Genomic DNA, 144,179 nt, shown 5'->3' on the forward strand with positions numbered 1-144,179 from the left:
TCAGCTACAGCACACGTGGTAGTCCAAGTTCATGTGCGTAATTAGTTACTGCCAGAAGTTGATCAAGGTGGCAGTGTTGGGAATAGTTGGGGCAGGAGAGGAAAGACCACAGTAGGCAAAATCAGCACACATTATCAACCATCCATGAATAAGTCCTTAAACTTTCTAATCATCATTGCCTGTTGTTGAAAGTGAAAGGATGCTACTTCAGTCTTCAATGTTATCCATAGTTTTATGGATGCGATCAGATGTTTCCACAATACAAACAATATGCCCTTTTCCTAGAGTCACTGTACCCAGTCCAAAATATTTGGTCCATCTTAGCAGATACATCTTAATATAATTCTTGCAATCCATTTCAAGAAGACAGTTACTTGGGTGTAAATTCAATAAAAGGCAAAACACAAAAACCACCATAAGGAACATTAAGGAAAGGGGGAAAAAGGATGAAACTCATTACTGAAGTGATTGAAAACTAAAAGATAAACTGCTAGATTTCATCCTGAAGTGATGGATAATTTTGTGGTTTGTATGGAAATAGCAAACAATTCCTGATTTTATTTAGAATTATCTGCAGATTTTCCCAAGGTTTTGATGGAAGCAAGAGGGCAGGAAAAAAGCAAATTTGCTTTATTTGCCCAATCAAACAATGAATTACAGTTTGGGTAGACTCATGGGTATACCTGGAGCATGATTTCTCTTACTTTAAACTATGGTTGCCCTTTTTTCATATCATTAAGAACTTTGGGTTTGAGTCTGCTTATAGTCATCTTATATTAATCTCTTTTGGTTAAATAACAGAATGATTAAATGGAAATGCTAGGACTGCCATTTGCAACTGGCAAACATTATATAGTCAATATAGGAAGTATCACAGAGAACCTTGATTGGGCTCATCCCTACCCCAGAAGAAATTAATCTGTTCTAGGTTAAAAGCCTCTTGCAGTCAGCAGAGGGGGCAACCCATATGCAAACCACTTTGGGGGCATCCTTGCAGGGTCACAGTTTGCAGTCAGTAAACTGAGTGGTTTAGTTCAGGTAATAGGGTGCAATCCAGTTTTGGAGCTAACAGCCAAACATGGGAAATGACCAAATCAGTTGTAAATTCCCCCTCAGTGCTCCTAGACACACACATGCACATACACACTAATTTAACTGATCTTTCCATTTCAAGGAGGATGAAAAGACCACCAAAATCAGAAGTTTCTACGTTCACAAATCATTCCAGCAGATACAATACAAACTAACCTAGACATGATCAATATTTACTATGCCATTTTAGGTACTTATTTATAACCAAGCTCTTGTGCAGAGGTATTCATTTGCACTCTAAGAGGACTAACACTTGACAATAATTTGTAAAAACTGGTAAATATAATGCATTTCCCTGTGTTTTTATTTTTGTATTTTAAAAAAAGCCTGTGAAATCATGATTTCAGGTTTCCTCTTCCACTGTTCCCCTTCCTGGAATCATCTGAGAGTATTTCAGTAACTAGTACTTTAAAAACCAAACCAAACCACCCAACTTACCCCAAGAACAGTACTAAGTGGCCAGCAGGTGAGAAGGCAGGGAGAAAAGATGACCAAAAATAAAAAGGCACATTTAGCAGCAGTAGCAGATGGAGGCTTCCTTCAAAGGAGCCAGAATCTCTTTTTAAATTAATACAGTTTCTGCTCAAGGGTTCAGATGTATGGTCATGATACCAACCTCTGAGAGATACACTAAAAGCTGTCGATATACAACTTTCTAAAAATTGTGTATAATGTGGCCTTGGGATTCCCCCATAAGACAAGACGTTGTTTCAGTCCTGGCTGTAAGATTTTAGCAGGCAGCCTTGGCAAGAGCCCCAATGGAAAGGAGGAATGTACCTAAGATGTCCACTGCAATTTTAATGTAATACCTCATTGCTGTGTCTGTGTATGTAAACCTTGAACAGCTGCTTTCCAAGTCTAGGGTCCTCCTAATAACTCCCATCATCCCCAGCCTGCACTGGCTGTTGCTGCAGATGTTCAGTCCAGTGGGTCTGGAGAACAGCAGAACGGGAAACCCTGGGCCACCGTCTAGCTTTAGAGAGTAAGTTGGCTAACAACTGGGAATCACCCTCCCCCATACTCTGAGCAGGGCTCATTATCTCTGTGCTTTCCAAACAGACATCAGCCAGGAAGGAAGGAGCTTGGCTCTGATCTTTCTTTTTTCTTGTCTGCTATGGCAGGGAGACCAGCACTGGACCGATACACTGATGCATGCCATGATGACTCCTGCTTTTAAAGACGATGCACTAATGTGAGCAAAAAGGAATGAGGAAATGAAAAAAGAAAAAATAGAAAAGAACCTCCAGTCCAAGTCCCCCTGCCCCCAAAGTTCTGGCAATTAGACTTTCTTGGGTCTGCGTCCAACTTGATAGTAGTAATAAATGCTGATAAGTACAAAGAGGGCCCGGCTGGTGAGAAGAAATGCAGCTCCCATGGACACTTGGCCACTCTCAACCAAGGTGATTGCAGTCACTGAAAGAGAAAGGAGACGGGTGAAGGCCAGAATAAGACATACCCACACCTACACCAAGCAAACTATCTAACATATTAGCTGCCTTCTAGAGCTCATCTTGAGATCGAGGACTAGCTGTCAGCCGTACCAGGTAGACCAGACAGGAAACACAACAAAATGAGCCCATTCTACTTTATTGTAAGGCCAAGTTAATAGAATCTTGCAAGTCTGAAATTGCAAATCTCCCGCCATCTCTTTTTACAGTGTGATAAGTTAGGGGGTTCCTTTCTGAGTTTCTTTCTGTGCCTGTTATGCAGCTGTGCCCCCCCCCATTATCTTATTGTTCCCTAGGCAACATCTCTTCCCCCCACAAGGTCACTCCCACATACCATTACATCACCCTCCCCTTCAGACTCATCCCCCCTCATGAGTTCCCAGGGGAAACAGGTTGTGGGCTGTGAGAACAAAATGTAGCTGTGTTGCTCCCCTCTTCTCCCAGTAACTTCCCAAGATCACACAAGGTGTCCTGTAAATCACTTGCTCCAGTTGAGGTGACAGCCGCCCTGCCCTCGGGAATCTGTTGGTCTCCCCGCCCACCCACCCCTGCATGTCCTGTATGCCCGATGTGGAAGGAGCTAATTCATTTCCCCCTACTTTGTCTCTTGCTATTCCCGGGGCTCCCTTCACCCCAGAGAAGGATTCCTCCTGCTCGTCTTGGTCAGCGCCTGACTCCTGCAAGGCCAGTAGTTGCCAAGGATGGGGCTTGTTGGGGTATTGGTCGTGAAAGTGGTGTACCACTTGCGGGGCATGCACATCCATTGCTGCTTCCCATGACCTTTCTGACTCTGGGTAGCCTTTCCAGTGTATCAAGTATTCAACCCTCCATGTCTAGAGTCTAACACTGCTTCCACCTCGTCCTCTTCCTCCCTGTTTACTAGAATGGGAGGGGACGCGCTGTCTGTGAACATAGAATGTGGGGGGAGCCTCTTTTACAAGCAAAGACCGATGGAATACAGAGTGAACTTTCACTGACGCTGGCAATTGCAAACAAAATGCTACTGGGTCAATTTGCTTAGTCACTGAAAAAGCACCAATATATTATGCGTCCAGTTTCTTGGAAGGTCTCGCGGAAATTAGGAATTTTGTAGAAAGCTGTACCAGATCCCCTTCAGCAGTTCTAGCTCCCTCTTGCCTATGTGCATCTGCTGCTTGTTTGTATGCAGCTTTTGCTAGTTCAATTTGTTCCTTTAAGAGGCTTTGGGCTGCTTGCCTCTTGTGCGGGCAATCTCCCGTCCTTTTTACAGCCTGATAAGTTAGGGAGGATCCTTTCTGAATTGCTTTCTGTGTCCGTTATGCAACTGTGGGCTCCACCCCTTTTATCTGATGGTTCACTAGGCAGCATCTCTTCCGCCCCCACTCCCACCCGAGGTCTCTCCCACATACCATTACACTAGCTTATTGTGTTGTTATTTAGCAGGATGGCCATGTTTCTCTCGGCTTTTAATGGAAATCATCCAAGGGTAAGTAGGCCTCTTTGACAATGATGAAAAGGAAGTTGTAGCTGAACTTAGCTAAAAGATGGAGAAAGCTGGCCTACACATGTGCCTTTGCATATATTTGTTTCTTTGAAGAGGGTCCCTATGACTCAGATCACTTTTAACTACATTAGAGAAACATTGCTTCAGACTGGGCAATAGGTAGGGAGCTAGAGTGTTTAAGGCCAAGATGGATGACACAAAAACAGGATGCCCAGATACCGATTTCAATGGTTTGACAGCTTAGCGGTAATTATAATAAACAAAGCAAGAAATGAAGCTGACCTTCACCATATAAATTTCCCCTTAGACCTGAGCGTCCAAACCAGTAGGCATAGAAGCTTTTCAAATTTCAGTGGCTTTTTTAAAAACAGCTTTATTGTCAACTTGAACAGTTCAGCTTTTCCACTGACATGTGATGAGGAAGCACCTTCCAAACAGCTCAAGAAGTGCACAGTAGACAGGATTTCTCCCATTCGAAACTTTATCTTCTATGAATTGGGATCATATAACTAAGCTGCATCATCATCTTTACAGCACCTCTTTCTTGGCACATATCAGTTCCAGTATTACTGTTGGTTCAAATCCCATGCTCTTTTCCCCCAGATAGTTTAGAAATATCCAGACCACAGTGACGCTGGTTTTCTTCATATACATATTGACACACACACTCGCATATATTTCCCTAATTCCCGTTCCTCCAAAGAGGCCTACTTACCCAGAAACTGTACTCCAAAGTAACAAGCTTCGGTCAGTAGGGTCCAACGGATTATGACCTTCTCAGCTGTGTAGAGGGCATTCCACATGATGAGTGAGATGCCTACCAGAGATTGGAAGGGAGAAAAGAGAAGGATCAGCTCGGCTAATTCAGGACAGGCTATGGGAAGTTATATGCACAGCCAAATGCTGCCACTCATGATGCTCCTAAACCAAAGCTTTCAGAAAGGACAAATCCCAAATGGTGAGCTACTGCAAATTCACAAAAGGTACCATGATTTGAGCACTCTGTCCATTCATTATGCAATTTTATATATGGAATTGTGCCACATCCAAAATTCAAGTTTTCCAGTTTATATTTTAATTTGACACATAATCTACAGTATTGTCTTAACATATTGTTTATCCCTTCAGTTTCTCCTTTTTTTCCTTTTTGATGATCTGAACTGTGCTAACTAAGTAATTTTAGTCTATACTTTAATAGGGACATGTTTTGATTTGAAAATAGACATGTAACATAATATTCTAAGTTTTTATGATGTATCAAAATATTTTAGTTATATACTATTTCAGATCTGTTTGCTACACGCCCACATTTCAAATATTTTGTTCTTTATCTGTATTTCCTATTTCTATATTCTTTTCAATTTGTATTTCTTTTATCCATTTCCTATGCCCTTTCTTATATCTGTGAGAGAGAGTGAGTTTTACTTTAAGAGTTATTTGTGTTGTGATTTTATTTTGTTTTATGCCCATTCTGAGAATTTTTTTCTATGAAGCAAGTTTCAGGATCAGTAAAACTGAAAAGTTGCCAGAATCCATGTGCTCATGTATCTTTATCCTTTATCACACACACACTTTTACAATATCTTGCCCCTCCCCTCTCCAAAATCTACTAATACCTCATCTCTTCCCTCTCCCCCTGCCCTGCATTCCTGATAGATATTTATCCCCTAATATCACACTCCTCTTTGGACATATTATGTGAAGACACAGCTCTCTGGAGAAGGCTCTGATGCTGGGAAAGGTGGAAGGAAAAAGAAGAAGAGGAAGGCTGGCAGCAAGATGGATGGATTCAGTTACAGCAGCAATAGCTGGACCTAAAGGACAAGGTTGGGGACAGATTGTCATGGAGAAAATCTACTTATATGGCCTCTATGAGTCAACACGGACTTAATGGCATATTAATCAACATAGTCACACTCCTCACTAGGATTGTGTGTCTAACACAACAGAGATCTTTAGGCCTTGCCTTTGTGGGGTCCCTGTATTTCAACAATCAATGGAAAGAGGAGTGTAAGCAAGAAAATCCCTGCAGAAGCTCTAGAGATGATGGTTCATATATCACTACTTTACTTCCAGCAACTATAGCCTGTTCATTTATTTCAAGAACAAAAGGCTAAAGCAAAGCTAATGTTTTCCCACTAAACTATTTGGGAGCAATGCGGCATGTTGCTCCATAATCTAATCCTGTCTCTTCTGAAGAGAGAGAAAGAGAATGCCCAAAGTTTGCTACAAGTGAGGGTGCCAGAAACAGCCAAGTTCAAACTTCAGGCCCATTACTCTGTATTTTTATCTGCTGCCACCAGATGCTGCTGCAGGCTAAGAAAAAGAACAAGACAATAAAAGTTCTCCCCCTGCACAGAGTTGTCTGTAAGAACCAGACTCAAGCCTGTTTTGACTTCCTGCAACCACACTGTGTGACTTCTGATAGCTGTGCCCGCACACTCCCAATTTTATCTACAACTTCTCCAAGGCAATGAGAATGTGGAGCACAAAACAGTCTGAAGCTAATAAATAGCAATGGGTTGTGAATGCAAAAGATTACTCTTACCCCTAAAGCAGATCATTTTAGACATCAAGCTGTGCTTTTGCTTGGTCAAATGCTTTTGCACAAAAAAAGAGGCCATACAAGTTATAGCTTATCCTTCTCCATAACAAGACCAGTTTAATTTTATTCTATTTTATTTTATTGCACATGTCTGTAGGGTAGAATTTGGGTCTCTTTATTTGTTCAATTTATGTTCCATTTTCCCTGGAGCAGCTCACAGTTCTGCACACAGTATACCTCCTCTGATTATATCGTCAGAATGACAAGCCTGTAAGGAAGGTTGTGCCGAGATGTAGGGCCTGTCCCAAAGACATAGTTGACTGGACCCAGCCTTGAGACTCCCTGAACCAAGTCTTTTTAATCTCTATGCTGAGATTAAGTACCCTGATAATCTGAGGGGGGGAGGTTTCCCCACAAATTTTAAATTTCCATGCAAATAATCTGTTTAATTCACATATAGTTTTAATACTAACTGATGGCACAGTTGTGAGCACAGAGTGGATGGGTAGGAGAAGTCAAGCATGTGAGTGATGTCTAGGTGGGTGGAAGGGATGTCATTTAAAGAAGCATAATATATTAAAATGTGTGTGTGTGTGTGTGTGCATGTGTGTTAGTGCGTGCACATGCACAGGCCTGTATGTGCATGCCTGGGTGGATTTTTTTAACAGAGAGGGAAGGAAATGACTGGACTTTAATTAGTGTTGCTGACCATGCCAAGAATGGAATCTTGTCCCACAGAATTTTGAAACAAACCTCTTTATATTATAGATATAAAGTTATGGGTTTGAAATGACCATTTAACGCTACCACAAATGCACGCCTACACTCCAGAATTATACACTCCAGAAAGAGTTTCATCACCACTCATAGCTCTGGTGTAAATAAAGCATCAGAATAACTTTGGAAGTGATTATGAGGTGGTAAAATCATAATGACTAATCTCTGTGCTACTGTAACCTGACATTTAATTATTTTAACATCATATTTTGTTGTTTATTCGTTTAGTCGCTTCCGACTCTTCGTGACTTCATGGACCAGCCCACGCCAGAGTTTCCTGTCCGTTTAACATCATATATGCCTAGCAAATCCCCATTTCGCATTTTAACAGCTCAAACGTATGACATTTCTAGTGAATGCAATCTTGTTCTATGGCTTTGTCACAGTGTGCATGTGCAGACACACAACACTGTGATGCTGGAGTCATATCCAACATTGGTGATCACCACAGCTAGCAACCTGAATCCATCAACAGACAAGCAATGTCACTGAAATCTGAAATTAATTGATTCATACATCGAATGTGGCATGTTAGTAATTCTTAAGTATATAATGAACCCTGCCTTGGAAACAACAGTGTTTTTTCATAATTCAAACACAATTATTTTCTGTGTGTCTGAGAAATGGCATTATGGGATCAAGTAATATTGTTACCAAGGTTTGTGTGGGAAGAAAAAAATATGGCTGACTTCACTTGGCAAGTGAGCCCTATCATTCCTAGCTACCCAGATATATATTTTGCCTTGACATTAAAAGTAAATTAAAATAAAATAATGTAAAAGCTTGTGGAGCTTTTTGATTAATGAAGTTTATTTAATATGTTAGAATCTCAAAATAGAACATTTCCATCTGAACTAACAAACTTTGTAACGTGGTGAGCAAATTTTAACACTGCAATTTCAATATCATTACTTCAGATGCTGGTGATGATGATGATTTATTCTGCCCCTAGGTCTCAAGACAACTAATAAAACTACAGGTCCTGATTCCTATTCATCATTCCTATCTTTCCTGGGCCTGCTAAATAACTTGAAAGTCCAACTTGACTGAACAGCATATGTTCCTCCCTCTGGGCAATATTCCATGGATTTTATGAAGATCAACAGTAGGGATTCCATCAATTTATCTCTTGTCTAATTGCAAGGGATTATGAAAGTTGTAATCCAAAATATCTGGGGGCCTATGTCCAATTCAGACAATTCTATGCAGAGACACTGCATACTGCCTTCCCCTTCCATCCCAGGAAATAAAGCCGCATTCTTGTAGCATTCACCTAGCTATTCCCAGTAGACTAGACCACATCAACATCTGGATGTGCATGTATTACTTACTAAGTAAAGCTCCTCCATAGAGACGGATAGGCATTTTACTATTGACTACCTCTTCCTTGAAGACAGCATCATAGATCTGATCTGGAAAGGTGAGAGCCTGTAAGAGGGAAACAAACTTCAGTAGGAAAAAAAACACAACCCAGTAACTGCACTATTTAACATCCAAAGAAAAGGGTTTTAAACTGAAAACAAACATAAGTAAGTCTGTTTCAGACAGATGTCAATGCTCACAAAGAGAAGATGGCTTGGACTACTGTTTCATCCATGAGAGTGAACAGCTGTTGCAGATAGCAATGGGAAAAGGGAGAGGAAAGCCAATGTTCACTTCAGAGAATTGTAGAGCTGGAAGAGTTCATTTAGGGAATCCAATCCCTTGCTCGGTGTAGAAATCTCAATTAAAACACCCCAGAAAGATAACTGTCTTGCCGCCACTTGAACAACTGCAGTAAAGGAAAGCCCACTACCTCTCCAGGTTTTATTGGTTCCACAGTCAAACTGCTGTACATAATATCAGAAGCTGTTTTCCTGTAAGCTAAATTCTTTATTCCATAGCCTGCACTCTGGAACAAGAGAGACCATGTCTTCACTTTCTTCTACAGCATGTGATATCCTTTCAGGTATTTGAACTTGGACTACTGCTTCCCCATAAGTCTTCTTTTATCAAGACTAAACATACCAGCACTCTGTCTTTATAAACCTAATCTCTAATTCTACTGCCATTCTATGAATCTATTCCAATTCTCTGAATCCCTCTTAAAAGTGGTGCCCATAACTGGAAACAATGCTCAAGGTATGGTCTGACCATTGACTGGAAACAATTCTCAAGGTATGGTCTGACCACTGACCTTCACTCTTTGCACTGAAGATGTTTCCTAGTCTGGCAATGAAATGTCTGCAAGAAAACAACAAGGCTCAGAGAGCACCAAGGACTCCAAAGTTTCATTCTGTTACTAGCAGCCCACTTTTCTGTCCTATCAATATTGTTTTGAATTTCTTTTTGCTTTTTTCTTCTCGGGTATTAGCTACCCTACTCAAGTTTGTGTTGCCTGCAAATCTGATACAACTTGAACTTAATATTTTGATTAATTCAAATCATTAATGAAAAGGAGCTTAGGCTCCAAGACTGAGTCTTTTGGCAACCAACTTGGTATCTCTCTCCAATCCGATGTGGAAACATCGATGAATAATGGTTGAGGACTAAATCTTAGAACAGAATATTAAACATGCCTATGGAGGGACGTTTAAGTAATTTGATCATTTAGCTTCCATATGAAAATGTTTTCCACACTTACCATGATGGCAACCCCAGAGAATATGATGGCTGAGACAAACTGCCAAACCCTGCAAGTTCAAATGGAGAAAACAAATATCTCATCCTTTCAATACAGCATCTCCTCCAGTGAGCAATATAAAAAGATAGTTGCTTATACTTCTGCAAAAAGGGTCATCAGGGCAATTCCTGTTGACCAGGAGAATGTAAAATAAAACAGCATATAAGAAAACAAGAGCTGGTTTTTAAAAAGCAATTTCACAACACTTAGGGGAAAAAAGAACCAGGCAGTCCAGAAAGAGCGTACAAATACTAATTGCCTATCACTAAAAATTATGACCCAATCATTGGTAATTAGATTTTCTTTGAAAAGTAGCATGTAGCAGCTAATTAGGGAAGTTTTTACAAATATTTACAGTGTCATGTTTAAGTTAGTTAACAAACTTTCTTCATCTGGTATGTATTTCAAGAACAGATGAGTATAAGGATGCCATCATAAAAACTCTTCTAGCTCAATCCTTTGGGCTTCTTGCTTGCACTGCATGTTTGAGATCTTCCCACAGATGCTCAATAATATTCAAGTTTGGGGACTGTGAAGCCCATTAAAAACTTATTAATTTCAAACATTTTAATCCTTCTGTCTTGTGGAAATTATGAGGGATTTTTTTTTCATGGAGTAGACACACCACAGCGTAGGAAATAACTGTACACAATGCTTTATTGTGGCACACACCTTCCCCAACAACAGGCTGTTGCTCTGGGTTAACACCTTCCTAAGCCTTGCAAATTGATGTTGTCACATAAATACATCTTTCATACTCAGTCTTTAAAACAAACAGAAGTTTCAAAGTCTGTAAAGTGGCATACAACCTTTGCCTCCCTCCAACAGTTCTTGCACTGGTTGGGATGAGGTGCTGCCTCAGTCTGGTTGCTCCTTTTCTGGTTGCTACCCAACTCCAGGCCAAGCTATAAGCCCTGCTCTTACGCAGTGTTGATTTGGAGCACTTCAGCTGAACTCCCAAGCCAAGCTCCAGGGAAGAATCCCACCAGGATATGCTGCTTACCATAGCTTATGGTCTTGGTCCTTTTTTTGGTGGGTGGGGGGAAGCATGAGCTGTGCTAAGCCTTGAGGAAGTGGGGGGTGGGAAGCATTTCTGCCTGGTTGCAGCTGTTTTTCCCAAGTGCAGACAGCAATCCCAGCTTCACTTCCTCCCAGGAATATGTTTTGGATCATTGTGTTGCACTGAGAGTGGGACATTAGTTTCTACGATATATTGATAGTTAATTGAATCCGTTTTTCTTTTTTCCACCCATGTAACAACTCCTGTAACACTTGATGGTTCCACACTCCCAAAGCATAATAGACCCAACACAGTGCTTAATAGTTGGCAAGGAGTTTTTTTCTTCAACTGTTTCAACCTTGTCCTCCAAATGTATCTTGTGTGGTTGTGGTCAAACAGTTCAAAGAGCAACTATACAACTACACAAGAGTCAGCTAAGCTTTTCAATGTATTGTTTATGGTGATCTGTGGCTTCTGTTTTGTAGTTCTGATCAGTTTTCACGCAATTCTTGCAGAGATTTTTCTTGGTCTTCCAGATTTTCCCTTCTTCAAAATTCTATGTAACTTCCATTTCTTAACAATGTATGTCACAGTTGAAATTGCCAGCTGGAAGCATTTAGAGATTTTTTTCTACAGCCTTTCCTGCTTTTTAAGAGTGAGTTATCTTTTCACTCTTCATTTTTCAAATGCTCAGAGGAGCCCATGGTTGTTGAAAGTAGACAGAAACAACAATCACAACCTAAGAGGTTAGTTAGGTCAGAATATTGTTGAATTGTCTTTACTTGGCTAATTGTAGTCACTCATCTTTTGAAGCCTATCCAAAACTTTACAATAATAAAAAAAGTATCATGGCCATTTGTGTGTCTGTATCCGAACTTCTGCCCCTACCATATTCACTGTTTTCTTACTTTGAATCTGTATATGGCAGCAAATATAGGCACTTGTATCTGCAGAAAAAAACTGAGTTTAACTCTGTAGCATGAAGAGGTTTTGTCAAGTTTACTTAGGGATTCACTGAAATGTACAACCAGGGGTGCTAACATTTTTGCATGCCACTGTAACACTCAGTTGAAAGCATTGCAAAAGATTCTCGAATTTCTTATTTGCAAGTTGTTCCTGATGAATGTACAGAGAGGAGAATAGACCTGGTTCTCTGTCTAGTGCATCATCCTAATCATTTAAGTAGTATGGTGGGTGCAGATATGATTGATCCCTACATTGTGAAATTAGTCATATTTTGCCTTACTTCTGGAAGACTTTACTGAGTTGCTTCTCATCAACAAAACTGTGGTGAATATCGGTGTTAGAAAAACTATGGGCTATTTTTATCCTGATAAGACATAATCTTATTATCAGCATATTTACATCCTCTAACTTTTTTCAGTTGGTGTAGTGGTTAAAGACACTGGATTAGAAGTCAGGAGACCATGAATTCTAGTCTTGCTTTTGGCATGAAGAGCCAACTGGGTGACTTTGGGCCAGTCACTCCCTCTCAGCCCCAGGAAAAAGTCAAGGACAACCCACTTCTGAAATGTTGCCAGAAAAACTGCTGTGACTTGTCCATTTTGCTGTCAGGAATCAAGACTGAGGCACAAAAATGGCACACACACACACACACACACACACACACACAATCTTCCAAACTAGTGGCTGATACACAGCTTCTGCAGATACATGTTATTATTAATAAGTTATCAGACATATTTTCCCTAGTTATTCTGTCCAATGTTGACAATAAGTTATGTAAAGGGAACTGCCAATCTGTCAGCAGGCTAGCTATTCGAACATTGAACAGGAGAGGCCCAAATCTGGTAGGGTGGTAGAAAAGAAAAGAGTCTGAAAACAGGCTGGATCCAGTCAATGGCTGTGAAGGAAAAAAATCCAGAAAAAAATCCCCAAAGTATTCTTATGGGAAGGGCAATTGGGCAGTGGCTCAGAATGCTGCCAACTGCTCCATTCTAAGCCCTCTTCTCTCTTGGTCACGTGACACAGAGAGGAGTGTATTCAGCCTGCCCTGTACTTCCTTGTGTCTACATGCACATAAGCACAACACTCTCTCTCTCTTTCTCACACACACACACACACACACAACACAGATACCTCCTCTGGCTACTGCTTCTAAAGGGGTTGAAAATTCCAGAAGCCTTGCTCTGCATGTTTTCCCTATCTTATTAAAGAACCATCTGGCCACTGCCGATTACCCAGTTCTATAAAAAGCCAAACATGAAGTACAAGAAAAGACTGTCAGGCAGTTGATATGCTTTGAGAGATGATTGCTCTACAGCTTAAATTCCACTCTCCTTTCAGGAAGGCATGAAGGAAAGAACAAGAAACTGTAATGTAACTCAGTGACACCAATATATCAGAGAGACATGCTCTGGAGACTTGTTAAAAATACCCCCCGTTTATGGGGAACAAATTGTTTATTCTTTTTCCTGTTTCCAATGTTGTATTCTTTGACAATTCTGATAACTGGCTATCAGTATCAGTAGCTTCCTGGTGCTCTCTAGCTGTCTTGAAATAGCAACTGTTTGGATTCAGGGAGTTACTACCCTATAACATTTGGAGGACCATTAGGTACAGACCAACCATCCTCTTCTTACGTTCCAAAGTATGGCACCCTCACTTGAAGAAATGTGTTTATCCAGAAACAACATGGGAGCTTTTTCTATCCCAAAGTTCACAAGCTGAGCAAAACATTTCATTTGTTTATTTATTTATTGCATTTATGTCCCCATTTTTTTTCCTGAGAGCTCAAGGCAGGAACATTGGGCGACTCCCTTAATTTTATCCCTGGATGAATAGCCTACATGAGGTAGGTTGGGCTGAGAGAAGATGACTGACCCCCAAGTCACCCGGTGAGTAGAGACTGAATCCTGCATCACCCTGGTCCAACTCCAATGGTCTTAACCACCGTACTCTCAAATTCTGTTCTCTATTCGAGCCATTCAAACTCAAATTTAGCTTCTAGCTTCAAAATATACTCTGGCAGCACTTAAAATCCAATCTCAAGAGATGCTTAGAGCAGTACAGCATCTCATCCTTGAGAGTAAGCTGAAGGGAGAACTCTGATTAACATATTGTAGCCAATCACAACGATATCTCACAGCCACATTGGCCAACTGCAACTAAGACCCTTAAACTCAAGGGGCTTCTCCCTTACCCTGTTTTTGCACACAGATGCCCAGGTAGGCCCCTTTATATTGAAAAGCTATGGAACTAGGAGTTGCACATACCACCAGTTTCACCAGGCAGGTCTTTCCCAGCTGCAGAGTGATCATGGACACATTTGCAGGAAAAGCAGGCATGCTTGGAGCCACAATGATTAAGATTCTTACCGCCCCTGTTGCAACACTCTGCTCAGTCTCTGTCTTGTCTCATAGATTCTGCAAGGAACTTACCTGAGCCCCAAAGGTTCCCTCACTGCAAACTTTATTTCATTGCCCAAGACTTGACTGATCTGAAATTCAAATGCACAACATGAAGGAACTGAGTCAGAGCCACCTGCAAAAGCACTGAGGGGGAAAAAATGCCTACAAATTATATTTCTGGTCCCCGAAAAAGGAACAATAAATGATATTTGCGAAGGGTGAAACTGTGACTGCTAAAATAGCCCGTCAATGCTCTGAACCACCTTATACCAGTTGCTACTCTCTTAATGCGTTGTCTACAACACTCAAAATTATTCATATTGTTACCTAATTAGAGACCCAACACATCTAGAGAATGCCAGTTTGGAGAAGGATTGGTCCAGACAGACAGCAAATAAGCCCAAGTCAACAGTCACCCTTTGTATGGAATGGCCAGCATCAGCCTTTCCCACATAAGAGAAAAGGCAGGATGTTGAACTGATGGGATGGCTGAGGATTTGGTGGGGTGGCATATCTAGATACTTCTCAGCAATTTTAAGCTGCCTGTCTGTTGGAAATGGTCACCTAATTCCAGCTGCAGAAAAACAACTTTGGGCCTCTGAAATATAGGAAGCTGCTATGCAGATTCAGGGAAGTTCTAGCTCAGTATCCCCTCTGCTGTCTCTGTGATAGCAGTTCTCCAGGGATTTTAATGTCTTGTGTGGTCCTGCTAAAGATGTCTGAAATAGGCTCTGGGTTTTTTGCACAAAGACAATGTAATTTAGTACTCGTTTATGGTCTTTCTGCAAGCACCTTGGGGAAACAGCATAGTCTGGGTTGTGCAGGTTTGAACAAGGAAGTGGGAGGAGGGGAAATGGGAGTAAAGAAACTCAATGCCTCCCACTTGACTGCCTGAAAAACAAACAGTCCAAGGTGGCTCAAGAAAGTTGGGGAAGCCACAAAAACTTTCAGAACATCCTTTCTCCCACTGGTTAAAAAAACATACCACACAGGCTTTGATTTAAAAAAAACAACACATAAATACAAAGGGCAAAGAAATATCAGGGGCAAAAATTGTGGGATCCGCAGAAAGTCATTTGAATGTGACTGCAATTAACCAATGCTCATTATAGGTTACATATAATGCAGTCTTCCCAACATGGTTTAGTACTTTCTAGACGACTGTTCTCACCTCAGGGGAGAGAACCAGAAAACATTTAGTACTTTCCCAATGGGTTGTGCTCAATATTCACAACAGGCAAAAGAATGGATTTTACTTTTAAGACAAAAAACAGTGAGTTTAAAGGCAAAATTTTGTACCCTGTTGCACAGATGGAAGTATCCTAAAGGCTGAACAGTAATTACCCCAGCAAAGTGTCTCTGGGTAGATCAGCCAAGAAACTACAAGTCACAGGAAAGAGAGAGGCCCAAGGAAGCAAGAACAAAGGCAATTTAAGCAGCCTTCAGATGCTTTCTGCCATCTCCAGCTTAGCACTATCAGCTGGGGAAGCACAGTTTGCATATGCATTGCGTAGTTATTTCCTGCATTTAGCAAGTGATATAAAAGAATCTGAAAAGTCGGCAAGTGAAAAAAATAGGGTGGCCCCCTCCAAGCACATCTTGCAGGACCTGCTGAATAGGCCAAGGCTCTGCTACTTTATTGGGCAATGCGATGGCTTTAGAGAAGGAGTAGCCTTCCAAAGAATAATTACAAGTAGATTGGTTTTTCCAACAGAATAAAACAACACCTCTCATCTTACACAGGGAGACCAATTTCCTCTACAAGAAAGTAATATTCTTTGGGGGTGGAGAGGAATTGCAAAGAAAACCACCAAGCCCTAGAACAGGGTTTCTCAGCCAGTGTTCCATGGAACTCTAGGGTTCTACAAGAGGTCACTAGGGGTTCCCTGGGAGATCATGATTTATTTAAAAAATTATTTCAAATTCGGGCAATTTCACATTAAAGAGGTAAGTTTCATTCCTTACTTTTAGTTTAAGAACCTGTTAATGCATATATAGAGGCCTACCCATGAAACAAATATAATAATTTTGTACGTTCTGGTCCATATTTGATCCTGAATGTGCAGGAGTTCCCTGAGGCCTGAAAAATATTTCAAGGGTTCCTCTAAGGCCAAAAGGTTGAGAAAGGCTGCCGTAGAGACAGAACTCCCAAGCTTTGGGATTCTACAGTCTGAAGCCAGTGCATTACTATGTAGAAAATAAGATTGTTTTCCCTATGTGAAGTTTAAGCCTCACATGCCATTTAGAGCATTGTCTAGCCACGGACACATTCAGGACATATCAAATGAATAACTCTTGCCCAGAGGCCCTCTTACTGTTCCAAGTTCAGAGAGCTCTTAGCCAGAAGTCTAGTTTTTGTCTTGAAAGTTTGTCATAGTTTTGGTTAGACAGAGAGACAGAGATTCAAAACTATCTATGATAGGGAACAATCTGCACAGAAAAAAATCCTCCATGAAATAAAATTGAGCACTAAATTATTTCTTTACAGAAATTGTTTTCCCTTCTATATCACTGTATTATGGATTCTTTCCAATGTCCTTTTAAAATTAGCAGCCTTTTAAGATAGCCCCATTTTTTTTTTTTAAAAAGGGTTACTGTGATTCCACTCTTAGAAAAGAAGAGGCATGAACATGAAAGGCACCTGTTCAGAAAGTCATCCAACAAGTATCATTCCAAGTAAGTTGCTAAGCAATGGCAGGGGTTCAACGACAAAAGGTCAATCCATTAATTAAAAACACAACTGGTTGTAAAAAACAGAGTTCACACAGAGCAGTGGACATTGCAATCACATGGACCCAAGAACCCTCTACCTGCTTTAATAAAATCACAAGGGGAATAAGCTGCTCTTCTGGAAAGGGTGATGAAAATCTGGAGGAGAAAAAGGGAATGACTCGTAGTGGCAAAGGAAGCTGGATTAAAACAGGCCTGGAAAATCCCAGGCACAAAATCAGTACGTATGCCCATGTCACACAGCATAGCCCCAAACAGATAGGGTTGGATCTGTTACACTTGCCTGGCACATTCCAGGCTTATATTTGCCAGAATAAAGGAGCAAAACATTACCCTTTCCTCTGACAACTGGGATTTTGAGTTTTGCCATAAAAGTCACACTCTGCATCTTTTTGTAAACAGACAGAGTAAAAAAACTGAACTTGCAATGTTGGCTGTAGAATCCTCCCTCTTGGATCCTAATAAAATGCATTCATTCAACGATGAATCAACATCAGCAGGTTCTCAGCCATTAATGTTTCCTTCTATTTTTCTTCCTCTCCCTTTGTAGTTTTTGTCCAAGGTCTTTTCAGTCAGGACAAAACATTTCATTTTTGTTTTTAAATAAGAAGCAGCCACCAAGGATTACAGTTAGAAGCAGGTGCTGCAATACGGGGAAAGGCGGGGGGAGGGCAGACAGAGAACTGTATGAGCTCTTCCTTTCTGCTATTTTACCCATTCAAAAGGAGGCACTCAGAGGGATCTCCCCACAGCTCAGTTAAATGCTATCCACCAGTCTTAATGCTGGCAGAAAATTTACCAGCATAAAATGTGCTGATCTCACTGCAGTTTCTATCCTGCCTCAAGAAGAATGTCAATAAATAGTGGTGCACGTTGCTGCCCTTTCACCACTTCTACAATCCATGGTCAGCTGCTATTTCTGATTCCAAGCTCACTGGTGTGTGTGAGAGAGTTCAGTTTGAAACATCTGGACCAGAGAACAATGCCCAGAAACCAGTACATCAACTTAAAGCAGCCAATAGTTGTTGGACCCTACTGTACTGGATAATTTTCGTCCAGTCTCCCACCTCCCCGTTTTGGGGAAAGTGGTTAAGAAAGTGGTGGCATTACAACTCCAGAGGGTTCTGGAGGAAACGGATTATCTAGACCCCTTTCAGTCAAGTTTCAGGCCAGGATATGGGACAGAAACGGCATTGGTCGCACTTATGGATGATCTCTGGCAGGAGCGGGATGGGGGTAGTGCATCCATCCTTGCTCTCCTTGACCTCTCAGAGGCTTTCGATACCATCGACCATGGTATCCTTTTGGGTCAGCTCAGGGAGTTGGGGGTGGGCGGCGTAGTTTTGCGCTGGTTCACCTCCTTCCTCCAGGGCCGGTCCCAGTCGGTGGTGATAGGGGGGTAGAGATCTGACCCTCGACCTCTCCTTTGTGGGGTGCCACAAGGCTCGGTCCTCTCTCCTCTCCTATCTAACATCTACATGAAACCTCTGGACGAGATCATCCGTCACCATGGGATGAGGTGTCATCAGTATGCCAATGATACTCAATTGTATATCTCCATCCTGGGTGAGGTAAGTGATGCTGTGACTGCCCTCTCTCGGTGCCTGGGGGATGTAGGGGTCTGGATGGGGAACAACAGGCTTCGGCTGAACCCTGGTAAGACAGAGTGGCTGTGGGTTAAGGGTTCCTCCATATCTGGGACTCTTGTCATCTTTAGCTCTGGATAGGGTTGCACTGCCCCAGACAGACCCGGTGTGTAACCTGGGGGTCCTCATGGACTCACAGCTCCTGCTGGAAGAGCAGGTGGCAGCCGTAGCGGGAAGGGCCTTTGCACAGCTTCGTGTTGTGTACCAGTTGCGCCCTTTCCTGGATCGGGAAGCCCTTCGGACGGTCACTTGTTATCTCCCATATAGACTACTGCAATGCGCTCTACATGGGGTTACCCTTGAAGAGTATCCGGAAGCTTCAGCTGGTCCAGAATGCGGCTGCGCGGGCTATTTTTGGCGCCCCCAGAAGGGCACACATAACACCTTTGCTACGTGAGCTGCATTGGATACCAGTTTGCTTCCCAGTCCAATTCAAGGTGTTGGTTATCACCTTTAAAGCCCTACATGGCATGGGACCGGGTTACCTGAGGGACCGCCTCTTCCCCGTATCATCAGCCTGTCCCACCCGCTCACGCAGAGAGGGCATGCTGCGGATCCCGTCAATAAGAGAATTCCATCTGGCGGGGTCCAGGAGGCAGGCCTTCTCGGCAGTAGCGCCCGCCCTTTGGAACATCTTGCCCCTGGAGGTGAGATTAGCCCCATCGCTCCTAGCCTTCCGGGAGGAAGTTGAAGACCTGGCTCTGCCACCGGGCTTGGGGCAGGGAGGAGAATCAACATACTTGGGGTTGGCTGGTGCCTTGAAGTGCCCCTCCTACATGATGGTTGAAGAGATCATAGCCATCTGGATTTTATGAGCTGGGGTAGTTAAGAAATTGTTTTGGTTTTAATGGGATTTTATTGGAATTTTACCGTGTATTTATTTGAGTTTTTATTGTATATTTATTCTGTGTTGTAAACTGCCCAGAATCCCTCTGGTCGGAGGAGATGGGCGGTGACAAATTTGATAGATAGACAGATAAATAAATAAATAAATAAATAGATGCTATGTTGATTCCACCCTTTATAGCAGAATTTCTCAACCTTGGCAACTTCAAGCTGTGCGGACTTCAACTCCTAGGATTCCTCAGCCTGCCATGCTGGTTGGGAAATTCTGGGAGTTGAAGTCCACACAACTTGAAGTTGCCAAGGTTGAGAAATTCTGCTTTATAGAGTCACTGACAAAATGGTCAATGAAGCTGTCATGGCTGACTGCCTGGTTAAGAGGACAAACTACTTAAACTGTGGAATGACTAAGGATGATGTTAAGCTGCCTCAGGTATGAGTTGTGGATGAGATGAAGGCAATATCATGAAGACATGGCAGAAAAAAGAGCTGGCTGGGGCATGTTTATACCTCATGAGTTAAGCTCTGTAGCAGAGTTCAAAAGTCACCTTTTCCCAATTTAAGACAATTTTTTTTAAAAAATCCTCATCAAAATTTGCACTGATATGTGGTACACATATATTCACATTTTACCATGTGTTAACTGTCAATGCCAGTTGGGTTGCAACTTAGCCAGACTTGGCTAATTTCAGAAAATCAAGACTATGCAAGGTTCAGTGTGGTTAATACTTGGATGGGAAATCATCAAACAATATTAGGACTGTAGGCTACTCTGGAAGTTGATAAAACATTCTGGAAGGCAGCAATAAATTAGCTGCACACTTCTTGGTCATGCCTCCTTTAAGGCATTCAATGCTTTGTAGTACCTCATTGATCAAAGGCAAAAACAGTTAATATTGAAACATTGTGAGAAAAAGATGTAAAAGGGGAAGAGGAGAGATATGATAGCTATACTGAAAAAAAGAGGAATTTTTGTGAGTTACCCAGAAATCAAAGTTCTCTATTCGCTGAGTTTAGAGAACCATAGGTTTTTCCATACCTATAAAGACATGTATCTAATGAGGTGAGAACAGCAGCTTCAACCATCTACCCCCGCCTCACAGTTCCCACCCACTGCTGTGAATCTATCCTCAAGCTTTTGCAATTAGTTCAAATACACAACAGTTCTGTATGTAGGTGTCAGTAGAAAGGGCAGGGTTATGCAATTGATTAGAAACACAGTGAATTAACATAAAATTAGTGGGACCCAAAGCAATAAAAACAAACTACGAATTTCCATTTCCCCGTCTCATCTGCCTTGCCTCTCATGTGTAGTTTCATTCCTTCCACCCAGACTTAAATCCAGCACTTCCTCTCTGCCATTAACTGATTCTCCTTTTACATCCCCACCATTCAACCCCCTTCTTTCTAAATATCAACAAAAAGAAGGCTGATGTTTGAATCTTAAGGTTTGTTGAAATGCTGCTTCAAGCATAGCAGAAATCACGGTTTCCAAGAATTCATGTATACAGCCTCTCAATACTAACTTTTGCTAACAATTCTGAAAAGTTTGCCCTACAAGTCTGACCACTATCAGCAGATTGGTCCTATTTCAAGCCATCTTTCTGCAACAGAGCTTGGAGATATTGTTCACAACCACCTTCCTTTTTCATATACATACTCTGCAATCACCCTTCTTTTCTGATCAAATACGATCTTTGCTTGATTAATTAGGTTAACAGTCTCCAATCCACAATGATGGATTCCAGAAAGGGCATTTTTTGCTTACAGGTAATGACTGAACAAGACAAAGATGCAAAGGCTTGATGAAGACAGAGAATCTTTCTTTCCCTCACTAAGTGATACAATCTTTCAGAAGTAACATGTCAGGGGACAGAGCTGGCTCCTATTAGGTTTGAATCATCCTACATACACATACCCTTTGACATCAGGATTGGGAAACATCTGTTCTGCTTGAATACAGATCACATCACCCTTTATGCTGGCTGAACTGACAGAAATTGGAGTCTAACAACATCCAGGGGCCATTGGTTTACATTTCATCAACTCTCTCATTTTCTTCTTAGAATCGTGGAGGGAATAAGAAGCTTAAAATAACATAATTAATTCCCAAACACACTTACCCTCTCCCAGATATGCTCATTCTACCTGATTAACATTAATGGTGTGTCTCAAGCAGTTTTACCTTCTTCCACACAATGACAGTTCAGATTTTGGATGTTTTTATGAACATTCATATTAAGTTGGTAACTCTTATGGAATCCACCTAGTTTCTTCTGTCCAACTGCATGTCACTTGCTTTAGTAGGAATAGAGTTAGAACTCTAGTTAGAACTCAAAGGTATTCTAAAAATGTTTAGCCAAGAAATGGCCAACCTGCAATCCTCCATAAGTTGCTGGCCTGCAACTCTCATCATCCTTCACAACTGATTATGCATCTCGGGTTCATGGGATTTGGAATTTTAACAATTTCTGGAGGATAGCACATTCCTCATCCCTGCCTAACTCCATTTCCTGCAGTTCTTGAAGTATGTGTTCAAAGTATGTAAGTATATAAAACTTTTCAGCAACAAGAATTGTTCTCTTCATTCTAAGTGCCCGCAACTATAGATACCCAGGACAGCCCATTACCTTTGACCTATGAACTTCGCCATCGTCATCCTCCCCACCAACACCTAAGATCTTCCTTGTCTTCAGACGGCTCACAAGGTCTGTTTGGCTGTGCTTCTTCATCAAAGGTGGAGGCTGCTTGGTTGCCATGGTGACTCACAGGTACTTGCTGGCTTGGGCAGAAACTGAAATGAGACAGACCAGAGGTTAGATAAACTAGAAAAATGTATTCCTAAGGGAGAGTCAGATCCAGATTTTTAAAAAGATGTTCATGAAAATCCTTTTCATTTAATGCAAACGATTCAGCCAAACACAGTATCCCAAGCTACTTTATTCTTTTGTCACAAAATTCTAATCACCCCTGACAATTACGGCAACAAAATACTTTTAACCCCAGAATATTCCTTGGAAAACTTGAGAGAGGAACATGCAAGCATGGCAGTAAATTCTGCTTCTAAAGTTATATCTCAAAGGACTCTTAAACATTTACAAGATCAGCTTTTTCATGCTTCCTAGCCTGAGAAGCAACAGCAACAAAACACTCAGGCATAGGATTCAGCTCACAGATTGCACAAAGCAGGGGTGTGGGGATCACAGGGTTCTGCCTCAATGAGATGCCTTGCCTCACAGAGTTCTGGCAACCACTGTGACATTGCAAAGCATTGATTCATCATTCTACTCTGCCCCCGTGAAAGTCAAGGCGGGACTCATCAGCATCAACCAGTCTACCTCAAAAACAGTAGCTGAACACAAGATGCTCTTACTGGGCAAATCCAAGGGATACTTTTCTTGAACTGTTGTCAAAGCAAAATCTGCCATGGCTTGGACTTTATTGCATTTTATGCTGACTGATTATTGGTTGTATTTATGATTTTACTGAATGTTCTTATTGTGAACCGCCCAGGGTTTCCCATGTGGGGGAGATGGGTGGTGATAAAAATTTGATAAATAATACTTTTTAAAAAATCTCTTTGTGCATAGCCCTAGCACATAATAAGCACATAATATATGGTCCCACTCCAATTTTATTTCCATAACTCGCAATGTGTTTCACAAATGCCAGAGAAAGATTTACTCAAGGACAACCACTAAAATTCAAGGGGGGTGGGTGGGAACCAGGGTTTCTATGATCATTATCCAATACTCTGACCCAACTTTCCCCAACCCAATATTTCCTAGGCATCTGGAACTATAATTGATCAGTCCCTACCAGCATGACCAATTGTTTCGTAAAGCAGCTGCTGCGAGATTAGAAACCTTAAATCAGGCAGTTCATGTTCTTGAAGACCAGCCATTTCCACCTTGGTATCATCTAGATATGATGTGACCATCTCTGGCCATGCTGGCTGAGAATTCTGGGGGCTATATTCCCAACGCATCTGGAGGCAGATGTGTTGCAGATTAGTATTTTGGGTATCTGCAGATTTCTCAGGTTCTGCAACCAGACAGGGCAGTCACTGAAATCCACTGAAGACAGCTGCTTTGTGTGCTTTCATCTTATTAATTATAGTGGGTGTGGGAAGCTTTGTTATCAGCCAAGAGCCTGTCTTCCCTCCAGCTCATAGAAAATGGGGAGGTTTATGATTCCAGAAGAACTATAGGAGGTTTGCTGTTCCAGTTCTATTTTAAAGACAAGAAAGTATAGCATTTAGTCATGCCAGTGGGCCCCCATGGCCAGAGAGAGATGCAGAGAGAGAGATAACATAAATTAGAATCAGGCAATTATGATGGTAATACCAGTCTATTTGCGAGAGACCGTGATCCCACAAGAAAAGAAAAAAAGATGGCACAGAAAGTAGGCAGTACTGAGCTACACTCCAGAACTTGGAACAAACAATTAATATGAACATTTCTCACCATCACTTTCTCAGAAGTATCTCCTATTTATTCTGTTGGAATGAATTTTTAAGCAAATATGCTTAGGAAATAGGCTTTATTTTAGTTTCCATAGTTTAATTATAATTCAAACGTGAGAAGCACTTCCCTTCCATTAACCACAGAGATCCAGCAATGGAGGAGAACTCCTCTCTCTTTCTCTCTGCTGAAGAAATACACAGAATGTCAATTTCATGGAAGATACAGAGAACACCTTGATGAGGCAAGCAAAGATGGAGGTTTCTCCTGAGGGAAACTGCCGGGAGATCCCATGGGGAAACAGCTTCTCCAATTCAGGACCAGCTTCCATGTGAAGAGGAGGGGCTATAGGTGCTTTGGAAATGTTACTTTGGTTGATGCAGCCTAAAACTGCATTTCTTCAGAAGAACGATGATCAGGTATGTGCATCTGGTTTTTGATTCCTAAACTGAAGGACTTTGCAGCTTTGTCTGTTACTCTGCTACTTTCAGCCCATTTCTCCACCTCTTCACCCAAGTTATTAATGAAAATACTGAACGGTAAAGAATCCACAACTAATCCTTCTGGGACTCCATTTGATACCTCTCTTCAGTGTGATGAGCAACCACTGGTGAGAACTCTTTGAATAAAATTTTCAAGCCAGTTAGGTATCTACTTAATTGTCAGAAATCCTCGCAAGATGGTGGTCTGTTGAGATAGAGTTGTTTCTCTCCCTCTGCAAGTTGTGAAAACAACACTTTTGACTGTAGTGAAGAAAACTGTTAATCAAAGTATACCAAGTCTGTTTTTATTTTTTATTTTTTGTCACTCTTTTAATTTTGGACAGATAAAATGCCTTGTCAACACAAGGTGTAGTTTTTCTCCTTCTCCCTCACCTCCTCCCATGGAACAGATGGCTTCTTCTGGACAGCTTCCACAGCTGTGGCTGACTTTGGCTGAAACTCTCTGAAATCTCTCGGTGGAGAGTGATTTTAACAGCAGAAATTTATTCTGATATTTCTGTATAAGGCATAACAAATGTTGAGTGGTTGGTGACGATACCAGCAATTAATCGATGTCTTTCAGAAGTTGCTGTTAAAAAGTAGATCTATTGGAGAAAGATTGTATTTAAAAAAAGCAAAAAGAGCCAGATGTTAAGGTTGAATTAGCTGAAAAATAAATTCATGAGAAAGATAAACAGCCCCTTGCAAATACTATGGAAAAATGCATTCAGAGCGTGTAGTCAATGACGAATTGCTTGATTCAGTTTTTCACATGCCTTCAAAACATAACTGTCTTTGAAGTCCTAAACCTGTTGTTATGGAATTCTTTTTTTTATCATGATTAATATATCGCAAGCAGCCATATTGAATATAGGGTAAAAAAATCTAATGCTACTCCCAGAAGGGTTGGTGAATACAGTAAATATAAAGTTTCACCAAGCACATCCCATGGTGTGGCAACAAGCAGTTATTTTCTTTATATTCTACAGTTTTGGCTTCTTCTAGATAATGGTTAAGGAAGATCTATGATCCTGAGATGGCTCTCAACTATCTTTAGCAATGGATAGATATTCAAATTGTGACAAGAACACTACAACAACCCACTAAGAAATGATTTGTCTGATCGGAGGGATAATTTCATATATTATTACATATATATGGAATGAGGGATTTGGTCCTTATCCCCTGTTTTCCTTTTTAAAGGATTGCAGCTTAGCAGGGAAGGAGAATGAGATTCTGTGGCTTAGTCCTTAAATAATTAGTTTATTCCCACTTTAATGTTAGCTTTAATTATTTTATTTTAACTTGTATTTTTGTTTACTTGTTTATTCAATGTTGTGCAGGATTTCTTTAAATATTATGGCAGCAACCAAAGCCACAATTCTTTTTTTCTTTGCCCATTTTTAGCATTTATTGTTTTAACTTTTTACACTTTATTTAGGGGTAAATGGCCAAATGTTCATTGGAATAGTACATTAATTTGTTTCTGAAAAACAAGGAGAGCTGAAGCCATCTGTACTTCTATGGGTGAGGCATTCTATATAACGGCTATAGTACTAAGAAATTTCAACCCAAACCCTTTTTGAACTTTGTATTTTAACTAAGACTTGGGATCTAATCCTATTTCCACTCTAGAAAAGAATGTATCTAATACTGTTGGTTGTTTTGTCGAACAATTCTGTATTTGCTTTATGGAATAGCACAGTGTTGACAGCTATAATAAAATGGAGGAGGTTTTTTCATAAATTGATGATAATACAACCTGAAGTGGTTTTCTTGGAAGAAATTTATATTCTCCTTGATGAAATAGGGATGCGGTGGCGCTGCGGGTTAAACCGCTGAGCTGCCGATCGGAAGGTCGGCGGTTCGAAACCGCGCGGCGGGGTGAGCTCCCGTTGCTCGTCCCAGCTTCTGCACACCAAGCAGTTCGAAAACATGCAAATGTGAGTAGATTAATTGGTACCGCTTCGGCGGGAAGGTAACGGCGTTCCGAGTCGTCATGCTGGCCACATGACCCGGAAGTGTCTATGACAATGCCGGCTCCATGGCTTAGAAACGGAGATGAGCACCGCCCCCTAGAGGCGGACACGACTGGACTTTACGTCGAGGGAAACCTTTACCTTTACCTTACCTTGATGAAAAACATCTTTTGATTGGAAAATGGGTTGATCAGATTCATGTAAGCAGAAAGGCTGACAATTAGCAGAGGGGTGGCAAATCTAATTAATACATCATTTAATTTTATAGCTGAATAAGGGATTTTGGACACTGAAGGATATTACCTAATTTTGGTAGTAAAAAATTTTGGTAGTAAAAATTCAGATTGTTGGATTACCTGGTTAATTTTTTATGATCCAAACAAAGATAAATTGACATTTTATATAACTGCTTTGCAAACCTTTGGGAATTACACATGGACCAGTTAATTGTAGACAAGGATTTTGCATCCATTACTGAATTGGAATAAGATTTCAAGGGAAAAAAAAGAGTCCTCAGAGTTAGAATGCTCTTTGCACAAACATTTAGGAATTCAGTTTAGCAGGCACAGGGAGAAAGTTACATTCAAATAAGCGTAGTTTATGTTCCATATTAAAATATTTTAATCAATGGTTAATTTAGTTCATACTACAACACTCGTTCAACTGTACTGGGTGGTGATATTTTAACACCTCTTTGCTAAGTGAGTCTCAATCTGATGAATAACAATAAGATATAGACATATATTTTTCAGATAAATAGGCTATAAATGGTCCATTAATAGCCTATGCATCTCTGAAAAGAAAAAGAGAATCACATTTCAGAGGTAGAAAAGAAAGTAAAGGAAGCTTTTGAAAAATACAGTAGAAATCAGATTCTGGAAGAATATCACACTTTTAGATTATTTAAATTGAAGCTTGCTCAATTATATATTCTCAGTACTGAATATTTGTTCAGGTGCATTAAACAGATGTACTGGGAACAGGAAGAAAACCTTCATAAAGTACTGGCTTGTTCTTTGAAACAGTTGAAACAATGTAAGATAATACTTCCAATAAGAGTTTCTTGGGGGACAGCCCATAGTGATTATAACAAAATCAACTCCCAATGTATGGAGTTCAATAAAGGATGATATTCTGTAAATGTAGAAATATCCAGTAAGCAAATGGATTTCCCAGAAATTTGAGACCATTTTTCCCAGAAATCTTGGTTGCCCATCCAACAGATTTAGTTGCCTTTATCTTTACAGGAAATGTTTGTCACTTCTGAAACAATGACATCTGGAAACGCCCTTGGGTGATTGGCAAAAAACAATTTAAGGAGAGCTTGACTCCTAATCTGTTAAGATACATAAAGAATCTTCAGAAAAAGAGCTCCTACCTGAACAGCTTGAAGCTGCCTGAACAGCTGTTTTGAAAGGCAGAAAGGACTCTCTGAATTTTGCTAGTTATCACCAAATATTCTTCTTAAATGTTGATGCCAAGATTTAACAGCTACTTGGCAAGATTATAGATCTTGATCAAGATTATAGATCATGCTGGCTGGGGAATTCTGGGATTTGAAGTCCACACATATGAAAGTTGCCACGGTTGAGAAACACTGTTATAGAAGGTATTACCTTCAACAATACATCCACACAACATGGTTTTATGAAAGAATGTCAAGCATCTAATTAAATCAGACTATTACGGATAGTTTAGCACTGTATGCTGACAAAAATAAAGTAGTTGTTATGGCATCATTAAATGCAGAAAAAGCTTCTGATATGAAGTAAAATATAATTTTGGATTAAGTTAAGAAGAATAATGGATTTTCTGTAGAATGTATTTCTTGGATAAAATTTTATTTTAATCCCTCTGCTTGGGTAATTATGAATGGGATTATCTCCTCTGGAATCAAAATGAAACATGGAATATGTCAAAGATGTCCCTTCAGTATTTAATTTGGTGTTGGAAACTTTGGCAAGCAAAATCTGAATATAAGTTGTTATTACATGAAGATAATATTTGGGGTCCTTTTAATGATTATCAAAGGTCTTTACCTAGATATATGGAAATGGCACAGAATATGGTAAACATTCTGCTATGCAACAAACTGGAATTAGTTAAATATTATGCCAATTGGTAGTAAGATATTCCTAGGTGTAGGTTTTTTAAAAAGGACTTATTCAATGTCCTGATTCTGTCAAATAGCTAGGGATATTTACTCCTAGGAAAATACCTTGTTTATTTGGCTTAACAAAATTTGTCAATTCTTAACCTTTGAACTAGCTTTGTATCAGCAAAAAAAGGTAAGAGTAGGCAATATGATTTAACTGTAAAAAGTTAAATGGCCACCTAATGCAAAGAGAGGACTCATTGGAAAAGACCCTGATGCTAGGAAAGACTGAAGGCAGAAGGAGAAGGGAACAGTAGAGGATGAGATGGTTAGATAGCATCACCGATGCAATTAACATGAATCTGAGTAAACTCTGGGAGACAGTGGAGGACAGGAAGGCCTGGCGTGCTATGGTCCATGCGGTCATGAAGAGTCAGACATGACTTAACGACTGAACAACAAGGCAATATGATTCCATATGGAGTCCTTGATGCTCTTTGAGCCTTGTTATTTTCTTGCAGACATTTCATTGCCAGACTAGGCAACATCTTCATTGCAAAGAGGGAGTGGGCCTTGCTCTCAGTTTATATACAGTGGCTTGCCCTGCTTGTGTTGGTAGGGGTGTTGTTCTCTCCTTGGGAGTTCTTTGATTGGGCTGTTGTTTGCTGCTTGGTTGATTGCCTGAGTTAATAATTCCTTGATTAGGGTGTATTGTGATTCCAATATGGTCCAATACGGTGATTCCAATATGGTCTAGGTTTAAAGTATTGTTTAAAAATTAGATTGTAATAATCTGTATAAATATTAGTATTTTAACATTAGAGGAAAAGCACCAAAAATTTAACTCTATTGTATTTCTTGTAAAATTTTGAATACATGTATTAGTTTTTTTTCCCCATAATTGCTATTATTTGTTTTTAATTGCTATTATTTCTACTGTTTAAATAACTCAATAAAGTTATAATAAAAATGTATCCAATTAAGTGTCACTACATCTAGCCCATACTTAACCTTCTTGCTGATCATGGGGCTTGTTGAAATTAATACACAGTATGTCAACAGCATTCCCACAATTTATTAAGGAAGCTGTATATTTTTAAAAAATGAGATAAAGTTAATCTGGTAAAAATTATTCTTGACAAATGCATGATAACTTTATTACTGCAATATTTTCATAGTCTTACTGGTGCTTATTACCTGCTCTAGAATCTTCATATGTATTGATATTAAACTGACTGGTGTGTAGTTTTCTCTTTCCCCCTTTTTTGAAGATATAGACACCATTTGCTCTCCTCCAATCTTCTGACACTTTACAGTTCTCCAGGATCTCTCAAGGATAAAACCTAAGAATTTGGTCAATTCATTAGCTAGTTCCTACAGTACCCTAGGATGCAATTCATCTGTTCTTGGAGATTTGAACTCAAAGTAAAAAAGTCTTCTCTGATTACCTTTCTGTCATTCTCAAGCTTCAATCCTGTCCTTTCCTCCAGCTCTTCAGAATTACTTGATGAAATATATACTTTTTTGTGGGAGAAGACTTAGTGTTGCTTTGAGTTTATTAAAGTCTGCTTTCTTGAAGTGCAAGATACACATTTGATTATGCTTAGTTTTAGTTTTAGTTTCCCCTAAAATTAACAGCTCTGATATTACATTTTGCTCCAATGTCCTAGCTTCCTCCCCGGGCTTTCCTATTAACTAGCATCAAATCAAGATTGTCAGGAATGAAGCTAACAAAAAAGGAATCAGCAGTCCCTACACTCATGAGAACCTTTATGCCAACATAACCCGTATGCATTCAATGGTCTTGAAGAAAATGGCCAGCTGAGTAAGAAAGGAAAAAAAAACCTGATTTTTCAATTCTGGAGTACAAATCTATATATAGGCTTTGGTTCCTTGTGCTTTGATTCCTTGCACTAGGTGGTTCCTCTGTGTGTATTTTGCTTCATTCTAGTCTGGATTGAAGAAACTAATCTAGCCATGTCATGTCAGTGAGCCTCTGCCAAGAAACACATTCTGGGATACAAGTTTAAGTGGCTGTAGAGTCAAGATCTATTAACGTATCCAATGTGGAGCACAATACTGATTTTCTTATGCCTTCTCCCTTCTGAAGGAGAAAGTTGTCAGCAAGACAAGCCAGGATTTTCCTGGAAGGACCATGCTTGATAGAGTTTGTCTCCCAATAGATGCTGGGACAATTAAAGTCCTTCATCACTATGAAAGGAAAGATAATATTTTTATTTCAGATTTCTTTACTGATGTAATGTTTCTTGAGATAAGCTTACAAAGTGTTATCTTTAACAAATTTTTGTGTCGGTCACTTTCTTTAGCTTTATCTATTTAAGAATCAAACAAAGAATTTATAAATCTAATACCTAACATTTTATAGTCCTTCCTGGCTTTGATATGGTGTTATTAGATATCAGTCTTAGAGAACTGGGATGCTTTCTGTCAAATTAAGTTGATTTCTATCAGATTAACCATTCTTCTTTCCAGAATTCTTATCACTTCACTGGCCTGTGCCTAAATACTTTGGGGGGGGGGGTTGATTTACTAATATTCTCCTCCAAATTAAAATGTGCATATGGTGCTTCCTCTGCCTCAAGTTTCACGGCCTCTAGAGTGTTTCCAACTCCTTCACTTGCATACAAAAGCAACAAGCATGTCTCCTCTCCTTGGGGAATAGCTAAACTCAGTGCAAATTTAGACTGAAAGGCAAAATAAAATACTTGGTGTGGTGGTTGCTGCTCTGAACAAACATGCTCATGATAAATGCTTTCAGTCATAGTGGATATTCTTGGAGAATACCGCAAAACCAAAGGCTTGCAAGACTGCAGCCTTCCCATAAGGAAGAATCCTCAGTATAAGTCTCATTTACCATTTCTGTACAAAAGCAATGGGAGGGCAAGGCAAACTATAAAACATCTAGTAATTTCTAATCTGCTGTGCCATGCAGTATAGTCAGCAATTAGCAGTCTGAACCAAATATAACCTGATGTCTGGAATGGTACAATCTTCCCTTAAGGATAAGGTGACATTCTTGCCTTCCAGAAATAATGGCAATCATCTCAGGAGAATATATTTAGATGGATGGCCTATGATAATGTACACACAGAATTAGCTGCATGTGGCAAGTGTGCCAACTAACGGTTGAATCATCAGATGTTTGAAACAACCCTCATTCTTCTAACCATGATCTTGAAAGAATAGTTGGTTAGCTTGTCTAAGAATCTCATCTGATATTGTATTATAGAGGAATTAGAAATAGATTGTTCTGTGCTATGTGAATATAAAGAATTCTCTCTGATCCTTCTTTGCATGAATGTGTGTTTGTTCTATTTGGCTTAGGGACTCGTAGCCCACACCCACTTCTCACAGATAACACTAACAGCCTAAGTCTTCGGCAAATCATCCTAAATGTGCTTTATTTCTTCCTACCAGGTCAAGTTTGAATTCTTGATGGAAAGGGTCAGACCTCATAAACAGTTTGTCACACTAATAATTAAATTTCAGACATCTGGAAGAAAATTCTCTTTTAAGATGAACTCTGTAACAACTTGCAGAGGTGCACTTTAGAAAGATACCACATCTAACTTTTGGCTATTAAATGCTGGCCTTCCATGTTCTTCATGCTTAATGGGCACTAGAGCTGCAATTTGTAATGTCTATTCTTTATTTACTGTCTTGCACCTTTATCACAGAACAACCGAACAAGAGAGACAGAATGCAGAATCTGCATTTGAATCTGTCTTGTGATGGTTTTTCAGATGCTGTGGGAAAGAAGAAAAGGGGGCAAAGGATTGTGATATTTTGCTCCTACTGACTTCCATCATTTGTACAACTGAAAAAGTTCACTTTGTCAAAAAACAAGTTGCTATAATGCTACTGTGAGATTTCTCTGATGGACATAAAAGGGATTTAAAAAATGTAAACCCAAGGAATACAAAATACCTAAATGACAAAGCTTTTTATTTTGCAGTCACAAAAAAGCCCAAATTGCTTTCTGCCTTCGAAAGGCTTAGGGAGTTCAGCATCAGCAGTCATTCATTCAAAGCAGGCTGGGCATACATTCATCTAAATCTGCACATATTGCAGATTAATTTAACCTAATGTGCAGGTTAATCAACACTGTATTCCATGCCATGCAACATTTACCCCAGAGTATCTAGTAAAATATCTATCTCTGAACCACTGCTTTATCTTCTTTTTGTATTCTAGCTATGTTAGCTTGATGGTAGAGAGCATAACTTCCCCTCAAAATCTCTACTTTTTTTCAAAAGAAAGAGAGAGGCAAGGCAGCAGATGATATGAAAAAGCTCTTTCAGCAACCCTGGACGTTCCTGCCAATGACAGTGGATGAAGAAACCCCCAGAACTAGTCAAACTGATTTTGTTGTTGTTGTATTAGTTAACTCTTAAAAGCAGTTCCCCACTCTTACAAAGTATTTTCAAAGAGTTTTAAGATTATGGAGTGACATTGTAAGTGTACGGGTGAAACAATGAACAAACCCTTTCCTAGAGCCTAGCGTTCCAGGCAATGAGAATTTTCTAGCCTTCTAGAAGTAGTAGCTTATCCCTGGTGTATTGAATTAAATAGCTTCCCATTCTAAAACTTCGTAGCACAGTTTTGTCATCCTCATGTACGTAGCCCCAGCTTAACGTCACTGAGAAGTTAAGCACATAAAAAGAAATACATTGCAACAGGCCAAAAAGTCTTCTCATTCGTTTTCTGTATTCTATAATGGCCAATCACAAGCTCTAGGACCTCACAAGCATGACTTGAGGGTGACTGTTGTCCTTTTACTTCCTTTTAAATGCATTCAAGGCAAGCTGCCTTTATTTATACTTTTTAATATAATGCCAGATCCTAAGATTCTGAGTGGTTTACAAGAAATTGTAATAAGTAAATTGTGCATGGAGATACACAGCCATTAAGACCAGTAGCTACTGATAGCTGTGTCTTCCACGAATCTCCATGTACCCACCCTGGTTAATAAAATATTTTGTTGTTGTTTATTCGTTTAGTCGCTTCCGACTCTTCGTGACTTCATGGACCAGCCCACGCCAGAGCTTCCTGTCGGTCGTCAACATCCCCAGCTCCCCCAGGGACGAGTCCGTCACCTCTAGAATATCATCCATCCATCTTGCCCTTGGTCGGCCCCTCTTCCTTTTGCCTTCCAAAAACAGTAGTTGTTTCTTTCTCTTTTAAAAAGCTAGCTAGAAGCAGAAACTAACCTGGGTCCACGTGGCCAAATTAGACCCACAGTGAGTAATCCACGATTGGGTTTCTTGATACAGTTCTAAAAAAGTAAGCAAGCATGATGGCCTACCCCAGAGGGACCTTATTCTCTTTTTTGCCTCCACCAAGTAAACATTGCTGTCCAAATCACATGTTCTCTCCTTGCTACTTTCAGTCAAAAGGAAGGTGTGTACAGCAGATGTAGATGATGGAAGAAGCAAGATACTTGTGTACTTATGTGTACTTATGAGATATATATGTATATGTATATGCATATACACACATACACATACATGCTTAAAAATGCTAGACCATGATCTATGTAATGTGATGTGGGTGATCCTCACCCCCTTAGCACCATGAGTTGTGCCTTGCTGGTGAGATAGAGCATAGCCTGCAATGCAGGTTAGTGGAGGAGAGGAAAACTGTTTCTGATTAGGCATTACCAACGTTCTATTATTTCAGCTTAAAAGGGGCTTAAACATCTCTACCTATTGAATACAGGAAGGTTTGTGGGTTTTTTGGCCACCCTTTCTCAATCAGGTGCTCTTCAGCTATGATGCAATCAGAATTTATTCTCATTTTTAAAGGCTTCTTTAGAACAGGCTTTTTCTTGCAAAGATCCCAGCTCATAAGATGGCCCATCACATCTCATTCAGTCGAAGTAACCAAGTGGAATATTTCATACTTCCCTGTAATAGGTCACATTAATGTTCCATTTCAGTTATGAAAGAGAGAGTAGAACATTTAATGGAGAGAAATTCTTGCAAATGCAGCACCACCCTTTTTAACTCAGATCTAGCTGACAGCATTATAAACATGTTTGTGTGTGTGTTTTGTTTTATATGCAAAACTGTTATATCACTCTAGCTATACAGTAGATTACCACTGGTTGGTAGAGGACATTGTTTTTTCTCACCCCGCAGCCTTTAATTGCTTGACTCCTGTGCATAAACCAACTGGAAATGTATCCAGTTTAAGAAACATCTTTCCAAATTTCAACTCTTTCCTCTACTTTGGCCATCATGGTGGCCTGGTATTCTGTCCATACAGTGCTTCCCATGGCCCCTAGTTGGAGGATTCCCTTGCTTCTTTACTCCTCCCACCTGTGCTGGGAAAGCAAGCACCAACTGCTTTCCTGTCAGGGCCAGCCTCGTTCCGAATAAGACACGGACTCACTTAATAGGGATTAAGGATTTCCAGTTTATTGAAACGGTACTGACAGAGAGAAAAACGGGAATGGGGATGCGGTGGTGAGGTGTCCTGTTTATACCCCTCTTGTGGGGTCCCGTGCTTCTCCACCCTCCATTGTCCCCATTCCCCTTGATGGGTTTCTTGATGGCTGTGTGGGTGTTTTCCCGGTTGCTGTTCTTGTCCTCTTGGTTCAGGTGTGTCCTCCAGGGCACCAGGTGCGGGTTATCACTGCTTATCTGAAGTCCTTCTATTCATCTGCATATGAGTCCATGGGTGTGGGTGCTTTGGGTGCTTGGTTTAAGCGTTGATTTGATTATCTGCTTCCTCTCTTTCTTAATGATCATGATCCACGTTGTGAGGCTCTTTGTGCCTTCCAACGGGGTCATGACATTTCCTGTCCAAGGGGGTCTTTGAGGATATGAGCTTTCCACTGACAGACCTTTTGTATGACCCCTTCACTGAATCCCCCTTGTTCTTGGCCTCTTCCTGTCTGGTGTATCCATCAGTATGGGAGAAAAAGAAAAGACCACAATGTTACCATTCTTCCTGTCACTTGAGCTAGAATGTGAAAGTATAATAGTAATAATAGCTGTTTTTATCATAATTTTTATCATGATTGTCATCAGTTTTTTTTTATCATGATTCTATAACCAGATGTACCACAGACATAGAATAAAAATAGTAATTCATGCCAGCAAAAGTCTTATAAATTTCACCTTGTGAAGAGAAAAGAGAAATCTCCATCTTTCCATCAGTAAAAAAAGGAAAAGGGAAGCATTATAGTTTCACCATCCTTTCTGTCTCTGAGCTACAAGGGGAAACTGACAGAACTCTTGTCAATTTCAACTAGTAAGGAAACAAAAGGTCCACTGTTTCGCCCTTCCATCAGAAACTTGTCAAAAGGAATATATTCATGGGTCAGGGTCATTTTAGAAGGGGGAGAGCAACCCAAGACAAAGCTGTGGTTCACTAACATGAAGGCAGTGACCACTGAATTTCTGCCACGGTACATAGTAGCCAATTGGAGGGGAGGCACATGCTTATAATGAAGTGAAGAGCAGTGGACAGATCAGATAGCACCACTTCTTCTGGAACAAGTTGGAAGACAATACTTTTGACATGGAGCAGGAGAAGACTGGTGGTGGTCCCTTTCCCATGGACGGGGAGAAGGCCCTCGAGAAACAGTTAATGACCATATGCACATTGGACAATCTATTTGTGCAGATCAGCCTAATAAATTAAACTTATGAGGCAGCAACTTCCATGGTTCTTGGAATATACATCACACTCATTCAACTGAATGATGAAATATAGGTATACAGTCCTCACTCAGCGCCCACTTGTCCAGCAACTGTTTGAAGTTATGACGGTGCTGAATGAGAGGTACTTACGACGGATCCTCACAATGGTTCTATGTAGTTGTGGCCTTCACAGTGTCCCCATGATCATGCAATCACAATTTGGGTGCTTGGCAACTGGCTCACAATCATGATAGTCGCAACGTTCCATGGTCATGTGATCGCAATTTGTGACCTTCACTCCCCACAAGCAAAGTCAATGGGGAAGCCAGCAGGATGTTCCAAGTGGTGATCCCACAGCTGTGGGATGCTGCAACAGCATGGGATTTGCCTAATGACAGCAACTGAGACTGCCAGAACTGCCGTTGTAAGTCAAAATGGACATGTGATGTCATGTCTTAGCATCGCTTAGCAACAGAGTACCTGGTCCCAATTACTGTATGTTAGTAAGTGAGGACTACCTATACTGTTTATGAAAACTGAAATAAGCCAAAGGAAGAAAGAACAGTCTGGGAAAGCTTGCCAAGACTGACGAGTATTGTCATATTTGAAGCAAAGATGGGGAAACTGTTCCTCCAAATATGCTGAATCGCAATTCCTGGCACCCAACAGCCTTGGCCATGTTGGCTTAGGTCCACTGAAAGTTGTAGTTCACTCAGGTGTGAAGGGGCATAGGTTTCCTGCTCCTGATTTAAAAATGCATGCTTAAATTTTGGTTGAGCCTGACTCACAGAATCAAAGACCTGGGAGGGAATGTTTAGGCAATCAAGTCTAAGCCCTGCTAAGTGCAGGAATCCAAATTAAAGCATCCTCAACAGATGGTTGTCTAGCCTCCACTGGAACACATCCAGCAAAAGGGAGCTCATCACCTCACTCAGCAATTGGTTCCAGTGCTTAATTGCTCATATCATTGGAAATGCTTTCCTTGACATTTAATCAGAATCTGCTTTCGCAAAACTTAAATCCATTTATTCTGCATCCTGCAGTGATGGGAGAATTGATCTTGACTTTCAATCTGACATTCTCTCAAGTATTGGTAGAGTACTGTTATATCTTCCTCTGTTAAATTTACTCAGTTACATTTATATCACCTTACAAAACTTAATCTCTACTCTTCTGATAATCTTCCCTGCCATTTTTTGAATCTCTGTTCTAGCCCATCTGAATCTTCTTAAAACTATGGGCTAGAACTGGATACAATACTTGAGGTGAGGCCTCCCCAACTCCCTAACAGTTTCATGATCATAGATAGGCAGTACATAGAGTAAAACTGAATTGACTCCTAAAATAGCTGAGGTGGAAAAGAACTCCTCATCAGTTATCCCATTACCTCCACAACCATTTCCTATGAAAATCAATGGGGAGAGGCAAGATATTGATGACAATGTATTGTATCGACCTATTTTACGTGGGCATGTTTCACTGACTGTATCCTATCCTGAGATCTATTGGTATAAAGCAGATTAGAATCTTTTTAAATCTGATTTTAAAAACAATACTTCAAATTTACAAAGCAAGATTGTGCTATGGAGCCTGTGTGAGTGTAGAAAGTCATCTGAAATGAAAGAGGCAACTAACAGGACTGCTGAAGCTGAACTAAAATCTAATTTTCTTTCGTGTGCAAACTTCTAGCATCTGACTTCCTCAGTGTAATAACAGAGAACAGACAAAGTTTTGGAAGGACTGCCTGTGATGTCATGTAAATTAGTCAAAATATTTTGTGCAAGTATTTTGGAACAAAGATCAAGCCAGGAAACTGAGCTGCTCCTAAGCAGGCTTAGACTGAACAGGTAGACACTAATTTGTTTGTTTGTTTGTTTGACATATTTAAAACAAATAAATCATTTTAAAAAAAAAAGATTTTTGGCAACTTATATAGAACAGATACAAATTAAAATACCAATGGTAGGAATAAAATATCTAAAAAATAGAAAAATAAAACCATGAACTATCTACTTCAAATAAAGGAAATAAATATAAAAATGGCAGTACAGTATGCACGTCAGGGGAAAGCTCCCTGCAACAATTCAGGAGCTTCAGGAGTTTCTGAAAGATCAGCAGAGAGAGGGCCAGTCTGATCTCCAAGGGGAGGCTCTCCCACCATGCTACAAAGAAGCAATACTGCCTCACTCAGCCCCTGAAGCTTCTGAAAGTGTGAGGTTTGCAGCAGTTCTCTGTGGCAGATCTAATTGGTCAGGCTGATACTGATGGGAGGAGGTGATCCTGAAGGCACCTAGGCACCAAGGCATAAAGGGTTTTACAGCTCAATACCAGCACCTTAAATTGGACCCGGAAACCAATTGGTAACCAGTTAAGGTGTCAGCCCTTCAAGACAGTCCAGACAGGAAACCAAAACCATGAGTGCTAACCCTACCTTTATCGTGAGGTCACAGTAACAGAATCTTGCAAGTCTCAAAGCACTTCTTCCCTCCCCTGTCTTTACTTCCCAGAGAACTAGGGAGGGTCCCTTCTGAGATGCTTTCTCCACCCCAATTCCTGCTTTGGACTCAGATTTTATCAGACTGATGTCTAGGCTGTGGCTCTTCTTCCTGTCTCCCAAGGTTATTCGCACAGCCCATTACAGCAGGGTCCACAAAACTGGCGTAATATGCTCCCAATGCTGGGAGTCTGAATGGATGTAGCCCAGTGCATTTTGGACCAACTGCAGTTTCTGGATACTCTTTAAGAGCAACCCCAAGTAGAGTACATTTCTGTAGTCTAACTGTATGGTGTTAAGTTACTGTAGCCAGGTCCTCCTGTCCTAGGTAAGACCACAGCTAGAGCACCAGCCAAAGCTGGGAATTTCAGAATGAGTGCTTCATTTACTAATTCAAGCTCTAAACACAGAAGCATGTATATTTTTGATAGAAATCCCAAATTAAGATTTCTGACTGAGGTCCTAATTCATACACGGTGCAGTGGTTTAACAGAAATTGTCTGCAGTTACCTTGCACCCCCACTTTCAGCCTCTCTTGGAAAACTGCATAACTATAAAGCTTACTCTCCACCTATCACTGCTAACATCTACCTGTGACTGACCTACAATCTGGAAGTGCAGCTGTGGGTCACAATTCTCTGGGGAGACACTCTTGCTGGCTGGGAAATTCTGGGAGTTGAAGTCCACGTATCCTAAAGCCGCCAAGGTTGAGAAACACTGAAATAGTGGATCCTTGGCCAAAGGACTAGTGATTGGTAGCCTTCCTCAAAGCCTTTTTGTTTTGAAACTTTTCATCTTGAGAGAGATAAAAATTGGTTACTCTCTTCATAGAAAAATGAAACATCTCAATCATTTTATTAGGCTCCTTAGGTATTTGCTATAATTCAACACAGTGCGCATGCAGTTACTTGGCTGGTAATTGCTTTCCAAATTTCCAAATGTACAGAAAGCCTCTGTGTTCTGTCTTTAAAAAAAAAATGGGCTGGGGGGAGGAGAAGAAAGCAAACACAAACAGCTGTATTTATCAGATGGGTCATGTCTTCTCTTCCATGATAAATACATCAGCTGCACAATCACAGCAGTCTGTCACAGGTTCACCAATGAACAATTTCTTCAAACTGCATATGAATTCCAGGCATTTCTCGATACAACGGAGCAACTTCACAGTTTCCATTTGGCTTGGGCATAACTACTCTGAGTAAAAGAAGATAAAAAGTAGATACTGCCTGTCTCTCATAACATCTGCCCTGCCGATTCAGTCCTGTAGAGTTGATGTGCTCTGGGTTCCCTTGATTAAACAATGTCATCTATTGCCAGTCCTTCGACGTAGACCAGACTAGGATGCCAGAGTTATGAATTCTAATACTACTTTATTATAAGGTTACATTAACAGAGTCTTGCAAGTCTGAATGTGCTTCACCCCTCCCTCCCTTTATCTTCATGAGAACTAGGGAGGGTAATGTCTGAGACACCTACTCAAATTACAGTTCTGCCCCAGACTCAGATTTCTTTTATCTGACTACTGCCTTGGTTGTGGCTCTTCCTCCTGTTCCTCAAGGTTATTACTACTGTCCATTATATTTATTGGAACCCCAGAAGCGTGCTTTTCTGTAGCAGTGCCTACCCTCTGGAATGAGATTCCCCTTGAGATCCAATGGTCCTGCTGTTTAGAAGAGCTGTGAAGACCTGGCTCTTCACCCAGGCCTTTGGTGAGAGAGAGTGAAAGCCCTTGTTTCATTGCGTTTGCCATCTTTTACCCTTTTCTTTTATGTTTTATTGATTTTAATGTAATTTCTTTGTTTGTTGTAAGCTGCCCAGATTTGTTGAGAATTGGGTGGCATACAAGATTAATAAATAATAATAATAATAATAATAATAATAATTTGAGGAAGAAAGAAAATAATAATGGTGAATTTTGTGGAGAAACAGCACAATCTGATGACAAATAGCTAGACATGTTCATATAATGAACTTGAATTTGTCATATTTGTTTTGAGCAAACCAGTGCCTTGGCATTAATTCATAAAAAAATGTATGAACATGTTTTCTTCTTATTGATGCGATTGAGAATGTCAGCTATGCTTAAATGTGCATATCCTATGTTTGGCCTTTGTGTAAGCCCCACCCTAGTATTCTACCTAGTATGTCAGGTATTTTTAAAAGATTATCTTCATGAGCAAAAGGATTAAAGACAGCTTCAAGGAAAAGTGATGGTAAATGAACCACCTATTAGTTTAATAGAAAATGCCTTAGGCAATATGAAAAAATGGAGGGTTCCAGATATACGTCAGTGATTTTCTGATGAACAGCTCACTGCCTTGATCAAGTAATTTGCAAGAATGAATTCTGGCTAATCTGATGTCTGAATGGGTAATGTGGTTCAATCCTAAAATAGTTGTGCCTCAAGTGATCATCAGGTAACACTACTATGAAGTTCTCCTTCCAATTCCTCATGATCTTCTTGAATAACACCCTGCTTTTTGACAGCTGGAGGATAGATGCAGTTTTAATATCATTTTGATCCTTCATAGTCATTATCCCATTTGTCCCTTTGCTGAACAATATGACTGCTCGTGCTTGATTACAATTCTCAATTTAACAAATATTCTACCATGCACTCAAAGCTCATCCACTTGCTGCCCAGTCTTTGTGAACCTTTTCCCCAACCACCGCCTGGTCTTTTGAGATCAAACTAATTTCTCTTGCTTGTAGCATTTTGCTTCCTTCTTATGGCCCAAAAGAACAATGACATGAAGCGACCATTACTACTATCTACTGGCTTTGACATCAAAATGCTTATCCATATTGAAGTTAGGTTGCTTGTATTAAAGAACGGACAGAGGATCTCTACATCATGTCTGGATGTGGATTCATAGAGCTGTGAGGCTTACTGTACATTCTTGGATCTACAATTAATCATTTCACATTGAGATAATGGAAGTGGCTGCTAGGGATATAAACTGTATAATTTTGGTTTTCCTTCTGATGGATTATGTGGGAATATAGGGCATCATGCTGAAATTGTCAAGGGTGTTATATCAGGCACAGTCCAAAATACTGCTAGCTTTTCTGCACTACTCTCCATTGTGCCATTTTCCTGCATCTTTAAATGCTTGCTATTTTCTTCCAGATGCCAGGAGAATTTATTTATTTATTTTTCAAATTTAATTACCGCCCATCTCCCCCAAAAGAGAGACTCTGGGAGGTTTACAATAAAAGCAAACTATGACCATAAACTTTAAAATCTCATAAAAATCAAACACATTACAATTATAAAATGCAATAAATAAATATAAAATCCAAGAGGGTATAAAATTCCAAGCTGGTGGGAGGGACTCTAGGGTGCAAGCCACCCCCCAAAATGGTTACCTACTTTCCCGCCCCAGGCGAGATGGCAGAACTAAGTCTTCAGGGCCTTCCGGAAGGTCAGGAGTGAAGGGGCCTGCCTCTATTCTAAATTCTGTTTGTGACCTATATCCAGATAGGTGGGAGAGTATGGCTGGCCTGGGTTCAGGACTTCCTAAGAAATGCATAGCCTCCCATCATTTCCCTATTATCACCTCAATGAGCCTTGAGATTGAAAATTACATGCTGTAATCCTAGGCAATTATTTCATTCAGATCAAAGACTGAAACTGTGTTTTTTGAGGCAAAGAGAAGTCAAAGGAGCTTTTGGTTTCTCCTGGGAATTTCCAAGTAGCCATATTCTACTTTTCCCCTTTTTCTGACAGCAGGTAAATAAATAGATTGACTCTGTTTCTCCTCTTCCTTCTGAAAATGCTGTAAATCTGCTCTCCCTGATCCTTACTGAAGTTCAAGTTATTCCTCAATTGTCATCATACACCACCCTTTTAACCTCTCTTTATGTTCCTTATTTGGCAAATGGCTTAATTTGCATACATTAATGAGGTCTTTATAGAATTTGGTTTCAGTTTTTACACCACTGTGAGAACTTACATACCCTGGTTTGTGGGACATGATTGATAGGTATGACCAATATGAACCCAACATCTATGCTCTGTCTCATAAGGCAGGTTTCCTATAGCTCCACCTCTCAGCCCCACTAGGTAGACCAGTACAGGAAATCAACTCCACAGGAAGGCTAAAACTATTTTTATTGAGATTGGCTATAATAACAGAATCTTGCAAGTCTGTGCTCTACCTCCTCCCCCTTTTTATACTTCTGTTAATTAGGGAGGTATCTGTCTGAGCAGCTTCTGAATATTATCTATCTGTTACTTCTTGTCACTTTGGCAACAGAGCTCACGTATCTCCCACAAAATCATCTTCTTTACTCTCTACACCACCAGGACCTTGTTATTATTGAAGATCCAGAAACACCAGAGGTGACTTCAGTCTCAAATTAGATCCACAGAACTCAACTCTTCTCTGGTAACATGTTCTCAGCTTCACACCAACTGCAGCCATTAGCTATTAAAGAGTTGTTGCAGCAGTCCTGACTCAAAGAATTATGATTTCCAGGAGAGCTATAATCCAGAAAATAACCTTAATAATTGATTGATGAAGCAACTCAACTATCACTTCAGTGGCACCAACAGCCTGGGAAGGGCTTTCCACCCAGGGAAGGTGCACAATTTCCAATTTGACTGTTGTTTGCTGTTCTGTCATAAGTCATAAAGGCTGAGTCATAAAAGTGATTCTTCTAATGTTACAACCATTATTAGAAAAATAATGAGCTCACTTAGTCCTCCAAGGCATTAGAGGCACATTTCAGCAGGGATAATGCAATTGAAATAATGTTGCATGTTCATTGTTTTAGTAAAAGGTTAGAAAAAAACCCAAATAATAGTCTAGCAGCACTTTAAGGAGGCCCTAAAATTTAAACATATATTTTGACTTTATAAAAATCAAAGAAATCAAAACTAACTTCAAACACATATATACCACAGAGGCCAAACATACAATCTGGTTTAGCAATGAGAATAAAATATTCAAACGTCAGTGTGGTGATGTGGCTTAAAAAGTTAAATCAGAACTGTGGAGATTCAGTTTCAAGCCCATTCTTGGCCATGGAAACACACTGGGTGACTTCAGGACGTTCATTATCTCTCATCCCAAAGGGGGTGACACCTACAGCAGACGTCTGTCACCAAGGGAGTGCATATAGGAATGTGTTTTCCACAGAAAGTCTACATCCATACTATGAAGACAAAAAGCAGCACCTTGAAATAAATCCAGAAACTGGGTAACTAGCAGAACCTTTGTAAGTACTAATGTTCACAGGACCTTTCAAGAAAATGGCCTGTTAAAGAGAGTCATGGAACTCATCGTTTTTATGATTCTGATGACTGCATGAGAGTGACCTGACCTGTCTGCTCTTTGCTTTGCCTTTCCTGTTTCCAAAAGAGTGAAACCCCTCATTTCAAGGAAGTATGTCTGCAATTTATATGCTGCTTAGTTCCAACAAGACTCTGGGTGGTTTAAAAATGCTACAAAAAGAAAATACAAAAAAAGAAGAAAAGAAAAAAGTAACTAACTCCACAAACCCAATAACAGGATGTGGGTGAAGAAAACACAAGATATTTCCCTTCAGCACTTTCAGAGGAAAGAAGAGATAAGTTTTTTAGTCTCACCCAATTGGACGGAACAATTGACAGAGCTGTGGTCACTACTGTAGGGCTGAATGACCTGGAAGGGAAAGTAAACTATCATTTCAACCTGGGTAGACAGCAGCACAAAGTCCGGGTTTAAGAATAGCTCATGGTGACCGAATGGGATAAACAGGAAGTTACAGCTGTGTGAGCTAGGTGCATATATTGTGAGGTTTTGGCTTTTTCTGTGTGCATCTCTTTGTTTCAAGTTCAAGTTATAACTGTTCTGAATAACTGGCACAAAACAAGAAAGAAACACATATTCTGGATAAACAAACAAGTTCTGTTCATAGGATACATTTTGCCATGGTTGACTGAACCATAATTCACACAGTTAATTCAATTTTCTGGGCCTATGCAACACACTGAAACATAAACTGACTAAATACATTATGTTTGTTCAGCCAATTAGGCTAAAATGTGGTTGGCTTGATAACATCTCAAGAGGGCCGTATCACCATTATCCACTGGAACACAGAGTGATTCTGGGAAATGGGGTCTTGCATGTTATGTAGGCAAGATGGGAATATCCAGACATTCCCCAATAACTCACATATACAACCTTTAATTATCCAAGTATTGTTTAAGAAATACATGCAGCAAGTTTGACCTAACTTTTCACTTCAATTTCCCCAACCTGGAACTATCTAGATATGTTGCACTAAAGTGTCCCCTGTCCTTATGGCCATGCTTACAGCAACCTGTGGGAGTAATAATCACATAAAGTTGGAGAACATCAGGTACGCAACGACTAATGAACTAGTTTAGCCATTTAATTTTTTGCTGTTGAAAATATATACTGCTATAAATACTAGTGAGTGTGTGTGTGTGTGTTTTACTAAGATGGGATATTGCTGTAGGATATAAGAAGTGCCAAGGCACGTCTTACCTATGTTTGTTTTCATCCAGAAGAGAGATTACTGGAGACTTGAGATGCTTACATACCAACATATTATTGCAGCTACAAAAGTTCACCACAGACAGAAGCAAAGGGCCAAGCATTTCCAGAAGCAGAATCTCCACAGCCTTCATATTATACCCCAGAACAGCAGCCCAGAGATGGCTCAGAGCTAGCTCTCTCCCTGTCCCTGCATCTGTATATCTCTTTTTCTTTGTTCTTTTGCAACAAAAGTAGAGAAGTTCCAATTTGTGGGTAAGCTTCTCCTCTCCAGGGGCATCTGTGGGGACAGGGGTCAAAAATGTCAAGACGGGTCTGTGACTGCACAATCAAAGCCCTGTACAATAAAAAGATGGAGTTCAGTCAAACGAATGTGGCTGCCATCTTGACTTTTTTAACCGCCTCCTCCTTCTCATTCTTCACCCCACCCTGAATTTAGTATAGAAAACTGTTTTAATCACACAGAGTTTTTTCTTCGAAGCCTACTTCTCCCACCAAGATGTGAGCAATTAAACACACACACAATTCCCAAAGGATAGCAATTAGAGGGGAAAAGATTAATAATACCCTTCCTGTAAGCTGCCAGACACTGACAATTTTGAGCCCATTATAACAATGAGATTGTTGTGTTTTATTTTGCTTTTTTTTTAAGGGGCCATTTGTTTTAAGAGGACTTTTCTAGCTCTGTTCAGTGTGGAGAGAGAAAGAAAATGTCAATAAACTGGAATATAACTTTGGTCCTATTTTTTCTTGCACTTGCTTTGTCCACTATTGCAAGCAACTCTTGATACAAACTTATCTTTAGCTGAAAAATGTTTCCACCTTTTCTTCAGGTATATTAATTAATTGAGTGATTATGTGCCATCAAGTCAGTCTCAACTGTAAGTGATTATGCAGAAAGACCTTCTCCAGGATAATCTGTTCCCAATCCATCCCTTCAGATGTGTCAGTCCCACTAGGTAGACCAGACCAAGAAATCAACTCCACAGGAAGGCTACAACTACTGAGATTGGGCATAACAAGAGAATATTGCAAGTCTGATTGTGCTGTACCTCCTCCTCCTTTTAGTTCAGTGAATTAGGGAGGTGTCTGTTGTGGACTAAAATGTCTTTCACCCCATTGCCCTGGCGATCTTGCATATCTCTGTCAAGGTCATCTTCCTTACTCTCTACAGATTTACCAGTAGTGCCTCCGTAGATCACCACTGTAATCGAGTCCATCCACCTTGCTGCTGGTTATTCTCTTTATTTGTTTGCTTGGCTGTTCACGGCATTCTGAAGAGTGTTCTCCAACACCAAAGTTCAAAAGTTTCAATACTCTTTCTATCCTGTTTCTTCAATGTCCAACTTTCATGTGCATGAAGTGTCACAGGAAAAAACACTGCCTGTGTGATTCTGATCTTTGTAGATATAGACACGACACAACATATGAATATCTTTTCCTTCATTACTGTATTACAAATGCTAGTCTGCAGTTGTCAGCCCCAGGCAGCAGACCAGAATAAGGAATAAACTCCATGAAAGAATAAAGACTACTTTTACTTAGATTGGCTGTAGTAACATAAGCTTGCAGTCTGATTGTGCTCCCCCTCCTCTCTCTTTTACAACCATGTAAATTAGGGAGGTGTCGACCTGCGACATTCTAGCATTATTTTACTAGAATATGACATTAAGGATATTGTGCAATAGTTTGCACACTTGGTTAAGTCTCCTTTCTTTAGTATTGGTATGTAGACCTGACCTCTTTCGAGCTGTTGGCAGCTGCGTCGTTCTTCAAGCTTGCTGGAATAGTTTGATTAGAACCTCACCTGATTCTTTTTCTGTTGCTTGTTATATTTCTACAGATATTCCACCTATTCCTATAGGCTTCCAACTTGATAATTACCAGAAAGCTGAACTACTTTTTCTAGTATTATAAGTTCCTGTAAATAGGAAATATCTTCAAAGTACACCTCTACTGTACAGAGTTTCAGTATATGCCTTCCATCTTGGTTTGATATTCCTGAAATCAGTTATTATCTGTCCATTGGTGTCCTTTACCATACCAATTCAAGGTTGGAACCGCTTTCTGAGTTTGGAGTTTAGCTTGATTTGGAACTTGCACATGAGCAGTCCATGGACTGCTCTACAATGAGCCCCCTGCTATGTCTTTGCTGCTATAACTGAGCTCTTCCACCTCCTTGTAGCAATAATATAGTGAATTTGATTTCTATGTGGTTTATCTAGTGATGACCATGTATATAGACATCATTTTTTCAAAGAACATTTAGCAATAAAGAAATCATAGAATTAACAGAAATTGGTAAGTTGTTCTCCTGCTTCATTTGTTTCCTAAACCAAACAATCCAACTACTGTACATTTTTCTCTTTACTATTTCCAACTGTGGCATTCCAGTCTTCAGTCACAAGCAGCACATCTCCCAAATTACACCCTGCTTAATTGAGGTAGGGTCCTTCAGAACTTTTCAGAAAATAATAGGATTTTGTTTGCAAGTCCATAGCCATTAACCTATAACTTTTCTGGCAGATCTGACTGCAGCCATTTTATATACTATTGATTAATTTTAAGCGAAAATTAACCCATTTTCTTTATACCCAGTTTCCTTTCAGAGCAGACATCCTATCGTAACATTTCTCTCTCTTCTTAAAGAATTTTTATATATTTTATATATTAAAATTCTCCTTATTAGAATTTTAAAATACAGATAAAATACCAAGTATAGAAAAGCTTGAGGAAAGATCTAAAAGAAAAAAGAATTTTAAAACTGCAGAAATAACTACAAAGAAATACAAAGAAAATGACTTGTGACCTTCTTCAACACTGTTATGAATACAAATATTGATACTTTGATCTCTTAACTAAACCTTAATAAACATTATTTCTATGAAAAATAACAATTTAATAATCAAAACTTCATTTTTTTCAGTTACAAGCAAATAGTTCAGAAGCGATTTCCACATAGAAACAAATCCAGTCCAGAACTGTCTCTTATCAGTGCTGTTAATTTTGCCATCTCTGCCAGCTCCAATAATTTCACCATCTATTCTCCATCCATTCTCAATGAAAGGCAGTTCACTAATGACATGTCACTGAATGGTACAACAAGGACTGAGCCATATATCTTCTGCAGACAAATTAATTTTTAATGAAGCATGGGTGAAAATATGGAATCACAGCATTGGAAGGGACCTTAGGGGTCATTTTGTCCAATTCCATGTTTAGTTGAGAATGTTCACACACACACACACACACACGAATCTTATCTAATAGTTACTAAAGTTCGTCCCAAGTCCTAAATAAATTTCTAATATTCATCAAACTCCAGATAATTTAAGTCTATTTTCACAGCCCTGAGAGCTGGAAAATGCTATTTAAAAAAAGAAGGCAGACTATTATTGGAGCGTGGGAACTCTGGAATATCATGCAGGGAAAAGAAAGCTAATTCCTATTTTATTTAAATAAAAAATATGTTTTTGGCCCAAGGATCATATCCTGTACAAGCATACATGCCTTAGGCATGAAAGCCAGCTGGGTGACTTTGGGCCAGTCACTCTCTCTCAGCCCAACTCACCTCACAGGGTTGTTGTTGTGGGGAAAATAGGAGGAGGAAGGAGTATTAGGTATGTTTGCCACCTTGAGTTGTTTATAAAAATAATAAAGGCAGGATAGAAAATAAAAAAAATATAAATAAAAAATAAATAAATGTGATAAAAAGAAGGAAGTATCACCAGATGGGTCCATAGATATTGACTTCCTATGCTCACAATGGCTTTGATCAGTCAAGGCTTTCACTTAATATTTTTAGTAAAAGAGAAGGTGCAGACGATTACCAGCCTTAGTTGCCACACACAGCATTCCCTGTGAAAAAATGCCCTGAGCACACCTTGGCCAAGATGCCACAAGTGCAACCAAAGGCAATTTTTGCCCCAAGCATACATGCAAGCTAGGAACTCTTGTTTAGAGGCTACTTTGCAAGTCAGCATGCAGTATACTTATACGTACTCATATGACCTCCCTGATTTATTTACAGATGCCCAATGCTCTAAGGCACAGATGTCCCTATGGTTTATGGCAAAGCAGGGGTTGGAAACACACAAGTCAAGGACTGCACAGAACAAATTAATCGAAGAGCTGCCATCCTCTTCTGAGCAAGCAACATGGGAGCCAGACAACCACCCAATCAGAAGGTTTCAAGGAGCCCTGGCTTCCTCCGTGTTATCACATTTCCCAGCAGTTTGCTAAACATCAAAGACATGCAAAAAAAAAAAAAAAACAAAGCGCAGAAAACATACAGAGCACTAGTATGTAGCTTGTGCATATAAAAGTAGAAGGGGCAGTGGTTTGTTATCTGTCTTTTTTTTTTTGACAGATTTTAGATTAGAGCTGCACAGACCCTTGATGAGGTATGTAAACTTGGCTCAAACTAGTTTCATTCTGAGATGGAAGAGTTTGACAGCATGCCAAAATTTAATAAAGTTTCATCAACCACAGCAAGACATGTTTGCTAAGCGATGTTCACAGCAATCTTTCTGATCTCCTTGTGAGGTTCAGCTGCAGGAGTTTGGGCACTCTGAATGCTGTCTCCCCTCCACTACTGTAGTACCATCTCTCTCTGCCCCCCATCCTCCTCCATCAGTAAAAATTAAGCTCAAGCCACATGATCAAACACTATGATACAGAACAGCATGGCATATGAGAATACACTTGCCCTTTCATTATTAAATAGCTGCCCAAGCAAAACATTGTTAGTGCTTACAGAATCTAAAGCAGAAAATATAAACGTAGCTTTCAGAGGCCGTGTCCAAACAATGAACTGGTGTTCAAACATTCCTCATTTCTTTTGCTTAATAATACAGTATGCTGTCAAAATAAAAGGTATCCTGTAGATGAGATGGTTGGAACTTTAGAATCCCCATGTAATGTTTCTGGAAATTAAAAGAGAAAGAGTTGTGATCTACTTTAGATGGACGGGGATTAGATTAGTTTTGGAATGACAGAATTCAGCAATCCTTTTATTTGAAGAAAAAATTAAAGGGAAGTATAGAATTATGTAGATCAAAAATAAAAAATCAACCACCTGCAGCAGGAATCTGATTCTACTCGTTTCTCTGATGTTCTTTTGCTATGTCTAGCAAGAAGCCCTAACAGACCTTCTGTGCCACTATAGAAAAGCTAAGGTATGTATTAAAAACATTAATCTTGACTCTTGCAGCATAACCTTCAAAGTATGAAGGAAGTATTAATCTTTGCTCTCACTTTTAGACTTTAAAAGATAAGTCGACTATTAAACTTAAGCTGGTGGAAATTGCACACATCTGTTGGTATAGGTTAAAGGGGTTGGTGTGCATCATTATTTTAGGACAGATTTCATCACTGATGGCCTTCTCTTAGCCTTCTTCCTTCCAACTATCACTCTTTGCCATGTGGCAGGTGAGCTCATGTGAATTTGGTCCCAGTTCTGCTGCTGAAATACTATCAATTTTTTTTATCCTCTTCCTGAGGAGTAAAACTGTTAATTAGCATGTACCCAGTGCTTAAATGCTAGCCATTCCAGCTGAATTTTATCCTCTTCTATATATCCCTGCATTTTCATATGCATACATTCTTCTGTGCAAACAATGGTGAATCTGCAGATTGATATTCTTCTGACCAACATTCATATTCTACTTGATGTAATATTTTGACCTCCTACATCCAGATATTTCTATTATTGGATGAAAGGCTTCCATACAGGTATGACATTAAGTGAATGCTTGACCATAGTTACCTATGCCCTATTCACATCCTATATAAATAGTGGAAAAATATGTGATGGTGCCTTTATGAACATTTTTCAAATGCTACAGTTGGTTCAAAATAGGTCCTCTAAATTATTTGAATTAAATTTCAACTTAATTGAAACTAGGCATTTTATCCATATAACATCTTTGTGAGTTGTCCTGGCTTCCAATCTATTTCTGGTTCAATCTAGAACCAAATTACCTGAGATCTACCTTCTTGTACATTTCTCTTCCTAAAGAACTTCTCATTTCTGTCTTACAAACTAGAAACAAACTACTTGAGACTACAATCAGATACACATGTCTAAAATTTTAGACAGCGTTCCTATAATATTAAAGTACAAAATGGAAACAAAACTAGTGCTAGTTACTGAGCCTGACTCTTGTTGACCTTATGGACATACAGTATCCATGCAGTCCATGAATTCTTAACTAAATTCAATTTAAGTTTTGCCCTGGTGATGCCCAGTTTTTTACATGTATCTTTTGCTCAGCTGCTCAAAGGCCAAATGCATATCTCACCTTGAAAAAAAAGCAGCAGACTTTAGGCCATTCCTTATTATGAGATTGTATATAATTTGGGGGGTGCCAATAGCTTCTTTTTGGGGGGGTATTTTCAGTTAATATCATCAACCTGCAGATCAGATTTTTGGTGGAAGCAAAGGAGAAAAATGAAATTCATTTGTTTTAAAGCTATTTCAAATCCACCTTGAAATTTCTCAGAAGTGTTCTCTTGTGACGTGTTTTACATATTTATCTTTTTCTGAGGGAACTTAGAAATTTATGTTGAATTGATCTTGGGGTTTCTAAGCTTCCTTTAGAGCTGAAAGTGATGAAAGTTCCTTCTTCTAGATTTGTTAGTGTTACACCTTTTTCCACCACCCCAAAATCTCCCTGGTTGTCTGTACTGCTAAATCAGGTTGGGAAAAATGAAAGGATTCCCTTAGAATGTCTTCCCTTGGGATTTAGCTGAAGTTTAAGAATGTAGGGAGACTGGACGTTGCCGGATAAGTGATTGATCAATGAAAATACCTCTTGATTATCACCATACAACTAAACAAGGGCAACCTCTACACATACACGTTTCTCTAAAATCCTTTTCTCCTTTGAAAGAATTTCTAAAGCAAATTTTCCTTCCTCAGATTGATTGTGAACTGTTAAAAGCAAAGTGCTGGAAAATTTCTCTGCAGGGCAACTGTTTATAGATTGTAAACCTCCCAAAGAATTTTGGCATGCTGCTGTATAGCATAATGTCCTAAATAAATGAATAAATACAATTCAAAAGATGCTAGGAGTTTTTTGTCAGGTATACGAGAGCTACTCCTGTTAGATTAGTTTCATCATCTCAAATCTTACTGACTGCTGAAGAAATATTAGCTTTCTGCTTTTTAACAGTTCTGATCTTACCCAGACACACTAAAAGTTACTGTCTGGAAATGTGACATTGGGAAAAAGCTACTGCACGTATTAATCCTGTCGATATAATATGTGATGACAGTTAAGAAGGCTGGCTTGGAAAACACAAGATGTTCACAACTTGTTTGCAACTTGTTCCATGTTGTAAATTTCTTGAGTGTCTCATAATAACAATCTGAAAGCAATTCATGTAATCCAAGCCAGGACATAAAATAAATGAGAAACAGTACCTCTGTGTGTGATGTCTCCATCTGACTGAAGCTGAGAGATACATGTATCCTCTTTTCTTAAGGAATATCTTTATGTGGAGAGCTGGGCAGCCTATCGTTTTTGGAGAATAATTACCAGTCCATATTTTTTAAAAAAATCAGAGTTACCATGCATAACAAATATGCTGACTGATTTTTTTAGGCCATATACATCTCAAAGATTTAAACTAAATGAAAATATCAACCATTTTCTATTGCCAGGGGAAGCAGCTGTGTTATACGATCACCAACTGGATAGGAGAAAAATGAAGCTATCAGACCAGTGTAAACATCAATCAGACCATTGATAGACTAGTTAATGCTGCAAAAGATATTCCTTCAGAGGTATTTCCAACATTACAGTTCGCAACTCATAATTCACTGCAAAATTCCCAGCATATTTTCTATAGTGCCAGAAGAAGATTGCAGTTTTTCTGCAGATCAAATGCAAGTTAGAAGCTCAAAGCAGAGATTATACCCTGTGACTTATGGAAATCAAAACACTACTTCAGCCTTCTTTCTCTCCAGAGATGATGCAGTCCATTATCTAGCTGGTATGTGCCTGGTCCCTAAATTGTGGAATTGCCATTGCATCTGTTTGACACTATCTTGGTTTCTATGGTAACAAGCTTATTCCCAGCAAATTATTATTAGTTCTAGGTGTAGAATTCCCTTGCTTGGGTAAGCAAAACAAAAACAAAAAGCAAAAGACTTCAGTGACAAAACCAGTTTGAAAAAGGACAAGAATATAAGGATGACTGTGAGAACTAAACCTGGTGACAGTGAGAAGAGAAAGAGGGGATGATTGAACAAAGCAGCAGATGAAATAGGAGTTTTAATAATTCAAATGGCTTAGGAAGCACAAAATGAATGAGGCTGTTTCAAAGATTATTACTAATTGGGTTTTTAATTGGGCTATAGCATGGAGAAGATTATTTCTCACTTAAAAGGGGGGAGAGGGATCAACACACTTTCCTGAAATGGGATGCATGCAGCAATGATTGTTACAGCAATATTTGGATTTCTCCAAATAAGCTTGATCAGACCAACTTCCAGTTGAAGACAGCAAAGGAAGCAGGCGGCAAAAGGAATTCCACTGAGTGCCAAACTTAGAAATGAGTTGAGTTCTATCATGCTCAGTGGGGCTGTCTATGAGAGATATGGGCATAGTTATCAGCCTTCATTACTTCCCACTACACCCACACAATCAAAATGTTATTGTTCACATTTAAAAAATTAGAGGGGCCAGGGCATGTTTAAACTGGCAAGTTTCCCAACATATACACAGACATCTTCTGAGTGCAAAATACTGATTGTTCTTGCTGTTCCCAAGTTTAATATGCAATGGTTTTACACTTTTAAGACACATCAATTTTATTACTTTATTGTAAGTTTATTTTGTATCCCTGCTTTGCTATGATCATGGATAAAGAATAAAGAATACATCAATAGCTATCTTTCTAGTTCTGTTTTTCACAGTTAAATAGGCACCTTTCTATCTGTAATATCAATTCTGAAATTACCCAGTGCCTTATTTTTATTAGTGGGGAATATATTCTTCTTGGCCCTAGTGAGAACCAGAGAGAGAATGTATGCATAGCATATTGTATTTATGTATGTATGTATATATGTATGTATGTATGTATGACAAGTCCTAGTTGGGTTTCATGTGGTGATCCAGCCATGATTCCAGAGGAGAAGCACAATAGCCATGACAGTCTGGCAACGACCAGGTGCTTACTGTGAATGCTAGTTTGTGATGTTGCATCTTAGGGACAAATTAGGAAGACTGGTTGTGCACCACCCATCTTGTTGCCTGGTGGGATCTCTCCCCAACCTTCTAGAATGTATTTGGAGGCTGGCAATGGAGTATTCTAGCTTTTAGTACTGGGGAACTTCAATCTCTGTGCCAAAAGGCAGGACTCTGAGAGGGTTCAAGAGTTGATAGCCATAATGGTAACCAGAGGCATGTCCCAAACTAACTCAATCCCAATGCACACAAGCAACCATATGTTGACTTCCAAGCAGTTCACATGTGATCTGAAATTGGTGGACTTGAGATTTGCCATAGCCAAATCAGTCCCTGGCTGCTTTGTAACTCATTGCTTCAGAGAGCCCTCATAGGGTGGGAGGAGAAATTAAGATGGTCTTCCCAGGCATCTGATGGAACAGGATGGATTCCAAAGGGCATTTGGGGATATTCCCCACAACCTGGCAGGCAGTCCTGTTGAGTACCTGGTCAATCTCTGGAACATGCAGAAAATAAGAGTTTGATGAGATCATCCCCTAAGGAGCCTCTCTCTGTATTCTGCTCTTGAGGAACTCCTTGGTTCATTGAGGAATTCTGGGAGACAAAGCAATAGAAGAAACACTTGGAACACTGGTGAAAGAAGACCATGAATGATTGGATTTGATGCAGATAAGAATATATATTCAGACCTATACTATGGCAATAAGGGTAGCAAAGCAAGCATCTTTTTCACCCATACTGCATCTGCAGACAGTGCCTCTGCGGCCCTTTCAAGAAATGCCCTTTTGGGGCATGGGCAACAGGAAGATCTTCCTGAGAGCTATAGTGAAATCTTGAGGCAACATTTTCTAGGGAAAATATGGCCTTATTCTCTCTGATCTGTATTCCACATGGGCAGAATTGGATCAGATAATTAGCAAGCTAACATCTGGCAAGTTAATGGAAATTCATTTAGGCTTCCAAACTCCAAGGAAGTAGGTGGGGTGATCTCTAATATGAGGTCAGCCATGTGAAGTCTTGACCCATGCCCTACCTGGCTCTTTGAGGAGGCACAAAGGGGTGGTGAGAAATTGAATCTGGGAACTAGTCACTGCCTCTCAATGGAAGGTGATTATACCCTCTCCTTGAGGAAGATGGTTATGCAGCCCCTCCTGAAAAGACTGAGCCTAGATCCAGCCAATATTGATATCTATCACCCCGTCTCCTATCTTTCTTTTGTTGATGAGATTGTTAAGAGAGTATTGGTGCTCCAACTATAAACAATCCTAGATAAAATGGATTATCTGGAGTCTTTTCAATCAAGATTCAGATCTGGGCGTGGGTTGGAAATTGCCTTAGTTGCCCTGATAAATACATACAGACTTGGATGGGGGAAAAGCATCCCTCTGGTCCTATTAGAATTCTCAGAGGCCGTGGTAATCTTCTAGGTTGTCAGCAAGGGCTACAAGTAGGGAATACTGTTTTGCACTGGTTTCTCTCTTTATGGCTTGGTGTTTAGGTTTTTGTAGGAACACTTGCTTCAGACAGAACATGGCACATCCAGTTCATTCATTCCAGGTGAGGAAGTTGAGATTGCACCCCCATATGAGATCAGGGGAGTGGGTCCTAGAACATGCTCTTTTTCAGGTTATGCCACAGCACTCTGGAACAGACTGCCTTGGAAATCTGAACAGTGCCCTTCCCTAACAGGCTTTCAGAAAGTGATGAAAACAGCTGCTCCACAGGGCTTTTAGCTGTTAATTGTTGAAGAGTAATGGAAGTTGCTGTCTGGATGCCAGGTTGTTAGAATGAGGGTATGTTTAGGATTGCTTTTATATTGGCTTTCTGAAAATCACCAGGAGTTGTTGAGGAGCTGGTAGTATAAAGTTGCTGTAAAAAACAAACAAGTAAGCAAATAATATACTCTGTGTACAAATTAGACAAGAACGTAATATATGGTCTTACAACACAGAAGATGCACTGACCAATATAATGTGTGGGGTTTTTTGTTTGTTTTTGGTGCCTTCAAGTCAATCTTGACTCCTGCTAACTAGTCCCTGCAGGGTTTTTTGTCAGCAGTTTTGAAAGTGTACTGCTATAGGTTTTGAAAGTGGTTTGCCATTGCCTCCTGCTTCCCAGGGCTGAGAGAGAGTAACTGGCCCAAGGCCACCAAGCTGACTTTGTGCCTTAGGCAGAACTAGAACTCCTGGTCTCCCGCTTTCTAGCCTGGTGCCTTAACCACTACACCAAACTAGCTCTCAATATATTGTTTACTAATCATGAATAAGTATATGCAACTGCAGTGGGCATAAATTTCTATTCATGTATATGAAAAGAGACTGGAAGCAGTGAGTGCACAGGTAATGGATATCAAACCAGTTGCCTTTTCAATTCTACATCTCCCTTCAGTCCATTGCTCAAGCCATCTTATTTTAGTACCCAACACACATCTGGTTTTGGATTAACTGGGAAGAAAGGAGACAGATTCAGCAAACCTTGTCAGCATGTCTTCTTTACTATTAGAAATAAGCAACCACCTATTTTTATTTGTACATAAGGCAGATATGGACGCGGTGGTGCTGCGGGTTAAACCGCTGAGCTGTCGATCGGAAGGTCGGCGGTTCGAAACCGTGCGGCGGGGTGAGCTCCCGTTGCTCGTCCCAGCTCCTGCACACCAAGCAGTTCGAAAACATGCAAATGTGAGTAGATTAATTGGTACCGCTTCGGCGGGAAGGTAACGGCGTTCCGTGAGTCATGCTGGCCACATGACCCGGAAGTGTCCTATGGACAACGCCGGCTCCAAGGCTTTGAAACGGAGATGAGCACCGCCCCCTAGAGTCGGACACGACTGGACTTTACGTCAAGGGAAACCTTTACTTTTACCTAAGGCAGATATATGGATGAATCCAGCAAGTAAGATTTCTCACTTCCTACCTATTCAGACTTCAGCAAAGGATCGTTACCTTGTTGTGGTGCTGGAGCTTGAGCACCTCAATGATGCCATGAGCTAAACCATGAAGGGCCACCCAAGACGGGAAGGTCATGACAGAGAGGTCAGACTAAACACGATCCCTGGGGAAGGCAATGGCAACCCACCCCAGTATTCTTGCCGTGAAAACTAAATGGATCAGTACAACCAGAGATATGTCGGTATACCATCGGAAGATGATACCCCCAGGTCGGAAGATGGTCAAAATGCTACTGGGGAGGAACAGAGGATGAGTTCAAATAGCCCCAGACGTGATGATGCAGCTAGCTCAAAGCCGAAAGGACGGCTAGGGGCCGACGGTGCTGGTGGTGAACGGCGAATCCGATGTTCTAAGGATCAACACACCATTGGAACCTGGAATGTAAGATCTATGAGCCAGGGCAAATTGGATGTGGTTATTGGTGAGATGTCAAGATTAAAGATAGACATTCTGGGCATCAGTGAACTGAAATGGACTGGAATGGGCCACTTCACATCAAATGACCACCAGATCTACTACTGTGGACAAGAGGACCACAGAAGAAATGGAGTAGCCTTCATAATTAATAGTCAAGTGGCTAAAGCAGTGCTTGGATACAACCCAAAAAACAACAGAATGATCTCAATTCGAATTCAGGGCAAGCCATCTAACATCACAGTGATCCAAATATACGCCCCAACCACAAATGCTGAAGAAGCTGAAGTAGAGCAGTTCTATGAGGATCTGCAGCACCTACTGGACAACACGCCTAAAAGAGATGTTATTTTCATCACAGGAGACTGGAATGCTAAGGTGGGCAGTCAAATGACACCTCGAATTACAGGTAAGTATGGCCTGGGAGAACAAAATGAAGCAGGACATAGGCTGATAGAATTTTGCCAAGACAATTCACTCTGCATAACAAACACTCTCTTCCAACAACCTAAGAGACGGCTTTATACATGGACTTCACCAGATGGACAACACCGAAATCAGATTAACTACATCCTTTGCAGCCAAAGGTGGCGAACATCTGTACAGTGGGTAAAAACAAGGCCTGGAGCTGACTGTAGTTCAGATCACGAACTTCTTCTTGCACAATTTAGGATCAGACTAAAGAGATTAGGGAAGACCCACAGATCAGCTAGATATGAGCTCACTAATATTCCTAAGGAATATGCAGTGGAGGTGAAGAATAGATTTAAGGGACTGGACTTAGTAGATAGGGTCCCGGAAGAACTATGGACAGAAGCTCGCAGCATTGTTCAGGAGGCGGCAACAAAATACATCCCAAAGAAAGAGAAAACCAAGAAGGCAAAATGGCTGTCTGCTGAGACACTAGAAGTAGCCCAAGAAAGAAGGAAAGCAAAAGGCAACAGTGATAGGGGGAGATATGCCCAATTAAATGCAAAATTCCAGAGGTTAGCCAGAAGAGATAAGGAATTATTTTTAAACAAGCAATGCGCGGAAGTGGAAGAAGACAATAGAATAGGAAGGACAAGAGACCTCTTCCAGAAAATTAGAAACATTGGAGGTAAATTCCAGGCAAAAATGGGTATGATCAAAAACAAAGATGGCAAGGACCTAACAGAAGAAGAAGAGATCAAGAAAAGGTGGCAAGAATATACGGAAGACCTGTATAGGAAGGATAACAATATCGGGGATAGCTTTGATGGTGTGGTCAGTGAGCTAGAGCCAGACATCCTGAAGAGTGAGGTTGAGTGGGCCTTAAGAAGCATTGCTAATAACAAGGCAGCAGGAGACGACGGCATCCCAGCTGAACTGTTCAAAATCTTGCAAGATGATGCTGTCAAGGTAATGCATGCTATATGCCAGCAAATTTGGAAAACACAAGAATGGCCATCAGATTGGAAAAAATCAACTTATATCCCCATACCAAAAAAGGGAAACACTAAAGACTGTTCAAACTATCGAACAGTGGCACTCATTTCACATGCCAGTAAGGTAATGCTCAAGATCCTGCAAGGTAGACTTCAGCAGTTCATGGAGCGAGAATTGCCAGATGTACAAGCTGGGTTTAGAAAAGGCGGAGGAACTAGGGATCAAATTGCCAATATCCACTGGATAATCGAAAAAGCCAGGGAGTTTCAGAAGAACATCTATTTCTGTTTTATTGACTATTCTAAAGCCTTTGACTGTGTGGACCATAACAAATTGTGGCAAGTTCTTAGTGGTATGGGGATACCAAGTCATCTTGTCTGCCTCCTGAAGAATCTGTATAACGACCAAGTAGCAACAGTAAGAACAGACCACGGAACAACGGACTGGTTTAAGATTGGGAAAGGAGTACGGCAGGGCTGTATACTCTCACCCTACCTATTCAACTTGTATGCAGAACACATCATGCGACAAGCTGGCCTTTAGGAATCCAAGGCGGGAGTTAAAATTGCTGGAAGAAACATTAACAATCTCAGATATGCAGATGATACCACTTTGATGGCTGAAAGCAAAGAGGAACTGAGGAGCCTTATGATGAAGGTGAAAGAAGAAAGTGCAAAAGCTGGCTTGCAGCTAAACCTCAAAAAAACCAAGATTATGCCAACCAGTTTGATTGATAACTGGCAAATAGAGGGAGAAAATGTAGAAGCAGTGAAAGACTTTGTATTCCTAGGTGCGAAGATTACTGCAGATGCTGACTGCAGTCAGGAAATCAGAAGACGCTTAATCCTTGGGAGAAGAGCAATGACAAATCTCGATAAAATAGTTAAGAGCAGAGACATCACACTGACAACAAAGGTCCGCATAGTTAAAGCAATGGTGTTCCCCGTAGTAACATATGGCTGCGAGAGCTGGACCGTGAGGAAGGCTGAGAGAAGGAAGATCGATGCTTTTGAACTGTGGTGTTGGAGGAAAGTTCTGAGAGTGCCTTGGACCGCAAGAAGATCCAACCAGTCCTTTATTTCCTCCAGGAAATAAAGCCAGACTGCTCACTTGAGGGAATGGTATTAAAGGCAAAACTGAAATACTTTGGCCACATAATGAGAAGACAGGACACCCTGGAGAAGATGCTGATGCTAGGGTGAGTGGAAGGCAAAAGGAAGAGGGGCCGACCAAGGGCAAGGTGGATGGATGATATTCTAGAGGTGACGGACTCGTCCCTGGGGGAGCTGGGGATGTTGACGACCGACAGGAAGCTCTGGCGTGGGCTGGTCCATGGAGTCATGAAGAGTCGGAAGCGACTAAATGAATAAACAACAACAAGGATCAACACACCATTGGAACCTGGAATGTAAGATCTATGAGCCAGGGCAAATTGGATGTGGTTATTGGGGAGATGTCAAGATTAAAGATAGACATTTTGGGCATCAGTGAATTGAAATGGACTGGAATGGGCCACTTCACATCAAATGACCACCAGATCTACTACTGTGGACAAGAGGACCACAGAAGAAATGGAGTAGCCTTCATAATTAATAGTCAAGTGGCTAAAGCAGTGCTTGGATACAATCCAAAAAACGATAGAATGATCTCAATTTGAATTCAGGCCAAGCCATCTAACATCACACTGATCCAAATATATGCCCCAACCACAGATGCTGAAGAAGCTGAAGTAGAGCAGTTCTATGAGGATCTGCAGCACCTACTGGACAACACGCCTAAAAGAGATGTTATTTTCATCACAGGAGACTGGAATGCTAAGGTGGGCAGTCAAATGACACCTGGAATTACAGGTAAGCATGGCCTGGGAGAACAAAATGAAGCAGGACATAGGCTGATAGAATTTTGCCAAGACAACTCACTCTGCATAACAAAACTCTCTTCCAACAACCTAAGAGACGGCTTTATACATGGACTTCACCAGATGGACAACACCGAAATCAGATTGACTACATCCTTTGCAGCCAAAGATGGCGGACATCTGTACAGTGGGTAAAAACAAGGCCTGGAGCTGACTGTAGTTCAGATCATGAACTTCTTCTTGCACAATTTAGGATCAGACTAAAGAGATTAGGGAAGACCCACAGATCAGCTAGATATGAGCTCACTAATATTCCTAAGGAATATGCAGTGAAGGTGAAGAATAGATCTAAGGGACTGGACTTAGTAGATAGGGTCCCAGAAGAACTATGGACAGAAGTTCGCAACATTATTCAGGAGGCGGCAACAAAATACATCCCAAAGAAAGAGAAAACCAAGAAGGCAAAATGGCTGTCTGCTGAGACACTAGAAGTAGCCCAAGAAAGAAGGAAAGCAAAAGGCAACAGTGATAGGGGGAGATATGCCCAATTAAATGCAAAATTCCAGAGGTTAGCCAGAAGAGATAAGGAATTATTTTTAAACAAGCAATGCATGGAAGTGGAAGAAGACAATAGAATAGGAAGGACAAGAGACCTCTTCCAGAAAATTAGAAACATCGGAGGTAAATTCCAGGCAAAAATGGGTATGATCAAAAACAAAGATGGCAAGGACCTAACAGAAGAAGAAGAGATCAAGAAAAGGTGGCAAGAATATACGGAAGACCTGTATAGGAAGGATGACAATATCGGGGATAGCTTTGACGGTGTGGTCAGTGAGCTAGAGACAGACATCCTGAAGAGTGAGGTTGAATGGGCCTTAAGAAGCATGGCTAATAACAAGGCAGCAGGAGACGACGGCATCCCAGCTGAACTGTTCAAAATCTTGCAAGATGGTACTGTCAAGGTAATGCATGCTATATGCCAGCAAATTTGGAAAACACAAGAATGGCCATCAGATTGGAAAAAATCAACTTACCAAAAAAGGGAAACACTAAAGAATGTTCAAACTATCGAACAGTGGCACTCATCTCACATGCCAGTAAGGTAATGCTCAAGATCCTGCAAGGTAGACTTCAGCAGTTCATGGAGCGAGAATTGCCAGATGTACAAGCTGGGTTTAGAAAAGGCAGAGGAACTAGGGACCAAATTGCCAATATCCGATGGATAATGGAAAAAGCCAGGGAGTTTCAGAGAAACATCTATTTCTGTTTTATTGACTATTCTAAAGCCTTTGACTGTGTGGACCATAACAAATTGTGGCAAGTTCTTAGTGGTATGGGGATACCAAGTCATCTTGCATGCCTCCTGAAGAATCTGTATAACAACCAAGCAGCAACAGTAACAACAGACCACGGAACAACGGACTGGTTTAAGATGGGGAAAGGAGTACGGCAGGGCTGTATACTCTCACCCTACCTATTCAACTTGTACGCAGAACACATCATGCGACAAGCTGGGCTTGAGGAATCCAAGGCTGGAGTTAAAATTGCTGGAAGAAACATTAACAATCTCAGATATGCAGATGATACCACTTTGATGGCTGAAAGCAAAGAGGAACTGAGGAGCCTTATGATGAAGGTGAAAGAAGAAAGTGCAAAAGCTGGCTTGCAGCTAAACCTGAAAAAAATCAAGATTATGGCAACCAGCTTGATTGATAACTGGCAAATAGAGGAAGAAAATGTAGAAGCAGTGGAAGACTTTCTATTTCTAGGTGCGAAGATTACTGCAGATGCTGACTGCAGTCAGGAAATCAGAAGATGCTTAATCCTTGGGAGAAGAGCAATGACAAATCTCGATAAAATAGTTAAGAGCAGAGACATCACACTGACAACAAAGGTCTGCATAGTTAAAGCAATGGTGTTCCCCATAGTAACATATGGCTGCGAGAGCTGGAACATAAGGAAGGCTGAAAGAAGGAAGATCGATGCTTTGGAACTGTGGTGTTGGAGGAAAATTCTGAGAGCGCCTTGGACTGCAAGAAGATTCAACCAGTCCATCCTCCAGGAAATAAAGCCAGACTGCTCACTTGAGGGAATGATATTAAAGGCAAAACTGAAATACTTTGGCCACATAATGAGAAGACAGGACACCCTGGAGAAGATGCTGATGCTAGGGAGAGTGGAGGGCAAAAGGAAGAGGGGCCGACCAAGGGCAAGGTGGATGGATGATATTCTAGAGGTGATGGACTCGTCCCTGGGGGAGCTGGGGGTGTTGACGACTGACAGGAAGCTCTGGCGTGGGCTGGTCCATGAAGTCACGAAGAGTCAAAAGCGACTAAATGAATAAACAACAACAACACCTATTCAGAACCTCCCAGCAGAAGTAAATGTACTTGATGTACACAGATGTGTACTTCTGGGGAGGAAGAGATAAATCAATAATGTATTTTCTGGCCTGTTTCAACCTCTACAAATTTAATGTAGTGTCCAAGTTACAAGCTGTTTCTACAAAGCCCTTGAACCTAGAATTTCCATGTGTGTGGTCTCTCTATAGCCTTTGTATGTACGTATGTAACACAAGGTCTGCACGCCCAGCTGCCCACTATTTTGTTAATTAAAAATGATAGAACACTTAACAGGTATATGCAACTGTACAGGTATTAGAAGACAGGAGCATTACCCTCCCTTTGTAACATTGTGCTATGGGTAAGAGTATATCCGTAGAATATGTTAATCAGTAATAAAAATTAAGATGAATTCTGAATATCTACAGTAAATTAATACTGGGGAGAGAGAATCTAGCTTTATTGCCATGCTCTACAAAATAAATAAACTATTCTGTAAAGTAGCCAATATGATTACATTGCAACGGAACATTGGTTTGGACTTTTGCTAACAGGTATAATGTAAAAAAAAAAATTGGGGACCATTTTAACTCTTTGATCTTTCAGGAATCTAAACACATCAGAGAGCTAAAATGTCCCAAAAGGCTATTTCTGTACAGGTAGTCCTCACTTAACGACCACAATTGGGACAGAATTTAGGTTGCTAAGCAATGCAGTCGTTAAGCGAACCCAGACTCGATTTATGATCATTTTTGCGGTGGTCGTTAAGTGAATCACGTGGTTCCCTATTGATTTTGCTTATCGGAAGCCGGATGGGAAGGTTGAAAATGACAATCACATGATTGCGGGATGCTGCAAACATTATAAATGCACGACTGATGCCAAGTACCTGAATCATGATCATGTGACCATGGGGATGCTGTGATGGTTGTTAAGTGTGAGGAACGGCCATAAGTTGGTTTTGGTGGCATAACTCTGGAAGGTTGCTAAATGAATGGTCATTAAATGAGGAATACCTGTATCTCTTACAAAAAGACTTTAATTCCTTCAGTTTTGTTTTAGCAAAAATACAGATGTGAAAAGAGATTGATTTGTAATCAGTTATCTATGCTGCTTGCAAACACATTAACAGGAAGAGAGAATTTTCTAACTGCATCATCAGGTATTACTGTCACCAAAGAAAATACAGGTAAGGGCTTTCAAATAACGTAATCTGCATACTTCTTGAATGATCCCTCCATATCCTGAGACTTCAATTGCACTAAAACTATGGAATAAAAAATGCTTTTTTTAATGCTTTTTCCTCCAATTGCCCAAATTTGTTTTGGATTGGGAGTAAACAACAGAGAAGAGAATAAAGGGAACCCCCTGCAATAAATGGAATTTACAAATGAAAAGTGAAGTAAATGTCTGATTCCCTTAATTGGGAAAATTACACATTATGTATGAATCTAGAAATGCTCTTTAGAAGCTTCTAACCCCCCACCTCCTTTCTAAGCAACAAAGAGGCTGCATCGCTTCTCTTCACTCATAGAAAATGGCTTCTATGAGTGCAAAGTGCAAGGGCAGAAGCCACTTTCTTTGAGCGAAGACAAAATTTGCAGTAGATTGGTTTCATCTCAATGTTTCACAAGGTGAACCATGTCACTTGTCATACACATCAAAGCATTAAGGCAAGTATGACATCTCCATACAAAACATGATGTTGAAGCACAGGACATCCATTTTGCACATCCTGAATACATAACCATGCATACACCCAGACATATGGTGAGTATATGTGTGTGTATACCTATAGTGTAATTATGCAGGATGGATAAAGAACACCTATTTTTGAAGCACATTTCTTGTTCCACATTTGAACTGCCTCCCAAAAGAAATAAAATTAAAGGCAGATTACAGGTGAAAAAGTTATAATTAAAGTGGCATAAATAGTTCTTTCTTACCTCTTTCAAGTTTATCCACAAGAGCTTCCAATGAAATAAATTAAGCTGAGAGGAAAAACAGGGTTCACATATCATGGTAAACCTAATATGGCTTGATTTATGTTAGGTAGATTCTAAACCATGGTTTGACAACTTCTTGTGGTTGGAAAATGCACCATGATTAAGCAAACTTGAGTTAGCATTGTGTGCAAATAAGATAATATACTTGTCCAAGTTCATCCAATAAATTTGATGATAGATTAAGAAAGGGGTCACCACAATTTGGGAGGCTGGTAGATGGGCTGGCATTTTGTGAACCTGAGGCAAAATGCCTGTCTTGGTGAGCATGATCTGTCACAAAATATAATACAAACTTTGTGGTTGCTTTTCATTTTGCTCTTACAATTCAAGAAGCTCCTTCTTTCAGTTTTCTTTTATGCATGCATGCATGCATGCATTCATCATGTTTATATAGTCACCCACCTCACAAATGTGACTCTGGGTGGCGTACAATAAAAAACAGACCATAAAAAAGAAACAAAACATTAAAAAGCATTCCAGGATAAAAAAAATCAATATTATTAAAAAGACCAGAAGAGAGCATCTTCGGTATTACAGATAATGTAGCCATCTCACCAGTTCTCCATTTCCCTGAGCTCCCCAAGCCTGTTGACACAGCAATGTTTTGATGGACTTCCAGAAGGTTGCCGAGGATGGGGCCAGTCTCACCTCTTAGCTTTTTGCTGGGCAGAAGGTACAGTAGATGGACCTAAGTTCCAATCAACACAGTACTGGCATCAATTATTCTTATTTTCTGAAATTGCTGCTGGAACTTATGTGGGGCTCATACGTGTCCATGGAAATAAAGGTAGTGCTTATACTTCGCTTTACGGATTCCCTTTTCACAGGTTTAATTAAAATAAACTAAAAAGATTAAATTTAACTGGAGCGAGGAACCTACTGCACAGCATTTCACCACACAAGATGTCACACTGTTTGTCAAACACACTGACATCCATATCAGGGGCCCAGAAAATAGGATTTCTTCTTGCCCCTCTCCAGTTTTCATCTAGGACTGTTTTCCAACTATTTAACTATAAATCAAGCCTGCCGGCATTTTTTAAAAAGCCCAGTAAATCCACCACTGACAAACATTGCTGCCACCTGGAAGGACCCATTGCCGTTGCCCTGAAAGACACGCTGCGCGTCAGCGTGCCTGCAACGGTTCCAGGCCTCGCTGACACCACCAGCTCCATTGATCCAGTTGATCAGCATGCTTTGTGTCCCACAATTATTTTTAAATTTATTATTTTTATTTGTTTTAATGGGGTCCCTTTCCCTCTATGAGTTTGTGCAGGCCTGATCTAGAGGCACTCACAAAGAAACACGTGTGATAAAATAAATGGGAACACTGAGATTCTACAATTTAAAAAAACACACACACTCGGTCAACAAGAACTACAGATAGGTCATGATGAGTGTGCGTTTGAATAGGGCGAAATTCATTTTTGTGCATTTTATGAATTGAGACCAGGTCGAGCCAAAATTCAGGTAGTGCAAGACGAGTGCACACAGGGTTGAGGCTAGTGCATGTGCAATTGCCACTGGGGTTTTAGATGCTAACTGATGTGTCTGCAAACTGGAGAAGAGGAAGGTTCCGTTTGAGGAAAGCTCAAAAAAGAGGCTCATTTTGAAAAACCACAACAGAATACAGGAGATAGCAGGTATGCTTTGGATCTGGGTTTATCCTCTTTTAGTGTTATTTCATTAATAAACATAGAAATTTATGTTTAAAAATGTAATTGCCTATTTCCATTGAGCTGGAACCAATTACTCTATGTTCCATAGAAGTATCACCTTGAATAGTGCAAATTTGAATAATGCGACCATTTCGTGGGATTCATTAACCACACTAATTGAGACCTACCTGTACATAAACGTAGACCACTTAAATCTAGTTTAAAGAAAAGGAAAGGTAAAGATGTCTTGGAGTTGAGCTTGATTCACAGTGACTACAATCATTCATAGTCCTGGCCGAATTACTGTTTTTTCAACTTCCCAGCCAAGAAAACGCAGTGGCATTCCCAGCTGGCTCCCCACCCAAGCACTATTAGGACTGATCCTGGTTAACATTTGAGAACTGCCAAAGTCAGCTAGCACTCATAACCAGAACAAACTACAATGACACAAAAATAATGAAATATGCCATGTGATGTTACAATACAAACCTTGGCCTTTTGTTCTTGTGTTCTGTTAACTGGACACAAACAGAAAGTCTTGGGGTTTGTACTATGATATTGTGTGGCATGGCTCCTCATTTGTCCCCCTCACCCCCAGAAAACTATGAAAACAAGGTAGTAATAGTAGTACGTTTAGTTATTATGCACTTATAACTAAATGCAGTAGTAATAAGTACTATAGGTAATCATCGTTTAGTGACTGCCTCATTTAGAGACTGTTTGCAGTTATGACGGTGATGAAAAAGTAACTTTGCAACCAATCCTTGCATTTACGACCTTTGCAGGTCTGTAAAGCCAAGGAAAGCTGAAGCAAGATCATAGGCACAGTTGTGGGTTCACTTAGAAACCACTTCACTTAACAACCAAGTTGCTGATCCCAATTGTGGTTGCTAAATGAGAACTACCTGTATAGTACGAATAAAGACACTTTAGATTAAAAGGCCTTCAGCAAAGGATCGTTACCTTGTCGTGGTGCTGGAGCTTGAGCACCTCAATGATGCCATGAGCTAAACCATGAAGGGCCACCCAAGACGGGAAGGTCATGACAGAGAGGTCAGACTAAATGCGATCCCTGGGGAAGGTAATGGCAACCCACCCCAGTATTCTTGCCGTGAAAACTAAATGGATCAGTACAACCAGAGATATGTCGGTATACCATCGGACGATGATACCCCCAGGTCGGAAGATGGTCAAAATGCTACTGGGGAGGAACAGAGGATGAGTTCAACTAGCCCCAGACGTGATGACGCAGCTAGCTCAAAGCCGAAAGGACGGCTAGCGGCCGACGGTGCTGGTGGTGAACGGCGAATCCAATGTTCTAAGGATCAACACACCATTGGAACCTGGAATGTAAGATCTATGAGCCAGGGCAAATTGGATGTGGTTATTGGGCAGATGTCAAGATTAAAGATAGACATTTTGGGTATCAGTGAACTGAACTGAAATGGACTGGAATGGGCCGCTTCACATCAAATGACCACCAGATCTACTACTGTGGACAAGAGGACCACAGAAGAAATGGAGTAGCCTTCATAATTAATAGTCAAGTGGCTAAAGCAGTGCTTGGATACAATCCAAAAAACAATAGAATGATCTCAATTCGAATTCAGGGCAAGCCATCTAACATCACACTGATCCAAATATACGCCCCAACCACAAATGCTGAAGAAGCTGAAGTAGAGCAGTTCTATGAGGATCTGCAGCACCTACTGGACAACACGCCTAAAAGAGATGTTATTTTCATCACAGGAGACTGGAATGTTAAGGTGGGCAGTCAAATGACACCTGGAATTACAGGTAAGCATGGCCTGGGAGAACAAAATGAAGCAGGACATAGGATGATAGAATTTTGCCAAGACAATTCACTCTGCATAACAAACACTCTCTTCCAACAACCTAAGAGACGACTTTATACATGGACTTCACCATATGGACAACATCGAAATCAGATTGACTACATCCTTTGCAGCCAAAGGTGGCGGACATCTATACAGTTGGTAAAAACAAGACCTGGAGCTGACTGTAGTTCAGATCATGAACTTCTTCTTGCACAATTTAGGATCAGACTAAAGAGATTAGGGAAGACCCACAGATCAGCTAGATATGAGCTCACTAATATTCTTAAGGAATATGCAGTGAAGGTGAAGAATAGATCTAAGGGACTGGACTTAGTAGATAGGGTCCCGGAAGAACTATGGACAGAAGTTCGCAACATTATTCAGGAGGCGGCAACAAAATACATCCCAAAGAAAGAGAAAACCAAGAAGGCAAAATGGCTGTCTGCTGAGACACTAGAAGTAGCCCAAGAAAGAAGGAAAGCAAAAGGCAACAGTGATAGGGGAAGATATGCCCAATTAAATGCAAAATTCCAGAGGCTACCCAGAAGAGATAAGGAATTATTTTTAAACAAGCAATGTGCGGATGTGGAAGAAGACAATAGAACAGGAAGGACAAGAGACCTCTTCCAGAAAATTAGAAACATCGGAGGTAAATTCCAGGCAAAAATGGGTATGATCAAAAACAAAGATGGCAAGGACCTAACAGAAGAAGAAGAGATCAAGAAAAGGTGGCAAGAATATACGGAAGACCTGTATAGGAAGGATAACAATATCGGGGATAGCTTTGACGGTGTGGTCAGTGAGCTAGAGACAGACGTCCTGAAGAGTGAGGTTGAATGGGCCTTAAGAAGCATTGCTAATAACAAGGCAGCAGGAGACGACGGCATCCCAGCTGAACTGTTCAAAATCTTGCAAGATGATACTGTCAAGGTAATGCATGCTATATGCCAGCAAATTTGGAAAACACAAGAATGGCCATCAGATTGGAAAAAATCAACTTATATCCCCATACCAAAAAAGGGAAACACTAAAGAATGTTCAAACTATCGAACAGTGGCACTCATCTCACATGCCAGTAAGGTAATGCTCAAGATCCTGCAAGGTAGACTTCAGCAATTCATGGAGCGAGAATTGCCAGATGTACAAGCTGGGTTTAGAAAAGGCAGAGGAACTAGGGACCAAATTGCCAATATATGATAGATAATGGAAAAAGCCAGGGAGTTTCAGAGAAACATCTATTTCTGTTTTATTGACTATTCTAAAGCCTTTGACTGTGTGGACCATAACAAATTGTGGCAAGTTCTTAGTGGTATGGGGATACCAAGTCATCTTGCATGCCTCCTGAAGAATCTGTATAATGACCAAGTAGCAACAGTAACAACAGACCACGGAACAACGGACTGGTTTAAGATGGGGAAAGGAGTACGGCAGGGCTGTATACTCTCACCCTACCTATTCAACTTGTACGCAGAACACATCATGCGACAAGCTGGGCTTGAGGAATCCAAGGCTGGAGTTAAAATTGCTGGAAGAAACATTAACAATCTCAGATATGCAGATGATACCACTTTGATGGCTGAAAGCAAAGAGGAACTGAGGAGCCTTATGATGAAGGTGAAAGAAGAAAGTGCAAAAGCTGGCTTGCAGCTAAACCTGAAAAAAATCAAGATTATGGCAACCAGCTTGATTGATAACTGGCAAATAGAGGAAGAAAATGTAGAAGCAGTGGAAGACTTTCTATTTCTAGGTGCGAAGATTACTGCAGATGCTGACTGCAGTCAGGAAATCAGAAGACGCTTAATCCTTGGGAGAAGAGCAATGACAAATCTCGATAAAGTAGTTAAGAGCAGAGACATCACACTGACAACAAAGGTCCGCATAGTTAAAGCAATGGTGTTCCCCGTAGTAACATATGGCTGCGAGAGTTGGACCATAAGGAAGGCTGAGCGAAGGAAGATCGATGCTTTTGAACTGTGGTGTTGGAGGAAAATTCTGAGAGTGCCTTGGACTGCAAGAAGATCAAACCAGTCCATCCTCCAGGAAATAAAGCCAGACTGCTCACTTGAGGGAATGATATTAAAGGCAAAACCGAAATACTTTGGCCACATAATGAGAAGACAGGACACCCTGGGGAAGATGCTGATGCTAGGGAGAGTGGAGGGCAAAAGGAAGAGGGGCCGACCAAGGGCAAGGTGGATGGATGATATTCTAGAGGTGACGGACTCGTCCCTGGGGGAGCTGGGGGTGTTGACGACCGACAGGAAGTTCTGGCGCGGGCTGGTCCATGAAGTCACGAAGAGTCGGAAGCGACTAAACGAATAAACAACAAAGATTAAAAGGCAATGCATGGCTTCCGGAATCCTTTCCAAACTTTTTACCAGCAGTGGCCATAGGAGGAATCTTTACTTTCTTCTGTGTAATAAGTAACATTTTGCATCTGCATGTGTGAGTCTCTTCACTCCCTTTGTGTTGCATCTGTGTGAGTTTGGGTGCATGTGTCATGTTCACCGTTCCGGTGTTTGTTTACATCGTAATGGTTCGCTTGCCAAGGTGCTGATACGTGTCCGGGCTGGGAGGGTGCTGCTGAGAGCCTTGTACGGGAGACGTGATGGACTGTGCCGGGAGGAATGTGTTTAGGCTATCTCTGAAATGTCAAGGTCGTTTTGCCCGTTGATCAGCAGAGCTTGTTAGGAGCACCTGGGAATGTGGGGCGAACTGTATGTGAGGGAGGGGGTGGGTTGCTGTTTGCAAAGAAGCTATTAAGTTTGAGTTTAGGCGTGCTTTTCTCATTCCCAGCTTTTTACCTGTTTGCACTCTTTTCTAAATAAATCCAGAACCTGAATTGCCATTTTGAGTCTGAGAGTTTTATTTAGAGTAAGGCAATCATCACATAAAGCTGGGAATCATTTTTCAAACCAACCTCGCTACTCTTTACTGGAAAATTTTCTTGTGAAAGAGGAATTAGTGATGGCTGAAGGGGGAAAGGATCCCACGGAGTCCGAGGAGCAGGCGGAACAGCTCCCTGAGTCGACGTTCCTGAGCAGGGACCCAAGCCCTGTCCCAGCCCAAGCAACACCTCAGTTGGCGGACTCCTACTCTACCGCGGGGTCGAAGAAACCCCCGCCAGACGACGTGGTGGCACAGGAACAATTTCTATGGGATGCCCTAGTGGACCCCCGACCCGGCACATCCCGCTCCACATGGAAGCTCGGCTGGCCCGACACTCCGAGGGAGATGCACCCAGATGTATCAGGGAGCCCACTGCCGGAAGGTCCAGCACTGGAGGACTCCGCTACACCTGACAGGATTAGAGTCCTGGAATCCAAGATCGAATCCATGGAACACGTCTTGCATTCTATGTCGGCTGCCTTTGGGGACCTAGTAAGAATCATCCGAGGTCCCAGAGCAATGAGGCCACCTAGCCTCCCGCCATTTTGAGTCTGAGAGTTTTATTTAGAGTAAGGCAATCATCACAGCATGTGTGCACTGGGAAGCATAGTTGGGCTGCATATGAAATGCTCTGGGTCATGTGACCAGGAGGTAGGCAGGCTTAGATTGGAGCAGTCACTGACATTCCAAGCCACTGACAAATACCGTTCCCATGGGGATCCATTGGGAGATTTGAGGGGAGGGGTTGTTTTTAAACACCTCTCAGCCTGATCCAACCCATTTTTGAAGCCAAACTTAGGTTTGCTGGCTTCTCTCTCTATACCAAATGTGCTCCCATTCTGTTCAATTTTTAGAGGGTTATCCTGCTGATATACTTTCAGTTTAATTGGAATGAATAAACAAGCAATGTTCCTGCTTTCAAAGTCACATGGACTGGTGACATGTCCATACTTCCATAATTTTCAGTTTAACTAAATGTAAATATATAATTCATTCCCTTCACAGTAATTCAAATAACAGAGAATTCATCAGCTGCATTTATCTTTCTTTTAGAGCTTCAAATCGTCTCAGACCATCAATGGAAAAAAGTTATTATGCATATTGGGGAAAAACTTGCTGATATGATGCACCTATAATTACACTGGACTTAAGTACTTTACTGAAAAAGAGGGTAGGCAAATGGAATGTGGCTTCTATTTTACTATTCCAGACCTGTACTACTATATGACCTAAGATATCTGCCAATATATCCAGAATGTCCTTCCAAAGCCGAAAGCCCTGAATTTTATTACCACCTTAATCTACATTCTTTACCCAGTTGACACAGACTAAAAAAGTAGATAGTTGTGGCAGACCATTAGCTTTCACGCAATGCTCAGATTTTTATCAAATTCTTTTTCCATATATAGTATAGTCCTTGAGCTACTGGGAAAAAGTCCAAAACAGAATTCAAGAACAACATTGGGTGCCCTGCTATCAGATATCTCCCATAGGATCTTTGCTGAAAAGGTTATATGTTCCCTGCTCCAGCTATACTTTTGAGGAGTGCCATAGCTCTATGGCATTTACTGCATTTCAAAGATTCCAGGTTCAGTCCCTAGAATCTTCAAGAATGACTAGGATAAAAATCCTGCTTGAAACTCTGAAGATCTTCTAGTAGATAATGTGGGCAATACTAGGCTAAATGGACCAATGTGCAACCCAGTACCTGGGTTCATTCATTACACTAAGCTAAAAATCTTCACTTACACCCTACAGTGAATAGATTCACATACTATACTAGAACCACTTATGGCTTACTATGATGTGTGACCTCATCCAGCATAAGCCAACTTATTGTTTTCCTATGGAAAACAAATACCAACCAAACGTCTTAGAAAGGAGAGGCTTCTGGCTGCCATGAACCTATTCAAAGAGTGGCTAGGTTTGTAAACTGTAACAAGACTAAAACAGGATTGTCTGTCTTTTTGTGCTTCATTGTGTTGGGCTACGCCATCCAATTATTTTTATTCACAATGTAAATTATGAGTAATAGTCCAAGAATACTTTATTTAGGATAGAACTGCCATAAAAGTCCCCTTTCAAGTATTACACAAATTCCATATATTCAGCAACTGTTATAACAATGGAAGACTTTATTCTTGGACCTTGTTTCCAACAGCTGTTGAGTATCTTTTTTAAAAGGAGTTCTGACCAAACACTCCACAACAAACTAGGTCAATTTTTGTATATACTAAAATAAATGAATGAATGTTGCTCATAAATTAAGATATACTCATCTACCGCCAAGTTGACCTTTAAGGGCTCCACAACAATTTACTAATGTTTGCTGGTGGTCAAGTAGCAGTTAGGTCCTTCCTGCTTCTGTCATCACTTAGCAAATGAAAACTTACTTTATCTGCATCAGCCGAACTTCCTGTAATCTGACTGATATTCATAATCCTGCATATTTGTAGCTGTGAATAGGGATGCTCTCCATACTAACAGTAGGACTTGGCTGCCAAGGAAACTTAGATTTTCATTTTCAACTTCAGCTTTGTTGCTGGGCTTGGCCCAGTTCTCTTAAAAAAATAAAATAAAATAACATAGGACACAAAGGGCATAGCCTGGACGTACAGCTGGAAAATCTCAGAGAGACTTACTTCCTAGCAAGTATTCAGTGTATTCCAGTCTAAAGCTACACCTCTAAGCATAGTCACTTAGAATGAGCCTCACCAGGCTCAACAATGCTCATTCTAATAAAGCAGTAAGCACTATTAACTTCCAGAAAACTGGGAAGATGGAAGTATGAGATGTATGATTTGGAAAACAAGCACAGTTTGGTTTTTTAAATATATGTCTTGAAACATCATATTTTACGTTAGAATGCCACTGTCTCCATATGTATACACACACACACACACATATACATGCAACATGTTCTTTTCTGTAACACCGTGCACATTCTCCCCAGGTGAACCGGTATCCTTCACGGGAACGGACACACACCCAAATATCTCATTGGAAGCCAGAAAATATTCTTCTCTCCCTTTAAGCTTCTTTCTGGAGCCTGATTCGTACAATGCTGGAATATGAGAGAACCTTCACAGCCCAAAGGAGGTTATACCAGCTTCCCATGCAGATACCCAACTCCAGGTATCCTTATCACAAAACTCCAAGGGAATGGGGAAAAGAAGTGGCTGGCATATGAAAAATGCCGTTTACTTGGGGCCAGCATGAGACAAAATAGCAGAATGAAATATATCCAGTGTTTCATCCAGGCCGAGTCAGAGAGTATGTCAAGTATGGCTCGTGTACAGTACAGCGGTCTGGAGGTTTAGGAATTTTCTTGGAGCATTTTGCAGTGGCCGCATTTCTAAGACTTGACAGCTTCACCATCTTTTAAAAAAGAGAATGTTTGTGAAATTAACTCTTCCCTTCACTGTTCATGCTTACATAGGACCTAAGTTTTACTGCTATGGGCCAGGCAGATCAAGAGACTATTTTCTCTTAAATGGGGCAAAGGAACTCAATAGGTTTTGCAATAGGATGGCTTGGTTTCCTCCCAAAACATTTTCACTGCTCAAGTCAAGCATGCCCTTAGCGACTGAAGCCCTACAACAAACACTGAGAATTATTGCAACAAGTCCTGTCCTATGGATTGTTACCACTGGAGAGGACACAACGGCTGTACCCAGTAAGGCTTAAATACAAAGGGTGACGGAAGCAAGGTACAGAATTAAATTAAACCCCTACAACAGAAAATGACTACTTTATATGTACATTCCTGCAGTGATGGGAAGTGAAGCTCAGGTCCAATCAATACTTATTTTCTAAAATGCACACATAATCAAATGCTACTTAGAAGTAAACTTTGTTGTGCGATCCTTTTTTTTTTTTATAAGAATTTTATTAAGCGTGTGATCCTATTTTAAAAGTACTTTTTGTGACTTTTCTGTTCAGAAAAAAGCAAGTTCAAAATAAAGAACTCTGATAAAAGGAACCTCTGCAGCATATGATGTGTAGAATTCTTTCCCTCACTCCACCCAGATCCCAACTCACTGCTCAAAGCTATCCAGAGTACTTATTAGTGTCCAACAAGCCAAAACATCAAGGGTGGGAAATGAGATGTCCTCAACTAGCAGGCTTCCTTATGATAGTGTTTTTTCAAACCTGGCAACTTTGAGATGTGTAGACTGGCTGGGGAATTCTGGGAGTCAAGGTCCACACATCCAGAAGTTCCCAAGTTTGAAAAACACTGCTATATGACATCTCCATGAACTGTTGGTGGTTATTTGATCTGAGCGAAAAAAGAAAAAGGCTAACAGCCAAGGAAGGGATTTCCAAGGGATGAATAGAAAGCAAGGGCCCGTCCTACCATGATGGAGAGCAGGATAATTGTCTCATGCAGGAAATGCTGGAGGCAGTATGGCAGCCTTCCTATGAACTCTTTGGCTGTTTTAGGTATTGAGTTGTTTACGCTGCATACACATACTATCCTGAGAGCTTAAGCTAATAGATAGCCTCCAGCGTGGTGGTGAATATTATTCCACAGTCAGGGTCAAAATAAGATCCATGGCTAGTTTAGTCAACATTTTTCCATGGACTGGAGACAGGACAGTCTACTGTCCGTCAGCGCTGGCGTTTAAACCCTGCAAATAACTCAGTCTTGCATTACTGCTAATCTTTTCTATGGGTTGTAGGTAGGTATTTTAAAAATGCTTCCTTCTCTAAAGCAACATTCCCATGGTATAAACAGTTACCAGGCCATTTCATCTGGCTTTAAGCCCAATATACCAGCATTTAGTTTTGGTGTTCTTATTCTAATATGGAATTATCAGTGCATAGGAAAATGCCAGCCAATGTCCATGGATTCATTTCACAGGAGCATTAGAAGCCACTTTTCTGAGAAAAATACTCCATGAATAGCACAATAAAGATCATAAGGACGTGAAGGCAGAAGTGTTTTCAAACTATATGCTGGGGACTAATACGATGTTGTAAATAACAGGAGAATTGGACCAGAAATTATTTCGCTCAAAGCTTAGCAAGTGATTAGAGGCTTATGTGCATAACTCTCAGTCTAAACTACCTCATCAGTCATTATTATCAATGTTGTTAGAGGAACGCAGACTTTTTTTAAAGTGTGAGCTAAGCAGAAATTTGAACTCAAGTTTAGAAGGACTAATTGATGTGTTGCCTGAGAAATGCAGAAGCTTTCCCACATAATATATACATGGCAATAGGCACATTGACTAAAAAATAAAAAAATAAAAAAGACAGGGATCCCAAAAGTTAAGAGCCATTGAATCAGAATGTAAATCAAAACCACTATCTTCTCATCAACATCCTATAATTTCTCATTCTTAACACAAGCTGTTTCTCACTGCTGTTAGGTTTCATGTTGACAAAGCACTGGCAATGGTTGTAGCTTATAAATCTGTCCTAACACAGCTGCAGGGGACCTGGAAAAATGCAAGTCTTTCTTGAACAATCATCTGCCAAGGCTTTCACAATCCCCCTAAAGAGCAAAGCTAGACTAGCTTCAAAGCAGTTCCCAGGATCCTGGAGTCAAAGTAAGTCTGTCTGGGCATGGCCCAAGTCTTATACGTTCAGGGTATGCTGACAGTTCATCTACTCCACATCCATCACTTTCAGATGTGTGTTAAATCTAAATTTCCCCAACTGTGTCCTTCAGAAGTGTTAAATTCCCATCACTCCCAGCTACTGGCCCTGCTGGCTGGTGATTTGGGGTAGCTGTAATCAGAGCAGCAGGACTGAATTAAGGAAAACTGATTGAAAATTGAAAGAAAAGAAAAAGAAGGTTGTTTTTTTTTTAATGATACAAACAGAACTGTGCTGTGGCTAAACTAAAGATTTTTCTTGGGTGAAATCTAACGCAATATCTCATCTATACTTCATCCTTTGGCAACTGCCAATCTCATCTGTGAACTGCTGACGAAATGCAGATATTCTGTAAGTACGGCAAACATCACTGCAAGGTTAGGCATTCTAAAGAGGAAAATGTAAAACAGACATTTGCTAAACCCAGCATATGGAAGTAGCAAAGAGCCTTTCTAAACATACGTTAAGCACAGCAGTATTTTCATCTGCTTCTTAGTAACACAGTTCATATGGCAAACAATAGCCATATACAACTCAAACTGATCTCCCAGTAATCCAGGAAGCTAGCTATTTGGGAAGAGATAGGGAATTCTTGGCATGGGTATAGTCCACAAGAGGCAGGGTGATCTATCCAACCCTTCTCTGCTCAATTCTGCATGAGTGTTCTGAAACTGGAATGCAGAAGACTTCTCAGAGATCTAACTTTTTGAATTATGCCTTAATTTTACAGGCAAGACATGGCAGCATCTACACCCTTCTTTTGCCAAACAACCAGGTGATCCTACTTTAATCCCCTGCCCTAAATCCTTTCAAACAGACCTGTAAAGAATCTTTCTAGAGCCTGTTCCAACCTATTTCTCTAACAACGGAGCTCTTAAGTGGCACAATGTAAATAATAAAGCTACTTTTTGGATTACAGTTTCATTTTAAGATCTTACCCCCAAGCCATTTCATAGTCCCTATTTTGTTTTTGGTTTCTTTCCTGCTGACACACACTAAATGTACAAAGCAATACTGCACAAGATTCATCCATGGTTCTTCATCTTCCTTCTTTCAGTCTCTGTGAAAAGTCAACACGGGGAGGAGTATTTGCAGACTCACAAAGCCCTTCCTGGTGGCCTGCATCTAAATGGCACAGTTTGGAGACACCTCTTATTGTGCCACTGAAATCTGGCAGCAAAGTAAGAATTAGCAGGGTAGCATTAAGCTGTCAAGGGTTAATTTACAATGTCAAGTCTTAGACTGAAGATATTAATCTTTATAGTCCTTAAAAATGAGGAGGGGAAAAAAAACAAGGAAATCATTAACTAACCAACTTTCTGGGAGTGACAAGCTCCAACCTTTTTGTGTTGCATGGGCCGCTCAAGTTACTCTTTCCAGAGCCTATAGTATGCTTTCTACCAGCCCATTTTTGCCTCTAACTATACATTTTGCAGACATCCCCATAAATATGAAGGCAACTTGCCATCCTAAGTCTGAAGAAATCTGCAAGCTGCTCTGGTCTTCTGAATGAATATACTGCTCCTTCTTAAATCCTCCTAAGTCAGTTTAAAGCAGAAGTTCCATGTTTAGTTTATTCAGCATGAGGTGTGAACCTAGATCCCTATCTCATCTCTCCCAAACAAGTCAGAGATCAACAACCAGAAATATAACAAAGATTCCAACTCTGTTTCATCGCTGCTTGTGGTTTGTTACAAGGATCATTCCAGACCCCACTCAAAATACTGGTTTCGACTCAAACAGCATGGGAACTGATGAGCAGTGTTAGACTTCAGGGTTTAGTGACCGTGGTCCAGACAATGGATTTCCTGTTGTTTCACCAGCAACTGTGGCTGGCATCTTTAGAGGCAAGGTGGTGTGCTATGCAGCCTACAGGCAACTGAGCAGGGACTGACTGGCCTGTCTTTATATCCAGGTGTTCTGATGCTGGCAGAATGTCAGGAAATCTGTTGTCTAGACCACAGTCATTAAACCCTGAAGCCCAGCACTGCTCAACAGATACTGGCCTACACCAGTATCATGCGAACTGATGCTTACTTTGATATGTAAACCATCCTAGAAGCCTTTTTTCAGCTTTAAGAGCCAGGGAGGAGGCAATACTTTAAATAAGACAATTTAAAAACTTGTTATATGTCTACTCTGACAACATATTATTACCAGGGTTGCTATGAAGTTATCATGTATATCGATTTATAGCGCCTTGGTTCCCGTGCGCCATATATTTGTGTGAATGTATGGATGGATGTGCTATGAAAAATGGAGTACACGAAACACACTAAAGGATGCCATAAAGCAAAAGGACTGCTCTGGTAGATGTCAGCTTCTGCAGCACATGGAAAAATAAGAGAATGAAGACTTGTAAAAAGACACAACAGGAGCTGGTTCTGAAAGCGAGAGACTACCCGCATAACAGAAGTTGAATTCCAAAACCACTGACGGCTTCTACAGACGCCCAGAGTCCCCCTTTTGGGAGAGATAGGCAGTAATAGAAATTTGAAAAATAAACAAACAAACAAACAAACTGAATGGGAATTGTAGTACTTTGGAGCCATGAGAAACAACTAGTTTCTTCCCGTGTTGGATTTCCTATCTCAGTTCTTCTGGACCTCAAACTTAGCCTGGCCTTCTAGATTTTGGACTGCACAGGTATGTATGCTCTGTGCGAGAGAGGGAGAGTGCGTGAAGAACTCTTGGTTCGGAAAGTGAACAGTAAAAGTTGTACACCTGCATTTGTTTATAGGCTCTGGATAAATAAGAACAAGTAACACTGGAGGCATTTAATCATCATGGAGAAAATCTGTGTGGTCGCTAAGGGTCAAGAACTACTTGATGGCACATATCAATCAATCAATCAATCAATCAATCAATGTGAGAGTACAGAGTCAGGGAATCTGATCTCTAACTATGAACCTACCTGGCTACTCAGAGCATCAGGACAGGCCCTGGTGAAGATCTCTCTGCTGCCAGAAACTCTACCATCTAGTAGACAGGACAAGTTTGTCTCTTGCAAAGCTCCCAGGCTATGGAACACTCCCCCTAGAGAGATGCATCTGGCTCCCGCTCTCCAAATATTTAGTAAGATGGTAAACACTTATCTCTGCCAAGCTTTTAAATTTATTCCAATGTTTAATTTAATTCTAATTCAGTAGTAATGTTTTTGTTTATATTTTGTGTTTTTAATCACCTTATGCCCCATTGACTATTGAAAAAAACAGAAAGATTGGGTAGAAATTTGATAAATACAATAGTTTTCTAGATGCTTTTGACATCAACTCACTAGCAAAGCCAGAAATGCCAACAGCAAGGGATCATGGGAGTATGACCAAGCTTCAGAAGGCCACCAAGATGTTTACCTCCACGCTACATGACTGTTCAGGTAGTGCTTTTAATATATTGCTTATGACACTGGTTCTCAACCTTGGCAGCTTGAAGATACAGCCAGCATGGCTGGCTAGGGAATTCTGGGAGTTGAAGTCCACACATCTTCAAGTTGCCAAGGTTGAGAAACACTGGCTTATGGCCTGCCATCAAATAGATTTGGTATCTGCCAGCATATTCTGCTTTGGATTTCACCTTTAAGGAAGGTTAGCACTGTCCTCTGCTACCAGGACCAACACTTGCTCTGTGTTTATTTCAATTATGGCATGTGTCCCATACCCCCATCTTTGACCTTCTTTGTTCCAACAGGTATTCAAAGTCAGCTCCTTTTTTGCAGCACTTAAACTGGATCTTATACTTGTTTCCCTAGTTTTTGTAAGTCACAAAGTTTTTTTTTAGAAAGTCAGTCAGTATAAAATAGATTTTGAGGGCTGATAAGCTTGTGTTACTTAATAATCTGCCTTATTCCTGACCATCATATAAACCAAGAGTATTAGGGACAGAATTAATGCTTCAAAAGGGTGAAATACTTTTTTAACTCTTTACAGCAAGTGGGGGGGGGATACAGTCTAAGAAATGCATGTAACTCGCAGTATAATTTGATACTGGTGATAAACCAAGAAGGATAGAGGGGTGGATAAATACGTAAGTACAGAAAAATAGAAAGCAAAAGATCAGACTATTTGCTCCTGCCCCACCAGGAATCAAGCTCAACTGGGGGATATGTTTATTTCTTTACCATCTACAACAAATTGTCCCAAAGGGAATGTGATTTTTAACACAAAAAAAAAAAGAAAAAGAAAAAGCCTCTATCCCAATAGATCACCATTTGTTACAGTGGTATTTCCAAACCTAATATCCTCTAGATTACTTGGCTGGGAATTATTAGGGCTGTAGTCCAATGAGCTGAAGAAGACTGATCCAATTTCCCTGTTAGGCAAAATGATATTGCTGCCAGCGGGCGGTGGAGGAGGAATCTGAGTCTGTGAAGGAATAGGGGAGGTAAAACTAGAACAGTCTTCCAGCTCATACTCTTAATAACGGAGAATGCTGGTTCCCCCCATCCCATTTTCTGTCATCTGCTGTAAGGATCTCTGCTTATATGCAGTAACTCCCAGACTGAATTGAGCATTTATTCCCTTCCCTTCCACCAACAAAGAGAATTAGCACTGAAAAACTGACTGGCACAAAGGAAGATTATTAGATCAGCTAGAGGAAGCAGGCATCCACTGCAAGACAAGCCAGCCCCTTCTGCCAAAGACCACACCCGCTTCTCTTCTTGGCACGGATTCTTTGGATCAAGCAAGGGAGCCTCCCTCACCTGGCTCCCCAGATGAAACTTTGCACTGGAAAATTCAAAGCTAGCACCCCTGAAGCCAGGAGCGCCCACAGGCATGGGGAGAGCAAATCAGGAGAGCAGAGCTGAATCTCAGATTCTGCAAGCAGCCCAGCCTGCCAAGATACAGAAATACAGGAGTTGGTGGGTGTCCCCTTCCATTTTTGGAAAGCAAGGGGACATGTCCAAGGGCTTGGTGCTGCTCTCTTAGCAATATTCCAACAACAGCACAAAGAGGGAGCAGACAAAGGAATCTCCTCCCTTTCCAGCACGTTACAGTCACTTGCAATGCTTAGGATGACCCTCCGATGCTACATTTGGCACATAGCAAAAAAAAAAAAAAAAGCTAAGCCATGGAATATAACATAGATTCAGGGCATGTTTCCATACATACAATATAACAGGGAGAGGAAGACAAGCTCTGTAATATCCTTACTATACAACCACCCACCTCCCCTCTTTATTTAAACAAAGGGAGCTATGGAGAATATACTGCAGCTAAAGTTAGAGAAAATCAGGTGTGGGGCATCTCCTTCCCCAAACCTTCTTCCCATCAATTCAAACACTGCATTCTGGCTTGTCAGTAGTTGGGATGTTCCTTTCACAATCTTGTCCTATTATTATCATTGCCATTATTGCTATTCCAGGAGGAATGATTCTGCATATATTCAAAATTCTATCTGGTCTATCAGCAGCACTTGAAACCAGGTCCACATTTGCCTGGATTAATTTTAAAGCACACAGTTCTAAACTATTTTTGTAGCACTGGCCAGCCTAGCTGCAAATTCTTTAAACAAAGACGTGTTTTTAAAAATTGCAATTAAAACAGCTGTCGGATCTCCCCCCACCCCCCGTCCTCCCGAGAGATCTTGATTTGTTTTATTTTTACCTATAAACAGGAAGTTATTTCCCTGCTGAATTAAGATGCTCTTCTCCGTGCCTTTCTAACTCCTGAAAGTTAACGTCAACGGTGGCTGGGCGCGGGGCTGAGAAGTTGGCTAAAGGAAACGAAGACGAGGCAGGCGCTCAGTCCCGATTCTATCACCAGTCCCCTTGTTCTGGGGAACCCCCTTCGGAATAAGTATGCCGACGACTCAAGATTGACAGCTTTTCGGGGGACGATGGGCCACGACGGCCGAAGACAATGGGACTTGTAGTTCCACAACTCTGGAGGACGCCGCTTGGAGAGGGCGTCAAATCTTTCTCAAACTCAAGCTCTATCTATACGCCACTACTGGCGACACGGGAAGCCCCCACCTCCCCGCTCCCCACAAAGTATTTCACTAATGAGACCGGGGAGACCCAGGAGAGCAGACGGAAACGTCCAAGTTTGTGAAGTCAGAAGGATCCGCACCCCGAGAGTAAATAAAGGAAAATCCACTTACGGTCTCCAAACATGCCCCGTCTGCAGAAAGGGTCGCTCGTGCAGCCAACAGGCAAAACCCAGAGAAAGAGTCACAATCCGTGCGCCGCCAGCGAGACCAGCAAGGCGGTGAGTCACATTTTGTGGGTCCCTCGAAGCACCAGCTCCAGAAAAGGACCAGCCGAAGCCCAGCACCTCGGAACAACCTGCGCGCTTCCCATAAGGAAAAGGAGGCCGGGCTTAACCCCGCCCCCATATTACCATATACTATCCTGCTGCGGGGGAGGAACCACCCCCAACCTCCCCCCGGCGGCTGTATAGCCGCCGCTCGCCCACACGCTGCGTCGATTACTTGGAGAGGCGACCTCTGCCGGAAGCGAGCGGTTCTACGGGGTACAGATCGGGCATCGGCCGATAGTTTTCGCTGGGCAGAAAGGGCCTTGCGCCCCGGCTACCGGCCACTGCCCGGTGAATTGTTCCTGCTGACCAGGGGGGTAGACCAAGGCATTACAGTGACGTCCACCCACGAAAATGTAAAAAGAGGGCGGGGGTGGAAAGATGAAGCTTCTTCGTAACTTAGTCGACCCGGCCTTGGAGTTTTCTGATGGCAGCAATCCAGCAGGGGTTTGTCACTGAGGACGTTGTGGGATCTCCCAGATCTCACTTGACTGTTTGAGATCAACTAAGTTCGGCTGCCTGCTGCTATCCCACCCGCCCCGCCGCCAAATTGTGGAAGAACTCAAAATGAATAATGTACATGTAGCATACATTATTGCTTGCTTCCTGTCACAACTCGGTATCCTGAACACAGAGAAATGTAAATCACGTAAGCTAGTTTTGCATGGCATACTGAATTTATTTTTAGCTACATCTTCTGTTCCGTTTTACAAGGTTTCTTTTTAAAACATTGTTTCTCTTGTGAACTGGTTTGTAAACTGCCGAGAGTTAGGTATTTAACCTGGGCAACCATACACATTTTGCAAGTAAGTACGTAAATCACAAATAAAAATCACATTTAGGCTTGCATGTTGTGCAAATGCACATATAAGTATGTTGGTAAAGAAGTTCCCTGCATCTTGCTCTGACCATGAGTTTGGTATATTAATTTATTGCAGTCATTTATATCCTTTCAGAATAACAACCCTTCCCAAGGTAGAATACAAGAAATATTACTGAAAAACACACTTGTAGGATCCTTCCCATAGAACAGTTGGAAGTAATGGATGGCTGGCAATGGGAAGATCTTCACCTGCCACCTTCTTCCTTCAGAAGATGCTTGCCGTGAGGCAATTGGTGATGGCTGTGTGAGGCGGAGGAGAAGGAAGAGATTCTGGTGACAAAGTAGACCCATCTGCAGGCATTGAGGCTGCACTCAGCTCTTGCTCCTCATGTCTGTCTTGTAAAAACACCCTCTGGCTAGTTCGGCTAACCCACAAAACTAAAATGTGATTGGCTAGTTTGTGGCTCAGTGTGTTGTCAAACCCAGCTGGTGTGATTAGTTTGTGGTTCAATGTTTTGTGTAAACCCAAGCAATTGGATTAACTCAACAGACCAGGGTTAAATTAATGCATTAAAAAGTATAGGTAGCATCTTCAAAACACATGGGTCACCCCCAAAAAGTGACTGTGTACCTGTTGTACAGATAGAAAAACTGAGGCTGAGTTGGCTTCTGAACCATGATGTACAGGTCCTCCAACCTTAATGATTTGTGTAATTTGTGATAAAAATCTGATAGATAGATAGATAGATAGATAGATAGATAGATAGATAGATAGATAAAATCTAATCTATGCAGGTCAAATTGTCGCTGTATAGGCATCGTTATTACTGACTGACCTTGGTTCTGCTAAATTGAAGCTTTTGTGACTCCCAAGGCACCAAAGTTAATGTTGTTTAGGTGATTAAAAACCCTCCCACAGACATTACCTCAGTAATGCCAGTAACCGCATGGTAAGGTGGAAGTTACTGTCCCCATATTGGGCGTGAAGGTCCGCAGCACAAATCGAAGCTCTTACCTGCAATCTTCATTTCACTTATCTGAGAAAAAGCCTCCCTGAACTTTCTTCTGACTAGATAACTGCGCCGTCAGGTAACTTGTCAGGTTCACAGTGGACAGGATACCATATTTTAAAATGGGAAAATCCTATTCCACATCTCCCATACTTGACTTTCCAGAACTATGCATTCCACGGTGTCTGCAAATCTGTTTCAACAATTATTCCTTAACAGCCCCACCTTGCCGAAAGATGACTTTGTGCTTGAGCATCCAGCCTGAATTCTTAAGCCTGACAAATGTCAGTGGGCATAAGATGAGGTGAACTGAGATGAATTTGCTGTGCTTGAATCTCATCAGAAGGCAGGCAGTCTCCAGAGAAGCATGTGATCCATTGTTCCTTCCCAAGCCTTTAATTAACATAGAAATTATTTTTCGTGTGATATCTCCAATCATGGGTTATTTATGATCCCAGATTATCAGGTTGTGAACAAAGAAGTGCATGAGCTAGAAGGGAAATGCTCATTGTGATACAACACTGGGCTCCAAATAAAGGAATAAATGTGCATGTGAGCACAAACCACTGTCTTTTTCAAAGGGGATTAATTAAAGGACAAACAGGCTTTTTTTTTGAATGAACTAGGGTGGTAATGGCAGATAAATCATATTGTAGGCCAAATTCCTGTCAAGCAGCTCCAGCTATTGTGGTGCTGTTGCAACAAGCAGCACTGTAAAGCCTTGCCGTACATATTATGTAAGCCAGACGAGGATACCTGGCTAATTTTACATTGCTAAGATAGCCAGCTCTTTAGATGCCCCCAAGACCTTAGGGAATATTATCACTATGTATGGAAAATGTGTAATTCATTTGGAAAGGTGTAATGACATTATTCACAGGCACATCTTAACACTTATCAAAAATATACCGTGGTAGTTGCATTGCTTATATATTTCGTGGTGAATGAAATCATCCAGATACTAACCTTGATAAATAGGATGGATCAATCATCAAGTTTATTACAGCTCTAAGGCCATATACAAAATATCTAATAATAGCAATATTACAGAGAGAGAGAGAGAGAGAGAGAGAGATCTAAAACATTGCAGGCCCACAAAATTAATAAGTTAGCGTCTTTTTGTTAAGAGGCATTGCTATGAATCAATGCAAAACACATGCATGTCAGGGAATCACTTATCAACCAAAGCATGTCTGGGCTTCAGATGAATGATTCCTGGATATTAGTATCAAAAGATAGGTAATCATGAGAGGGAGCTGTCTCAGGCTGTTGTAGCAAAATCAGCAGACCTTAGAAAAGAAAAGAAAAAAAATTTGGTTGTGGCATAAGCCAGAACTCCTTACTTCGGGTGAGCAAAGTGGTCATCTAAATAGATCATCTAGAAAGGGGAAGATTTCAATGTCAGTGGCCGAAAATCAAGCAGTGCAAAATATAATTATGAGTATTTGACCACCCTATTCATTGCATGACACAAATGAATAAAAAGCCAGGCAAATCAATAAGATCCAACCACGATGGGTATGGATTCCATACAACCAATAGCTGTTGGTGACAATAAAACATAGAGCAGGCTAGATCCCATCTATTTCAAATAATAATACAATAATAATAATACACCTGACTCTCAACGACTCTGGGCAGCTCACAACAATCAAAGAAATTACAATAAAATCAAAAGAGGGCAGGTGCAGTGAAGAGGGTCTCACTCTTCCTCATCAAAGGCCGGGGTGAAGAGCCAGGTTTTATGGCTCTTCTAAACAACAGCAGTGTGGGGGCCATCCAGAACTTGAACACTTCGTTATGGTATGATATACTGTATGTATGGCATGCACTTAAAAATTACTTGGTTCTGTTTAATTTTTTGTGATTTTTTTTTTAAATCCAGCTTTCTCGAATGGGACATAGTTTTGTTAAAATACACTTGTTGATGTACAGATTTATGAGGCTATGAAGGCCGAGTAATGTAGTGATTAATGTAGTAATGTAGTGCTGGATTTGGACCAAGGAGATTCAGTGTCAATTCCCCACTCAATATCAAAGGTCACTGGGTGACTATGGGCTACTCATTCTTCTTTCAGCTCAACCTGCCACACCAAGTTATTTTTCTAAGGAATAAAATTAGGGAAGACCCCTTACGTATGCAATCTTGAGCTCTCAGATAAAATATGGGATATCAATGGCATAAATACATAAATAAATATGACTCTTGGGTGTGCAATTTTTGAGCCAAGACACATTTCAAGACACAAAGCAAAGAAGACTTGGTAAATTATTTGCCAAAGATTCTGTTACAGAGGTTCATGCCATTTCCTTTGAAAATAAGTGCACAGTGGGTTTCTTTGACATCATTGTGAATAGTTGTAGCAAGATGAATATTACAAACACATATCTTAAAAGGGAATACTATCACTTTCCATGGGGAGCTAGAGGTTTGCTCTATTGAGACCAAATTACATCATGTCATTTTGGCTAATTATATCCAATTTGACAGCTTTGTTGGTCTATATATTTCCCTATTTTGTTCTGGTTTTTTGTGGGGTGGGGGGCAAGGGTAACTGTGGTGACATTAATGTGTACTAGACAACCCTGTGACCTGTTGGGTCATCCTTTCAGAGAAAGGTAGTGCAGTCTGATGTGACCAGAATGAACATTAAATTTTAGGCTGACCATAATTTTTTACCCCAATGTGGGACAATCCTGTGATCATCTCAGAAGAGTATATATCATAAATAGAAAAATAATTGTAGTGGCAAACGAACTTCAATAATTAGTCAATATTTCCTTACCTAAACAGAGAAACAAAATGACCACCGGCGGATAAAAAAACAATGGGAGAGGGAGTGACTTCTGACTTCCTGTTGGCTTCCTCACTGACTGCTTGCGGGAAGCTGGCAGGGAGTGTTGGAAATTGTGACCTTGTTACTGTGAGGACACTGCAGCCACCACAATGTTGTGAATTAAACTGTCTGAACGTTGTGGAAATTTCAATTCCATAGGAGTAATGGGTCCTGGATTTTTTACTCATTCTTTAAATTAGTAGATTTTAGGTACCTTGATTCAAAAATTGTTTGCAGTATAATGCCATGAGTAAAATTTGACTTTGGGGCATCTCTTTCCTAGGGAGCAAATGGCTGCTTCTTCCAGGCTTAGAAGATGCACCAGAGGGCATTTAATGAAAAGGTTTCCAAACAAAGCCATGATTACAAATTACAGTTTAAGGCATTCTGCTTTAACTGGATCTGAACAAGATCTGCTTTCAGGTAAATCCAAAGCCAGCCATAATATAATAGAGCTTGAGGCCTGTCTCTGGCTGAAGTTGGCTTCCTTGATGGTGCTGCTAAAATAAATGGGGGGAAGGGGGGCTAATTTAATATTAGGATATGTTATTAGCACACTGGATTGAGTCAACAATAAATGACAGCTCCATTTCCTTACATTAGTCAATAGTTCAGAAGTCCTTACTGTTGATGAAAGAGCTGGGGACTGGTGCCATTACCAGCTCACTTTGAGGCCATTTTTCCTCTTCCACCAATTAAGCTACATATGTGTGTAGAGGGGAAGATTTGCTGGGAAACATCAAGCTTTCTCTTTCAAATCTGAATAATATTAAGTCCATTATGAGTAGAGCTGGGCAATCTTCACCTGCCAGTAGCTAAAATGAATGTTAGACAGATATCTATACAAACACATCATATAATTTTATTTCTAAACTAACATCAAATCCATTTCAGACAAAGCCATGCAACTGCATTCATGAACTTACTTATCATGTCTTATCTTTACAACTTTGTGTCCAGCTTCTTGTGACACAGTAAGTGCAGATAGGAATGGAATTGGCAGTAAGTGTCTTTGTTCTTGTATCCACTTTTATATGTACATTGATGTCCTGCATTTTTTTCTGCATAATTTCAGTGTTCCCTCTATATTTCTCAATGAGATGCAAGGCTACAGATCCATACATCCGGTTACCCCAGCATTTTCAGCATCTGAAATGAGCAAGTAGATCGATCCTTTTTATTCCAAGCAGCAAAATGTACCAGGTGAAATATAATCTCTAAAGATCTTTCAATATATTGGGTTTCCCCACATGCTCCCATTAAGAGTGTTGTTAGTTTCAGTGGTCACAATCAATGGAGAAAATATTACATTGATAAAGGAGGCAGTGAGAAATAAAGGAGCAGGTGGGGGGGTAGGCTGGTAAGCAAACATCCCTCAGAGTTTTTAAAAGGTGCCCTGTGCACACATTAGTCATGAATCAGTGAACCAAAACAGGCATTCGTACATTGCACTAGGATGGACATAAGACACATTACACAAGAGCAGTCATGGATGCATCACATAAGGCCTCTTCATGCAGCAAAAGATGTGTAGAAATATTTGCATGTTATGCAGGAGGGGAAAAAAGGATGAAGAAAATATGCTGTGATTTGATGCAGGCATCCCATGGTTTTTGCTACTGTTACAAAACGCAGGATGTCTGGGAATTTACTGAAGAATTGATGAAGAATGATCAGCTTACATGTGTGCACACACACATTCCATAATACAAATGCTTCTGGCAATTCAGTTGGCTCTTGACTTTAAACAGCAGCAGCCACAACAAAATCCTTGTATAGCTATCTTTAACAATAGTTCTCAAGTGCTGGAATACCATGTATGCCACTTATTGTTTAGCAGAAATGGAAATGCAATTGTAACAGCAATTAGGAGTGCCATTTAGACACATGTAGTCCAAAGAGATATTATGCTGAAGGGCAGGTAGCATGAGCTATAGAAATAACAAGGTGACATAAATTGCTTTCCACTAGAATTATTTTTCACAAATGAAATTTTATGGGGCAGATGGCCAATGTCTTGTCTTGTATTTGCAGAATTGCTGAAAATTTGGCCTTCCAGAGGGACAAAATATTTTTTGGCTTTATGTCCTCATCTTTGTAATTCCTTTTTAAATATAGAATCCTTTTTATTGCCTTAATATTCCAGAAGGGAGAGAAAGAAAGGCAGGGTGTGTGTGTGTGGGGGGGGGGAGAAACTAGGAAAGTCACAATGTCAAATAAAAAAGGCAACAAAAATGAAATGTTACTTATAAAAAAAATCATTTAACATAATTTTTAAACAGACTCTGACCACACAGAATGAAGCATCAGTATTTCTACTGATAGAGAGCCAGCTCGTAAACAGAAAGCAAAGAGTGATCCAAAATTATAAATCTGAGGTGTTTTCCACATTGAAAAATATTTGTTGTTGTTTCAATGTTTAGTGAATCCATAATTCTTCATATATTGATACATTCCAAAACTTTTGGCATATAATTCAAAAGTGATTTCACTTCTTTAAACAGTATTGATAGTTGTAACTGAGTTGCAACATAACTTAAAAAAAAAAAACCCTAATCTTAGAACCTATCCAAAACTTTTCCAAGACGCTGGAAATAATTGGGAATTTTAGAAGCTACTAATGCATCTGGACTAAACTGTGAAATCAAGAGATGTTTAAATTTAATATACTCCCATTTTGCCATTTTAGGCAATCCAAATTCCTCTTGTAATAACTCATTTAAGACTTGATCAGCTATAAGGTGATGCAAACTATTAATATCTCTACTTATCTCAAATATAAGTTTGTTATGTTAATAAGGGCCAACATTATATTTCCACTCCAACATTTTTCAAGTACATCCTGCAACTTTAACAAAGGAAATCCAATAAAACTATAAATTAAGATGAGCAAAGCCCTAAGTCTTGGCCAACAAGATCCAAAAAGATAAACAGATAATTGGAATCATAATTCAAAGAGAGGAGCACAAGATGAAATGTTACACAGATGATGTGGTATTAACAATTATGAAACCACAAAGCTCAATACAACAGTTGATAAAATTTAATGAAAGATTTTGGTTGCTTTTCCAGATACAAAATCAATAAGAAGAAAACAAAGATAATAATAAGGCACTTAACTTCTAAGGGAGAAAATTTTATGAAAAAAAGTATTGGCTGTGAGGTAACAAAAGATCCAATGAAATATTTAGGACTTTACTTGACAGGATACAATAAAGTTATATTTCAAAACAATCACAACAAGTTATGGAAAGAAACAAAACAAGACTTTGAAAGATGGAAAAGCTTAAAATTTTCCTGGCGAGGACTCATGGTGACAATAAAAATGAATGTATTACCTGAGATAAACTTCTTATTTTAAATGGCACCAATTCAAATCCCAGATAAAAAATTGCAGGATTGGCAAAGAACAATTAATAGATTTATATGAAATGGGGAAAAAAAAGAGTAAGATTCAACATGTTGCAATAATAAGATTTAAAAGAGAGAGGTGGAGTAGCTTTTCCCAACCTTAGATTATATTATAGAACAAGCTGTCTGTCATGAATAACAGAATGGTTAAAATTTCCTAATGGCAGAATATCAACTATAGAAGGAGCAGGCTTAACTAACAAACTTCACAGGAAACAAGCCAACAAACAAATCACCACTGGCATCACCATCAAATGCTCTTTATTTCAAAGACAATTACAGTAAGAAAGATCTAATTACATAAGCCAGCATGATATATCTGGAGACCGAACAAATCCAACACAACATTGGAAAAGAAAAACTTGCTGTCAATACGGGATTGAGAGACTAAAATGGAAGAATAGGTGGCAATGGAAGAATTAACTGCACATATTCACAACAATATTCACAGCAATTTATACACCTGGGCTGGCTATTGTTCTTTCATAAATGAAATGGTATTGATTATTTCTTGGAGAGAAATAATATGTCTACCAAATTAAAGTCTGATTCACAAGACTTAGATTTAAATGGGGTAGCATTTTAGCTAATTAATTATCTAAAGCCTGATTTAAATCTCCAGCCATAATTATCTGATCCAAGCCATAGGATTTTCAGACAGCTATGTAATGTGTCTGTCAAATCCTTAGTAGGACTATCATAATTAATTAATTCAGTACACTTATTTAAACAATCCCTCAGTATTAAACAAAATCTTTCTGGGTCATGTATTTCTTGTTTTGAGCAATTGTATCTTAAAATTATAAACCTCTAGCAGATTTTGAATTTTTACAGTGCATACTTCAACAACCCATCTCTCAGAAAAGAGATCATTAAAAAAAGCACCACTTCTAGTTTTAAGTTGCCCAATGTGATCAGTATCTGCTTACTCTTGGAGAGACATCTAAGGCCTTTAATGTTGCCTGAAATAAATAGAAATGTCATAATGAACTATTTTTTAGAATTAAATTAAAATTAAACATCTACATGCAGAAGGTGATGGGCAGCACTGTGTTGTGCTGTGTTGCACTGGTTCCCTGCCTGCCTGCCTGCCTGCCTGCCTGCCTGCCTGCCTGCCTGCCTGCCTGCCTGCCTGCCTGCCTGCCTGCCTTCCTTCCCTCCCTCCCTCCCTCCTGGCCAGTTCCAGTTGGTGTTGATGGGGAACAAGGTCCAGCCCATGGTCTCTGCTTTGCAGCATCCCACAGAGCTTGGCACTCTCTCCATTCCTGTTTAACCTCTACATGAAGCCACTGGGTGATGTCATCCAATAGCATGGGTGAGATATCATCAGTATGCTGATGATACCCAGCTCTATAATCCTACCCCAGGCTGACCAAGTAATGTGATGGAGGTTCTGTCTCAGTCCCTGGAAGCTGTGGGGGTCTGGATGGGGAATAACAGGCTTCAGCTCAACCCTAGCAAGACTGAGTGGCTCTGGGTTTTAGGGCCTCCAGGTTCTGGGGATTTTCCATCTGGAAAATAGTTCTGGGTGGAGTTGTACTTCCTAAACCTAACCACTGTGCAGTCTGGAGGTTTTCTTGGACTCATGGCTCTGTTCAAGGAACAGGCAGCAGCTGTGGCTAGCAGCGCTTTGAACAGCTTTGTGTGGTGCATCCATTGCATTTGTTCCTGGACTGAGAAGCTCTGTCACAGTCACTCATGCCATGTCACCTCCCAAATGGACTACTGCAATGTAATTTGCATGGGGCTGCCCTTGAAGAACACCTGTAAGCTGCAGCTGGTTCAAAATTCAATGGCATGGGCAGTTATGTGCATTCCTCGAACAATGCATATTATACTCTACTTTGTATGCTGTGTTGTTCCCAGTATCAGCTTCAGTTCAAGGTGCTGATAGTTACCCATGGTGTGAGGCTAAGTTATCTGAAGGACCACCTTTCCCCATTTATATCTACCTGTTGCATCTGATCCAGCAGGAGGGGTACACTATGGGTTCTGTTGATTACCAAGTGCCATCTGGTGCATCTCAGGAAGAGACACTTTTCTGTCATGCACCCATTCTTTGAAGCATCATACCCCCAGAGCTTAGATTAGCCCAACTTTGTTGACATTTTGTAAGGCTTTGAAGACTTGGCTACGTTACTGGGCATGAGAGGTGGAACATATGGCAAAGCCTATGAGCTGGCTATACTGATGGCTGTTTGTGGCTTATCTCAGCTGCCAATTATGTATTTATTGTTCTGTTGCATTTTTTAGCTGTTATTAGCCACCCAGAGGCAAGACAATGAGATGGGCAGCCATAAGAAATTGAACTAAATAAATGACACACACGTACAGATATGTATAATAGAAAGTACCTCCCCCCCCCCATTTTAAAGAAACTTTTAAGAAAATGTTTTTTTTAAAAAAATATCTACAAGATAGAAAGCAGCCAACCCTCTCCACTAGGGAATTATTTTCTTGTGTTTGTAAAATATAACAAGGCATTTGAATCATTTTTAAAACCAGGCTGTGCGTAAGCTATGCAGACTACATGTATTTATTTCTTGCAAATCATTCTCCTCCACTCCTGGTCCTGGCTGTTGTAAAATGTAATGTCAGGGTAGAATCAAGTCCTGACATGTCAGACACCAATAAAAGACCTTCTGGTAGCTTGGTTCCCTCCTCCCTTGTCCTGATCTACAGTATTGAATCCATGGTGATATGCTTTTGAGGGAAATTAACATGACAGGAAGCTCTCAGATATCCACTGAAGATTATATTGCTCTTAATATTATTATTGTGTTGGAAGGAAATCTTACCAGGATCCGTTCTGAACCAGGAATGAAGATACACAGGCAGTTGCTTGAACAGAGGTGATTGCTTTATTGTCCGAGAGCACGAAATACAGAGAAGTCAGCTGTTGGAGGTGGCCACACTTGCATTTCCCCACCAGCCCTTTATATAGGGATGCAGGTCTTTTGTTAGTGAAAAGGGCATGAAAGATTATGTTTTTACTTAGCCGGGTCATGCTTAGTTGGTTTCCTGGAAGGGGCGCTCTCTAAGAATTCTGAGAGAGGGTAATTGACTAAAGATCAGAGGCATTCCTGAGGTCGCACCCCCTATTGTTTTGTGGTTTCTTGCTCTTTAATCAATTAAGCTCTCTGCAGGGCTGTGGCTTTTGGCAGTTGGGTTTAGATTATTGTTATTCTGAGGGGAAGCCCTTTTTCCTTTACTTATGCTAAGGTGTTGCCTCTCTGCCTTTGTTCTCTCAGTCTCCCAACCTGATCAGCTTGCGGGGAATTTGATTAAGTTATCAGGAGGTTCCTTTATGGGCACATGTTGGCATTCTCCTATTATTCAGTTGTGATCCTTTATGTTTAAGTCATTTTCCTTCTATTTTTAATCTTAGTCTTTTGTCCTGGACTTTCCATCTTCTTACTCAGTTTGGAGAAGTGTTTTTGGCAGGAAGCGTCTATCAGGGGAAGATGTGGTTTGAAAATGGCAGTTTACAAGAGAAAGGGGGGCGGGGTTACTTGAATCCTTCCAACAGTTGCTACTAATCTCATGACAGAGAACTGCTGATGTCAATGGGGCCTAACAGGGGAAGTTCAGTCTTCACAATAATAGTCAGTCATCTCAAGCTTTGTCCCTAGCAGTGTGTATTTTGAGCATTTTGTGGTTTCTTTAAATTTGATTTTGTGAAGTGCTCCAGCAGGGAGCCCATCATTGGGCAGAAATTCCCATTTTCACCATGCTGCTGCAAATCAACCTTTGCATCCCAGGCGAATTAGTCTCTCTACCCAGTGAGATTTCATCCAGTCACCATTCTGCTGCTTGTGATTTCAATGCATTTTAAGTGAAATAATGAAGGTTAGTCTCAGAGTCATGTTAGCTGCATCAGTTCTTTCTTCTTGCTCTGGAAAAATCGACTTGCAGACATCCTTTTTATGAATTTGCTGTAACAGTAACACCACATTCAGGCTTTTTGCATGTATCTTCATGATATCTTGTAACATGGCAAAGCCAGCTAGAAGTACAAGCACTAAATGAGTGCACATGTAACCATAAACTGCTCAGAAACACCTATGCAGTAACACCCAAGACAAGTTAATTTATTGGATCCTTTAGAATTATTTTAGGGCTAAATAGACTGTTAGAAGATTCATGCTGACTTCTCAGGAACTAACTTTGTTATTCTTAAGTCTACATTTTTCACAAACAGAACTATCAGATTTGGTTATCCTGAGACTGTGGCTGTATTTCATATATCATACTCAGCAGTAAGGAAGCTTAGTATTAAGTGAGCTTGTCATATGAACTAATCCATGCATGCAATATTTTATACATTTTGTGTTGTTTGAACCCAACCAGTCATGATTTATTCAATAAACTATGATTAATTAAACCATAACTTAACACTTTTTTTTCTTACAAAAAATCTTATGACACCATTAGAAACCTATTTATCAAAGTTTTAACATGGTAGTATGCTTCCACTTATGCTCAAAATGAAAATATATGTGAATAAATAATATATCCTAAAATTGCCAAGAGGCCCCAGTGATCTCATTCCATGGTAATAAAAAGCAATAAAAATGTAATCCTAGAGAGTTGGGATCTGAAGACATAACAGTAGCAAGAGTGGGAGATACCATGTTCTAAAATGTGAGAATGCCTAATAAATAGAAGGGAACAGTTTCATTTACCAATTTTATCACTCCTAGCAGTGTGATTTCTGATTCTTCTATGATTGGTCCTACGGAGGTCACACTGGTTCTTTTGACAGCATATTCAACACATGTTGATTAATGTTTTCTGGTGAGCCACACATAGCTATGATTATGTTGTAAATATACAGTCTTACAGTCTTCTTTATCTGTGGCTGCCTTATTATGTCTATGACCTAGCAGCAAGCTTATGTATTTAAGCAATGAACTGAGCACAATTCAGAGAAATGAAACAAGGGAGGAAAGGTGCACAAATATAGAGTTTAGTCTTGCAGAAATCCCATGGTATTTATCTCTGCTGCGGAAATGACGGCAAGTCCACCATACAACAATCCTCTGACTCTAATTGGTAAGCTTCAGTAAATCCAAATAAAATATGATTGGAATTCATGGTGGCTCTTGTCTAAAGCTCAAAGGTAACCCTTTTCTGCATTAATGCTAGCAAATTTTAAGTTCTGCCCACTTGTTGCACATTCGTAAGGATTCCAAGGTGCTAGAATGTAATCCTAAAACCTAGAATTAACCATGGGATGAAAGGGAATGGAATACTGGTGATCTGTTGTGCCATTTGGCCTCATTGAGAGGAATGTCTGCAACCTGGAGCAGACCCCTGTGTCACTGCAAGACCAGTTCATTCCTGATAATTTTCATAGATGTGGAATTTTGTGCAGCACATGTATTGTTAAAAGAGTTGAGTTGGTGCCTGACTCCATAACAGGTTTGGGCATATACTTTTCCATTAGGGCCTTTACTTCTTCTATTTTCTGGTTGGCAACCAACAGCCAATCAAATATAGCAATAACCTTTTGGGCTATTGAAAGGCAATTCTAAGCAACCAAATCCAGACCCCCATTTAAGTTGCTGGTGGCTTTAATAGTATCATCCCCTCTGTCTCCTACTGAAGCCCCATCTTTGGAGAAAGGAAATCATCAAGTATGTAATCCAGGTTTTTCCATTATAGTATTATTATAGTCAGTAACAACAATTTTCCCTTGGGGGGAAAAAGTTTCCAACAGCTTTTCCCTGGGCCCACACACACTCATCCACTTATAATACATATTTTCTGGAGTATTTGAGGCACAGCTAGTGGCACACCATTTTATAATATTGATATCAAGAAAACAGGTCATGTCCATATAATCACAGGAGTCAACCTTACCTGAAAGGAGACTTTATATTTTGAGCGTTTAAAAAGAAATACAGTACATGTATGCTAAAGTGAAGAAAAATGTCCTGCTGTTTGCCAAGTATTCCTGCAGAGGCTGTCAAGAAGAAAACACAGAAAGTTGTATAGTATTTCACTCATTTTGATGATCCCAGCTGATTTTATTTATTTTCTCCAGTTCTGTTAGTGATATGAGTTCCACCTCTGCCCCCACCCCAGACAGCAGCATTATTCTTTTTATTTTGCTAGCCCCACAGCAAGCAGCAGAATTAACTCCTTGAAAAATTTAATAATGAGACACCTTTTGATTTTTTGCTCTCAAGCCTTTCTTCAAACTAAGAAAGTTGTTTCTGCCTCTGTTACCTTCAAATGCCTCTTGATTACCTTGGGGTATCTGGTGCATTTTAATGAGGGTGATAAATTAACACATTTCTCTGACATTTAATCAGTCAATTATTTTATTGATCAGTCAATTAATCTAGGTGGACAGTTTGCAAAACTTCCATCAGAGGAACAGGTTCTTAATGGAAAATAACAAACACTGATAAATGGAAACTAGTATTTACTGCAGAAAGAAAATTGTTTTAAATATTCTCTCCCAGTGTGTGTCGGTGTTATGAATGTACTGAGCTTTGGGAGCCATTTCAGTATGATAATTAATTGGACAAAGCCTCCCATTTAACTACTTGGATACTAATTAGGCATTTGTAAACAGAGTAGCACAAACAGATCAAGGTCCAGCTCATCACCCTTCTTCTAGAAGGCCCTTTTAAAGAGCATAGAAAGCATACTTCTATGGCTTTTTCTTTGGACCAAAGTACTTCAGATAATATTTCTCAAGTAGTACAGCCCCTTCCCATCTATCCCTGCCACTACATCCACATTCATCCCACCAGTCTTCTCTTTTGTAATATAACTAGTTTTAAAAAGAAGAGGGGAAAGACTTTCCTCTTAGGGCGATATAAAGTTACTTCAAGCAAAGCTTCATAAGCAGGGGCACCCACCCTCTGGAACATTCTGCCCCCGGAGGTGAGACAGGCCCCTTCGCTCCCAGCCTTCCGGAAGAACTTGAAAACCTGGTTCTGCCGCCTTGCCTGGGATGGGAGGGGCACCAGTTCCTCTTGGGCGTGGCTAGTACCATAGATCTCTCCCCAATGAATAAAATCTTCACTGCTTGAATTTTATACCTATTTTATCTTTATTTATTGTATTGAAATTTATATGCTTTTAATTTTGATTTTATTGTGAACTGCCCAGAGTCCCCCTTTTGGGAGAGATGGGTGGTAATAGAAATTTGAAAAATAAATAAAATAAATAAGCAATGTGATACCTGCTGCTAAACAGTGAAGCAAAGTTGCCACATCACTTCTAGGGCCTCCTCCATCTCTTCCAGCATATGTCAGGTATGTGCAGTGAGTTCCTGGAGGCACCAACAGAGACCTGGTAAGTGACTCAAAATGTCTCAGCAAAATAACTCATATCACTGCTGCACCTCAGATACCATGGCCTACACAATGCAAAGCACCTTGGCACAGCCTCCTCACACAGGCCTATATTAATGAGCATGAATAGACAAACGTAAGATGCACCAGTCCTGTACAAGATGCAGATACAAACAATATATGCAGTCTGCTATGCTGCCCTATCTCCCAGACATATAAACTGTACTTGTAGATCATAAGTTTGGTCTGGGAAAATACCCAAGAGTGAAACAGATAAGGATTTTAAACACCATCTCTCATGGAGACAGAGGAGAGGAAGTTGAAGTGGGCAATGAAAGTGACAGGAAGAGAGCTGCTGCTGGAATTGGAGAGATGAAGAAGATGGCTGGCAAATTAAATGGGATTTAGGCAGTTTTGGCTGCTGAAAATCTACAAGTTCCTCAGTGAAGGGAGAATCACTGAAAATGGGGACAGACTAGGCTTAGATATAGCTATGCAAGTAACAATAACTAAGATACATTCACTTCAGAAGCATTACTTGGAGGCAGGGAAATTGTTAATCACTCAATGGCAGAGCAGTTAGAGTCATAAAGTGATTGACTGATTTTACAGTAGTTACATCAGAAATAAAGGGAGAAAGGATACATAGATCTGTTTGTTGAATTGGCTTCAGCTACACGCTGAAGTTTTTCCATCTTTAAATACGACAAATTAAAAAAAAATGAACTGGTTCACAAGATGGGCCTTGTGTGCTGGGTTTTTGTCTGTGGGGTCCTAAGAACAGTCTTTCCCCCTCCCCATTAGTAGCACTAATCTTTCAAATGAAAATTATTTGTGAAACCTAGCTTGAGGTAAACTCTATATAAGCTGAAAGGAAAACATATACATTACTTTTATTTTTCATATGGAATCTGGAATAGGGAGAAATGAGTTGAAACACGATGGCAGACAAACAAATCTTTATTACGGTCAAAGACCAGCATAAGGAGGGTGGGGTACAGTCAGTTAAAAGCATAGAAGATACATTAAAATCTAATATAAGAAGCTAAAACACAGAACTACATTAAGATCTGATATAAAAAGCTAAAACACAGTAATAAAAATAAATTAAAAGCTAATATAAAAAGCTAAAGCATAGCAAGGTTGGTATCTGACAGCAGCAGGGAGGTGTAAAATCATCCTGAGCGCCCTGGGTATTTATACAATAATGGTAAAATAAGGCTAGTTCGAATGTCTCTGTAATACAGGCACTGAGAAGCACATGCTCTGTTGTTTCTGCATGTCCAGAGTCACAGGGGCATTGTCTCTCTGGGTAAGGAATCTTCCATATCAGCCTTCAAGGACAGCTGCAGTGGGGCGGGGAGGCGTGACATTGTGCCAGAGTGAAGGCCCTCTGTTGGTTGGGTACCTCGAGTTAAGTATGCCATAGGGGAGGTAGGGTACCTGTTGGATTCACCGGCAATAACGGTTGGGGACCTGGCTAGATCCAACTGGCACTCTGTGTCTGCTACATGCTGTTCAGTGAGCGCTTTGGCCTGTGTATCCCATGCTGAGTTGATGACCTAGAGAGAAGCCCAAGGATGAGATTTTAGTTGCTACTGCCTGTTTCCATGTGGACTGAAAGTCATCCCTCATAGTTCATGGGGCAAGGCCAAGGGGAAAAAGGGATAATCTGAGCCAATAGTTGCGTGTGATCACCCACACCCTAGCATCCACTTTCATGAGGCCTGTCTCTAGTCTCAGGGTGGCACTAGAGACACATTTTGGGACTTGAAAGGCTGATCTTAGACATTTGGATTGCGTAAGTTCCAATGGTGCAAACTTGGAGAAGGGGCCAAGCTGGGCTCCATACAGGAGTTGTGCTATCGGCTTGGCTTCAAATAGTTTGAGTGCTGCAAGTATATAGTAGCCATCTCTTGACTTGAGGTATTTAAGAATGGCAGATGAGCTCCTTTGTGCAGTTTCAGCAATGTGGTCCCCATAGGCTTTTCTACTGCTGGCAGAATGGAGGACTACTCCCTGGTATTTGAAACATGAGATCTGCTCAATTTTATGGCCATCTATGCTCCAGGAGTGTCTTTTGGGCTTTTTGGCAAATGCCATGATTTTAGTTTTCTGATAATTGATGGCAGGAAGATATTGTTTCCTGTTGTTGGCCATGCTAATTTATGCATAGCTATAGCATTTAACCAGTAAACACTTTCAGTAGCACTTTTAGCATCACTATGTGGTCCCCAAATTGGCAGTTGAACTTTACAATGAATTAGTTTTCCAGCATGGCTGTTTTCCAGTAAAAAATGTTTTTTTTAAAAAAATTCCTATTTTCATTCAACAACATGAAGTATTAGAGCAACCACTTCCTCTATGGCACACCCTTCACATTTATGTGTCACTATAGAATTTATCTCATCTTTAAAGTAGTTCATCAATGGCAATATCTCAGCCATTCACATATACAGATTTTTTTTCCATTTGTCAAAGAAACAGTGCCAGTCAAATATAATTTGTTGCCCAAAGCACTGCCCAAATAGCATCACTTCCTAACTTTTAAAACAAAGTTCCTGACTACTTCTGCTATAAACTATCCTCCATAACCCTTTAAAGTTCTGCCTAATTGTCTCAGTGAGAGGTTGGTCCCAATTACAAGATCTATTCATATTTCAAGGTGCTGAGGATATACAGTACGTATGTACCGAATATCTGGAAAAAATGATAAATTTGAAATAAAATCTTGGAATTAATTATAAAGAATTCTCCAGTGGAAAAATGCTTTTGTTTTGATTTTTTTTAAAGAATATAATAAGATAAGATTTTTAAAATTGGACACTTGAGGGAACTAGTTTAAGAGTTTTAAAAGATTACAATTAAAGGAAAAGAACACTTAAACTCGACTTACAATTACAGAATGAAGCAAAATATTCTAACATTGGACTTAATGAAGGATATTTTTGAACAATGGCCCCAGAAGTTAATTTTAATAGTGTCAACAAAGACATGGAGAGACTGTGTCTGAAAGACGTTATGGAAGAGGAACACATTCTATCCCACAAGACTGAGACTGAGTTGAAAGTGGATCTACAAATAACAGACTACAAGAATGACATGGGAAAAGGTGTTAAACTGGACATGCAAAAGAAACCAGCTGATGTCTCAGTAATTAAAAGGGATATACAAACAATAAACTAAGAGAGTGACCTGGATAATTTTCCTATATTGGATTTACAAAACAGGCTTAGTAAAACTTTGAAGAATTTTGTGAGTAGGGACAAAGAAAAAATGAAAAGAAATCAAGTTCTACAATATTATTTGCAGGAACTAAAGATCAAGATTGTTAGAACTAAGAGTAAGTAAATATAAAGTTGGTTTATTGGATCAAGGTTAAAATAGATATGTTGTTATCTCTGGTAGCCCTTAATGGACTTTTGTTGACATCAGAACTGAAATGACAATGCTTTATGGATTTGTTTATAGATAAGAGACAGGATATGGGAAGAATAGATCATTTGTTGCATTTTAAAAGAAGCTGATTAGTTACTAAAATTGTTTATACTTGTGATGTCACTTCTTTATATATTTCTTTTCTTTTTCTTTACTATATTCTTATTTTTCTTTCTTTTCCCTTTCTCTTTTTTTTCCTTTCTTTTCTGAATCTTCTATTCTTTCTTTCTGTTATTCTATCTTTTTTTTAGTTTGCATTAGTTTTGTCAGGAAACCAAGCCAAGAACCACACTGAGCCAATATTCCAACTCTAGCTATTTATTGCTCTCACCTTACAGACAGAATCTTGCCAGACTAAGGCTACTCAACTAACCTAAGGGAAAATAACCCAGAAGGGCTCTAGGGCAGAGCTACCTTGAACCTCTTAACCTTCCCAGCAACAGAGTCCGGGTTGCAAAGCCTCTTATCAGTCTGGAATTTGTTCTCCCCCTGGGGACCAGTGGCAGTGCAGGAATCCACCACAGTTTTTACTTTTGTGATTATAATCTTTATTAAAATTACTTTTAAAAAGAGGAGAAGAGAGCTCAGAAAGCAGAGCTAGTGTCAGAATGGTAGGCAATGGTGAAAGTAGGTAAAAAAAGATTAATCATGGATGGGATCATGAGTGGAGCCCTGTGAAGTAAATAATTCTGTTCTCCAAATCTTATTGCCATGCCCTGATCCCTGTTACTTGTCACCTGCTTCCCACTTTCCACAGTAGTACTGCATGTCCAAATGTAGTACAGGGCACTTCTTCCAACAGAACTCTTTAGAAAATTCTTTTAGTTTGTGTAAACTGGCAAGTAGCTGAAGCACTGGACATCTATACAGCTTGTGAAACATTGGCTGGCTGGAAATAGTGCTAGGTCCAATGGCTGCTTCTGAATTAGAATTTGCAGCATAGTGTAAGTGATCTCTGCTGATATATATATATATATATATGCATTTTATTAAGTTTCAAGCAAATATAAAAGCTACAAAAAACCCCCAAAAATCTACAAAGAAAAAAGCAAAAACTAAAAAAGCATAGAAACACAAGAGAAAAGTTTTTCAAAGTTACAAAAAGAGGTGACTTCCAACTTTTGACAGCAAGGATATACAAAAATTTCCATAATCGATCCCTTACCCCAAATTAAACCAAAATCACATTATTTCTATAAATCATTCCACTGGCACATTGTAAAAATCACTAAATACAGTTACTCCCTCCCCTTATATTAAAAAGAAAAAGAAAAGAAAAATTTATATAAACCTCTTAATAAACTTCCCTCCCCCAAAGATAACATTTATTTAATTATTTCCTTCCTACTACTACTCTATACATTTCTATTATAATAAAGATCAAATGAAAAAAAACATATACATTGTCTGCCATTGTACTTGATAATACAACAATTTTAATAATCATATTAACCATATTAATATGATTAATAATCATATTAGACCCCAAACTATCTAAATAGACATTTATTATTTTTTATTATACTTTAATAATCTTAATCCATATTGTTAAAGATAAATGAAATCAGCCAAACCCTAAAAGCAATCCAGATAAATATTCTTAAACCCTTATCCCACTTCAAAATAGATCAGAGCATTTACATATCCCCACAATGAGCACAGAACTTTTTTTCTTAAAAAAAAAAAATCGAACAGCCCAACTGACCCCCTCAAAAACTCCAACTTCTTTTCCAGAGATCTCCCATACACAATAACCCCTTCTTTTGCATGGTTTCCATCAGAAGATCAATTTCACTTATGGCTTGCAACTTGCTCTCTCCCTTAAATTTCTCCGACTATCCAATCTTCATCCAGCATTTCAACAGAAATCCTGATCTCATTCTTAGAAAAGACATTTCTGACACTGTTAATTTCGTCAGTTTCATCCATGACATCCCCAGCCAGATGACACATTTTAGACCTCAAATTTTCCACAATGTCCTAAATGTCTTGAATAAAAACTTGGTAGGAATCAGAAAAAATCTGTTTAAAATCTTGTTGGAAGTCAGAGAAAATCTGTTTAAAATGTTCCATGTCTCACACAGTAGATTATGGTGCCCCCTAGGAGCTTAACCAGAGAAAGTCAAAGATATGAAAGAATTCCGGAATGTGTTTGCACAAGTGAAAGTGAGTTATGCAGACAGTTCCCCAGGGAAAGTAGAAGCAGAAAGCTGAGAGTGCAAAACAGCCGATTCAACATGTAGGAAAATGCTAAAATCTTCAAATTTAGTACAAAAATAATTACAGGGAGACAATTATTTACTCTCAATCCTCCTTAATATTTGGAGGGAAAACCAAGTCCAAAACTTAAAAAGATTTTTTTTAAAAATTGATCCCAAAAATAACAATAAGCACCAAGACAGCCCACTTCTCCTTGCCGTGGAAAGCCTCTCTTAGGGTACACGTACTTAAAAGAAATATAAATTGGGTGATGTAGAAATGGGGTGGCTGTCTTAGTGTCCCTTTAAGGCTACAGCGCGGCTTGGAAATGGTGACATCCCAGCCTCCCGGCTGCTCTTACCAGTCAACCGTGAATGCTGTTCGTGATCTTCTGGCTGCAAGCAGCCTTCTGGACAAATGGGGTGATTCCAGGTGTTTTCCTTTTTCTGGAAAAACACTCCTGGGCTTCAGGAAAAACCTACCTGAGCCCCAAAAAACTGTGGCATTGTCAGTTTTTCCCACTGAGCCCACGGGCACAGCTGTTCAGTCCACCATGTCCCCACCAGAAGTCTCTGCTGAAATTATTATAGAAATATTTCTTGCTGTACTGTGAAAATGATCTTGGATTTATCAGCTAACTACAATAGATTTTCTTGGGTAGAAATCCAGCTACTGAGAAGAATTTTTCATTTTTAAAAGTATAATTGTAAAACCAGAGGGAAACTGACCATTGAGTGGCTTTGGGTTTGTGTGCCTCCCGGTGACAAGATTTTTCCATAATTGGTCCTGGATGGAGTGGCACTGCCCCAGATGGACCCAGTGTGCAATCTGGGGGTCCTCATAGACTCACAGCTCCTGCTGGAAGAGCAGGTGTCAGCCGTGGCTAGGAGGGCCTTTGCATACCTTTGGGTTGTGCTCCAGTTGCACCCATTCCTGGACTGAGAGGCTCTTCTCACAGTCACTCATGCCCTCATGACCTCCTGTCTGGATTACTGCAATGTGCTCTACATGGGGCTGCCCCTGAAGAGCATTCAGAAATTTCAGCTGGTGCGGAATGCGGCTGCACGGGTAGTAAATGGAGTGGGATATTCGACGCACATAACACCACTGCTACATGAGCTGCATTGGTTGCCGGTGTGCTTCCACGTGCAATTCAAGGTGCTGGTTGTCACCTTTAAAGCCCTTCATGGCTTGGGACTGGGTTACCTAAGGGACCGCCTTCTCCCAGTTGTCCAATTTGATCTGGTAGGTTGGATATGCTGTGGGTCCCTTCAGCCAAGGAATGTTGGTTGGCAGGAACTAGAAGGTGTGCCTTTTCAGCTGTAGCACCTGCCCTCTGGAATATTCTCCCTACAGAGATTAGGATGTCCCCACCCTGTTGGCCTTTCGTAAGGCCATGAAGACCTGGTTATGTGCCCAGGTCTGCGGCTCTGAACATGTGAATGGTCCCATTTCTTGGTTATATTAACATCTATGCACTGCTTACTTGGTGGCCATGTATATTTATTTTGTAATTTAATTGTTTTTAATTGAAATTGTTTTAATTGTTTTATAGTTTTTATTGTAAGCTGCTCTGAGTTACTTGCTGAGAAGGGCGGCTATAGAAATCAAATAAATAAATAAATGAACAAATTGAAGAAAGAAATGCTAACACAGAAGTATTCATATTCTATATGATGCTGTTTTCTGGAACTGAGATGGCTTAAATTTGTTTTGGCATAACATCTGAATTCTGAGAATCTACCCACCATAATTTTGTTTAAAGAGTTTTATCTCATGGATATAGAAATTTAATTCAAAACAAGCATCATGTATGCTGTGTCATCTAGCCTACACTTTGCCAGGATCTATGCCAGGGATGTTTCTGTGCATGTGCCAGAACGGTGACAGTAATTTCCCAAACATTGTATGCTCACTGGGCATACAATGACCAACATAGCACAATATTGGCTGCAGGCATAGTTTAAGATCCTAGAAATCCTACAGGGTTTTGGTTACCAATAGCACAGCAATAGTAGACTGTGGTTGCTAGTGCATGTGTATAGTTTTTTTTTCCCCAGTCCAATTTTCTCTCTGCAAATCTAAACCATCCTCTCATTTGTATTCATTTGATATGAAGTACTGTAAAAAAAAATCCTTCCTGACTCCCAATCTCAGGGAAGGTAGAAGTGGAGTTTCCTCCCATCTTCCTCTTGATGAGCCACTCACTTTCTAATCTAGTCAATTTCAAAAGCTGATTTTTAGCAGGGAAATGATATTCATCCCTTCTTGTCAGTTTCACAGAGCCTATGGGAAACTGTTCCACCTGATTCTCATTTAGATGAATCTCATGCCATTTCCTCTAGCAGCATCTCATAAATGAATAGTTAATACCCAATTATCCACAGAAATTAGTATGAGGAGGGCAAGCTGCTCTGAGAGTAAGGAAGTAAACACACTGATATGCTATAACAGCATATTAACCTAACATGTAGATCCATCCTTTGTGATCTTCATATAGTCATCTTATATATCAGGTCAGATGATTTGTCATTCTGTGTCTCTATTCTGTCTGAGAAACAGTTTGCCTTGAACTTGACCAAAGGCTATATTCTGCTACCTAATTCTTTTAGCTGAGGTGCCAAGGATTGAATGTGGGGCCTTCAGCAAAAAATGTCCTTACCACTTGCCAGATTTACTTCTATCAGCCTTCTGTTTCCCAAGAAATAAAACATTCTGAAGACAAAAACTCTCCTGCTAACCGAGTGAAGGGCATTTTTTTTTGCCTATGATTCATGCACTCATCTTATTACAAGTTTTGACTTTTCTGCATGTAAGATGTGGGCTTTCTTGAAGATTATTTAAAAAAATATCTGATGGTAAACATCAGCAGGGGAAACTGTATATAGCTGCTTACACATCCCCCATTTATGTAGACTTAGTCACTTGGCTTCGCAATTTTCATTATTATTTGTGTTCAATTTCATTTGGAAAGCTGTACTCTCCCAATGCAAGAAATAAATATCTGCTTGGAAGCTCAAACCAGGTATTCTTGCATTACTTTTAAAAAAAGCCAAACAGCACAAAATTAAATTTAAACAATACTTTCATGCAAGCACTTTTATCCCAAGTAACAAATGCCTGACTGCATTTGTTAATTTTATGAACCTGTTTACATATTACTGAAATCTACTTGATATTTAGGAGTGTGATGCACAGATGCTATAGTTAATCATGGGTGTTTGTACTTAGCTGCAGTGATGCCAAAAGATGAAGCATTCATTGTGATGACATGACACAAGTGCTGCCCTTTTGTGCTTCCATTATGACATTACCCACAAATTCTGAACAAGCAAACTTTCATTGTGATGCGTTTTCTGTCATCCCTCCTGCAGGTACCCATGTGGTTAATAGAGCAGCCTTAATCCATGTCATAAATTATAAGGAGATTATATGGTGCAAAAATCTGTCAGGAGTGAAATGTGCTATGTCTCTTGAATGCGTAGCACAGCAATAAACAGATTTGACCAAATTCAAGATTTTCAATTATGCATTCATTTTATACCCACCTTTGTGCTGAGACAAGTACAGAAGACAGCTAAGATTTTAAAATGCACTACCAAAATGAAATACTGCTAATATTACGATAAATTAACAATCTGCTGAAAGAGATTCATCTTTACCAATCTTGCAGAGTTGAGGCCAAATGTAGCTTCCATAGCCTAAGAGCAATGCACAAAACTCTCTTCCACATGCCAGATAGATAAGCTTCTTATAGTCAGAGCATCTGCACACTGAATTTTCCTGCAGGTCTTAATGACTGGACTGTTTTGCAATAGAAGACATGGTTCCTCAAGTAGTCTCAAAGCTGCTTTGGGGTTTTAAAGATCTAATAAGCGCTGCAATGGGCAACTCTATTACTAACCCTTAACCTAAGGCTGTTACATATAATCCAAATAGTTGGGACTCAAGGAATACTCCATTAAAAATAATTGATTGCTTTGGAACTGGATGATATGGCACAATAGAGCTGGGTGTCATCAGCATATGGTTTCATTCTACATCATAATTCTGGGGGGACATTCCCAATAGTTTCATGTAAGTGTTGAACAGCCAAGGAGATAAGATGGAACTCTGTGAGACACCAATAAATCTGTGGATTAGATATTAAATAATAGTCCTTCAACACCAAGGGAAAGGGCCTGAACCACTGTAAAACAAAGCCCCAAGGGTCAGGTCCTACCAGGCTGTCCTGAAGGATACTGTGATCAATGGTATGAAGAGCCACAAAAAGAACAAGAAGAGGCCCCTTCCCCACATCTAGTTTTTCCCATGGGTTGTATCCTAAAGTGCCCTAAGCATTCTTAGTATCATGCCTCAGCCAAAGCCTGATTGAAGTGTGTCCAGACAGTCAATATAATTCAGATGCACCTGGAGCTGCAAGGCCACCAGCTTCTTGATGCGATGGTATGTGGGAATGACCTTGGGAGACAGGGGGAAGAGCCGCAACCAGGGCAGTGGTCAGATAGAGGCAGCTTAGCCTGCAGCAGGAATGTGGGCATGGCAAACGTCTCAGAAGGGACCCTCCCTAGTTTCATGGCATGTAAAGGTGAGGGGGGAGAAATGTACCTGCAGACTTGCAAGATTGATTTCAGCCTTGAGAGGTAGTCCAGACAAGCAGCACACTCAGATGACCTAAAACTACTTTATTGTAAGGGTACATTAACAGAATTTTGCAAGTCGGAAAGTACATTTCTCCCCTGTTGCCTTTACATGCCAAGAACCTAGGAAGGGTCCCTTCTGAGATGTTTGCCCTGCCCACATTCCTGCTGCAGGCTAAGCTGCCACTTATCTGACCATTCCCCTGGCTGCTGCTCTTCCTTCTTTCTCCCAAGGAAATTCCCACATACCATCACATCTGATCACCAGTGTCATGAGTACTGATGGTGAGCAGTAGGGGGCCACTATCCAGGGGCAAAAACGCATGCATAGTTTAGAGAGTTTGAGCTGTCATTCAAAGAGACACAGAACAGACCCGCCTTGACTTTTGGGGGTTTATCTGTCTGGGTTTTCCCACGCTTCTTCAGTTTGGTAGGATTTTCTGTCTGCTATAGCAATAATAAAGCACTAGAGACTTCTTCCTCGTCTCGGCGTGGTTCTTGCTTAGTCAGGACATCAATCCTACCAAACTCCTACTCCCATTGAAAGAGGGAGGAAAGAAAAGAAAATTTGGCAGGGGGGGGGGCAAAGTGTCTTCAGAAAACCAGGAACTACGACAAGCCATACAACAATTGGCAGCAGCCTTGCAGCAACACCAGCAGCAAGTAGATCTCCAGGTGAACACATTACAAGCGGCTATGCTCCAATAGTTACAACAACCAGCTCCGATCATTGTTATCTCTTATGTTCCCAGGGTGCAGAACTGTTTGGCAGATGCCTTGTCTCAATCCATTCAGGCAACCCCTGCTACACACCAGGAGGTCCAGGCTATTGTATTACAACCTCACAACTTTGATCAGTCTATGGGGGGGGGGGAACCAGACAGAGATTTTAGCAGCAGGCAGACAAGCAGAGGACCTCTTTGCAAGGGTCAAAGCTGAGCAGCAACAGGACCCATATGCCAGGGCCAGGATGGATGACGTCCAAAGGGATCTACAAGACACTGCATCCCCATTTAATGTGGAAGCAGGAATCCTCTGGCATAGTGGGCGGTTATACATTCCCCCTCATTGAGAGAAGAAGTACTGAGATTTTGCCATGACCATCTAATCGCCGGGCACAGAGGTGTTTTCAAAACTCTCCATAGAGCTCTGAGAGACTACTGGTGGCCTAAGATCACTGCAGACATAAAGGGTTACGTGGCTTCTTGTCATACCTGTAGACGAGCCAAGCCTCTCCCAGGGAAGCCCGGAGGACTCTTGCAACCCCTCCCCACCCCCAGTGGGCCTTGGGATACAGTTTTCATGGATTTCATCACTGATTTACCCCCGGTCCAGGGACTGACTTCCATACTAATGGTGGTGGACCTTTTCACTAAAATGGCACATTTTATTCCTTGCAAGGGCCTCCCATCTGCGCAAGCCACAGCGCAGTTGTTTATGGACCATGTTTTTAGGTATAGAGGCATGATAAATCACTTGGTGAGTGACAGAGGCCCTCAGTTCACTTCCAGGTTCTGGAGGGCCCTTTTCCAATCATGAGGGGTCCAGATCCACCTATCCTCGTCGCATTCTCCTCCTAGTAATGGACAAGCTGAGAAAATTAACCAATGGTTGCAACAATATCTCAGGTGTTACACCACTTATCCGCAAGACAATTGGCCAGACCTGCTCCCCATGGCAGAATTTACTTATAACAACTCTGTGCATTCCTCTACCAAGATGTCTCCTTTCCAAGCACTCTACGGGGTTAGCCCTCAGGTGTTGCCCACCTCCTTCCAGCAGGGAACTCTTCCAGTGGCGGCTGATTTTCTTAGAGAGCAACATGCCTCACAGAAGTTGTTAAAGGTGCAGCTGAACAGGGCAAAAAGTGCTTACAAGAGAGCTGCAGATGCTCATAGACAAGAAGGGCCAGCGACTGCTGTAGGAGACAAAGTGTGGCTCTCTACCAAGTTTTTGACTTCTACCAGGCCTTCCAAGAAGTTGGACTCTAAGCTTGTGGGCCCTTTCACTGTGGTGCAGCAGATAAATCCAGTGGCTTATCGTTTACAGCTGCCAGCATCCATGAAAGTCCATCCTGTGTTTCACAGAGCCTTGCTAGCCAAAGACCCTCCCCCAAGTGCCTTGAGATCGCAAATGCCCCCCCCCCACCTCCAGTAATTGTGGATGGGGAGGATGAATACTAAGTCGAGGAAATTCTGGACTCTAGGAGGAGGGGAAGGGGCATCCTATATCTAATACACTGGAAAGGGTACCCTGAGGAAGAGCGCACATGGGAAAATGCCAGAGATGTGCACGTACCAGCACTGGTTCAATGATTCCATCAGCTTTTCCCTCACAAACCCAAGCCTCGCACTCTCCCAGAGATTCCTCACTTGACTGAGCAAGCAGAGGAATCCCAAGCAGAGGAGTTCGTAAGTTGGCAACCTCCACCTCCACCAGAGGCTCTGAGGCCAGAGAGAGAGGAGGAGGGGGAGCCGCAGCCCTCCACCTCGGGCTTGCATTTCCCAAGGGGGAGGGGGGACGACTCTTCTAATTATCTAGCTATTTTCCAGCAGCAGCCACCTGGGCCAGAAGCATTATCAGAACTGGAGAGCAGCACTGATTCGTCCTTGGAGGAGTTTTCCTTTGAAGAATTTCCATCGTTGCCCAGTTCCCATGGGAGCTTGGAGGGGGAGGAGATGGACTCTCATGAGACTTTGTAGGGAGGAGGGAACTCTGGAAGGGAGGGGGCTGAAATGGAATGTGAATCTGGAGGGGAGGGTGATGTCATGAGCACTGATGGTGAGCAGGAGGGGGCCCCTATCCAGGGGGGAAAATGCATGTGTAGTTTAGAGACTTTGAGCTGTCATTCAAAGAGACACAGAACAGACCCGCCTTGACTTTTGGGGTTTATCTGTCTGGGTTTTCCCACGCTTCTTCAGTTTGGTAGGATTTTCTGTCTGCTACAGCAATAATAAAGCACTAGAGACCTATTCCTCACCTCAGCGTGGTTCTTGCTTAGTCAGGACAGCCAGACCCAGAAATGGCATGCTTGAGACTGGCCTATAATTGCACAGATTTCCCAAATAAAGGGAGGTTTTCTTTAAAACAGGTCTTTTGATTGCCTCCTTTAAGCAGGAAGGAACACCTTCTGCCAACAAGGTGTTCCCTCCCTTAATCCTGATCAGTGGTCAAAGCACCAAACCGTATGTGGCCTGCTGGATTCATTTGATTACATACTAGTTAGGAGAAGTCCATGGTTGTGAAGGAAGACATGAAATCTTAAGTACCACTCCTGAATAGGCAAAGCAGCATGGCTATTGAAATCTCCCCAAACAAGAACATCCAAATGCCCCACCCCAAATCACCCCAGCTACCTCAGGGAGACAGATTGTAAGACGACGGAGCCTTCCTGTACAGTCCTAGCCAGCCAAGCATAGCAACATACACTTAGTGCTAACATTTCTTAAGGCAGGTATTCAAAAATTAATGCCACTGTATTAGCTACCTGCTTTTTTTTAATTGTTCAACTTGTGCTCCACATTTATTTTCTTCTGACAATACAAATGCCACCTAACAGAGTTACTGCAGCTCTGATAGCTAGAGAAACAGAAAAAAGCAATTTTAGACAGTAAGCCAAACATCAAATTATAATTGTGAAGCAATTCTGTTTAGGCCACTTATATCTACAGTTCAGCTCTTTTCCTTGCTCCTTGCTTCATCTGCTAAATAAAACTAAGAGAAGACTCTGCTGTTGCTTAAGAATAATAATGTAGTTGTTATGCTGTTATCTAGGAAACCTAAATTAGCGTTTTCGGTGCTTACAGTATTCTTTGAGGTGTTTGCTATTTAAATTGGGAATCCATACCTTCCCTTTCATAGGATCAGCAGATTTTTCATGTTTTACTCCTTGCTTCAACTAAGGAGGTTTAATTACATTAGACTGTTTAATAACAGTATATGGATTATATTCTGCTGTGTAAATAGAGCCAGTCTGGTGTAGTGGTCAAGGTACTAAGCTAGAAACTGGGAGGTCATGAGTTCTAGTCCCACCTTAGACACAAAGCCAGCTGGGACACCTTGGGCCAGTCATTTTCTGTCAGCCCTAGGAAGGAGGCAATGGCAAACCACTTCTGAAAACCCTTGCCAAGAAAACTGCAGGCAGATACCAGAAGTCAAAAACGGACTCGAAGGCACCATTAAAAAAAAAAATGTAAATAGCAGCTGCAGCCCAGGAGCAGCAGTGAGCCTGCAAGGACTAAAGGAAGGAAGTTTATCTCTTTCCTCTCCATATCCTTTCCAGTGTCTCAGTAGAGAAATCTCTCTGAAGCTGCTATTTGCACCAGGAAAGCCTTATGATTCTGGCTGCTGAACTCACTCACTGGTAGTCAAGTGGTCAAATCTCATTGAAGATAGTGGATGTTGCATAACAGTAATCAGCATTCTTAGATCCAGTGGCGTCAAATGAAGTTTGATGGTTGCTACCTCCCTTAAAAAGACTCCTAGAATATTCCAAGCAGAGGCTTGTTTACATCGTCACATGGTAAATTATGAGCACCTTGTGCCTTAATTTGTTTAAATCAAGTCTCACTTTAAGATTGTGGCTCAGGAGAGCAGATGTATCCCCTCTCTCTCTTTGGAATAATTTTTAATGTACATATGAAGTATTGTTTGCTTTGGCCCTACTCTTAGGCAGAATGAAGTGGCTGCCTCACAAGAGATGTTGGGAGATGGTATGGAGGGGTTCCAGAATCTTCATTGTTCTCCTTTGCTGTAGGATAGTGCTGTGATTCCTGCCAACCTTCACTCCAAAGGTAACAGTCTGTTCTGTCTTGAAGTGGAGAATTCTGTCCCATCACTGGCATTAAAGTAAAGCTCAGCTGCATGTACAGTCCTTCTAAAGCTGCAGTGATGGGAAGTTATCTTGTTTCAGCCCAAAGTGCCAAACTAAATAAAGGGATATAAAGTTTGTCCTCCTCACCATTTTCAGAGAAGTCCTACAGTTCTCATCTTGTCTTCATATATTCATACATTAAATAAAGTTCCTTATCTGGAACAGCAACTCTAGATTAACTCTGATAAAGTAACTAAACCTCAGATCACTGTTACCTATCAAAGTGTTGGACTACAGCTGGGGAAACCCAGGTTCAGGGCTGCCTTCAGCTGTGAAAACTCCCTGGATAACTTGAGTCACTTATTCTCCCTCAACCCAACCAACTTCATAGGTTTGTTGTAGGGATAAAATGAAGAAGGAATATCCCCAGGCGGGTCATCTTGTGTGCTGGAGAAAAGATAGGGCATAAGTTTGGTCTAGTGGTTAAGGCTCCAGGCTAGAAACCAGGGGACTGTGAGTTCTAGTCCTGCCTTGGACATGAAAGCCAGCTGGGTGACCTTGGGCCAGTCACTGTCCCTCAGCCTAACTCACCTCACAGGGTTGTTGTTGGGGAAATAGGAGGAGGAAGGAATATTAGGTATGTTCGCTGCCTTGAGTTATTTACAAAAAAAATAAAGGTGGGATAGAAAATAAAAAAAAAAAACTAATAAATGATTATCTTTTATCCTGTTTCTTCCTTCTTTCTCTGTATATACTATTCTTCCTCCAATTCTCAACCCAGTGAGTCACTCCAGCAATATCCATGAGCAGTGATGTCAAAAGCTTCTGAGGGCTAATTGTGAAAGAATTCTTACCTTCTTGAATTTAATAGGTGTGGGCTGAAATTTTGGTTTCTTCAGGAAAGCAATCAGGAAAAAGACATCTCTGCCTAGGAACTTATTTAAATGATATAAAAAGGCAGGCAGCATTTCAACCATATGATTTCTGCCAAACAAACAAACAATTGTACTTGCTCAATTCTTTTACCATTCCCTTATCAGTTTAAAGACAGGAGAGGCTGGGTTTTGACATGCTATATAGGCCATGACTTCATAGAAGAAAATTAGTGGTTATTCCTATACCAGTAATTTTACTGAATAGTAACAGCACTGCAGGGATCCATATGACAGCTCACACCTGCATGGTGTTGTTTTATTATATTTTCTCTGAAGCACAGCTGGAATATACACATTGCCTAGAGCCTTTTACTCTCACAGGCACAAAATATATATTGTTTAAGATTCAGGCCCCTGCTTTCTGCCAGATTAGCTCCTTTCATTGTAATGCCACTGTGCTGCCTGTCTTGCTATTATGCCATTGGCTGTGCTGGCTGGGGATTGTGGGAACTAAAATCTAACATCATTCAGGGGGCTTCAGACCCTCATGAACAATAGAGAGGGTCTTCTTCCCCCAACTATATATTATAGTCAGATGAAGAACTTGATTTGCCAAAGGCAAAATCTACCTTTCAAGGAATTAAGGACATAAATACCCCACTGTCAGAAATGTTTCCATGTCTTAAGATACATCTGAACATCATCAACTTAATAAACTAAAGGCTTAAAGGGCTAAAGTGAAATTATGCAGCATGAAATCATGTGTTAACCTTTGTGTGGTGTGTGTTTGCACCTTCAAGTCAGTTTTTGACTCCTGGACAAGTCTGTGCAGTTTTCTTGGCAAGGTTTTTCAGAGGTGGTTTGCCACTGCCTGCTTCCTAGGGCTGAGAGAGACTGACTAGCTGAAGGTCACCCAGATGGCTTCACATCTAAAGCAGGAATAGAATTCACAGTCTTCTAGTTTCTAGCCTGATGCCTTAACCACTACACCAAACTGGCTCGGGTTAAGGTCATTAGTGCCCCTGTTTGATTAGAATACCCCAATATACCAGATAATAGGGTGAATATTCATAGTTTTTTTCATGATTTGCAAAGATACCATTGTAGCAAAATATCCTGTGAAAAAGTAATAAGAAGCAGGATTGCTTTGAAATATCTTACATAAAAGAAACTATTTTCTCAGAGAAAACTGTCAACATTCAAGAAATACTGACTAAACAGAAGTTGTTTTTATTAGCAACCTAGAGGTTGCTAATAAAAAGAACATTCCACATTACCTTATTTATATAGGGTTATTTAATCTGAGTATACTGTGATATTGAATCCAGTGGGGATTAACAAGTGGAGTAGCTTTAAGGCTTTGCATTATACTTTTTCTTAATGTAAGTCCTGATCTCTCCATTTCCATAGCTAAATCAAACTAATTGTGGAATTACTGTAGCTACCTAAACTGAAAAATGAATGTTTAATGCAATGATCCAATTTTAGAAGACTGAGATGTATTATGGAAGTATGACCTCCCTGGATACCACAGGAAATACAATGCTTATCATCAGAAACCTCAAAGAAAAGGCTTTAGCCTGGAACACACTGATCTATTTACAGTGTAAGATGTTGAGTTTTACTGTAAGGCAGTACCAGAATAATTCTTTTGTATCTTCACATGCATCAGTTTATTAGCTAGAGAAGATTTACAGCATATTGGTAGTGATTTGGCAACAAGCTTGCCAGTCTTGATGCCAGCCACATTGTGAATTCTGAGAGCAGTAATTCAAATTTATCTGGAGGTCATCAGATTGGGGATGGCTCAAAACACTTAAAATGTATTAATTTAACTGATGTGATGAATAACCGGACTCCCAGCAAGCAATACAGAACACAGAATGAATGGGGTTGGGAAACTCATGAGCTGCTGGCTTATGACACCCATCAGACCCAGACAACATGATGAATGATAATAAAGGCTGTAAGCTAACATTTGCAGGGCCACAATTTGCTCTCTGAGTTAAATGATTACAGGCTATCACATCCAGCTGATGAGATGTTGCTAGCAGGTAAAAAAAAGAGCATTTGCAAGTCCATTAAAAAGCTCTCTGGGACCACTATCACACATTCAAAATTAACCAGTATCACCCATTTCCATTTTAAACTAGTGGAAAAATGATATATCCAAAGTACAAAATCAGATGCTTGTATGCAAATATCTCTTTATAAAGACTTTATGATAGAATCATAGACATTGGAAGGGGCCTTTTAGGCCATCAACTCCTGCTGAGTGCAGGAACTGAAATTGAACCATCCCCAGTAGAGCTATCCAGTATTTCCTTGAGGACAAGATTTATCCAGATAGCAATTAAAGATCTCTCCAATATTTAGTAACCAAATGAAACATATCTCAAAAGTTATTAGAGATAATTGAGAATGCCCACCAGAGAGCACTAGGTTTTCCACACACAGACAACTTACCTAGAAGTTCTATTTTGATATTCTAGCAAATTGTCCCATTTCTTTGGGACAACTTAACTAAAAACAACTTGCATGTAACTGAAAATACTATTTAAATCATTAAACCATGAATGTGAGATGATGCCACAAGATCTGGGCTGCAAAAATCTGGATGCCCACTAGGTGGCAGCAAAAAAAAGTGGGGAGGGGAGGATTTTCTGTTATCTCTTCCCTGCCATGGAGTAAGTGTCTAGATCGTTACAGCCCAGATTTGGTAGCCCTAATGTGAAGCAGTTAAATATAGTGTCAATACTTTTTGATTTGTTCTACCACAATAGTTCTCAAGGAGTACAGTCAAAATATAACTAAAATACAGAGAGAGAGGCAAAATCGAGCAACAATAAAATAAAATCAGGTAGTAAAAACAGAGTATTTTTATTTGTATTTATATGTATGTATATATATATATACATACATACACACACACATACATACACACATACATACATGCATACATACACACACACACACACAATAGATATATATTTTATATATTTTATAATAAAAATAATATTTTATTAAGCCATAGCAACTGAATTGTGGAATGTTACAAGGATTGGGAAAATAAAAACTGGCTGCCAGTTTGCTTCTGGGTGCAATTCAAGGTGCTGGTCATTACCTATAAGGTCCTACAAGGCATAGGGCCTGTTTACTTGTTACTTGTCTCCCATAGTATCTGCCTGACTAATTCAGTCCTGCAGGATTGGTGCGCTCCAGGTTCCTTCGATTAAACAGTATCATCTCTCAGGAGCCTGGAAGCACACCTTCTCTGTAGCAGCACCTGCCCTCTGGAACCAGGTTCCCTCTGAGATCTGGATGGCCCCCATTAAGCTGTCCAGTCTGTCATTCTTGCTATTTTTTATCTTTCTTCTTCCTTTTAACTGGTTTAATTGTATTTTCCTTATTTTGATTGTTGTGAGCCACCCAGAGTTGTTGGGAGTTGGGTGGCATACAGGTCTGATTGATAAATAAACAAACAAACAAATAAATACAGTGTGCTGAATGTAGTGCTAGAAAAGCCAAGGATTAGGCACCAGCTGGGCCTCTTTGGAGAATTTTTTCTTTAGCAATAGCTACTGCCAAGTAACCATCTACTGAACATTGGGATGTGAAGGCATCAGAAGCAAACCCTCCAATGATAGCCAGAGGGCATCGATAGAAATATTCTGGACTGTTCTCCTACTCTAAAAATAGCGCAAGGTATTTTTAACTCTGGAATGTCGATGAACTTTTCCTTTGAAATTCTTGATTTACGATCGACTGCTGTCTTCTTGTTACATTTCCCTTTAGCATTTTTTTTCCTCTTTTTAACAAATTCCTGTAATAACCCCTTATCATGTTAGCTGCCTCATAATTCAAAGTTGGGAAGGTAGGAAGAACTTGCTAAAAGGACTTAACTGAATCTAATCCGCCTTCCAAGAAAAACGTGTGCTTCAAAAATATTAAAAATTGCACTCTTTCCAAGATACAAATCAGAAATCTGCTAAACTTATTTTCTGCCCTGCTAGAATAAAAGGCAGTTTGCATCTGACTTCTTATTTTCTGGATACTTTCCATTACATTAAATGCATTTTATGTTCCAAATAGAACTCGTCCAATTAAGCCCCTCTATCTTAATAAAGAGTAAAGAAGAGCAGTAGTGGAGTCTCTAAGGAACCAGATATTTAAAGAAAACATGCCCTACGGTAGGCCACCACATTATTTGAAGGCAAAATAAATTGTATGACAGGAATAATTTCATTTTAATAGCTTTAAAGACATGTCTTCTCCCCAGTAGAGAACTTTTATTTGTTCTGGTTAATTTAAAAAATCTTCCACAAACTTCCAGCAAAAAAACCCTAAAGGCTTTCCTCTGAAAAACTAAGAAACCAATCCAAGAGAGGAGAAATTAGAATTTAGGTCATTCCAGTTCAAAACTAAGAAGGAAATTTATCTTCTCTTCTCTTCTCTTCTCTTCTCTTCTCTTCTCTTCTCTTCTCTTCTCTTCCCCTCCCCTCCCCTCCCCTCTCCTCTCTTTTTTCTTGCCTTTGAGTCAATCTTAGCACCTACGTGGACAAGTCCCTGCAGTTTTCTTGGCAAGGTTTTTCAGAAGTGGTTTGCCATTTCCTACTTCCTAGGGCTGAGAAACTGTCCTGATTGGACTATGAGACAGCCAGGCAGATTGTAAAAGGAATTCTTTATTTACAATTAACTATTTACAACAGATAAGAGTCTATTAATTAGGCAATACAGTTCAATCAAGTCCACCCAGGCAGTGGAGGAAAATGAGGCAAGGCTGCAAGATCAGGAGTAGAGGAAGTTTGTGGCAACACGGCATGACAGAACTTGGCTAATCCTCGCAATGAAACAGCAAGACCAGGTATAGCTAGAGTGTGTGACAAGAATGAAGCATGAGGTTCGACTGGAGGATGTGGCAAGGAGGCAAGGCAAGACTTGGCCACAGAAGCAAGGCAGGACTCAGCTGGAGCAGCAAGGCAAGGCTTGGCTTTGGAGACAAGGCAAGACCTGGCTGGAGTGGCAAGATAAGGCTTGGATCTGGAGACAAGGCTAGACTTGGCTAGAGTGGCAGGACAAGGCTTGACTGCAGAAGCAAGACAGGACTCGGCTGGAGCGGTGAGACAAGGCTTGGATCTGGAGGCAAGGTTGGACTCAGCTGGAGCAGAATGCAAAGGAGGGAAGTCTGTGGTGATGGAAGGAGCTGGTGCTGGTTCCATGTTGGCTACAGGCTAGGCTCTGGGTTCTGCAAGGACTTTCCTGAAGAAGCGATTAGCTCAATGGATCGATTGTCTCCAGCGATTTGCTCCATGCACTGGTGCCTTTTTATCCTATTCTTTCCATGCCATTTCTCCTCTGGAGCCAATCAGACTGCCTTTTGCTTGGCTTGCTTCTCAGGTCTCCTTTCACAAGCTCTGATTGGAGGATTTGAACCTACCTCTGGTTTCTGCCCAATCAGCTGCTCAAGATTTTCCCACTCTGCTGAGTCACTCCTGGTTTCGATTTCCCCAATTCCTTCCAGATAGGTTTTGTTTTCCCCTTCTGGCTCAGCATAGGTTTCAATTTCCCCTTGTTCAGAGTCAGAGTCAGACTCAACCCTTACAGAGTGCTTGGCCCAAGGTCACCCAGATGGCTTTATGCCTAAGGCCTCCTGGTTTCTAGCCTGGTGCCATTAACCACAACACCAAACAAAACAACATGTTCATTAGGATTTTAAGATAAAAAAGTACTATCATATCTTGGCTGCAAAATCCTGGTCATCAGAACCTGGGATATTTATTTTATTTCATTTATTTATAAATTTATTCACCGCTCATCTCTCCCCAAGAGGGGGACTCTGGGCAGCTTACAATAAAACAAAATTAAAATATAAAACCATTACAATTAAAAATACAATAAAAATATAAATATAATAAAATCTGCATGGCAAAGAGATCTTAATCAGACCTTCAGTGTGGTAGGTCCCTCCGGATCACTTCATGGCGCTAGCCATCCCCAGGTGTAATTATTTGCCCTCCCATTCCAAGCCTGTCTACAAAACCAGGTCTTTAATCTTTTGCGGAAGTCCAGGAGCGAGGGGGCTTGTCTCACCTCTGGGGGAAGGATGTTCCAAAGGGCGAGAGCTACAGCAGAGAAGGCATACTTCCAAGACCCAGCTAGATGGAATTCTTTTATAGATGGGGCCCGTAACATGCCCTCCCTGCATGACCAGATGGGGCGGGTCGATGTAATAGGGTTGAGACGGTCCCTCAGATATCCTGGTCCCATGCCACGTAGGGCTTTAAAGGTGATAACCAACACCTTGACTTGGACCCAGAAGCAAACTGGGACCCAGTGCAGCTCACGCAACAAAGGTGTTATGTGTGCAAATCTTGGAGCACCCAAGATTGTCCGCACGGCCGCATTCTGGACCAGCTGTAGCTTCCGGATATTTTTCAAGGGTAGCCCCATGTAGAGCACATTACAGTAATCTATATGGGAGATAACCAGGGCATGAGAGACTGTTCGGAGGGCCTCTCAGTCCAGGAAAGGGCATAACTGGTGCACAACACGAAGTTGCACAAAGGCCCTCCTGGCAACGACTGCCACCTGCTCTTCGAGCAGGAGTTGTGAGTCCAAGAGGACCCCCAAGTTACGCACCGGTACAGAAAGGCAATATCTGTCTCATCCCTGGGTGTTTATCTTAATATAAGCCACATTGGGCAACAACTGTTCTCCTTTTTCCATAATCATGCTTTACTGCTCCAGTGTACCATGTGGCAGCTGAAATATAGGCTGCTAAGGATCCTAGAGGAATCTCAGCGAATCAGCATTGGCATCATTAGGTTAATCTAAACTTGCTCAAGAACAGATGGAGTGTCAAGTGACATCAGGGCATGTTATCTGTTGTTTCTCTGAGTGGCATTCAAGGATGTTTCATTACTCAGAGGCCTTGGAAGAATGGTAAGGCCAGGTAGTCAAGGAGACAACTGGCAAAACATTAAAGGGGGCCGCTTGCAGGAAACATGGGATGCAAATGAGAAATGATTCAGATTAAAATTTAAGAACTCTGAAGAAAGAATGAATAATCACAGACAACCTTTGCTAACAGAGGTCACAAGTCTTTTTTTTTCCTGTTTAGCAACATAATTTTTAGGCCACCCTTGTATTTAGTAGCTATGACTTTTAAAGACAGAAAAGATTGTTGTGTCCCAAAAGCCGTGGTTCCAGCAATATGCGTACAGTAGATACACACATTTCTTACCCTGTTTATGCTACTGTCCCCAAGCCACATTCAAATGTTTTATAAACTTACTACTTTTAGGAAACTTTTAATATTGGTTTGGTACATATTGCACAGAAATCAAGAGAATGCACTCTCTGAATAGGTTTGGTCTTGCTATATGTATGTACAGAATAATTGAATCCCATCTACTTAAAAGAGTCTTCAGATGATTGAGATTTAGCAATCTCACTGAAAAATAAAACACAGAAGAAGCAGTTTTATATACCAAATGCATAAGTAGATGATAACATTTTAAATAAGTGTCCAAAACTTGTAAGGGATAGTATCAAATAGGCCGTTGTAGAGGGAGGAATATCAAGGCTAAAATACCACCACAGAGAAGCACCTTGTGAGCTAGGAAGGAAGGAACAAAGGAAAGAAGGATTCTTAATATTTTCATGAAGAAGATAGAAGTGGGGGGAGGAATGGGAAAATAAAAATAGCAAAGTTCTATTCTTCCCATCCCAGAATAGAAACTGACTTTGGGGCAATGTTTTAATGTTTCTTGTTTAAGGAAAAAGTAAGCTATTCATCATTAATCCTCTTCCTTCGTGACATAATAAAATCTATCATTCCTACAAAGAGAAACTTTTTATTAATAATCTCATTTTGCTAAATGAGATTGATTTATAAGCAGACCTTTGTGCCAACTTCTAAGATTATGACCTTACTAGGTAATAAATATTTCAGAATTCCAAACATTCAGCAAAGAAGAGTATGAAATAAATGATACTAGACAGTTCATTATGGTAAATACCCAGCAACAACTATTATAAAATGTTTGTTGCCGTTCACAAACATAATAAAAGGCAGTTGCACAAGGTAAGTTTCTCATGTTAAGAACAGCTGCCTAATAAACCATGTGGAATATGCACCAGGACAAGAATCTACTGTATAATTCATTATTAGATCCCTGCTGATAAATTGCATTTCAGGGAACAATATGGAAGTGTTTCCTATAAACTCCAGTACAGAAACTCCCTACTGTTCATCCATTTATTAATATGGAATTTTTAAAAACCCACTGGCTTTAGAATAGTCTTTCACAGCCATTTCTAAATAGGGAAGGATTACATATAATTATAAAGGCCACTAATTAATATATGTCTTGATCCCCAAAGTTGACTTAGAGGAGCAATAGCTGTTTCTGCTTTGATACAGCACATTTATTGAAACCAGACAGAATGATACATCAACACAATGTGACACATGGTCCAGTTTCATACCAATCATTTAGAAATTATTGATATAGCTCTTTCATGGGTAAAGAAGAGAATAGTATGTGAGAGAAATGCATAATGGGCTAATTCAGAGGGGATAGAATATTTATATAGAATCCCTGACTATTAATAAAAATTAGCTCTTCCTCCAAATAAGTTATTTTTTATCAAAACTGTAATCTTAAGTTCTTGTTCCTTTCAGTCCTTCAGATCTTGCCTGTTAATCCTGTGATTCAGTGATAAAGAAGTTTAGGCCAGCTCAGAACTGTTCAGTATGGAATGTTGGTTCAAGCAAACGCTAGACAGCAATTAAGTAATTTTACAAGTGAGATTTTTGCTCCAAACATCCACCCTATCATCACAATGGACTTGAACTAGAGCATACTTCTTTCTTACAAGCCAGGACTAATGAATAATTGAATGACAATTGCCAATGACAGTTAATTTGTTTAGCCTCTGTTCCTTTCAGCAATTTGTGCAAAGGGCCCAAGTGTTTTCACAGAAATTGGAAGAAATTATACATGGTGAAATTATTGTTGATCTTTGCTGTGCAAAATTATAGGAGAGTGTGTTAACATTTTATAAAGCCCTGATCTGATGTTGATATTTTTGTAAACCACCTAAAAAAAATTGTATATACATAAATACAATTATCTACAGTATATGGATTTTAGTTGAGTATGAGAGCTTCAGAATAAAGATTTTGAGGAAGAACACTTGACAGTTTGCTGAGGCCTGTCCCTTACTCCTTTCCTCTAAATTGCCCTTCCCATCCCCCAGGTCTTTAGAGTATGTCTCTAGAGAGATAGCTCTAGAGGTCTAGATACTCTAGAAATAAGTATATAATAAATAGGATTTTTTATTATAAAGATATAAAACTATATAAAATACAAAGTCATGACGGTTTTTTAAAAAATCCATACTGAATTTAATAATGGTTTCCTACTACTTGATTTCAGCTGTCATTATATAGTTATATATTTCAGTGAAAACATATACTAAAAATTACTATTATGGAAAGAGTTCAAGGCCAGCTATTTTTTTTCCTATGATACTAGTTTTTACTTCTGTAGATCAATATTCAGAATTCTTAGACAAGTCTATTTCTCAGTTTAAAAGTTTTAAGTAACATTTATAAAAGTCCATCTTCTAAAATACTACTTAATTCCCAACCTCAGTTGACTCATTGGTTCACTGAGCATCTCTGGGAGAGGAAGTGGCAGAGACAAGAACATCAGAGGAATGCAAAAGGTAGATCCGACTATGAGCGCATATCCATGTTGCTGTTCCTCACCATGGCAATAAGAGAGGCAAAACACCTTTACATCTCCTTCCTTACTGCATCAGCAGCCTGCCATCCAGGCCCTTGTTTAAGGTGACTAATTTCCCCAACAGGAAACAGAGTCAATAGCAAGAACTCCAGCCTATGAGCAGTTAGCACAGGCTCCTTGGTGACAAAGCCACTAGATTCACTCCAGTTTTTCAGAGGGCTGAAATCCAGGGTGGTGACTGCGGCAATGTCTTGCTGTTTCATCTGGGACTCCTTTTGCCCTGTGACCTCTGTGGATGAGATACTTTCTAGGATGTCTTCTGCCACCTTTGGGCAAGATCCCTGCCATTCCTGCCTTCTGCAGGTGGCCAGGAGGGAAATGATTACCTGGATCTGGAAGGTGGTCAATGCCACATTGTGGAAAGGGGTGCTGCCAGCATCCTTGAAAGAGGCTGAGGTGTGCCTCCTCATTAAGGGGCTCTCCTTGGATTCTGGGGTATTAGATAAATTACTGCCCAGTCTAAATCCTTCACTTTTGGGGGAAGATTGTCAGATGGTGCTGGGAAACCACCTACAAAGCACCCTAGGGAAAATGGATTATCTGAATCCTTTCCTGTCAAATTTCAGGCCTGGACATGGAATGGAGGCAACATTTGTTGAGACATGGATGGGGGGGGGGTGCACCCATCCAAGTGCACTTACACCTCTCAGCAGCCTCCAATACCATCAATCATGGAGCAACAGCAGGGACTGGGGATTGGGGACATTGTGCTGCAAGTGGTTCCACTCCTTTCTCAGCAGATAGCTCCTGCTTGGGGGTGGGGGTTGAGGAGAGGTTGACCTGATGGCCACTCATTTGTGGAATGTCATGGGGATCAGTTCTCTCTCATCTACTTTTTAATATCTACAGAAAGCCACTGGATGTAAAAAATAAGGAAGATGACCTTGATGGAGATAGGTGAGATCCATTACCAGACCAATGAGGGGGAAAAGGTATCTTAAGTCCAACACAAGCAGAGAACATACAGAAGTGGCTCAGACAGACACCTTCCAGATTCACTGAACTATAAGAAGGAGGAGGAGGTACAGCACAATCAGACTTGCAAGATTCTGTTATTACAGCCAATCTCAATAAAAGGAATCTTAGCCTTCCTATGGAATTGATTCCTGGTCTGTTCTGCCTGATGGGGCTGACACTGTGGGAGGTCATTTGACAGTTTGAGGTTCAATATCATCAGTATCCTGATGATACCCAGCTTTACACTGTGATCTCCAGGGTACTGGTCCTGTAGTGGTGCCTGGAGGTTATGAGGGTATGGATGAGACAAAACAGGTTAAAGTTGAACCCAAGCAAGACAGAGCTACTGTTTCTCCATTGGGACTCTCTGTCTGCTCCAGTATTATTTCTTGGTGGAGAGGTGCTAAGAGCCTTGTGTGGCGCAGAGTGGTAAGCAGCAGTATTGCAACCAAAACTCTCCCCACAACCCGAGTTCGATCCCAGTGGAAGCTGGATTCTTGGGTAGCCAGCTCAGGTTGACTCAGCCTTCCATCCTTCCGAGGTCGGAAGTACCCAGCTTGCTGGGGAAAGGTAATTATGACTGGGGAAGGCAATGGCAAACCACCCCGCTATAGTCTGCCAAGAAAATGTCACAAAAGTGGTGACCCCCCAAAGGGTCAGACATGACTCGGTGCTTGCACAGGGGACCTTTCACACACCAGGGAGGTGCTACCCCTGAAGAAGCAAGTGCACAAGTTGTAAGTCCTCTAGGACTCATGGTTTCTGTTTTAACCTGGATGGGAGGGTCAACCCTCCCATCCCAGTACTAACCAAGCCTGATCTGACTCAGTTTTTGAGCCCAAACAAGGTGCCCCCAGGAAAGATATTATTCTAGACACTGCCAACTATTCACTCTGTCCTGTGTAGTTCCTGTTCTACTACATACCAGCATTCCAATGCTGTCTGTTCTAGATCAAATTGCCAGATTCTGGCTGCTTACTCCATACAAGCAATTATATATTTTTAAATGAGAGTCTCACCCATTCCTTCCCATACAACTTAGCTCCCCTCTAACTGAAATGCAGCTGGTAAATAAGAGGCTGGGAAACCAGTCCATTTGCTAGCTGAAGAGATACAAAATAAAACACATTAGAAGATTTTAATGAAAGGACATATGACACAAATCAAAACATGAACAACACTCTCTTGAAATACATTATGTACATAAGGAACAATCTCATTATAGTGTTCAATATTATATCTTTTAATACACAGCTATTGCTTTTCTAAACAACTTTTTAAAAAGGAATTCATTGATAATGTTCAGGTTATATTAGTCAGTCCCAATTAAATTAATGGGATTTAAATTAGTCATCATGATGAACTGATTTCAATTGTGTTTCTCATGAATAACTTAATTTGAATGCTGCCACATAATAAAAATGATAGGTTAAATTACAGCTTTTTTGCAGTTGTTTTTTACATAACCCTAGGATAAACGAGGAACAAATTGCATTCTGTATTAATTTCAAAAGGAAGACTATATTTTACTCTCAAATAAGAATATTTTCCTGAAATGGCAAGACTTCATTCTTATAGGCATTTCCCCATTTTTAAAACCAGTATTGGTAGCATTAAGCATCTATTTAGCTGGGAAGAGGGAATTCTTCAAACGTAGCTGCGGCATGCAGGCAACATTTTGTTATATTCTGGATTTTGTAAGTGATGGTGGGTATTTATAACAGGCTCCCATAGTTATATGGGGAATCTATATACAAAAAGTATTTTGCCAGTATTTTAAAAAAAATTGCCTTTGACCCATATAGATCAGGTTTATCAAAATACCTTACAATCTTTGGTATCTCAGATCCAAGAATTATAGACCTGTGGAGTTAGAAAGGGCCACAAGCATCATCTTGTTCAACCCTCTGCAACGTGCAGGAAAACCAATTAAAGCATCCTTGAGAGCCTCCTCTTAAAAGCCTCCAGAGATGGAAAACCAACAGCCTCCACAGACAGACTGTTCTTTTGTTGTTCAGATCTTACCATCAAGATGTTTCTCTTCAAATTTAAATTAAATCAAGATAGCTGCAGCTGATACTCATTATTTTTGGTCCTGGTTTCTGTGGCAATGGGATTTAGTTCCCAATCATCTTCCCTTTTGGCACACTTTTATATACCTGGAAACTTTATAGAACATGACCAATACATTTATTCTAGTGCCCAAAGATCTCAGGCTTCTATAGTGTCTCTCTGACAATCTCAGACTATCCTTTAAAGTACAGCATAAACCAACAACATGATTGTCCAAATTTGGCATTGACTGAAATACAAACGATAGAATAGTCATTAGGATAAAGATTCTGAGATATCAGGTTTGGACAATGAAAGAAACTTTTAATAACAAAGGCATTTGTTGCTAATGCAGAATAAATGTAATGCTTTTTTACTGTATTGTGCTAACGTGAATCAGTTTCACTAAATGAGTCTGAATTAATTTGGACAACAGTCTAGAGATGAAACATCTGGTAAATAGTCCAGGAATAAGAAAGGCAGAGATACTCATCTGTTTTTATCTGAGTCTGCCAAGAAGTCAACACTGATTCAAAGGCACGCCCCCCCCCCCAAAATTAGGGCTGTGCAAGCTTCATATCCAGCCTCCAAATGTGCTTTAGGTGCACAAATCTAGTACTTTCTGCAACATCTTAAAGCATCTGCACCCTTCCCTTGAACTGTAAAATCCCAGGAAAAAAATTGCTATGTTTGCACTCCTGCATACTTCAAAGTTCCTTTTGCTGACCAAATATGACCTGTTGCACTGTCCTCCTACATATAATCATCTCCAAATTTCTTAGGGAGTTTTGGCAATTGGTTTCTTTTTTTCAGCTTTGTACTCATACTAGCGGTGACAGAGGAAAGAACTAGCACCCTTGCTACTCACACATAAAGAGAGTCTTTACACTTACAACATAAAGATCTTTGGTAGATGAAGAAAGCCCTCCTGGCAATAGACAACTTGTTGGGAGACTCCTCTTATATTGTGTTAGTTTTGGAAATCTTCTGGTAATTCTATAGATCCATTATGTATTATTCATCTCTGCATCTTGCATTCTTCCAAATGATGCAGCCTCTTGTGTTCTACAGATACATATCATATATTTGGGAGTTTGTGTTACTCCAGAATCCATGGCATTGTTGCCTACTTGTAACATTTGACATGTACTTTACACATATTTTTTCTCAGCACAGATCCCCTGGGAGGAACTGACCAAAATTGCCAATAGTTGTGAAGACCGAACAGAGATTTGCCTTACTCTGACTTGAGAATCAGACTAGCTAGATGTTAATCACAGACAAACCTTGACAAATAGCCAATCTTGATCATGCTTTCCACACTGCTTGATCATGCTTTTTTCAATGAGGAAAAAAGAACCTTCATTGAAAGGTAAAGTTATATGAACTAATATCACATATTGTTTGGCTTGGAGCCTACTGTGTGATAGAATTATCTACGGTCACATGGAACAAGCCTTATCTACCATAGGCTGGTTTTCCCTGCTAGATACTGCTGCCTCTAGGAGAGAATCTGAGATCAGTTAGGACCCATGTGGCACTTTGTCACTCCACATCTATCCTTATCATCTTATCTGGTGATAAAGTGCTCACAGACATTTGCCTCTGCATTCTTCTTAAGCTAGAAGTCTCAAAGAATGTTAAAGACAGAGGACAGCAGAACTGGGCAAGGCCAGAAAGAGAGCATCAATGTAGCAGCAGTAGCATCTCTTTTCAAAGTCCTGTTAATTGGAGTGGACTCTCCCAACATGAGGTCCTTAAGTGCACCACTGAGCCAGCCCCAAAGGCCTAAAACAAGGAAGAGTTTTTGACATAACGCATCTGAAGTGGCTGAATTCTATAGGAACACTAGTCTATATCAATGTCTTTAGATACATACCAGTCTTTAGATACATGCCCATAAAGCATAGGAAAGCAAAAACTATGCATAGAGAGACTCGGGAGGGTGGGAGGGTAAAATCTCAGATCAAAGACATTAGTTTTGGATAAAATAAGAGAAATCCATTGATTTCTTTCTAATTGTTAAGTCTTCTGTACACTGCGAATGGTGTGAAATAATATAAATACGTCTTTCGCTCTTGCTATTAGGAAGAAAAGAATAAAACACGCTTTTAGTAGAGCAGTTGAGAAAACTTAAGCACAGCGGCCCTTTGTGATGTACTCTGAACACTCGCCTGCTTTCAGTATGGCATAGAGTGATAATTTATTATCTTGCTCCTTTCAGGTTCACTTTGTAACTGCTTTTTAGCATTTGACAATTGCTCCAACTATTTATCAGCCAATGAGATTTAGTATTTATTTTAGTTTTATATATTTAGTTTTGCTTGCTGGATGATTAACCAGTCACCCAAATAATATAAACGGATGCATTAACTATACTGCTAAAACATATTTAAAATTCAGTTTCTGAAATGATTTGCAATGGGAATTTGTTCTTGGAATGATCCTATCTGATTGACTTGTGCAGCACATAACACCTTCCTCAACCCATCCTTCTCGTGCCATTTAGCTTTTAATATACTATTTCCCCTGAGATCTCTTTCATGACTTAAAAGAATTAGATACAAATTGCCTGTGGTTTTCCTGAGCTGTATGTGCTCCATTCTCCTGGGATAACTATTCTTACCAGAGGGAATGTCTTAAAAGATGCAGAACCAGTTTTTCAACATTTTCCCCCTGCCGTCATCTTCGATTTGATGGGAAAATATTTGCAGTCAATCGGGATATGGCCGTCTAATTTTCAATGTGTGTCTGCATAAATGTGCCACTCTGAACTGTGCCTTTAAAAATTTTAAATCTACAATCCTCCCTGTTGTATAAGTGCGCACAGAAAATGTGGTTTTATGAAGTAAAACAAAGGAACCAGCTTCTCTGATGGTCGCCTCTCCTACAATTGCAGCATTATAAAACTTCGGCATAAACTCTTGCAATAAACACAAATGAGAGAGTAAATGTAATTTCAAACCACTTCTTTCTGAAGTATTGCATGATGCATTGGCTGATCATGCTAGAAGCACAGTATACTGGGCTACGTTCGTTAACATGATCACTGCTGATACTAGCATAGCAGTGCTACAGGGAAAAAATGTTTGCCAGGGTAGAATATTTTCCTGTAAGTATTCAATTAATCACTATGTAGCCTTTATACTAAATAAATTTATATATATTCAAATGTCTCAAATCCAAGAGGGCAAATAGAATTAAAACTCACCATCTGATTTGCTCCAGATCCCAAACTTATGAAATACAGCTGGAATTTTATTTCCATCAAGACAGTCCAAGGGTTTTAAGGAATCCCAGGAAAGTGGGCACCATCCATGTCTCTGGGAGGATGCTATTCCAGAAGGCAGGGGCTGTGACAGAGAAGACACACGTTCCCAGTCCCACAAGATGACAACGTTTAATTGAGGGAACCTGGAGCAAGCCACTCTGTCTGAACATGCCAATTAGGCAGAAACCATTGGAGACAGGCAGTCCTGCAGATAACCACACCCTATGCCATGAAGGGCCTGACAGGTGACAATCAGCACTGTGAAATGCACTCAGAAGCAGCAGTGACACACGGGCATAACGAGAAGTGCCCGTTACTGCTCACGCTGCTGCATTTTGAACCAGCAGTAATTTCCAGGTGATCTTTAAACAAAAGCAAAAGACTAGGTGCTTTGTGTATATATAGCTAGCTTAAGTAATCCAAAACCAAATTAGGCAAACTAATCCAAAGACCCTACATTTGTATTTCTAGTAAAGATGTCCTTGTTGTCAGCTGCAACTTTGTCGACTCTTGCTGCCTTCTACTTTGTTTTCATTCAGAGAGGTTTCAATCAGAAATGATAAAACATGAGTCATCTTTGTTTCCACTGGCTTAATTGGAAATAGCTTATAGTTGGCTGCGTGGGAGGAAGATTCAAAATGAAGAAGAAGCTTTTAGTCCTCTGTGGGCCATAATCCTCTGGGAAGTTATGAGCAAATTTGGAGGGAGTCATGCAAAGGTTATAAGGCAGGCAGGTAAGAAGCACAATGTCTGCAGGTCTCTGATTCCTGGGAAAGGCAGAGAAGAAGCCTGTGGTGCCACAGTGCCTCCTCAGAGCTTCAAAGAAAGAGTTGAACCAAGCTCAGCATGTTGGAAGCCAGGGCTCTCATGGCCACTTCCTCTGCCATTGTTGGAGGGCTTTCATTGACAACATGAGGGCACAGGATAGTAGGAGCAGCAGACAGATCCTGCTTGGGAGTCACCACATGCTCAGTCTCACTAGAGATCAAGATGCCAGATGTAGCAGAAGAAGCCCCTTTTTCCCCTATTGTCTTGTGACCTTATTTTCCTCCTCCTCTTCCTCCTCCAGGCATTGTCAACCCATCTAGACCATGAGATCAACTCCAAAGGAAGGCTAAAACTATTTTTATTGAGATTGGCTATAATAACAGAATTTTTCAAGTCTATATACCTCCTCTTCATTCTTATAGTTCAGTGAATTAGGGAGGTGTTTGAGCCACTTCTGAAGGTTATCTGGATGTCCTGTACAAAGGGCATTCAGACTGCTTCAGAAAGTCATTTGCTTTTCATCAATGGCAGATTCCCTAGGGATTAGAATGGCAGATTCCCCAGGGATTAGAAGTGCCATCTGAAGATCCAAACCATCCCAGGAGGCTGAAGTGAGGCACCTCTTAGGAGCAGCATCACTAGCTACTGCACAGATCAGAGGCCAACTGGCCTCTCCCGAAAGGAGCAGTTTTCCTTCCCACTGGTTTTCTTCCCCCCAGCCAAATGACAGAGGTGATGGGAGTTGGCATCTCTAACTTGTGCAGTACAAAAACCCCAACCAAACTGGAAAAAGTTTAATTCTTCCAGGAATTGATAATCATGATCATGATCATGAAGGTTATGATTATTATTCATAGGGGAGCATCATACACATATATGTATTATTTTGGGTAGTCACAGCACCATGAAGTTTGAGAACCCCTGCTTTAATCCATAGTAGAGTGGATTAAAGACCGAAGATGAAAATGTAACATCTTACCATAAGCAAACATAAATAATGTTGCGGTTAAAAGTGATTCAATTGGTCTTTCTGGAAGAGTACTTAAATATAGAGAAACCAAGGGCTAACTGATCCAGAGAGAATTTATGTTTGAAGAGAATGCAAGCTTTTTGCAAGCTGGCCCAACAAATAACCTTTTCTAGAGAACATGATGGATATTGGGTTTAATGAACCATATGATGAATATTCAAGCCTAATGATGTATATAGAGCCCATCTGAATGCACAGGTGCATGGAAAGTGCAACAGCATGTTATGGTGGAAGAAAGCAATGATATGTTAGAAGTCAGGAGAAGATCAAAGTATGACCGATGGATAAAATACCAAGAATCAGGATATGAACCTCCATGATCAAGAACTACTCAAGAACAGCTAGACTGCTCCCCAAACTGTTTTTTTTAAAAAAAACTATAACAGTATTCAGTGATAAGACTGATGAAATGAAGCTGGCCAGAGTCCAATACTATTCAGGTATAAAGTAGGAGAAAAAGAGGAGTTAGCAGAGTAAGCTGTGTAAATACTGTATCTGTAGTGTGTAAAAGGGTGCTATTTTGCTTGCTGCTTTTTGCCAGCTACTTCTCTTACTGTTTTTTTCTACACTGGAAGATTTTGGGGGGAATCAAGGAGGTACAAGACAACTTTGGGTAACTATTTGACTACTAATTTAGATGAACTTTCTGCTTACATTAATTGGGAAAATTGTGTGGGCAAGCAATGTGTACCTCTATTACGCGCATTGGAACTAGGAAATATACTAAAAAGGGACAACTATATTCAAAATGTGATTCAATAAATGTATGCAATTGTTATGTTGGGCACTGTTGCTTTCTGTGGTGATTGTGCCTGTTGAGGACAAAGATCTTGAGATGGGGGGAGTTTCTCTGTGGTTGCCCCTCCCAAGGTGTTTCAAGCATCTGTTGATACAATTACAGCCAGTACTGATAAAATAGCAGCATCTCCCAGTTAGATAACAGGCAAACAGCATCTGAAATAACTTTACAGAAAGATAATTAAATACTACAGCTCTATATTTAGAAGCATAATCACACTGGAGCAACATGCTTTTGGGGAGGGAATTGGGGAAGATATGGAAAAAGGATGGCCTACTGCCATTTTCACAAAACTTAGAAAAACTGATTGTCTGATTCTTCCAGCTGCTCTTTCCATGCTCCAATACACAAGGAAATATAACGTGCAGATTCATGGCACATACATTTTCACAGGACAAATTTGGGAAGTCCAGAAAGTTTGATATGGCTGCATTACATTCATCTTTGCTCTGTAAAATATATACATGCAAATTAGATGCATATTACTTTACCAAGATGACCCAAATAGCCCTTTGTGGCATATTTTAAGTGATACAATGATCTATTAATGATTTGGTATAGATTGTACAGGTGTCCGATGTGTGGTGATTGTTTTTTTTAAAGAATGTGCTGAACGTAACACTCAGCTACAATTATTAAATTGGCAAATCTGTGTACTTAAGGTACACAGTAGCCTTAAGTAAAGAACAATGTTACAGAAATTGTCTGTCTGTGAAAACGGTCAGTAAGATTTTTGTCATTCAAGTAAATCTAAGATTCTTATGGTTATAGCAAGAGAATTAGAAAGACGATGTATGTAGTAAAAGGAAAAACAAAACATTTCCTCAGCATTTTTTGCTATACAAATCCTGGGAGTGAAATGGCCATTTGACACTTTAGAAGTGAATGTCTATCTAAAAATAAAATGTAAAATAAAAATAACCCACCCACACTGGCTTCCCATGCACTTAAGCAAAAGGAAATAAATAGGACTGCCCAAGAGTTGAATTATGCCTGTGGCTTGTGACTAACTGGATTACCATTGTAAGTTTGCATCACTAAGCAGGAAGGGGCCAGAAATACTGACTTCTGAGGTTCAGGCTGTTTTTGTCTTACTGGTCCCAGTCTGAGTAACTGGACTGACTTTCATGCCTCAATCCCACATCCACAGGATGCTGTCATTTGCCTGGAATGAAATGTGCTGTTTTTAACTTAGTCTTTCAAGAATTGCTACTGTCTGATCAGCTTTTAATTGCTAGACTAACTTTTGTTTAAGGGTGCATCAGATGGATGTCTCCTAACATTCTCTATCTGAATGAATCATGTAGTAGCTATTCCATCTTTACGGATTCCTTGAGATAGAGATAGCCCAGGTTTGCTGTACATACTTTTAGTTGGGGTTCAGCTCCATCTTTTCCTGCAAGAGATTGTCTGTGTGTGTGTCTGTGTGTGTGTGTGTGTGCACACGCATCTGTGTGTGTGTGTTTATGAAGGAAACAGATGAATGACAGTAGGAAAATATGAGAAGGTTATAGATAGTAAAAGTTGCTGAGCAAGGTTGCCTGGTCTTGAATGAACTCATCTCAGGAAGCATCAGAGTTCAGTACAAGTGTGGGACTTATGATGCATAGCTAGATTCCACTCTCAAGAATGGCACAAGATGTCTTGATATCTAAGGAGGAAGATATCATCTTACTATACCATCCTCCTATTATTTGTTGCTTTATTACTGAGAGCAGTGTGGGAGATCAGGACTTTCATTATTTCACCCTGAGAACCAGTGCCAAGGAGGAGAAATTGGGCACTTAGTCAACAATACCTGCTCTAAGTCCCCTCAGAATGAGGCATGCAGGCCAGGCCAGTCCTCTGGTGAACTAGGTGACTATAATATGCTTGCATCATTGTGTATTTCATTTTCACACACTTTTCGCCACCATTGAACTAGAAGTCCAATTCATCACTGAGGCGAGGGCTTGTCCTCTGAGACTGCAATATTTGGATGTATTTTTCCCACTTGATTCTGAGTGTGTATTTAAAAGTTGATTAAACTCCAGGAAACTCAACTAGATCTTGTTAGCTTTTACCAGCATAGATGATAGGGAGCAAATAACTGTTGCTGAAGTTATTTTCCTAAGTTTCACTTAATATCTCAAGCAGGCTCATGAGACAGTTGTTCAGTTTCTCTTTGGCTCAATGTTCTTACTATTTTTTTAACTGAATGAAGAGGGAAATTAGCATGTAATTTTTGTTGCCATTCTAGTTAAAGTGAAGCTGTTCATTTTCTGCTCAGCTGTTTGTTTCCCATCATTTAAAAAGGGATGGAGACAATTGTTTAATGAAATAACAAACAATGGGGGTCATCCCACAGCCTTGGGTATGGCTCTGCAGGCCACCAGCATTCTGGCATATTAATGGATGTCAGCTACCCCTCCCTCTGACAGCCAAAAAAATTTAAGAGCTTGGAGGAGGGACAGAGCCTGTATTCTTCTCCTGTCAGATGTTTTTAATTACCCACCAAACAGCTGAAATTATGAAGAAGGCTTAGAGGGGAGATGCAAAAAAAAAAAAAAGTAATATAACACACACTGGGGAACTTAACACTGTTAGTTTATCTTTAAATTCCTTAAGTGCAAGACGGAAAAAATGGTATTCCACCCAAAGCCCATCTAAAAGTAGGGGCCAAATTATCATTTTCAAGGAGGTAGAAGGGAGAAGCTATTAGATATATGAGAAATAATTACTCTCACTGTATTAAACCATTTTAATTTCAAGTAAATTTCAGTGAAACTAAATTAAAATTAGTTTGCATCACGGTCCCATCCATGTTTTAGGGTATAGCTTGAGGCATAAGACTCAAAGCCTGACAGTGAGCCTGGGGCTGCAAAGGAGATACAGCTCTGCCTCAGAGGACTGGGTGCCTCTATCAATTTTTTAAGACTTAGGGAGGCTGCCCTGTTAATGGAATGTACCAGATGGAAACCATGGACCAATACTGACAACATAAACTAGGAAAAAAAAAATCCTATCATTATAATGACTAGAACATGGTACCAAGAAGATACTTTAGAGGCACAAAATTCACTTGCAGGCTAGAGAAGATTGCATGATTGATCAAGGACAATCACAGAGTTGGAACCCATTGCACAAAGCCCCCCCCACCCCCCCGATTAAGTGACTTCTATTTTATGTGACAAACATTACTAAGCATCAGCCCCTGCAGGTAATTTTCTCCTATGATACACTAAATTGCTTCACGGCAGCACAGTGTAACACATTTCATGATATAGGTCAATCTCTGTGATGAGCAGCTGCAGTCAAAAAGCTTTGTGCTTGTACCAGTTTCCAAGTCTTATTCTCACACATATATATTAGCTTTTGGGATTTTTATTTGCTCAAAAATATCTTGGGCAAGTCCCCAGCAGCACAATTCTATTTACTCACTTGAAAAATCTAAATTATGTTTTAAGTCACCTTTCTGGACTCTGCCCACTTAAGGCAGCTAACAACTAGATAATCATAGATTTTAGCATTTATTCTTACAATAAATTAGTGGCAACGTATTCAGCAAACACAGCCATTAAATGCCATTTTGAATGGTAAGTTTTAAACATCTTTTTGGAAACTGATCATTATATGCCCTTTGCTTTAAGACTGTGTCTCAGTTCCTCACCAATCATAGAGTTTTTCTTCCTGGCAAATAAAAATATCAGGCAGCAGCATAGGGGGGGAAGATACATTTCCTGTAAAAATAAGAGGCATTACTTCATGAAACATAACACACCAGTAATGTATTCAGAGGATGTGTCTCCTGGGTGAATATGCAAAGGATCAAAATAGCTCATGTATGACATTTAAGTATCACTGGCTATAGAGCCTCACCTTAAGATTTTGAGTCCTGGTGAATCAGACCAAAGGTCTACCTAGCCCACAGTGACCAATCAGAGGCTAATGGGGATCCTGCAACTGGGATACTAGCACTTCCCACTTATATTCCCCAATAATTGGTACACGGATCAGATCTACTGCTTAGAAAATTTATAGAAGCACTGTTATCCTTATGTCTTAACTGGGTTCTTTCTATCCAATGGTAAATGCATATTCTGTAGAGAGATTTTGGGCTGAAGGGGTTTTAGCATGAGTATACCTGGATGCTACGGAAAAATGAATTCCTCATGATAGAGTCTGTCTGATTGGCTGAAGATTATCCTGGTAAAAGATAAGCACATAGTCTCTGATCATATTGCTGAGGAAGAACAAAGGGGAAAAACTGAAAAACCTTAGTTCCAATTTAAGTCTCTGTTGTAAGGGCCCTCTAATGATTCTCCTGTGCAAAAAGAAATGCAAGATCTTAAATTAGTATTAGTGGCACATGACTCCCTTCTCTAGCTGGAACAGTAATGCAAAGTGACTCTGTGTGAGCTAAAAAAAGCCAAGCATATAAAGCAATTGAGCTTGAGATTTTTAAAAACAAAAGCAAAATAATATATCTGAGCTGTACACATCCTATTATATGTTGGATCAGTCTTATGCCACGTCTCCAAACCAATAACTAGAAGCTCTTAAAGTGGTTATTATCTGCATGGAGGAACTGGAAAGATTAAGGCTAAAATGAGTGGCATTGTCAAAGCTGAACACACTATGACCCAAAGCACACGAGAATGTTGGTATCCAACCCTGAAAAGTCTGATGTGTATGTATGAGATAATTATAGGGTCCATTGAAAACTATGGCTGGTTTGTGGTCAGGACTGGATCATCCGGGAGGATTTGTGTGTTCTCCTATTACTTTCTGTATGCTGTCATTGTTAATATCTCATAGAGTTTCATGAATGAGAAATGAATTAGACATTTCAAGTGGTTTAACATATGCCAAAGAGATCCAGTTTGGTGTAGTGGTTAAGGCACCTGGCTGGAAACCGGGAGACTGTGAGTTCTAGTCCCACCTGAGGCACGAAGCCAGCTGGGTGTCTTTGGGCCAGTCACTCTCTCTCAGCCCTAGGAAGGAGGCAATGGCAAACCACTTCCAAACTCCTGCCAAGAAAACTGCAGGGACCAGTCTAGACAGTCGCCAAGAGTCAACATTGACTTGAAGGCACACACACACACACACATACAAAATCCATATGCCAAAACTTTTATCTTTAACTAGCATGTAAGGGGCACCCTAATTAAAACACTGGTCACTGATCCAGCAAGTACTGACCCATTATGTGCTCAGAAATCTATACATACTTTTAGTTATACAGAAGAGACCCTCTAATACTTCAAAACTGCCCAGAAGCTCTTTTCCTTTTTCTTCTTTTTACAATGATACAAATGTGTCTGTAAATATGTATTCCATTTTCTTTTTTTTTAACATAATTTTATTCATTAAAAATTTCTACAAAAAAATTCTACAAGACATATATATATAAAAAGATTTTTCAACAATACAAAATAATGAAAAAATCAACATACATTTCTACACATCTTGCTGTAATGTACTATGTTAGTGATACATCTTATGATTTTAACCTTTCTTTCTCAAAAAGAAAAAAGGTGTATCAATATATACAAAATCATATAAGTGAAAGGTTTCCGACTAAACTAGATAAAGATATATATTAAAACCCCTAATGTAACTCCCGATAATTTTGAACTCTTATTTTACTATTTATTTCTAAATATTCGCTTCTTTACAGTAAGAAACCCAATAGCATTACTTCATTTTCAACAATTGAATACAGGTAATCTAGAATTGGTTTCCCCGTTTCCTTAAATTTCAAAATATTATTATCTTTAATTAGACATGTTAATTTTGCCATTTGTGCTAATTCAATGAATTTTATTATCCATTCTTCCATTGTTGGAATAGTTTCCCTTTTCCAATACTGTGCAGATACTTATCTGGCTGCTGTGATCATGTAAAGCATCAAATTACTATATTTTTCTTGTTGATCGCCACCAAAGAAACCTAATTTTAAAAAAATCTGATTTTTTTCCAATCTTTTTCTTAAAAATTTTCTGAAACATTTCATGAATCTGTGCCCAAAATTTTTTAGCTTTGCTACAGGTCCATCACATATGACAGAACGTTCCTTCCATTTGCTGACATTTCCAACATGTATTTGAGGTGTTATTGTACATTTTTGCTAACTTTTGTGGTGTCAAGTACCATCTAAACATCATCTTATACAAATTTTCCTTTAAATTATGACATAATGAAAACTTTAAATCTTTAGTCCACATTTATTCCATTTTCTCTCCTGAAAGAATCGTCCAAATACTCAGAAAAGTTCCCTATTATTCACTGTCTTCTTTTTTCTCCCTACTTTCTGGAGAGAAAATGAAGATCACACCTGACAGCCTTTGCTACTGCTGGAATTAACTAGTAACAAAACTTTGTATTCACTGAAAATTGATCCAGGCTAGTTAATTGGTGCTATTTCTGTGCATTTGCCCACAAAGCACATGTCAAAGACTCTGTCCTTCTTTTGTTGTCTTCTGAATGAATGCAGCCCAAAAATGAGCGGGTTTGAATTTAGCAGCTGTGCTTTCATCAAAATCTAGTTTCTGTCAAAGTGATAATGGAGATCTCTTTTCTTCTTTCCTCTTGGATGTCAAAGTTGTGTATGCAGTGCTTGCTTGTTAAGGAAGGTGTTTTCTCAATGCTTAAAAAAGTACATTTAAGATTGTCCAGTCTTATTCCCATGCATGATACTAGCAGCAGTGAAAAGCCATGTCCAGCGAGAAAGATAGCATGCAGGTGGAAAGTAATAGCAGCAGAGCACTTGGACAATTAATTAGATAATTGAAGAATTCCACATGGTTCCAGGAGCTTTATTTGTAGTACCATATCATCTAGTCCTCTGATTCATGGCTCTGCACATGCACAGAAGCTAAAGAGTGGATAGGCAGTGAAGAAGGCAGATATATTCTGATCCAATGATATTTTAGCATTTACATGGCTTAAATGAGACAAAGATGAATAAGAGGTCATAACTTGGCATGCAAATCCATCCCATCCACCCCCAGTTAGGCAAGTCCCAAACTGAAATGTTTGAAACAGCAGTCTAAATAATAGGTTACTTTTAATATTACATTCTTATTGATTGAAATGGTCAGGCATCACCCTCATCTTCACCCCTGCACCAAATAGCTTGGTTTGCATGTTATACTATATTTTGGTTTAGCATGATGGGTAATCCCATTCCTATACATAAATTGTGATGATTTGGGTTCATTAATCCTGATTTGTTTTAACTACAATTTATTGATATGACTGAATGTAGAATCATGGTTTAGACTTTGCTTATTCTGGGTTTGTTACTCTGCTCCAAATTTAGGTACTAGGAATGGGGTAGGGGAACAAATTGAGGAAGCTATTGTGACTTTGTTTAGCTGCTAGAATAATGCAGTCTTGTTCAATAAGACATGCTCCATGTGTTGTGCATGCAAGATTCAAATACATTAGATATTTGTATACAGTTCCATTGCTTCAAAGCAATGAGTGAAGAGTTTTGTGTTATGGGATGGAAGTACATAGACTGAAGCACTGCATGATACAATGAGTCTCTCATCCAATGGATACTGGAAAGTACAAAAGTTCATAGTTTATCTTGTATTCATATCTCATTCACTAGACTAGATTCTGCACAGTAATTAAATGGAAGAAGCAAACATTTCATTTTGTGTTATGACCTTGCCTTGTGTGGCAAGAAGATACCAACTTTGAAGAAGATAGCAGCAACTTTCAATGGTTGTCTGAGGTATATACATACACACACATATATACATAAATACAGAAGGTGGGGGGGGAGAAAGTAATAGAAATAGAGGGAAAATATGTCTTCAAATAACAGCATTTTCATATTGAAATACTGTCGTGGAGGCGATACTTAATTATCACTAGTTATCCATTTATAGAATCTGTTTGATCTGGTAGAAATCCCTGAACAAAACAAGGCAAGGAAGATTTTTTTTTTTCCTGGCTTCCTTTTGTGCCATCTAACACAAAATTGCAGAGGACTCCTGACCCCCTGAACATGCAAGGTACTGCAGAAGGTAAAGCAGATTAATAGGTCTATGGAAAACTTGCAAAACCCTATTCAAATTATCATTTTTATTTGGAAAATCAACCATTTGATTTGACAGTTCAAATCAATTTATAGCATTTACCTGATTCAGATGTTAAAATTGAGTCATCAGATTGGGACAATTTGATTTCAGTTTCGAAATCAGGTTAGAAAAAGATGTTTTTGTACGTGCCAAGAAGTAGCTTAAATCTTCCAAATCAATTTGGAGGCTTCCCACTCAATTTATCAGCTTTCTAATTCAATTCAGAAAGTTGATTTGATTTGGAGGTTCAATCAAATCATCTTCAAGCAGAATCTCCAAGTGGAGTATTCACACAGCCCTAGGAATTAGCAGAAATTGCCTGCCTCTTAATCATGAAAACTTTGGCTGGATCAAATAATGAACAGAACGACCATGCTGGATAACACTCAGTATTAGACAAAAATCTGAGTGAATACAAGATAAAAGGTAAAGATGCCTTTGAGTTGAGCTCAGCTGCTGGTAACTACATGGGAATGTCCATTTAGTTTGGCAATGGCACAGGAATGATTGCTTCAGGATGTATTTTTAGCTTCCCAGTCTAATCTACAACTCTAGGATTTCCCAGTAGCCTTCATCTGAGTACTAAACAAGTCTGACTCTGCTTAATTTTTTAAACATTGGCCAAAATTGGCTAGAAGCTGCAACCTAGCAGGGCTTATAAATACATGTATTTTATCATCATCATCATCATCATCATCATCATCATCATCATCATCATCATCTTGGAGTTTATAATCTGCCCCAATCCAAAAGGGCTCTTGATATAACTATATCAATATTATGCCAAAAAGTCATATTACCAAGAAGCATATTATTAGTTCTTACAGTGGAGGCCCACTTTGCAACATAAAGGAAAATTAAGACTTGGGCAAGATTTGAATACCAATGGGCAGAAGGAGAAGAAGGGGGAGGAGAACTTTGTTATATTTCCTCTAAATTCCTGACCAGTCTGAATTTGTAAACAGGGCCAAAAAGAAGAAGAATCAACCCTTAGTTTCTTCTTACCTGTATGCATAATCTGTCCTTCATAGCCTAATACTCTTCTCTACATTTAAGCTGTTCAAAATCAGGCGCATGCATTTACAACAGATTGCCTCTTTATCTTAAATTTCTTTGCCATTATAATTCAAGAACAGCTTGAGATTCCTTTGATTCTAGAGTCAGACCACCTGGAAAAGTAGTTCCACACAAAAAATATCAAGGATGGGGACTACAGGAATGACTGTGGTTGGATCTTTATTTGAAGAATTCAAGGGAGGTGAATTTGTTAATTTTTCAATTCTCTAAATTGCACTTATCCATAATCCTGATGGGTACATCAAGATGAACATGGATAAGAGCAGCCAATTTGCTAAAAAAATTGAATTGAATTTCTGAACTCTTAACTGAACATTATCTGTATTGCCTTTTCTTTGCAATTACAAGTTTCAGGCAATTACAAGTTTGCTATAAAGTAGGGTCTTCTGTGTTATCTCAGGCAGTTGCAAGTTGGCATGGAGTATTGTTTCTTATACAATTTTCCCTCTATTCTTTCTCTCTCTCTTTTTAAATTAGAAAATTTGCTCTCTATATATATCTACAAGTGATTGCTCTGTAAGATTTTCTTTTTAAGTGGTTCATATCTCCTGGTGAGCAACCATCACTATACATTTCTTAACTACAGCTTTGCTGTAACTGCTAGCTATTTCAATCTAGATTGCTAATTCTATTGGAATAAACAATCCTTTGGTGGGATTTCTGCTGTTCTGTATTTTCCCCGCATGAATCAGAATTAAACTTTTATCCTTTTACATTTTTATTCCTAATCCTAAATTGCTTAAATTAAGCACCAATGAACAACTTTTAGAATTCAAAACATCACAGACACAAACATAGAGCATTGTAGCATTGGAAAAGAATTATATCTCCAACTTCACAGGAAGGCAGCTATGTTATATCTTACAAAGACTATCTTACATCTTTCAAAGACTAAGCAGACCAGTAGATTTTCATCAAAGAATTCTTCCTCCTCCATAATGCTTCTGAATATTGTTATACAATTTCTTCAGATTACAGTTCAAGAGTTCTCCATCTTTCCATACTGCTGGTACTCATGCCAGAAATTTATGCAGGTGCTAACAGTATAAATGGATTTTCCTGCACATTACAGAATATTCGACTCTCTTTGTGGTCCTTTCCAGCTCTATAATTCTTTGATTCTATTATTCTTCTAGCTTGGCCTTGAAAGAATGAATGTGTTTTTTTATTATATAACAAGACTTCTCTGATTGCACCCAAACAGGCCTTAAAAGCAGCCTGCCGTTATCAGGGTATTATTTATTCTGTGCAAAAAACAAACAAAAGGAAAAAAGG

The 144,179-nt window shown here is 40.2% G+C and overlaps 1 protein-coding gene across 4 annotated transcripts; it reads right to left on the reverse strand.

Annotated features, from left to right (window-relative positions):
* Positions 1-213: 213 nt before the first annotated feature.
* Positions 214-83,749, reverse strand: TP53I11 (tumor protein p53 inducible protein 11). 4 transcript variants are annotated; one of them, XM_063289647.1, is made up of 8 exons: positions 83,547-83,749; positions 67,606-67,718; positions 22,228-22,391; positions 14,409-14,467; positions 9,969-10,017; positions 8,677-8,773; positions 4,739-4,840; positions 214-2,505 (listed from the first exon to the last, which is right to left on the reverse strand). In XM_063289647.1, exons 3-8 carry the CDS (start codon positions 22,354-22,356, stop codon positions 2,372-2,374), a joined length of 570 nt encoding a protein of 189 aa, XP_063145717.1. In that variant the 5' UTR covers positions 22,357-22,391; positions 67,606-67,718; positions 83,547-83,749; the 3' UTR covers positions 214-2,371. The 4 variants fall into 4 exon arrangements, with proteins under 4 accessions (XP_063145717.1, XP_063145716.1, XP_063145719.1 ...); XM_063289646.1 differs by lacking the exon at positions 67,606-67,718; XM_063289649.1 differs by lacking the exons at positions 67,606-67,718; positions 83,547-83,749 and adding an exon at positions 33,943-33,961.
* Positions 83,750-144,179: the final 60,430 nt, after the last annotated feature.

The sequence above is a fragment of the Candoia aspera genome, chromosome 1, assembly GCF_035149785.1.
Source record: "Candoia aspera isolate rCanAsp1 chromosome 1, rCanAsp1.hap2, whole genome shotgun sequence".
NCBI classification, from domain to species: Eukaryota; Metazoa; Chordata; class Lepidosauria; order Squamata; family Boidae; genus Candoia; species Candoia aspera.

Bases quoted from the DNA above. Each gene is read 5' to 3' on its own strand.
- TP53I11 (XM_063289646.1), bottom strand. From the start codon at position 22,356: ATGGCAACCAAGCAGCCTCCACCTTTGATGAAGAAGCACAGCCAAACA. The intron at 10,018-14,408 runs GTAAGTTCCTTG...TTGAACTTGCAG, and splicing joins AGGGAACCTTTGGGGCTCAG to GGTTTGGCAGTTTGTCTCAG. The intron at 2,506-4,738 runs GTAAGTAGGCCT...TTTCTCTTTCAG, and splicing joins CTTTGGAGTACAGTTTCTGG to TGACTGCAATCACCTTGGTT.